Genomic DNA, 125,226 nt, shown 5'->3' with positions numbered 1-125,226 from the left:
TACAGGTGGAGCAGTATTTATTTCTGTGCTCTGGTGCTGGGCTACTACAGGTGGAGCAGTATTTATTTCTGTGCTCTGGTGCTGGGCTACTACAGGTGGAGCAGTATTTATTTCTGTGCTCTGGTGCTGGGCTACTACAGGTGGAGCAGTATTTATTTCTGTGCTCTGGTGCTGGACTACTACAGGTGGAGCAGTATTTATTTCTGTGCTCTGGTGCTGGGCTACTACAGGTGGAGCAGTATTTATTTCTGTGCTATGGTGCTGGGCTACAACAGGTGGAGCAGTATGATTTTCTGCTGGTTTGCTACAACTGGATCAGGATTTATTATTGCATTGCAGTGTTGCTTTACTAAAGGGGAGCACTGTGTATTTCTGTACCGCAGTGTTTCTTTACTACAGGTGGAGCAGTATTTATTTCTTTAGGCTGGTGCTGGGTTAATACAGTTGGAGCAGAATGTAGTGTTGCATTGCAGTGTTGCTTTACTACAGGTGGAGCAGTATTACCACACTGTGATTCTGGTTTATTGAAGGTAGAGAAATATTTACTGCTGCACCAAGGTGCTGATTTGGCGCTACTAGGGGATATCATGTGCACTACCTGGCGTATTCAGAGTGGTTAGTACAGTGTTGTGCAGCAGTCTTAGGGTCTGTCCACACGTACAAACTCGCAGTGTAAATCTCGCTGTGAGTCTGTCAGGTCCTGGCAGGCCCCTTTCACTACATACTCGCAGCGGTCTGAATGACCGCTGCATGTATGTAATTCTGCCGGCCCCTTAACCCCCTCGGCTCCCGCTTCGCTGTGTCTGTATATACATTACCTCTCCTCGCTGCACAGGGTCCCGCTTTTCTGCTATCCCGCCCGGCCAATCAGTGTGTTGCCCAGCCGCAGCCACTAGAGATGAGCGAATAGTGAAATATTTGATTCGAATAGCTCCCGATATTCGACTATTCGATCGAATATCGAATCCCTTTATAGTCTATGGTAGAAAAATCCTTGGGACCTGGAAATCAAGATTCGGCAAATCGGAGGTCACCAAGTCCAAGACATCTTTAGAAAGACCTCTGGAACGCATCTGGGAAAACCAGGAAGCAGTATTACAGGGCACGATATTACTGGCAATAAGCAATTGCCGGCAATAATGCCGATCCTTTTAATAGTTAATATTTAATTAATAAAACAAAATTTTGTTCTAAAAAAGGCATTTTCATTGTTCAAAAGCTTAATTAAAAAGAATCCATGCTTTTGCAATTAAATATACTGTTAATAAAAAAATAAATATATAAATAAATGTTTATATATATATATATATATATATATTTACTTACAGTATATTTCATTCCAAAAGTATAAATTCGTTTTAATTAAGCTATTGAACAACGAAAATAACTTTATTAAAACGAAAATTTGTTTTATTAATTAAATATTAACGATTACAGAAATGTCACGGCTGCGGCGGCGTCCCGTGTTCCAGGCCGCCACCGCAACCTCCTCCTGCCCCATGCAGCCGCCGGGGTCCTTGTGCAGGGACCCGGCGCTGCTGCTATTTCGGCCCCTGGGGGCGCCTCACCTCTCCTCCGCTCCTGTCTCTCACTGTGCCGGCCGGCGCGCGCGTCCCCGCCTCCTAGGGCGCGCGCATGCCGGCTGTCTCAGATTTAAAGGGGCAGTGCGCTCCTAATTGGTCCACATGTCAATCACTCCCCTATAAGTTCCAGCTCTGCCCCCTTCCAGGTGTTGGAGCCTCTACATGCTTTCCATAGCGTTTGGCCCATCTCCCTGTTGTTCCTGACCTTAGTCCTTGTCCCTTGTTCCTGTCTTCAGTCCTTGTCCCTTGTCCTTGCCCGCTGCCTTCCCATTGTTCCTGAGTCCTGTCCGCCATCTGCGAGCACGTCTACAGTCCTCTGCCTGCACTATCTCCTGCCTACTGCTCCTGCCACGCCTCGCCTGCCGTCGCTAGCAACCACGCCAGGGGTAGCGACCTGGGGGTCGCCTGCCGCAGCAAGTCCATCCCGCCTTGCGGCGGGCTCTGGTGAAAACCAGCGGCCCCTTAGACTCCGCTTCCTGGTGAGGTTAGTGCTATCGCTAGTGACGGTCCAGTGGATCCACTACTCCAGGCGTTACAAGGAAGCTGTATTAATGCCGGCAATTCCTATTGCCGGTAATACAGCTCAATGTAATAATTAATACTTTACTTTAATTAAAACAGCAAATGTTTCTTCTAATTATGATATTTTTTTATGACAATAGCAACATTAGAAGAAACATTTTGATTTATATGTCCGCTCAGCTGATTGGCTGAGCGGACATATAAAAAGCCGATCCCCGACACACAGAGCTCAGTGTGTCGGGGACCGGCGAAGATAGAAGAAAGAAGAGAGAAGATAGAAGACATTGGAGGGTGAGTAGAAAGCTCTACCCCTCCCCTGCACTGCACCCATCCCAGCAAGGAAGGGGGGGTCACTTAACCCCTTTCATGCTGGTATGGATGCAGTCTGACATCTGTCTGGCCCCCAAGGGGTTAAGTGGGGACCCTTACTTAACCCCCTGGGGGCCAGATTGTTCAGTATGGCACCCAAAGGGTTAAGGGGATGCAGAGCATCCTCCCTTAACCCCTTGGGTGCCACACTGTAAGCAGCAATCTAAAGATGCTGCATACTATAAGGTGCACAACACTGCTCACAATGATGTGTGTTGTGCTCTTGTTTGTGTGTTTTTTGTGTGTTTCTCTCTTTTTGTTTTTCAGATATCGGTATCCTGTCGATTATGGTGGGTTCTGTGGACTACGGCAATGACCAGTGGTTATTGGGATTTTATTTTTTTTTTTAAATGGTCAACAAGGGGTGAATAAATTTTGAATAAAAAATATTTTTTACTTGTGTCTTGTCTTTATTTCGTTACTATATAGACTTAGGGCCCTATTCCACCGGACGATTATTGTTCAGAATATCGTTAAATCATTTGAATCTAAACGATAATCGTTCGGTTGAAATGCAGTTAACGATGAACGACCGAAAGAGAAAGCGTTATCGCTTTATAAGACCTGGACCTATTTTTATCGTTGCTCGTTCGCAAAACGTTTGCAAATCATTCGCATTGAATAAGACGTCGTTCGCAGTAGATACGAACGCAATATCGAAGAAAAAACGATCGCAGATACGATCATATGTAACGATTATCGTTCCATGGAAATGAGTGAACGTTTTCAGGTCTTTCGCAATAGCGGTCATTTGAGATCGTTAATCTTTAACGATTATGTGAACAATAATCGTCCGGTGGAATAGGGCCCTTAGTAGTGGAAGCTGTCTAATAGATGGAATCCAAGTCGGGGCCTAGTGTAAGCCGGTATAAAACGGCTAACACTAACCCCCCCATTATTACCCCAGTAGCCAATGCCACCAGGGGTACTGGGAAGACGTGGGTGCCAGTGGTCCCGAAACTACAAAATTGGCGCTCCTGGACTGGGCGGCAGCAGGCTGGTAAGATTTAGGCTGGGGAGGGCCAAAACATATGGTGTTACCAGGCTTTTGTTGCTTGGTTTTTAACCCGGCTGGTTATGAAAATTGGGGGAACCCTATGCATTTTTAAAAATTATTTATTAAGAAAAAACGCATAGGGTTCCACCTATTTTTATAACCAGCCGGGTTAAAAACCAAGCGACAGCAGCCTGGTAACGCCAGGGTGGGAAAGGCCATTGGTTTAGGCCCTCCCCAGCCTAAATATTACCAGCCTGCTGCCGCCCGGTCCAGGAGCGCCAATCTTGACATTCCGGGACCACTGGCACCCGGCTCTTCCCAGTACCCCTGGTGGTATTGGGTACTGGGGTAATAATGGGGGGTTAGTGTTAGCCATTTTATACCGGCTAACACTAGGCCCCGACTTAGTAATGGATTCCGTCTATTAGACGACTTCCACTGCTAAGTCTATATTGTAAAGAAATAAAGACAAGACACAAGTGAAAAATATTTTTTATTCAAATAAAAACACCCCCACGCCCCTTGTTAACCATTTTATAAAAAAAAAATCCCAACAACCGCTGGTCATCGTCTTAGTCCACCGAATCCGCTGTAATCCACAGGATACCGATATCTGAAAAACAAAAAGGGAGAAACACACAAAAAACACACAAACAGGAGCACAACACCCATCATTGTGAGCGGTGTTGTGCACCTTACAGTATGCAGCATCTTTACAAATCGCTGCTTACATTGTGGCACCCAAGCATTGCATTCCCTTTGACCCTTTGGGTGCCATACTTAAAAATCTGGCCCCCAGGGGGTTAAGTAAGGGTCCCCACTTAACTCCTTTGGGGCCAGACTGATGTCAGACTGCACCCATACCACCAAGGAAGGGGTTAAGTGACCCCCCTTCCTTGCTGGGATGGGTGCAGTGCAGAGGGGGGGGAGCTTTCTATTCACCCTCCGATGAGCTGTATTACCGGCAATAGGAATTGCTGCCATTAATACAGCTTCCTCCTATAGTTAATATTTAATTAATAAAGCACATTTTCATTCTAATAAAGTTTCGTTGTTCAATAGCTTAATTAAAATGAATACATACTTTTGCAATTAAATATACTGTAAATAAATATATATATATATATATATATATATATACACATTTATTTATATATATATATAGTTTTTTTTTTTAACAATATATTTAATTGCAAAAGCGTTGATTCATTTTGATTAAGCTATTGAACAACGTAAAAAAACTTTGGTTTATTAATTAAATATTAACCATTACAGGGATCGACATTATTGCCAGCAATTGCTTATCGTTGGTAATTCCGTTCCCTGTAATACTGCTTCCCTGCTTTCCCAGGCAGCATAAACTTTATTAACCCTTTGAGGACCAGGCCCAAAATGACCCAGTGGACCGCGCAAATTTTGATCTTAGTGTTTTCGTTTTTCCCTCCTCCCCTTCTAAGAGCTCCAGCACTCTCAGTTTTCTATCTACAAGCCATGTAAGTGCTTGTTTGTTACAGGAATAGTTGTACTTTGTAATGGCGTCTTTCATTTTACCATAACATGTATGATGGAACCCCAAATATATTATTTATGAAGATATAAATAGGTGAAATCGTAAGAAAGAATGCAATATGGTAATGTTTGGGGGGTTCCTGTGTCTACGTAATACACTATATGGTAAAAGCGACATGATATTATTACTCTATAGGTCAGTCCAAACACAACCATATGCAGGTTACACAGATTCTCTAATGTTATATATGTATTTTTTTTATGAACTCCTTTTTTTTGGCAATTAATTATAAATAAAATAGGACTATTGTGACGCTTATAACAGTTTTATTTTTTCACCTATGGGGCTGTATGGGGTGTCATTTTTTCCGCCATGATCTCTAGTTTTTATTTATACCTTATTTGTAAAGATCAGACGTTTTGATCACTTTTTATTATTTTTTTTTATATATAATGTAACATTAAATCGATAATCCGCGCACTTTTTCCCCTATTTTCGTGTACGCCGTTCTCCGATCGCAATGACGCTTTTAATATTTTAATAGATCGGACAATTACGCATGCTACGGTATATTATATGTTTATTTGTTTATTTATTTTTATATGTTTTATTTATATAATGGGAAAGGGGGGTGATTTCAACTTTTATTGGGGGAGGGGTTTTGGGCTAGTGTAATAGTGTTTTTAACTTTTTTTGTTTACACATTTGAAGTCCCTTTGGGGGACTTTTACATACACTAGTGTGATTACACACACTGATCATTGCTATGCCATAGGCCTAGCATTGATCAGTGTTATCGGCGATCTGCTCATTGAGCCTGCCTGTGCGTCGTTTAAGGGGTTAATGACACGCGGCAGCGCGATTGCTGCAGCGTGTCATTACCGGTGAGGTCCCGGCTGCTGATTGCAGCCGGCCCCCACCTGCTATGAAGCGCGCTCCGCTTTGGAGCACGCTTTATAGCGGGAGCACCAACCAGGGCGTACAGTTACGCCCTAGGTCGTCTGGGGACAGACTTCCATGGCGTAAATATACGCCGTGGGTCGTCTAAGGGTTAAAACAGCTAACAAACTGATTAGCTGTTTTAGTAAAGTTAATTTAGATTCTAATATTCGATCACATATTCAATCGAACTCAAATCTTTCAAATAGTGCAGTATTCAAATGAACGGATGCATTTGTGTGCCTCCGTTTTGATCCGTTTTCCCATTGACTTCCATTGTAAAAAAAACGGATCTTGATCCGTTTTTTTTTACAATGAAAGTCAATGGAAAAAACGAATCAAAAGGGATGTACACAATTGCATCCGTTTTTTTCATAAAACGGATTGCAAAAACGGATTGCAAAAACGCAGTGTGAACCACACATTACTGTGTGTGAACTGGCCCTAACTAAGAATGGGTGTTATTTGATAAGCTTTCTTATGGTAAGATTCTCTAGCCAATCACAACTCAGTGAAAGCGAAACTCAGTGAAAGTGAAAGGAAATGAAAGCTGAGCTGTGATTGGTTGCTATGGGTCTCTTACTACAGCAGCACAATACATTTCCCTTAGTAGCCCATAGCAACCAATCAGAGATCCCCTTACATTTTACAAGCGCAAATAATATGTGAAAGCTGAGCTGTGATTGGTTACTATCTGGAAACAAGGATAAATCTACTGAGACCCCACCGGGTGTTTTTGTCTGGGCAGCGTATACTCCTACAGCCAGTGGCAGAGGGAAGAGCTGGAGAAGGAGAGTGACCAGCAGGGGGCGCTCCTGTGTGCCGTCCACCATGGTTGTAGTTCCCCTTTCCTCCTCACCTCACACAATAACGGTGAGTACAGCAGAGCGGCCATCTTTGGGGGGGCAGAGCTGACAGGTACAGTGAAAGAGAGGTGGTGTATGGTGTTTATAGTGCCCCACGTTATCATTTTTACACACTTACACCCTTGGACGCCTTGCTCCAATGTATAGTGACATAAAAAATTCTGGTCTATAATAAATTCCCCCTATGTCGATTTTCTTTTAACAAGAAGAACAGATTTTTTGCAAAAAAAAAACACATTTATTTAAGTTTTTAAATCGTTTTGCTGTCGGCGGTCGGGATGTCCCTCGGAGCGTGCTGTGGTGGTGGCGGCGGGGAAGCCGCTGAGCACTTTCTTGGAGATGATGGCCAGGCATTTCCTCAGCTCCTCGGTCCTGGTGAAGCATCGCAGGATCAGTCTGATGCTCTGTAGGAAGCCGATCAGCATCCTGCTGGTGGTTATAGTCCAGGACAATGTCTCACTCGCTGTTATTGCTTGCAGATCGCTGGTGCTGATGGTGGAAATCCACATGATCCGCTCACCGGCAGTAGTAGTGGTGATCCAGGTGGCTGTGGTCATCCAGATCTCCAGGAAGCTGGTGAGGGTGGTGGTCCAGATGATCAGATCTCTTGTGCTGCAGATCCAGGTGATGAAATCACAGGCGGTGGTGATCACACTCACTGGCTCTACAGCAGCTGTGATCCAGGTCAGCAGGTCACTATTAGTGAAAGTTCAGCTCAGCAGGCGGCTGGCGGTGGATGTCCAGCTAAGCAGGTCAGTGAAGGTGGTTGCTGCACTTTGGAGATGGCTGCTGATGGAAATGAGGTCACAGGTGGTCATATTCCAGTTGGGCAGGTCTCCAATGGTGTTGTTTGGGCTCTGCATTTTGATGGTGCTGGAGTTGCTACGCTGCAGGTTGGTGGTGGTGGAATTGGGCCTCTGCAGGTTGGTGGTAATCTTCCAGCTGGGCTGGGCTGCTCTCTGATGGAACTGCAGGCCCCTGGTGATATTGTCCCATCATTTCAAATAATTCGCTGTCGGCGGTAGGGATGTCCCTCGGAGCGTGCTGTGGTGGTGGTGGCGGGGAAGCCGCTGAGCACTTCCTCGGACATGATGGCCAGGCATTTCCTCAGCTCCTCGGTACTGGAGAGACATCGCACTATAACTCTGATGCCCTGTAGGGCGCCGATCAGCATCCTGCTGGTGGTGTTCATCCAGGACAACGCCTCACCCGCAGTTAGCAGCCAAGCGCACCTGTTGCAGCGACTGGTCAGCCAAGTGAGAAGCTGGAGGGTTGTGGCAATCCACACCAGCTTCTCACTTATGCTGCTCAGTGCGGCCTGCAGATCGCTGGTGGTGACGGTGGAAATAAACGTTGTCAGCTCACAGGTGGTGGTGTTAGTGATCCAGGTGGCTGTGGTCGTCCAGATGTCCAGGATGCTGCTGCGGGTGAGGGTGGTGGTCCAGGCGATCAGGTCTCTGGTGCTGCAGATCCAGTTTATGTAATCACAGGTGGTTGTGATTACACTCACTCTCTCTACAGCAGCCGTGATCCAGGTCAGCAGGGCGCTATCACTGAAAGTCCAGCTCAGCAGGCGACTGGTAGTGGATGTCCAGCTGAGCACATCACTAACAGCAGTCAGCCAGCTAAGCAGGTCAGTAAAGGCGGTTGCTGCGCTCTGGACATGACTGGTGATGGATATCAGGTCACAGTCGGGCAGGTCTTCAATGGTGGTGTTTGGACGCTGCAGGTTTCTGGTGGTGTAATTGGGCCTCTGCAGGATGGGGGTAATCTTACAGCTGGTCTGGTCTGTGATGGTGCTGTTTGGCCCCAGGCCCAAGGTGATATTGTCCCAGCTGAGCGGGTCGCTGATGGAATTGCCCCAGCTCAGCGGGTTGATGAAGGGTTCAATCATGCTGAGTGGTTGTCTGGTGGAAAGACAGCCCACTAGGATTGGAACCAAATAGCAAAGGAGGTTGCCAAAAATGGCAAGCTCCCTCTCAATCCTCTCCTCTCTCTCCATGGATTGACGAAAATATAAAACCACTAGAAATAACTGTCAGTATACACAGGCAGAAAGCAAGGTAATACCAACAGTGTGATCGCTAGTGAGTCCCTAAGAACAGAGATTCTGGGGCTCTGCACCTTCTTTTATAGGGCCCTTGGATGACATCACCAATTATGTCACTTATGTGATGTCACTGCTTGTCTTAGTGATGTCATGAGCATGCCCGGGCACGTTGTCAGGTTGTTGTTTCAAGTTGTTGTTGTTGTTTACAAGTCAATGGAAAAACCGGATCCAACCGGTTCCAACCGGATCCAACCGGTTCCAATCGGATCCAACCAGATGGCACACAATTGCATCTATAGTTGCATCCGTTTTTTCCATAAAATGTATACGTTAAACGTATAGGATAAAACGCATTGTGAACCTAGCCTTAGCCATTTCACCCACTATACAATGTCAGATGTGAAATAGGCTTTTATGGCCTCTCAGAATGATGTAGGGTGAGTTCAGACATGGAGGATATGTTGCAGATTTTTACAGCCCAATACATGATGGCATAGAGCTCCCAAACAGTAACAGGACCCTCTTTGTGCCCCCCATCTGTAGGTGAGCTGCACCTTGTGCTTCAATCTGTAGTTAGCCCTTCTCTTGGTGCAAAAAAACCTTTGCACTTATGAACTATGACAATGCCCCCCGTCACTGCACCCCTAGATAAATTGGGCCACTGTCCTCCTAAATCATTGTTTCCCAACCACTGGCTCTTCAGCTGTTGCCAAAATACGACTCCCATCATGTCCTTCCAGTAGTGCATTATGGAAGTTGTAGTTTTGCAGCAACTGGAGAGTGAGTCACTTGTTGAACACTGGATTAAATAAACAGTTTTCCTAAATCTTTCTTTCCCAGTCAGTGACTTTTCCGCTGCTGCCAAACTATAACGGCCATTATACCTTGCCAGCAGTGCACAATGGGGGTTGTAGTTTTGCAGCAACTGGAAAGTCACATGTTAGAGAGCGCTGCACTAAAGAAACTGTCCCACAAGTGACTGTTTCCTAACAAGCGACTGTTAAGCTGTTGCCAAAATACACCTGCCATCACGTTCTGCTAGCTGCTAATAGGGCCCAGTCACCTGCCCAGGTAAGCCGGGTGCTGACGCCGGCACTGTGACTAGCGGTTGTACAACCCGTCCACATGCTTGTGTATGCAGCTCTCTACCTGCTACGGACGAGACAGATTTCCTTGATCTTGGCGTCCTGTATATCCACCCTCACCTCCTCTATCACCCCCATCATCCCATCCTCTGTCACCCCCATCATCCCCTCACCTCCTCTATCACCCCCATCATCCCCTCACCTCTTTTATCACCCCCATCATCCCCTCACCTCCTCTATCACCCCCATCATCCCCTCCTCTGTCACCCCCATTATCCCTTCACCTCCTCTATCACCCCCATCATCCCCTCACCTCCTCTATCACCCCCCTCACCTCCTCTCTCACCCCCATCATCCCCTCCTCTCTCACCCCCATCTTCCCTTACCTCCCCCGTCACCCCCATCATCCCCTCACGTCCTCTACCACCCCATCATCCCCTCTTCTGTCACCCCTATCATCCCCTCACCTCCTCTATCACCCCCATCATCCCCTCACCTCCTCTATCACCCCCATCATCCCCTCATGTCCTCTATCACCCCTATCATCCCCTCCTCTGTCACCCCCATCATCACTGCACCTCCTCTATCACCCCCATCATCCCCTCACCTCCTCCGTCACCCCCATCAGCCCCTCACCTCTTCTATCACCCCCATCATCCCCTCCTCTGTCACCCCCATCATCCTCTCACCTCCTCTATCACCATCATCATCCCCTCACCTCCTCTATCACCCCCATCATACCCTCACCTCCTCCGTCACCCCCATCATACCCTCACCTCCTCTGTCACCCCCATCATCCCCTTACCTCCTCTATCACCCCCATCATCCCCTCACCTCCTCTGTCACTCCCATCATCCCCTCACCTCCTCTATCACCCCCATCATCCCCTCCTCTATCAACCCCATCATCCCCTCACCTCCTCTATCACCCCCATCATCCCCTCAACTCCTCTATCACCCCCATCATCCCCGCACGTCCTCTATCACCCCTATCATCCCCTCCTCTGTCACCCCCATCATCACCGCACCTCCTCTATCACCCCCATCATCCCCTCACCTCCTCCGTCACCCCCATCAGCCCCTCACCTCTTCTATCACCCCCATCATCCACTCCTCTGTCACCCCCATCATCCTCTCACCTCCTCTATCACCATCATCATCCCCTCACCTCCTCTATCACCCCCATTATCCCCTCACCTCCTCCGTCACCCCCATCATCCCCTCACCTCCTCTGTCACCCCCATCATCCCCTCACCTCCTCCGTCACCCCCATCATCCCCTCACCTCCTCTATCACCCCCATCATCACCTCCTCTATCACCCCCATCATCCCCGCACCTCCTCTATCACCCCCATCATCCCCTCACCTCCTCCGTCACCCACATCAGCCCCTCATCTCCTCTATCACCCCCATCATCCCCTCCTCTATCACCCCCATCATCCTCTCCTCTGTCACCCCCATCATCCCCACACCTCCTCTGTCACCCCCATCATCCCCTCACCTCTTCTATCACCCCCATCATCCCCTCCTCTGTCACCCCCATCATCCCCTCACCTCCTCTATCACTATCATCAGCCCCTCACCTCCTCTATCACCCCCATCATCCCCTCACCTCCTCTATCACCCCCATCATCCCCTCACCTCTTCTATCACCCCCATCATCCCCTCCTCTTTCACCCCCATCATCCCCGCACCTCCTCTATCACCCCCATCATCCTCTCACCTCTTCTATCACCCCCATCATCCCCTCCTCTTTCACCCCCATCATCCCCTCACCTCCTCTATCACCCCCATCATCCCCTCAAATTAGAAATCTCTGGCACTTGCTGGGACCAGTTAATAGGAAAGGTTTTTTGTTTAGTTTTTTTTTGGAAGGGGGGGGGGGGGGTAAATTGTCCCTTTAAAGAGGATGTCCTCCCTCCTAGTGAGATTGGTCCCCTAAGGTGGAGATGGGGAAGCTTCAGCCCTCCAGCTGTTGCACAACTACAATTCCCATCATGCCTGGACAGCCAAAGCCAGGCATGATGGGATTTGTAGTTATGCAACAGCTGGAGGGCCAACGTTTGCCCATCCCTGCCCTATGGGTTTGATAGCAGAAGGGGGGAGGGGGGTCGGACTGCTGAGACTCCACCGATCCCGGGAATCCCTTAGGTAGGAAACTCCATCTGAGTTGCTGTGTGTCACATCATGTCCCACACAGCAGGTTTTGTGAACTGCTGCCGTCTATGATAGAAAAGTGTCAGGATACACAGAGCCTGGCAGTTTGCTGTATATGAGGCTGCATGGCCATATAATGCACAATAAAAAGTCTATATACAGTGGTACCTTGGTTTAAGAGTAACTTGGTTTCAGAGCATTTTGGTTTAAGAGCTCACAGTTTTTCAAAATTGTGACTTGGTTTAAGAGCATTGTTTTGGTGTAAGAGCTCCCTGTACTGGGTGGGAGGGGGAGTGGGGGAGGGGCATGGCCTGCATAGCGGGGTCTACAGCACTGTACTCTGACCCAGGAAGTCTCCCTCACCTTCCAAATCATTGCAGATCCACTTCAGGCTGGGGCTTGCATCAGGGGACAGGACTGTGGAGGTAATCTCTCTATGGCTATATTCACACTACGTGCATTTCCGGCCGTAGATTTTACGCGGCTGGAAATGTGCGGCTGAAGCTACAGCTGTGGGAAAAAATAGACATGCGGCTGAAAACATACGGTCATTTACTTGGAAAACTAAAAATAACAAATAAAATCTTTAGAAAGTGATGCAAACACCTCTGGATGCATCTGGGAAAGCAGGGAAACAGTTTACTGGAATTGCTATTACCGGGGTTAGCGATCCTCTGCAGTAATGCCGATGTCTCTCATGGTTAATATATTTAATTAATAAAACACATTTTCTTTGTAATAAAGTCCCTTTCGTTGTTCAATAATTTAATTCTAACGAATCCATCATTGTGCAATTAAATATACTGTTAAAATAAATATATATATAAATAAATGTATATTTATATATATATTTATTTTTTGACAGTATATTTATTTGCACAATGATGGATTCGTTTAAATTAAATTATTGAACAACGAAACTGATTTTACTACAACGAAAATGTGTTTTATTAATTAAATATTAATTAGTACAGGAAGCTCCAGTAAGCCGTTAATTGATATTGCCGGTAAAAGAGCAAACTGTAATAATCAATACTTTACTTTAATTAAAACATCAAATGTTTCTTCTAATTATGTTATCACAATAGCATTATTAGAAGAAACATTTAGAATTATATGTGCGCTCAGCTGATTGGCTGATCGGCTCAGCGCACATATAATGAGCCGGTCCGCAGTACAGTGACTTCATTGTTATGCGGACCAGCAAAGAGGACACATCGGGGTGAGTATAGAGCTCTCCCCACCCCCTCCCCAGCACTGCACCCCTCCCAGCAAGGAAGGGGGGTCACTTAACCCCTTCCTTACTGGTATGGGTGCAGTCTGACATCAGTCTGGCCCCCAAGGGGTTAAGGGGGATGCAATGCATCCTCCCTTAACCCCTTGGGTGCCAGACTGTAAGCAGCGATCTGTAAAGATGCTGCATACTGTAAGGAGCACAACACCGCTCACAATGATGGGTGTTGTGTTCCTGTTTGTGTGTTTTATGAGTGTTTCTCCCTTTTTGTTTTTCAGATATCGGTATCCAGTGGAGTACGTCAGATTCCATGGACTACGTCGATGACCGGCTTTTTTTTTTTTTTTTTTTTTTTTTTAATAAAATGGTCAATGAGGGATGTGGGGGCGTTTTTATTTGAATAAAACAAATTTTCACTTGTGTCTTGTCTTTATTTCTCTACTTTATAGACTTAGCAGTGGAAGTCGTCTAATAGATGGAATCCATTACTAAGTTGGGGCCTAGTGTTAGCCGGTATAAAATGGCTAACACTAACCCCCCCATTATTACCCCAGTACCCAATGCCACCAGGGGTACTGGGAAGAGCCGGGTGCCAGTGGTCCCGGAGCGACAAATTTGGCGCTCCTGGACTGGGGCGGCAGCAGGCTGGTAAGATTTAGGCTGGGGAGGGCCTAAACCAATGGCTCTTCCCACCCTGGTGTTACCAGGCTGCTGTCGTTTGGTTTTTAACCCGGCTGGTTATAAAAATAGGGGGGACCCTATGCGTTTTTTTTTTATTTATTTACTTATTTTAAAAAAAAAAAAACGCATAGGGTCCCCCCTATTTCCATAACCAGCCGGGTTAAAAACCAAGCAACAGCAGCCTGGTAACACCAGGGTGGGAAGAGCCATTGGTTTAGGCCCTCCCCAGCCTAAATCTTACCAGCCTGCTGTCGCCCCAGTCCAGGAGCGCTCCGGGACCACTGGCACCCGGCTCTTCCCAGTACCCCTGGTGGCATTGAGTACTGGGGTAATAATAGGGGGTTAGTGTTAGACATTTTATACCGGCTAACACTAGGCCCCAACTTAGTAATGGTTTCCATCTATTAGACGGCTTCCACTATTAAGTCTATAAAGTAAAGAAATAAAGACAACACACAAGTGAATTTTTTTTTTATTCAAATAAAAACACCCCCACACCCCTCATTGACCATTTTATTTAAAAAAAACAAAAAAACGCCGGTCATCGACGTAGTCCATCAAATCTGACGTAATCCACTGGATACCGATATCTGAAAAACAAAAAGGGAGAAACACACAAAAAACACACAAACAGGAGCACAACACCCATCATTGTGAGCGGTGTTGTGCTCCTTACAGTATGCAGCATCTTTACAGATCGCTGCTTACAGTCTGGCACCCAAGGGGTTAAGGGAGGATGTATTGTATCCCCCTTAACCCCTTGGGGGCCAGACTGATGTCAGACTGCAACCATCCCAGCAAGGAAGGGGTTAAGTGACCCCCCTTCCTTGCTGGGAGGGGTGCAGTGCTGGGGAGGGGGTGGGGAGAGCTTTATACTCACCATCCGATGTCCCGATGTGTCCTCTTCGCTGGTCCGCAGCACAATGAAGTCACTGTACTGCGGACCGGCTCTTTATATGTGCGCTGAGCCGATCAGCCAATCAGCTGAGCGCACATATAATTCTAAATGTAAAGTGTTGATTAGTACAGAAAGCTCTTTTACCGGCAATATGAATTAACGGCTTACTGGAGCTTCATGTAATAATTTATATTTAATTAATAAAACACATTTTTGTTGTAATAAAATCAGTTTCGTTGTTCAATAATTTAATTTAAACGAATCCATTATTGTGCAATTAAATATACTGTAAGGGTGCGTTCACACCTACAGGATCTGCAGCAGATCTGCAGCAGATTTGATGCTGTGTTCAGTTATTTAAATTAAATCTGCTGCAGAAAATCAGCTGCAGATCCTGTAGGTGTGAACGCACCATAAAAAAATAAATATATATATATATAAATATACATTTATTTATATATATATTTATTTTAACAGTATATTTAATTGCACAATGATGGATTTGTTAGAATTAAATTATTGAACAACGAAAGTGACTTTATTACAAAGAAAATGTGTTTTATTAATTTAATATATTAACTATTAGAGGCATCGGCATTCTGCATTATTGCCGGCTATTTTTTAAGTACTCCGTACGGACCCCCTGTCAATCCACGGCCGTGAATTTGCACAGTTCCGGCCGCAAACAATGGTCTTGTTCATTTTTTTACGGGTCCGTTTACGATGGGGCTGTAGGCTCATACATAGTGTGCACTGTGTAGCAGTATATCGTATACTTTCCAGCGTACGCGTCAACCTCAAAACTAAGGGCGAATATACGCGGCTCGCACTACGGCCGTACATATACGTAGTGTGAACATAGCCTATAGCTGTAACCCCTCTCTCCCCGGACAGAGAGTGCTGCATGTATGTGCCCACATCTGCCCTGCTCATTCCTTCCTGCTCCCTGTAGTTTCCCATCCTCTCCATTACTGTACAGTAACTTATAATATCACATATTCTGCTGTTTTTAAATGTTTTACATGTTATTCAGAATAATAAACCATTATTTTTGGGCTGTGGAACCAATTGTCTGCATTTCTATGATTTCTTATGGAAAAATTTGCTTTGGTTTAAGTGAATTTGGATTACAAGTGCGGTCCCGGAATGAATTATGCTCGTAATCCAAGGCACCACTGTATATAGTTTCATTATTGTTCTGGGTTATTCAGTCAGACTCCTGGAGGTGGCATTCCAGTCTTTCATGTGACAGTATTAGTGACATGTCTATAGAGCAGGATCACACCCCATACAGTAAGGCCAGGCCTTGTATTATTGCCCCTTTGGCCCTTTCAGCCTCTATATAAAAAGACTGTAATGCACAGACAGCTGTAATAGCCAACATCCCATCTTCACCTGATATCAAAGAAGATTCTCAGACTTATTGTCCATTAAATTCTATCTATTTTATTGCATGATTATTACATGAAGCCATACATTCCAAGTGTCCCTCTTTTGGAGGGACAGTCCCTACTTTTGATCCTTGTCCCTCTGTCCCTCATTGCCGCTTACATGTCCCTCTTTGTGACCTAGGAATTAGATTGGCATTAATAAACTTTTTATGTTGCTCTAGAAAGTGCCTGGTGTCTTCCTGTATAATCGACCCAAAACCTGCAGATTATTCCGCCATACAGTTGTAGTAGGAGTGGCTGCAACAACCAACTCAGCTTTGCTACACACAAGTATATAGTAGTGCAGAGCTGTCACTGGATACAAGGAAACACTATAGAGAACACAGCAGGCTGGGTTCACACGGCGTTTTTGCAATCCGTTTTTTGCAAAAAAACGGATGGAAAAAACGGATGCATTTGTGTGCATCCGTTTTGATCTGTTTTTCCATTGACTTCCATTGTAAAAAAAACGGATCCGTTTTTTTTAACGGACACAAAAACATAGCTGACACTACTTTTGTATCCGTTAAAAAAAAACGGATCAGTTTTGATCCATTTTTTTTTTACAATAGAAGTCAATGGAAAAACGGATCAAAATGGATGCACACAAATGCATCCGTTTTTTTTTTATTCGTTTTTCATCTGTTTTTTTTGCAAAAAAATGATAAAAAAACGGATTAAAAAAAAACGCAGTGTGAACCCAGCCTAACACATGATGTAACAGAAGCCTATGGTAGTCTACAGCAGGATATAACCAGACAAGACACTATAGAACCGTTTAGAAGGTATAGCAGAGCTGACTGTGACACCTTCTTAGACTTAACTGTCCATTAAAATTCTATATATTTTGTGGCATGATATAGTCCGGTCCCTGACTCTGACTGAGGGAATTGCTACGTGATAATCTTAGTCACAGAATTGTTCATGCTTCAAGTTAGAGAAAGCAAATGATGTAATTTCCCAGCCGGCGTATCATTCCAGATGGCATCTAGTTAGGCTGCCAGATCACAAAGGGACACGGAACAGCTTCTCCATCTTAGATCTCACTTTATGTTCCTTCAGCTCGGGCTAATAAATGTTATTTCATGTCTAATGAAAGTTCTATCATCTCATAGTTATCTCTGCTCCCTGTCATTCAGGACAAACAATCAAAATAAAAGTACCAAAAACTAGAGAAGTATTATAGTAAAAGGAAAGACACCTGCCTATAAGATAGGGGTAAGGAACCTTGGCTCTCCAACTGTTGCAAAACTACAACTCCCATCATGCCTGGACAGCTAAAGCTTTGACTGTCCAGGCATGATGGGAGTTGTAGTTTTGCAACAGCTGGAGCTCCGGGTCGGCACGCGACTCGCGGCTCCATTCATTCTTATGAAGCAACTGGAAGAGCCAAGTACACTGGAAGAGCGCTGTACTCGGCTCTCTCTGTCGCTACATAGGAATGAATCAAGCTGTGGGTGAGGTGGCGACCCGGGGCTCTATGCATAACAGAGCCAGCGTGATCCGATACGGAGATTGCTGGGGGGTTCAGGGTCAGCCCCCCTGCAATCTACTTTTCCACTATCCTGTGGTATAGCCGCTAAGTTCCATTATAGTGAATGGAGCTGAGTTGTAATATTAGACATAGCCTAGACAGGTGTGGCGACATTTTTGGAAGAAAGCAGTTGTTCTCCTAACTTCTGGATAACCCCTTTATTGCCGCCCTTGTCCTCTCTATGGGTTTTGGTAGGCGCCTTCTCTTGTAAGCTTTATGGTTCTGCCATATTCTTTCTATTTTATTATACTGTATTTAAGGGTAGCTTCACTGTATACTGTATTTAATGGCGCTGAATTACATACTGCGAGCATGTCAGCCCATTGAAGTGCATGGGCAAGTATCCACAGCAGGTTTCGCTCCGAATTCGCAGCGAGAAATCCGCTGCAGATACGTTGTGTGTGAAGCTACCCAAAGGGGTATTTCGTTGTGGACATTCATAGCATATCCATAGTCATCCATCAATGACTGATACCCATTGGTGCAACTCCCATTGACTTTAACCCCTTAAAGTGTCACTGTCGTGAAATTTTTTTTTGCAGAAATCAATAGTCCAGGCGATTTTAAGAAACTTTGTAATTGGGTTTATTATCCGAAAAATGCATTTTTATCATGAAAAAGCAGTTTGAAGCTCTCCCCCCTGTCTTCATTGTTCTCCTATGGAGAGAGCTAAAGAAAAGACCAAAACAGGACAACAAAGAGTTAATCTACAAATCCCTCACAGGATATCTCCTGTGACAGTCACCAGTGACCTGTCTGAGCTCTGATTACAGCTGTCACCCAGCTCCTTGCCTGTAATCCTCTGTGATCTGCTTTCTGCTTCCGGCTAACTCCCTCCTTCCTCCTCCCCCCTCCCCTCTCCCTAGAGCAGACAGGGGACGTCTCCTGCAACAAGTCACAATTTTCAGATTTTTTGGAGTGGATGAAAAAGAGGAAGGAGGGGGGGACCTGGGAAAAGGCTTTTTACATGCAGATAATGGCAGATTTGGCTAATAAACCCAATTACAAAGTTTCTTACAATCGCCTGGACTATTGATTTCTGCAAAAAAAAAAAAAATACGACAGTGACTCTTTAAGGACCGGGGCAACTTTGATTTTTGCGTTTTCGTTTTTTCCTCCTTGTGCATAAAAGGTCATAGCACTTGCATTTTTTCACCTAGAAACCCATATGAGCCCTTATTTTTTGCGCCACTAATTGTACTTTGCAATGACAGGCTGAATTTTCGCATAAAGTACACTGCGAAAGCAGGAAAAAATTCAATGTGTGGTGAAATAAAAAAAAAAACACATTTTGTGTTTTTAGTGGATATGTGTTTTTACGCTGTTTGCCCTGGGGTAAAACTGACTTGTTATGCATGTTCCTTAAGTCGTTAAAATTAAAATGATATATAACATGTATAACTTATATTGTATCTGATGGCCTGTAAAAAATTAAAACCATTGTTTACAAATATACGTTCCTTAAAATCTCTCCATTCCCAGGCTTATAGCGCTTTTATCCTTTGGTCTACGGGGCTGTGTGAGGTGTCAGTTTTTGCGCCATGATGTGTTCTTTCTATCGGTACCTTGATTGCGCATATACGACTTTCTGATCGCTTTTTATTAACATTTTTCTGGATTTGATGCGACCAAAAATGCGCAATTTTGCATTTTGGGATTTTTTGGCACTTACGCAGTTTACCGTGCGAGATCAGGAATGTGATTAATTAATAGTTCGGGCGATTACACACGCGGCGATAGCAAACATGTTTATTTATTTACTTTTATTAATAACCTGGGAAAAGGGGGTGATTCTGACTTTTATTAGGGGAGGGGACTTTTTACTATTAACAACACTTTTTTTTTTTACTTTTACACTTATACTAGAAGCCCCCCTGGGGTTAGGGTTATTCCCCCTGCGGTTAGGGTTATTCCCCCTGGGATTAGGGTTATTCCCCCTGGGGTTAGGGTTATTCCCCCTGGGGTTAGGGTTATTCCCCCTGGGGTTAGGGTTATTCCCCCTGCGGTTAGGGTTATTCCCCCTGGGGTTAGGGTTATTCCCCCTGCGGTTAGGGTTATTCCCCCTGGGGTTAGGGTTATTCCCCCTGGGGTTAGGGTTATTCCCCCCTGGGGTTAGGGTTATTCCCCCCTGGGGTTAGGGTTATTCCCCCCTGGGGTTAGGGTTATTCCCCCTGGGGTTAGGGTTATTCCCCTAGGGGACTTCTAGTATAAGTGCACTGATCTCTCATAGAGATCTCTGCAGCATAGATATGCTGCAGAGATCCATGAGATCGGCACTCGTTTGCTTTCGGCTGCTGCAGCCGGAAGTAAACGAGTGCCGAGCCGGGGACGGCGCCATCTTGGAGTGGTCCCCGGCCGGCTTCAGTTACGGAGATCGCTCCTTCGGGATAACATCCCGGAGGAGCGATCTCCCCACTAGACACCAGGGATGACGCTGCGTCCGGTAATCGGATGCAGCTGTCAACTTTGACAGCTGCCTCCGATTACTGTATTAGCGGGCACGGCGATCGGACCGTGCCCGCTAATACCTGCGGCGGTCCCGGGCTACAAGCGGCACCCGGGACCGCCGCGGTTCAGAGCGCGGCCGCCGCGCGGCCCCGCTCTGAATGTCCTTACCAACCGCAGGGTGTAAATATACGCCCGCGGTCGTTAAGGGGTTAAAGGGGTTATCCAGCGCTACAAAAACACGGCCACTTTCTTTCAGAGAAAACAGTTCAGGTGCGGTTTGCAATTAAGCTCCATTCACTTCAAAGGAACTGAGCAGCAAAACCCCGCCCAATCTGGAGACAAGAGCGGTGCTGTCTCTGGAAGAAAGTGGCCATGTTTTTGTAGTGCTGGAGAACCCCTTTAATGACCATTATGCATCACAGTAGTCATGTAAACAGTATAGCTTGTGATACAGAGCACCCACACAACTCCCATTAATCTCAATAGGAGTTACACAAATAAGTATAACGGCCTTTTGGCTTTTTATGTCTTCCCCACCATCTCATGGTTAAGGGGGTACTTCAGCGAAAAACTTTTTTCTTTCACATCACCTGGTTTTTAGAAAATTAGGCTGGGTTCACACTGCGTTTTTGCAATCCGTTTTTTTCATCCGTTTTTTTTTGCAAAGAATGGATGAAAAAAACGGATGCATTTGTGTGCATCCGTTTCTCCATTGACTTCCATTGTAAAAAAACGGATCAAAAAGGATCCGTTTTTTTTTACGGACACAAAAACGTAGCTGACACTATTTTTGTGCCCGTTAAAAAAAAAAAACGGATCCGTTTTGATCCATTTTTTTTTTTACAATGGAAGTCAATGGAAAAACGGATCAAAACGGATGCACACAAATGTAATCGTAATTTATTTCTATCTAAAAAAAAAAATCTCTTCTTCCAGTACTTATCAGCTGCTGTATGTCCTGCAGGAAGTGGTGTATTCTTTCCAGTCTGACATAGTGCTCTCTGCTGCCACCTCTGTCCATGTCAGGAACTGTGCAAAGCAGGAACAAATCTTGATAGAAAACCTCTCCTGCTCTGGACAGGTCCTGACATAGACAGAGGTGGCAGCAGAGAGTACTGTGTTAGACTTGAGAGTATACACCACTTCTTGCAGGGCATACAGCAGCTGATAAGTACTGGAAGATTGGGGATGTTTAAATAAAAGTAAATTACAAATTTATATGTACATTCTAAAACCAGTTGATTTGAAAGGAAAATATTTTTGCAGGAGTACCCCTTTAGTCACAAGAGGAGGGACCCCCCACATATCATATCGAAAGACCAGAAGTCTGTATGGGCATAATAGGAGTTATGGTTTTGCAATAGAAAGAGACACAGGTTGGGGAACAGGTAGACTGTCCCTCTAATAACAAAAAACAGACAAATAAGATAAATTTTGGTTTTGCTTAGCGGTGGGTTCTCCTATATATGGTATCTTCTGGCACCGAGACGGCATTGCCCACAACAAAGATGGCGTGTGATCATCTCACGTGACCTCGCGAGATTATTCCCAGAAATGGCTGACGTCACGCGGCCTGCACGTCACTTCCGGTATTTGGCAGCCGCGGTGAGATGAGGTACGGTGTCCGCCGGGCGCTGCGGCTGCGGTGACAGTGGTGAGTGCGCAGGGTGCGGCTGTGACTCTAGGGGGCGTTATAGAGAGCGGCGGGTGTATACGTGGGATTATAACCCCCTGTGGTGACGTCATGTGCTGGAACGCTTTGAGGAGAAGCCGCTAATGTCCGCTATGGTCTTAGCATAGTCTGGGCTGAGAGTGTGGATGATGTCATCACGTGATGGAGGTCAGAGGTCAAGTTTTGTTTTTTAATTAAAACAATAGTGTAATTCCATCTCTGTAGCCGGGTATACCACGCCCCCCATTAGTGGTGAGGAGTGATGGCGGAGCTGGTGGCCACATACACTCCACAGGGGGCGCTATGGAGCATAGTATACAGGGCTGGGGTCACACCAGGGATAGAAAGACGTATATCATTACATCATCACTACAATAGTGTGTGTAAGGAGGCGGGATGGGAGGAGTGTGCAGGGACGCTGCTTCTTAGGCCGCATTCACACTCCTCTAGCTGTGTCAGTGGTCGCGGAGCCGCAGCTATAGATGTGCATGGACCCCATCTTAGATTTAATAGTCATCCGTGCCTCAGTAGGGCCGACCTGCATTTTTTGCGTCACAGATCACGGCCCCCGGAGCACACCCGTAACACCTACGGACATGTGAGTGAGGCCATAGAGGTGAACGGGTCCTTAAAGGGGTTATCCAGCGCTACAAAAACATGGCCACTTTCTTCCAAAGACGACACGACTCTTGTCTCCAGTTAAGGTGCGGTTTGCAATAAGCTCCATTTACTTCAATGGAACTGAGTTTCAAAACCCCGCCCAATCTGGAGACAAGAGAGGGGGAAAGGGGCCATGTTTTTGTAGCGCTGGATAACCCCTTTAATCTGTCCCTAATTGTGAATGTATGGAAGAGGCCTTAGGCTGCCTTTACACAGGGAGATTTATCTGACAGATTTTTGAAGCCAAAGCCAGGAACAGACTATGAACAGGTCATAAAGGAAAGACTGAGATTTCTCATCTTTTTAAATCTATTCCTGGCTTTGGCTTCAAAAATCTGTCAGATAAATCTCTGTGTACAGGCACCTTTAGTCAGTGATTACCTGTGTCAAGAGAGTGTCCACTCAGGGCCCTGTTAGACGGAACAATAATCGGCCGAATCAGGCCAAAATGGAGACAGTGATCATCAGCTGATCGTGTCTTTTGGTCCTGACCTAAAATCATCAGCCGTCGGGCTGTAGTGATGTGCGGCTGATGAATCTGTAAATAAAGTTATATACATTACCTCTCCGCGCCCCCCGGTGTCTTCCTGGCTTCTCCCCGCAGCCGCCACTGGAACGTCACAAGTGTCTCTGAAGGGACAAAGCGCTCAGCCAATCACTGACCGGGATAGGACTGTGGTGGCCAGTGATTGGCTGAGCGGCCTGACACTTCAGAGAATGGCTGGGAAGGCACTGGGGAGCGTTATTGCCTCTGTATATATGCCATGGATGTTTGTATCTATACACTGTGAATGATCAGGGTTACACTGAAAGACTTGAGAACGATTCGCAGTAATTTTGAGGTCAGCTCTAAAAGATGCGATCAGCGACATACAAACAAATTTCTGTTCATCGATTGTTGATTAAAGTGAATGTACCATCAGTACATTTGCTTTAAAGAGGCTGCACCACCAGGTACATCCTCTTGAATTTAACACACCGATAGATCGGCACCGTCATGGGGAAGGAACATGGCACCAGCTTCCCTGCATTGCCGCCGCTCTATCCACGTGCAAATATTAAAGCGAATGTACTGATGGTACATTGAACGATTTAACGATTTTTGGCACGATTATTGGCCTATGTAAAAGGCCCTTTAGATATATAAGAAGGCCCTCACCCATAGCTGCTTGTATGTGTAATGCCTGGTGTATTATGTACAGTAGCAAAATGCCATAAATTCACCACTAGGTGATGTGATATGCAGGTAGCAGCAGTCAGGTATAGGGGTCTTCCTGACCTAGGCGGTGATGCCAGTGCTATAGTAGTGGTACCAGTGTCAGCTGTTGCTTTATCCCGGCCCCAGGGCCAAGTCTGACTGGTAGATAAACAGGATTAGATTAGCTCAGTCCTGGACACACTGTCCAGGTGGTATATGTCTATTATCAGGGTACGTGGAGGTCATTGGTCCATCTACAGCATGTATAGCTTCCCCATACAATCCCAGCTGATCGCTGCTGCTTCACTTGATGGAGCCATGAGGATCAGCTGTCTTGTGTCTAGACTCGACAGTCCCTTTAACTATGATGTCCCAGTTGGGAAATTCTGACGTCAACCCATAACTATTTATCCCAGTTCCTTATGTCAGTGCCATGTGGAGCCGTTCTAAGAACAGTGGGAGGTAATGGTCCCTGCATGGCACCATATACACTCATCAGAGCCCTGAAGGGTCACCTGCGAGTGGTGCTGTCCTCTATGTGACTGTCAGTGCACGCTCTTGCTGTCAGCTCTGATACAGTGTTGGCTTTCTGCTTATCACACATTTGCATCCACTGTTTGTTTTTGCTGGATACCAAGTATCCAAGTTATTGCTGGCGGTGACTCTCCTGCAATCATCCTTCCATTTAAATGAATCAGCGCTCAGCATGTTGGGTGATGGATCCAGCTGTGAGAACGTCATGATTTTTTAAAATTGTTTTTGCTTTGAGGGGACATTCACAAGGACTGGCTTTAGTTCTGATTTCCCCATTAAAGTCGATGCAGAAAATCCTCAGCCCTCATTGTATCCGCAGAATAAATCACATAACTTAGATTTGTGGAACAGTTTCCACATGGCTCCGCATTGACTTAGTTGCTGGTACAGTACCCGATGCACTATTCACCGCTGTAGAACACACATGTGCTCTCCTTTCACACCTCATCTCTCCCTTTCTTAGCTGTATTCCCCAGAGTGTTCCTCCTGCTGAAAGCCGTGACATATGGCACAGTATAAACATATGTCGCCCATTGTCTTCTATTGGAAAAAAAGGGAAAATTTGATTTAAATAATAGGTTGTTTTCAGATGACGCAATCCTTTTAAATGGGTTATCCAATTTTTTTTTTTTTCCTTTTTTCATTTTTTTTTTTATTGTGACCACTGGGCCAAATATTAAAGGGATAGTGCGGTGTTTAATATTTATTCACTAAATAACACACATTACAACGTTTTTCAACTTTGTATCGTGTGTATGGTAAACGATAATGTGTACAATATTAAGGTTTGATAAGGATGCTCTATTTTGTATATGTGTATGGTGAAACCGTTATACGGGATAGGATCTACCCTTGTGCGAAATGTAATTATATATATATATTGGCAGGGATTCGGGTTGTGCCGGTCCCTGCTTTGTATGTAAAATCTGTTTTGTTTTTTTTTCTTATTATTGAAAAAAACTTTAATAAAGACTGATTAAAATTAAAAAAAACTTTGTATCGTGTGTTATTTAAGTGCATGGCCCCCTTCCCCGTGTCCCCCCCCCCCCCCCATCCCGAAAGTGTGGTGCAGTATACTTATGTATTCGCTGTCAAATACGTAAGTATAATGCACCACACTTCCGGGGGTGGGGGGAACACAGGGAAGGGGGCCATTCACTTAAATTACACACGATACAAACTTGAAAAACTTTGTAATGTGTGTTATTTAGTGAATAAATATTAAACACCGCACTATCCCTTTAAAGGGGAAGTATCCATAGGTTGGACAAATCTTAGCTGCTGATATGCCCTTATTGTGCGCGGGGCGCTAAGAATGAAGGTAAGTTTTATACCGCTATCTGCAGCACCGTTTCCTTGCAGTTTGTAGTTATATTCTTAGGCTAATATGGCGGTTTAGAGCATTGTGGGTGGGGCTACCACACCTTGTGCGCTGATCCGCCCCCAGCTAGCCCGCACCGCCTAATGGCTATCAATGGAGTAGTCCCTGCATTAGCCTAAGGATATTACTACAAACTACACAAACTGTGCTGAGAATAGAGGTTTGAAACTTTCCCCCATCCTCAGCGCTCCCTGCACAAAAGGAACTTGCCGGTTAGATTAATTTAGTTTCCCTTTAAGCTGAGACTTAGTAGTGTCCTTCTTATCACAAGCATGGGTACAGTGGAGGGTGACACAACTATGAAGATAAGACACTGCACAAGAGCTGATGGTCACAGCTCAGCCTCCCCCTCCATGTAGAATGACCTTTGCACAGGTCACAGAGCATGCATAGGAACGGTTCCCATTCGTGTCAGTAGAGTCTCTCTAATGTTCAAACATAATAATGTTCAAACAATTAAAAAAAAAATACAATCAGAAAGTGTTTAGAAAAAAAACACAACAGAACCTGGTTTCAGTACTAGGTTCTAATAAATAGAAAAATTTCTTGGTAACACTTTCACTATAAGGGTATGTTCATACTATGGAATCAAAAAGGAATCTTCAAGCGTAGTTTGTGGCACAGACTCTGCTTGAAATTCTGCCTGTCCCAATGATTCAATGGGATTTCTCAAGCACAATCCGCCGTCAGGTGACATGTCAATTCTTTGGGCGGATGGCGGATAGTACCTTAGGAATCCCATTGAATCATTGGGACAGGCAGAAATTCAAGCAGAGTCTGTGGCACAAACTACGCTTGAAATTCCTTGCTGATTCTGTAATGTAAATATACCCTAAAGGAGTTACCAGGGATTGTAACACAATTTGCATAGTCTTAAGGCCCTGTTACAGTTTTGCAATAGCTGGAGGGTCGAAGGTTCCCCATCCCTGTCATATACTAAGGGTGGTATTACACGGGCCGAGCAGGGCCAAATCGTCGCTCATTTACTGGGCCTATTACACAGCCCGATAATCGTTTAGCAAGAGCTGCAAGGACATCGTTACCGATGTCCTTGCAGCCCTTCCTAACCTGGCACACATTACCCATCCACGTTCCAGGACTGTTCCTGACGTCCGCTTCTCCCGGGGTCCCACGCGTGCTCTAGCTTCACATCGGCCTGTCAACTGATAGGCCACTCAGCCAATCACAGGCCCGTGTAATACCACCCTTAGTATATGACAGGGATGGGGAACCTTCGACCCTCCAGCTGTTGCAAAACTACAATTCCCATCATGCCTGGGGAGCCACAGATGACAAAGGGACATGCTGTACCTTACTATATGAGATCCGCCAGGTCTGCTGGTGTCCCCAGGGAAATCCTGAAGTGTGCATTCCAAGCTGGCACTCCTTAGAATTGTGGGGAATCTTTATTGCAGGGTGTTATTATGGGTTATTATGTATGCCGTATACCCACTCTGTGTGGGATATCTGGCTATTCCTGTGTTTTGAAACTTGCAACTGAGGCTACACAGACCCTTTTTTACATATTTAAATTTATAAGGGGCAATATATCAATGGAGACTCTTGAGTTAGTACTTCATTGGATTTTTTTCACTGATCTCCCAGAGCTCAGTGATTGTTGTGTTTTATATATATATATATATATATATATATATATATATATATATATATATTTATTTATTTATATAGTGCTGTGACTAGAACCCTATGTAATCTCCCTGACTCATACCCTATAACTCAGCATTTTCTGGCCATCTGTCACTTGTGAGAGTCATGTAGCGTGTGCTGCCATCTGGATACTCCCCAGGCCTGTTCAGACAGTGCTGTGGTCTTGCTGATCTCTACCTCCTGGTCCTTACTTATTCCATGGTGAATGCTGCCTGCATCTCCACAACCCAGGTAGCTGTCAAGGGACACCTACTACGCACAGTGTATTAGGGTACTAACACACACAGCAGATACGTAGCAGATACGCAGCAGATTTGATACTGTGTTCAGTTATTTAGATCTAATCTGCTGCGTATGGCAGCAGTAAATACGCAGCGTATAAGCCGTGTGTGTTTGTACACTTAATCTGTACTCAGTGAGCTCCCCCTAGTGGTGGCTGCTGGAATGATTGAATTAACTATGTCAATTATAAAGGATCATGGGACTAGCAGACTATGACCAGTGAGGCAGCACTACATAAAATTACATCAACTTATCCCTGTTTTTCTCATGTGCAGAAGAATGAATCGGTGCAAAGATGAGGGAAGCTGACAAGACTGACGCAATGAAGCCTCAAGACAGGTACGGAGAGTTTCTTCATAGTGTTTCACTTGTCAGGAATTATGTAACAAGTGCTGCGTAACTGGTTCTGGCGGTTGTACAATTATTAGACTGTGAGTCTCCTCTGTTCTGTAAATGGAGGCCACATGTTCTAACGTGATGCAACGATGGGACGCTCACTAGGAGCCTTAACTTCATATTGCTTAGGATAGGTCATTAGATTGGAGGGTCTTACTCCTGGCATTTCCAGTGATCAGCTGATTATAGGGAATCTGTCAGCAGGTTTATGGCGTCCTATGTCACGGTAGCATAAACTAGTGACAGAGAAGCTGAACAGAGTGATGTATCACTTACACTGTTCTGTGCATCTGATCCAGAGATCTCCCCCTGAATAACTATAATTCTGAGAACTGCACACTAGGCCTCTCCATAGTGTGTATGTGCTCAGTAGTCCTTAATATTTATGAGCACCAGCTCCCTCTGTTCACTGACTGCTGATTGTCATTTGTCAATTTAACTGTGTGTAGGCAGTCAGCCGTCAGTTAGCAGCTGGGTGTCTGGGAATCTTGGCACCTCCTATTCATGCCTGTTGGACATGCTGCAATACCAGGTACAGCCTTATGGAGGCAGTGAAGAGGCCTCAGCACTGTTGGGGGTTGTAGGAGCCTATAACATATTGAATTCCTTAGAATATGCACTCAATCATAAAAGCCATGGAGAGCCCCAGCACTGGACATCCTCATTCATACAGCATACGGAGGCTTCAGCGTGGTCACCTCTTATCCTACTGCCTAAATGTGATCCTGGACTTCCCAAGTGAATAAATTCTTTGTTGACTGGTTTGGATGGTAACCATTTGGGCAACTTGTCTATATCATTGGTATGTCGTCTTTGCATTCTTTTAGGGTTTTCAGGATGAGGGGGAGGAGCAGCGAGAGGAAGCGATGTGACTCCTTTGTGAACAGCTTGTTTGAAGAAGCAAATGACGCGGGCGTCCTTAATGCTTCTCCAGAAGACGAGGTACGTTGTGTGTCATTGTGGTACTGTGTAAATGGCTGATCAGATATAGGGGGCATTTATTAAAGGGAATCTGTCAGCACTGGGACGGACCTGAGATGCTGGCTGTGTAGTATAGGTGTGTGTCACCTTGTGTGCATGGTCCTGGTCTTTAAAGCCACCATGCAGTAGTTTTTTTATACTCTTTACAAACACACTCTTAGGGCCCTATTCCACCGGACGATTATCGCTTGCATAATCGTTAACGATCTCAAACGACCGCTATTGCGAAAGACCTGAAAACGTTCACTCATTTCCATGGAACGATAATCGTTACTTATGATCGTAATTGCGACTGTTTTTTCTTCGCTATTTATTTGCTATTGCGTTTGTATCTACTGCGAACGACCTAACAACGTCTTATTCAATGCGAACGATTTGCGAACATTTTGCGAATGAGCAACGATAAAAATAGGTCCAGGTCTTATAAAGCGATCAACGATTTCTCGTTTGTTCGTTAATTGTTAACTGCATTAAAACCGAACGATTATCGTTTAGATTCAAATGATTTAACGATAATCTGAACCATAATAGTCCGGTGGAATAGGGCCCTTAGTGTCAAAGAGCAGTAGTGGTTCAGCATTTGTGCGGCACGTCTCACCACTACTTCCTCCTTCACATTTTGCTGCATATTTACCCAATGGCCTGCCTCCTGCTCCCTGTTGTTGTCATATTGTGCACATGCCCCCTTGTTTGCAAGTGCCACGCAAGCCGACTTGGCTGCCAGCATTGACGTCCCCCCTCATCGGCACGCTCCTGGTAACGCTATTCACACATGCTCCTTAGGGTGGAAGAGCAGCATGCGTGCATTGAATGCAGAGGGAACCATCAGCGCAGATGCGAACTGGCAAGTCGGTGTGCATGGCTTTTGGCAGCAATGGCGCATGTGCACAACAACATGATGGCAATGGGGAGCAGGAGGCAGGCCAATGGGTAAATATGCAAGAAAACGGGGAGGAGGAAGTAGTTGTGAGGCATGCAGAGGTGCAGCACAGACACCAAGCCACTACTCCTCTTTGACACTTGATTCAAGTGTGTTTGTAAAGAGTATATTAAATCTACTGCATGAAAACTTTGAAGACAGGGACCATGCACACAAGGGAACACACGCCTATGCTACACTGTCAGCACCTTGGGTCCCGTCCGGGTGTTGACAGATTCCCTTTAAGCCTGCACCTGGCATACTTAGTGTACAAGTATGGCGGTCTTGATAAATTCTCCCCATTGTGTATTCTGGGATATGTCGTATATATTCACATTAGGCAGATTTGTTGGAGAATTTTCAGCACTTAGTCACTGACATTTCAATAACTTGCGTAATTCAATAGTCCAAGCTTTGAAATTTATTATCAAACTCTTAAATGTATTATTTACTCAAAAAAAAGGCTCAAATGCATCCTCTCACTGAATGATCAGGTTACAGCTGCCTGAGAGGTGAGGCGGAAAGCTGGGGAGGGACACATAGGTGATCAAGTAGCTGATACTGCTCTATAATGTCCTTTATGCTGCTGCTTCTTAGGGTGTGTATGGGTGTGCAGGGCTTCTTTTCTGTGTAAGAACTGAACATTAGCAATACAGTCTATGGAGGGGAACTGGTCCACAAATAGAATGTACAAGTTCTATAACGGGTAGAGAACCTTGGCCCTCCAGCTGTTTCAAAACTCACATCATGCTCCCAGCTTTGGCGGTCCAGGCATGATGGGAGTTGTAGTTTAGCAACAGCTGGAGAGCCAAGGTTCCCTACCCCTGTTCTATAATGTCTGTAGTGTTGCTCCTTATGTACATACACCGGACAGGTTATCATGAAATGACCGTTGTGCTTGGATATCAGTTCTATACATCTAAATTGGGTTGTTTTAGTTCAAAGCACTCTATGGGAAATGAGCATCTAGAACAAATCTGCTGTATGTGAATATACTCATTTTTTCTTGAACTCTTCTCTTCGTTGTTCTAGAACGGACTTGTAGCGCTGGCTGACACTATCCGCTAACACCTCAGGCTTATTCTCCTGCCAGTCCCAGGGCTTCTGGCATCACAAGGACCTAGCAGAGTTATGTTGGCCAAGCATTGTGGAAATGTGGATCATTACATTCGAGGGATATTGGCTGTAGTAAATTTTACAATGTTTCATTTCATTTTCCAGGCAGAAGTTGTCATAAAGATGTGGAAAAATGGATTTACAATCAATGACGGCCAACTCAGGGACTATACAGATGCTGTGAATCGTCAGTTTATGGACTCCATGAAGAAGGGGTATGTGCCATCTCATATGGTGCACAGCCGTGATAGCGGATAACAGCAGAAACGTCCATCTTCTCAATATATAGTTATCCCAGGCATGCTTTAATCCAGTTATAGGATGGTGTGAGATCAGACACCATCCTTGAAGGTGTTCTATCACGCGTTAACTTTAAAGTGTCAGTGTCGTGTTTTTTTTGTTTTTTTTGTTGCAGAAATCAATAGTACAGGCAATTTTAAGAAACTTTATAATTGGGTTTATTAGGCAAAAATGCCATTATCTGCATTCAAAAAGATTTTCCCCAGGTCCCTCCCCTCCTTCTCTCTCATTCACTGCTCATTATCAGGAAATTTCGACTATTTTACATTAGTCGAGCCCTGTGTAACCTATGGAGAGGGGAGGGGAGAGGAGGGAGATTAGTCGCCAGCAGAGAACAAAGGATTACACAGTGGGAGCTGTGTGAAAGCCGGTATTCAGAGGTCAGAGAGGTCAGAGCTGACTTCAGAGGTGATAGCATGGTGATTTAGCTGTAAATTAACTCTTTGTTGTCCTGTTTTGGTGCCTCATCTCCCTCCTCCCCTCCCCTCTCCATAGAGAACAATGAAGAGAGGGGGGAGAGATTCAAACTGCTTTTCCATAATAAAAATGCATTTTTCAAGTAATAAACCCACTTACAAAGTTTCTTAAAATCGCCTGAACTATTGATTTTTGCAAAAAAAAATTAAAAATAATAAATGACAGGGATGGGGAACCTTTTGGCAAAGCTTTGGCTGCCCAGGCATGATGGGAATTGTAGCTTTGCAACAGCTGGAGGGCCGAAGGTTCCCCATCCCTACCTTAAAGGCTACATCATCGTACAGTTCCTTTAGTCTGATTATCCGGCACTTGACCATTCCTAGGTTTCCTATAGAAGAAGCAGTGGGAGTCTTAAATACGTGATGTAAGACCACACCAGCTAGGCACACTCTACATGTAACTGTACATAGGACTGCATGGTTTACAGCAGGGGCGTCAAACCTGCAGCTTTTCAGCTGTTGCAAAACTACATTTACAATCATGGCTGTCCAGGCATGATGGGAATTGTAGTTTTGCAGCAGCTGGAGGGGACGCAGGTTTGACACCTGGGGTTTACAAAGTAATATGTTCTAAGCCTTTTCTTTTGCCTTTGCCCACGATTAATGGATGGTCTTACTTTCTCCCATGTCAGAGAGCTCCCCCCAGAGCTGCACAAGACATTTGCAAAGAAAGAATTGTCAGTGAATGTGGAAGACAGAAAAGGTGAAGAGTACCTGATCAGAAAGAAGTATGTGGATCCCTTCTCCGGCCAGGGTTACAGATTGGGAAGGTGAGAATTTTACAGTGCCGATTAGGGTTATTCATAGGGTATTGTACAGTCTGCTATCACACATACAAGGGCTGTGCTAGAGACAGCGTATGCATGTGGTCATGTCACCACATCTGGTCTCTATGCACTAGACAGACCATGTGTGTGCATGGCATATAATGCAACAATGTCCATGAATGCTTACACTGTGTCAGTACAGTGTGCTAAATCCCAGAAGAGCCTGGCTGTAGATGATCCTATATGTTATGTATGTGTAAGCAAAGGTGAAGTTGTCTTATCCGCCTCATTGTAATCGTCGCCATCTTGTCAATGTTAGCTGATCAGTCGAGCAGTTAATATTTAACCTGTTCTTGCACCTTGGCTTAATATGTTAAAGGACTTCAGAAAACATAGCCACTTTCTTCCAGGAACAGCACCTCTCCTGTCCTCAGTTTGGGTTTGGTTCTGCAGCTTATTGAAGTGAATGGAGCTGAATTGTAATACCACACACAACCTGTGGACAGGGGTGGCGCTGTTTTTGCAAGAAAGTAGCAGTTTTTTCCATTTTTGGATAACCCCTTTTAACCCCTTAGTGACCGCCATGCTGCCTTTTCACGGCGGCCACTAATGGGCTTTATTCCGATGCGTACGCCTTTTAACGGCGGGCGCATCGGAATAAATTACCGCCCGGCGGCGGCTGCTGGACGGGTGATCAGCGGTCAGTGTGACCGCTGACACCCTCCTGTAACTGCCTGGAGCGGAGGATTCTCCGCTCCGGGCAGTTTAACCCGTTAAATGCCGCTGTCAAACCATGACAGCGGCATCTAACGGGTCCCGGTGGATCCCGGACAGCGCCGTGGGTCACTTACGTGATCGCGATGTCCCGCGGCGCCGTCCGGTCCTCCGATGTCTCCATGGTGATCCCGGGGTCCTAATGAAGGTCCCCGGGGTCACCATGGCGATGCCTGATGCTGACATGGGTGGCCGCGGCTATTGCCTGTCAGCATGAGGCATGATACAATACACTGCAGTACATCAGGTACTGCAATGTATTGTATCAGTGATCAAAGTATTTTACACTAGTGTACAGTAATGTACACTAGTGTAAAAGTAAAAAAAAGTGAAAAAAAATGTGCACCAAACACAACACAGCCCCCCCCCAGCCCCCCCAATAATAAAGATGCATTATATTCCCTATACCCAATAAAACATGACATAAAGGTGATCAAAAACACAAATCCTATACATATTTGGTATCGTTACGTCCGTAACGACCCAATCTATAAAACTATATCAATAATTATATTGCACGACACACGCTGTAAAAAAAAAATAAAAAAAAAACAGTACCAGAATAGCTGTATTTTATCAATCCACTTTAGAAAATACGTCATAAAAGAGATCAAAAAGTCATATACATATAAAACTTGGTATCAATAGAAACTACAGATCTTCCCGCAAAAAATAAGCCCAAAACCAGCTCTGTCGCGCAAAAGATGAGAACGCTATGGATCTTGCAATGCGGCGACAGGTTTTGTGGGTTTTTGCTAGGAAGAGCGTTTCTATTGCGCCAAAGTGGTAATAGTTAAAAAAACCTACACAAATGTGGTATCACCGTAACCGTAGCGACCCAGAGAATACGTGTATTATGTTATTAGTGACCGCCGATACGGATTTTTACGGCGATCACTAATGGGCTCTATTCTACTGCCATCAGCTCTTTATGGCGATGGTGCAGAATAGTGCAGCGGCGCCAGTAATGCCCGCAGCCCCCTCCTCTCAGCTACCGGAGGTAGCTGAGGGGTTGGGGCAGAGTGTGGGGTCAGTCCCGGCAAGTCCCCTCACAGGCGATCGCCGTTATTACCAGTATAACAGCGGCCACCGGTAACAGACATTGCCAGCTCAGCTGAACGCTTTCATCTCTTCTCACCGTGCATCCACGGTGAGAGGAGATGAGAACATGTCCCCCCCTTCCCCAGAATTAACCCTAGTGACCTGGTCACTGACCCCCCCCCCCTCCCAGGGCGGCCATCTGATCCAAGATGGCCGCCGCCATCTCTGTGAACAGACTCTGTTCACAGTGATGGATTCCTAAAAATGATCCAAGCTTCATTCTCTCCACCACCGGAGGTGGCGGAGAGCATGGGGCAATGATCGGTGTCCACCCGGTGGGGTCCCAGTACAAGTGATCAGCGGTTTATACTATATACCACTGATCGCTTGTTCCAAATGGTGCCGGCACTTTTTTACGCCTGTCACCAAAGTCAAGTGCCCAGATTGCCCGTAACCACCCTGGATTACCTGTAACCACCCCAGATTGCCCGTCACCACCCTAGATTGCCTATAATCTCCCCAGATTGCCCGTATACACCCCAGATTGCCCGTAACCACCCCAGATTGCCCGTAACCACCCCAGATTGCCACAGACTGCCTGTAACTACCCCAAATTGCCTGCAACCACCCCAGATTGCTCGCAACCACCCCAGATTAACCCCATAACCCCAGATAGTCAGTGAACACCACCAGATTGCCCGTCACCACCCCAGAAAGCCAGTAAACACCCTTAGATTGCCCATAACCATCCAATATAGCCAGTAAACACCCCAAGATTGCCCATAACCACCCCAGAAAGCCAGTAAACACCCTTAGATTGCCCATAACCATCCAATATAGCCAGTAAACACCCCAAGATTGCCCATAACCACCCCATACAGCCAGTAAACACCCCCAGATTATCCGTAACCACCCCAGATTGCCCGTGACCACCCCAGATTGACCGTAACCATCCCAGATTGGCACAGACTGCTCGTAACCACCCCAGATTGCCCATAACCCCACCAGATTGCCTGTTGCCACCTCAGATAGCCAGTAAACACCCCAAGATTGTCCATTACCACCCCAGATAACCAGTAAACACCCACATAATGCCTGTAACTAAAATGACACTCCTTCTCTTCTGAGCCCTGCTGTGTGCCCATACAGTGGTTTATGCCCACATATGGGGTACCATTTTACTCAGGAGAACCTCCGTTACAAATTTTGGGGTGCTTTTTCTCCCCTTTTCCTAGTGAAATTGAGAAATTTCAAACTAAACAAACATGTTATTGGAAAAATTCTATTTTTTCATTTTTACTGTCTTCTTTTGAATACTTTCCTCTAATACCTGTGGGGTCAAAATGCTCACCACACCCCAAGATGAATTCCTTGAGGGGTGTACTTTCCAAAATGGGGTGACTTTTGGAGGGGGGTTATTCTGCTGACACTACAGGGGCACTGCAAACGCACCTGGCCCTCAGAAAATTCTTCAGAAAAATCATGCACTGAAAATGCTAATTGGCGCTCCTTCCGTTCTGAGCCACGCTGTGTGCCCATACAGTGGTTTATACCCATGTTTGGGGTACCGTTCTACTCAGGAGAACCTGCTTTACATATATTGGGGTGAGTTTTCTCCCCTGTTCCTCGTGAAAATGAGAAATTTCAAACTAAACATACATGTTATTGGAAAAATTCTATTTTTTCATTTTTACTGTCTTCTTTTGAATACTTTCCTCTAATACCTGTGGGGTCAAAATGGTCACCAAACCCCAAGATGAATTCTTTGAGGGGTGCACTTTCCAAAATGGGGTGACTTTTGGGGGAGTTCTATTCTGCGAACACTATAGGGGCTCTGCAAACGCACCTGGCGCTCAAAAACTTCTTCAGAAAAATCTGCACTGAAAATGCTAATTGGCGCTCCTTCCCTTCTGAGCCTCGCTGTGTGCCTATACAGTGGTTTACGCCCCCATATGGGGTACCGTTCTACTCAGGAGAACCTGCATTACAAAATTTGGGGTGCATTTTCTCTCATGTTTATTATGAAAATGAGATAGTCTAATCTTAACAAATATATTATTGGAAAATTTCTATTTTCCATTTTTTTCCGGCCTAATTGTGATTACTTTCCTCCAGCCCCTGTAGGGTTAAAATGCTCATTATACCCCTAGATTAATTCTTTAAGGTGTCTAGTTTCCAAAATGGGGTCACTTATGGGGGTTTCCAGTATACAAGCCTCCTAAATCAACTTAAAAAAAGAACTGGTCCCTAAAAAAATCAGTTTTGGAAATTTCATGAAAATTTGATAATTTGCTGATACATTTCTAAGCCCCGTAACACCCTAAAAAATTTTAAGCATGTTTACGAAATGAAGCCAGAATAAAGAGGACATATTGATAATGTGACTTACTAACTAATTTTTGTCATGTGACTTTCTTTTTTTTAGAAGCAAAGAATTTAAAAGTTCGTAAAGTGCAAAATTTTCAAATTTTTCATGATATTTTGATGTTTTTCACAAAAAACACACAAGACAGTGACCAAATTTTGCCACTAACATAAAGTGCCATATGTTACGAAAAAACAATCTCAGAATCGCTAGCATACATGAAAGCATCACTGAGCTATAAGAGCATAAAGTGAGACAGGTCAGATTTTGAAAAATGAGCCTGGTCATTAAGGCTCAAATAGCCTTGGTCCCTAAGGGGTTAAGAGCCATAGGTAGCTAGCACACCTTGATATACATACATCACCTGAGTGTGCCACTAAACTATTACAAATTCTGGTAAAGTCTCTGTATAGGCCTGAAAATAAATGCATTATATGAAAAATAGAGTAAAGACACAGATAAGTCCCATATGTTTTATTATTTAGTAACACATATTCTATAAATGTATCCAATTTATTTTAGGGGGAAGAACATTTGTCTTTTCATAGCAAACTGTATACAAACACGTGTACCTCAGACTTTTTGGCAAAAAAACAAGGCCACAAAAATATGCAGTTTCGGAATGAGGAAAAAATAAAATAAAAATTGTGTCCTTATCAAAGGGTTAAGTGTCTCATTGATGCAAATTGTCTTATTATTGATATGTGAATATATACCTGTGAAGTTCTGTGATTCCTTCCTGCAGTGCAACCCCAAATGTAGTCACCAAAGCAATGAACAGGGATGAGCAGGATCTCCCGACGGTGCAGCTGAATGCCAAGGAACCTCAGACCAACATCAAGATCTGGCTCGCTGATGGCAAGAGGATAGTTCAGAAATTTAACACTACACACAGGTAATGCAAACATTTGCTGCCCACCATTGTGTTATCAAAGGGAAAGCCCTACAAGATTTCTGGAATCAGTATTGTGGAATTTGTAATGAAGCTCCACCTTTAAGGGTTGGGAAAAGCGCAGCTACTTTCTTCCACAAACAGCACCACCCCTGTCCTCAGGTTGTGTGTGGTATTACAGTTCAGCTCCATTCACTTCAATGGAACTGAGCTGCAATGCCACACCCAAACTGAGGACAGGAGTTGTGCTGTTTCTGGAAGAAAGCGACCACGTTTTTTTTTTTTTTTTAAAGACTGGATAATCCCTTTAGCGAGCTTCGGATATATGCAGTGTAGAATGTTTTCCTGTTTGGGAACCATCGACAAGCAGTTCAACCACCAATGTTAGATCTTATTACAATCTGCGTTATGGTTTTAGACATCTTGACATATCTCGCATTTGTCGTAGAGTTTTCACCATAATGACAGTATGAGGGATGGACGGCACCGATCAGGTTCTATGGAAATCTCGTGGTCCTTTCACTTCCTCCTAATTGTTGCAGTATTTGATGTGTCCAGCAGAGGTCCTCAGCCCGTTACTTATTGAGCTATTCCCATGCAGATGGACATTGTAATGTACTGTACATATTTGTATGTAACAGGTCTCCATATTCCAGGAGTAGGGAACCTGCGTCCCTCCAGCGTTTTCAAAACTACAATTCTATTTCCATTATACCTGGACAGCCAGAGTAGGAGGGAAGGTTCCCAATTCCTGCCGTATTCTAGTATTTCACCCTGCAATACTGGAACGACATATACTGTGCTCTGTCCACCTTAGTGCTGGATCTCCCATCATATGCATTTATAATATGTAACAGACCTGCTGTAAATCACTCTCTTTTCTCTCTTCCTCAGGATCAGTGATGTCAGGAATTTTGTAGAACGCCTCCCTTGTAAATCAGAGAGGATCCCCTTCACACTGGCGACCTCCTTCCCACTGCAGGATCTTTTGGATGAGGCGGTCACCATTCAGGAAGCTCGGCTGCAGAACGCTGTCCTGGTGCAGAGACGGCAGAAAACCTCAGAACCTTTCAGGGACTTCTAACCCAGGAAGCATCTGCAGCGGGTGCCGCTAACCACTGGGGCAGGAGACTAGCGCATAGTGTGTGATCTGAGAAGCACTGTGAATAGACTGTACAAATCCACTGTCCTGGATGCCTTGCTGTATCTCTGGCGCTGTGCAGACACTGCTGCTTTGCTGCGCCTCCTGCACGGCATTACACTGTGAGGTTCTGTATTGCTATGTGCGGGGGGCATTTCCTTACACCACAGCTCATACTCCTCAGGTTTCTCCCGCAGACCTTTCTGCTACACATGGCTTTACAGTATTCTGTTTGGCAATAAGTAGATTATGTATAGTAACGTCCTGGCATAGCAGGCAAGATTAATGGCTCTTAGCGGTGGAGTCGCACATGGAGTAACATGACACAGGTTCTGATGCATGATTGCTATGGATTTTACTCCTCTTTAAAGGGATTATTCACCTTAATTTTTTTTCTTTCAAATCAACTAGTGCAAGAGATTTGTAATTTACTTCTATTAAAGCATCTCACCTTTTCCTGTACTTATCAGCTGCTGTATGTCCTGCAGGGAGTGGCGTATTCCCTCCACTCTGACACAGTGCTGCCACCTCTGTTTGTGACAGGAGCAAATCCTCATAGAAAACATCTGCTCTCTAGCCTGGAAAGACTACTTACACTACTTCCTGCAGGACATACATCAGCTGATAAGTACTGGAAGATTTGAGATTTTTTTTTTTTTTTTTAACAGAAGTAAATTACAAATCTCTGGCACCGGTTGATTTGAAAGAAAACATTTTTGGTAATCTGCCCCTTTAATGCAAAGACTGAAATCCACAGCAAATCCACTTATAAGTCATACAATTGTAACATTTATGCCATATGTGAATCCACAAGCTTTGTGTGTTGTTTTTGTTTGTTTTTGTTATAATTTCTCCAGGATCCAATCATTGCCCGAATATAAAAACAAAACTTATATATGATTCATTTAAGCATGTGGTCAGAACTCGCCGTTTTGCCTCCATTAAACTCTGGCGTAATGCTTGTTATTTCGCCCAGTTTGCCCCTAATTATTGGAAATTTTCTGGCAATTTCTAAAGGGGAGAGTGGTTAGGGTTACCCAATGATGGCCGTGCCTGACCCTGGCCAGACTGCGCATCCAGTCATAGAAAATGTGGTTGTCGCTTGCTTAGAAGCTTCTGTGACAACCAATATGGCCGCACTTCTGTTGTCACTTTTGAGAAATAGCCACCACAAGTGTTGGTCACTGTTAACCCCTTAAGTGTTTTCTGACATGTGGCTCTCTAGCTGTCGCTGGTCTTTGCATGACGGGCTCTGTAGTTCTGCAAGAGCAGGAGTGCTATACATTAAAGCTGGGATGGGGAACCGTCGGCCCTCCAGCTGTTGCAAAACTACAATTCCCATCATGCCTGGACAGCCGAAGCTTCGCTTTGGCTGTCCAGGCATGATGGGAATTGTAGTTTTGCAACAGCTGGAGGGCCGAAGGTTCCCCATCCCTGCATTAAAGTCTACCTGTCATCATAAGAAACTTTTAATGTGTCAAAAGTTTTAATCGGTCCGGGTCTGAGTGTTCAAAGGACGCTCTGCAGTTTGGTCTGCTCCCCGCTCTGTCAGTGAAATCAGTCGGCCTCCATAGACTTATCTGTCAGGGCCCGACTGATCGTGTGACACTTTCTGGTTGAGGACCACGCTGAGCACTGTCTATTCCCGGTTCCTTCTCCCGATCTGTACAGTATGAACACTTGGACCAGGACTGACGAAAACCTTTGACATGCCTATCTCTTTTTTTTTATCATGACAGTGACATTCTAAGGGATACTGCTCTAAGAGCTTGTTGGGGTGTGTGAGAATGAATAAGAATTGCTTGGAAACCCCATTACTATTGGTGTGAATTATGTTCTAGAAGCAGGGACCCCCCTCCCGAGTGCCAGGATTTCATGTAGTGCCATGATGACAAAGGCAGTCTGCTTCCCTTATGGCAGGGATGGGCAATGTTCGGCCCTCCAGCTGTTCCACCAACTATGATTCCCATCATGTCTGGACAACCAAAGCTTTGTCTCTAACAGTCCAGGCATGATGGGAATTGTAGTTTTGCAACTGCTGTAGGGCCGAAGGTTCTCCATCTCTGCTTTAGGGCATATGATATGGTGTATAAAGGGAACACAGTATTTGTTTTCTGCTGAAGACAACAATCACTCATGAGCAGGGGTGCTGCACTACTCCACACATGATCTCATCAGCTCCCCCTGCTGGCAGCTCATTATAGAGGGAGATGATGCCTATTAATCCGCATGCTGCCTTGTAAAGATTGCTGTGCGTTTGGATAACTTTTTAGGTTCTGTTTTTATAAATTAAACATTTTAAACAACTTCTGTTTGGTTTCTTTTTTTTTTCCCCCCTTGTGTCTTGTCTGTTTGCTCTCATGTGTGAATAGTGCACAGAACTGGGTTCCGGGCAGAGGCCACTATGTTGCTTGCTTAGGACTGTAGCAGGAATATACTGTGTACACATGTAATGGGGGAAATTTATCCTTCAATTTGCACCACTTTTGTGGTATTAAAGGGGTATTCCCCCCAAGAGCAAAAAAATGTAATTCTTCCAAACCTAGCTGGCCTTACTCACCAAGTCCCCCTGAGTATTTTGAGACGTCTCCCATCTTTCTAGCTGCTGCAGTTCCTGAGTTACAAGTTTTTTAAAAGATGGTCTATTATCAAGATACAAAACTACATTTCCCATCCTGCATTGCTTATGCCTGATGATGATGGTGTACCAGAGCTGAGATGGTGAGACGGTGTAGCAGAGCTGAGACGGTGTAGCAGAGCTGAGACTGTGAGACAGTGTAGCAGAGCTGAGATGGTGAGACGGTGTAGCAGAGCTGAGACTGTGAGACAGTGTACCAGAGCTGAGACTGTGAGATGGTGTAGCAGAGCTGAGACTGTGTGGCCGTGTAGCAGAGCTGAGACTGTGTGGCCGTGTAGCAGAGCTGAGACTGTGTGGCCGTGTAGCAGAGCTGAGACTGTGTGGCCGTGTAGCAGAGCTGAGACTGTGTGGCCGTGTAGCAGAGCTGAGACTGTGTGGCCGTGTAGCAGAGCTGAGACTGTGTGGCCGTGTAGCAGAGCTGAGACTGTGTGGCCGTGTAGCAGAGCTGAGACTGTGTGGCCGTGTAGCAGAGCTGAGACTGTGTGGCCGTGTAGCAGAGCTGAGACTGTGTGGCCGTGTAGCAGAGCTGAGACTGTGTGGCCGTGTAGCAGAGCTGAGACTGTGTGGCCGTGTAGCAGAGCTGAGACTGTGTGGCCGTGTAGCAGAGCTGAGACTGTGTGGCCGTGTAGCAGAGCTGAGACTGTGTGGCCGTGTAGCAGAGCTGAGACTGTGTGGCCGTGTAGCAGAGCTGAGACTGTGTGGCCGTGTAGCAGAGCTGAGACTGTGTGGCCGTGTAGCAGAGCTGAGACTGTGTGGCCGTGTAGCAGAGCTGAGACTGTGTGGCCGTGTAGCAGAGCTGAGACTGTGTGGCCGTGTAGCAGAGCTGAGACTGTGTGGCCGTGTAGCAGAGCTGAGACTGTGTGGCCGTGTAGCAGAGCTGAGACTGTGTGGCCGTGTAGCAGAGCTGAGACTGTGTGGCCGTGTAGCAGAGCTGAGACTGTGTGGCCGTGTAGCAGAGCTGAGACTGTGTGGCCGTGTAGCAGAGCTGAGACTGTGTGGCCGTGTAGCAGAGCTGAGACTGTGTGGCCGTGTAGCAGAGCTGAGACTGTGTGGCCGTGTAGCAGAGCTGAGACTGTGTGGCCGTGTAGCAGAGCTGAGACTGTGTGGCCGTGTAGCAGAGCTGAGACTGTGTGGCCGTGTAGCAGAGCTGAGACTGTGTGGCCGTGTAGCAGAGCTGAGACTGTGTGGCCGTGTAGCAGAGCTGAGACTGTGTGGCCGTGTAGCAGAGCTGAGACTGTGTGGCCGTGTAGCAGAGCTGAGACTGTGTGGCCGTGTAGCAGAGCCGAGACTGTGTGGCCGTGTAGCAGAGCCGAGACTGTGTGGCCGTGTAGCAGAGCCGAGACTGTGTGGCCGTGTAGCAGAGCCGAGACTGTGTGGCCGTGTAGCAGAGCCGAGACTGTGTGGCCGTGTAGCAGAGCCGAGACTGTGTGGCCGTGTAGCAGAGCTGAGACTGTGGGACTGTGCAGCAGACAACTCAAAAATAAATGCAAATGTGCCTAGTAACACTGTGTGTGAACAGTCCTGAACCCAGCCGCCTCACTGGGTCACCTTAATATCCAAATAGCAAAAAACCAGGACACATGAATATCTTGAGAATAGCTCTTTGTTTGTAGGTATTTTCTTTTGCAATGAAACATTCACCCAAAATATCAAAGTAACAGCTATCACCACAGTGCTCAGGAGTCGGGAGAATCCGGTGGTCACGACGTAGCGCTGGTAAGCTCCATTCCTGTCTGAAGACTCTCACTCTTCACATGGCGACCACACGTCTTGCTACGTTTCGGGGGTCCGCCCCCTTTCTCAAGCACAATGGAAGTGCACCCTTCACCATATTTATAGCAGTTGCTCATTTACATATCAAATCACTATAAAAACAATTACATATAGGTTACAGATCTATAATAATAGAGATGGTTACTATAACACACTTCTATTTTCTCATTTTAAAATAGTATAAACCACCAATATTATCAACGTCATCTTAATAGGAAAATGTAAAGATGGTAATGCTAATCTACCCTATAAGAATACTGCAAAGTTACAGATTTCATTTAACCCTTTCGGGTGCAGACTTTCTAGATGATCTATCCAGAATGTTTATTTTTGTAACAATTTCCTCTTTATGTCACTACTGCTTGCTCCATAGATTTCCTCTAATACAAGCCACCTCAGGTCACACACTTTGTGACCAAACCCATGGAAGTGGCGTGCAACAGAAGTTTTACCATACTTTTTATTTTCTTTCTCAAGACTTTCCTGTGTCTCCTTCATCAAGATGATTTTTTTTTTTTTTTTTTTTTTGTGCGTAGGTTCTTATAGCGGATTTATGTTCATGTATAAGGGATGTATACATGTAGGACGAGTGATGTAGTCTACATGTTGAGATGTCCATGCGGGCGGGTTTATGTGGGACACACTACACGTGAGATCAGAGTGAGGATCAATGAACATAAATCCGCTATAAGAACCTACACACAAAAAATCTTGAAGAAGGAGCCCCGGCGTGGATGACGGGGAGGGGTTGGGGGTGCCGGAGTGCCACGGGTGACGGAGGGTGACAGGTGTGCCGCAAATGAGCACAACCGAGGCACCAGGGGGCGCTGCTGCGAGTGACCCGCGGGGATGTCACCGGTAAGCGCCGCCGTGAGTCAGGAGGAACAATCAAATGGTGAGCTGTACTTGCTAAGGCTGGGGGGGGCACACGGTGCGGGGTGACTGCTGTTACAGTGACAGCTCCCTCTCTGACAGCAGCTGTCACTGTCTCAGTGTCCTCTCTCACTTCAGATTGGCTGGGTTAGAAGCCTAACCCTGCCCATTGAGGACACGTGGTGCCGACTCCCAGGGTGGGGGCCAGGAGCAGGGAGCGTGTCGGAGTGGACTGAGAGCTGATGATTCTATGCATTCCGTGGGGGTGGGGGCATCTAGATAACAGCAAAACTGTGCAGAATCCGTAATACATTGATATTGGAAAGATGGAAAGCTACGGGTGGGCAACGTATTAATGCAAAAATAATTTTTTTTGTGGGGGAATACCCCTTTAAAGGTGTAGTCTGGTATAAAAAAATATATTTTTTAAGTGTTATAAATTTGTAAATTCCTTCTACTAAAAAAGTCTTCCAGTACTTTCACCCTCGATAAAGCAACAAGCGAAACGTGCGTCGGGTGTACGGTGAGGTGGATACATGAACTAAGGACACGTATGGGTAATGTTTTATTATAGGAAGATGGTATTTATTTATCTTTATATACTCACTGTGAGTTATATTTATCTATTGTATGTAGTACCAGCCCAGTGCCCAGTACATGTATAGGTTCATCATTTTGTATTTTGCTCTGTGACGGTATATTTTATATATAAGAACCTTGTTAATCCACCGTTTTTATGGGGATTTGTATTAGCCCTAGCCCCCTTGTGATGTATCTGTTTTTAAACAATTTCACTTTCTGATATGTAAACAATAAAGTAAATTTATATATACTGGTCTTGCATCCGTTATAAATTCTTTTTTGGTTTTGTGTTACAATCGGCAAAGCTGAAACACCTGCTTCTGGCCGGTCAGAGATGGTGAATCACGCCCTGCCCCCTGTCTGCATCATCAGCCTGTGCTCAGCAAACACACACAATGTGAGACAGAAGCATGGAAGATTTGTCTCCTAAGGGGGGAGAGCAGTAGGAGCAGGAGACAATGTGGATTGGCACAGAGGACATTTTTCTTCACTTCCTGGATTTCTATCAGCTACCAGTGTGGCAGAACCGTACAGATACAGTAATACATTGTATAGACACATCTATAGAACTTTTAATGTACTTTTAATAGAAAACAAGTTTTTCTTATCCGGAGTTCTCCTTCAATGGAACTGAGCTGCAATAGTGCACACTGTCTGGCCTGTAGCTACACTACAAACTGACACTTTTAAAGGGGTACTCAGTCGATAATTTTCTTTAAAATCAACAGGTTTCAGAAAGTTATATAGAAGTGTAGTACACAAAACAGCTGTCTGCTGGAAGAGTCTGGCGTCCTCGCCGCCTGCAAAAGCCATGTACACCTTAAAGGACAACTCCGGCGGGACCCCCCAAAAAAAAACACAGACACACACAGACACCATACTCGCCATCCCTCTGGTGACGATCGCCACTCCATTCGCCGCCGTCCGCCTCACTGTCACCGCCGTCCAGCGATGTCTCTCACTTCCGGGTCCTAGGGATGGAAAAGGCTGCCAGTGCGCTTGCGCACCGGCAGCCTTTTCATTGGCTGGAGCGCATCACATGGCTTTCAGCAACCTCAGCCAATCAGGGCTGAGCAAGCTGGAAGCCATGTGATGCGCTCCAGCCAATGAAAAGGCTGCTGGTGCACATGTGCACCAGCAGCCTTTTCCGTCCCATTCACTCTCTATGAAGACGCCGAGGAGGAAGAAGACCCGGACCGCCCCCCCGGCTCTGACGTCGTCGTCACCAGATGCCGCCCTGGAGAAGAGGACCGTGACGATCGTAATAGGTAATGTATACATTCTTTAACTTCCGGGGGGGGGGGGTCGGGGGTCCGAAAGTGGGGGAAGGGGGCCAGACCGGGTATTTAACCACATTACAAAGTTATATAACTTTGTAATGTGTGTTAAATAAGCTAAAAAAAAAATTAGTCTGAGTTGTCCTTTAAAGTTTACAGCACCTAACGGTGAGTGCCCTTGCATCCTTCTTTCTATAGATTTGTAATTTACTTCTATTTAAAAAACTCAAGTCTTCCAGTACTTATCAGCTGCTGTATGTCCAGCAATAAGTGGTGTATTCTTTCCAGTCTGACACAGTGCTCTCTGCTGCCACATCCGTCCATGTCAGGAACTGTCCAGAGCAGCAGCAAATTCCCATAGAAAACCTTTCCTGCTCTGGACAGTTCCTGACATGGACAGAGGTGGCAGCAGAGAGCACTGTGTCAAACTGAAAAGAAAAGACCACTTCCTGCAGGACATACAGCAGCTGATAAATACTGGAAGATTTTTTTACATTTTTAAATAGAAGTAAATTACAAATCTTTATAATTTTCCGAAACCAGTTGATTTGAAAGAAAGAGTATGCAGGTATTAAAGAGTCACTGTCGTTAAATTTTTTTTTGCAGAAATCAATAGTCCAGGCGATTTTAAGAAACTTTGTAGTTGGGTTTATTAGCCAAATCTGCCATTATCTACATGTAAAAAGCCTTTTCCCATGTCCCCCCCCCTCCTCTCCTTTCTGCCGTCCACTCCTCAGAATCAGAAAATCTCGACTGTTTTTTCATCACTTTCAACAGTCGGATCCTGTCTGGTCTATGAAGAGGGGAGGGGGGAGGGAGAAGGAGCAAGATTAGTGGGCAGCTGAGAGCAGAGAACAAAGGATTGCTCAGCAGGGGAGCTATTCAGAGCCCTAATTAGTGGTCAGATGGTGAGAGCCCGGACATGAATGTAAATTAACTCTTTGTTGTCCTGTTTTTGCTGCCTTTACTTTCTCTCTCCATAGGAAAACCATGAAGACAGGGGGGAGAGCTTCAAACTGCTTTTTCATGATAAAAATGCATTTTCCGGTTAATAAACCCAATTACAAAGTTTCTTAAAATCGCCTGGACTATTGATTTCTGCAATAAAAATGTTAACGACAGTGACACTTTAAGTCATAAAGGGAAACTTGACGGGACCCTATCTTTGATGCATCTGGCATGTTAACATGTAACAAGACTGTGTACTGCCTTAGGTGTAAATGTCTGCTACCTCAAAGTCAATGGGATATGCAGCAGATCCGCAGCAGAATTTGATAATGTGTTCAGTTATTTAGATCTAATCTGCTGCGTATCTGCTGCGTATCTGCTGCGTATACGGTGTGTGTGTTTGTACCCTAAAAGTGTAATCTGTCATTAAAAATAAAGATAACCCAAAGTGTGCAGTTGGTGTGTGTAGGTGCTGGTGCATACAGAATAGGACTGAGTCCCAGTGATGTAAAAAATAGAACAGCTTTACTGTCAAGTTTTTCAGAAAAACAATACACTTTTGTAGAATAGATAAATCTTTGACACATACTCTGAGTACTTAAACCCGTTTTGCTTCAAGAGGTGCTTGAGAAGTAGAATAGAAGAGAGGTAGTTGAAGATATACTTTATAGTGAGATACTTGTACTTGTGTTTAGACTGTGTCTGACCACCATGTGCCCTACAGTGTCGAGCTACCCGTCCTGTCATGGTCCTACATTCCCCAGCCGTGGTTATCTGGGTGTAGCTAAGTGTCTGGGAGTATCCCAGTTACCTGCACTGCGAGATAGGATACGTAGACCTTCTTTGCGGTAGCTTTGTCCTATCCAAGCTAGTTCCTCTTGTGTTCAGGATACTGCCCTGCTCCTTTTAGACGTGTTCTCGATGTGGGTTAGGGTGTTCCTGGACTCCTCTCCCTTTAACCCTTTAAGGACCGGGCCAATTTCCATTTTTTGCGCTTTCGTTTTTTCCTACTTGTGCATAAAAGGCCACATAAACCTTTATTTTTTGTGCCACTAATTGTACTTTGCAATGACAGGCTGAATTTTTGCATAAAGTACACCAGTTCTGGCAAGTTCTGGCAAAACCAGAAAAAAATTAAATGTGTGGTTAAATTGCAAAAAAAAAACCATTTTTTTATTTGGGGAGGTTTCATGTTTATGTCGTTCGCCCTAGGGTAAAACTGACTTGTTATCTATGTTTCTTAAGTTAGTACAATTACAATGATAACTTGCGTAACTTTTATTTGATGGCTTTTAAAAAATTAAAACCTTTTTTAAGGTTTTGCTTATAACACTTTTTATCCTTTGGTCTATGGGGCTGTGCGTATATGCGTATATGTGACTTTTTGATCACTTTTTATCACAATTTTTCTGGATCTGATGCAACCAAAAATGCTAAATTTTGCACTTTGGAATTTTTTTGCGCTTATGCTGTTTACCGTGCGAGAGCTCTAACCCCTCAAACTGCTGATTGGTTCATGCTGCCCCCCCCTTCCCCATTGCTGTCATGTGACCACACAGACCTCTGACAGCAGCCCTGCTTCTCTATTCTAGCCTGTCCTACTACACTACTGCATTATGGGAATCTGCAGCTCCATCCTGTATCTACAAACTGCTGCTGTGTTATCAGGGTTATACAGTTACTATACATTATACTCCATATGCTGATTGCTATACTGTACAGTAACTTATATATCACATATCCAGCTGCTGTGTTATCAGGGTTATACAGTTACTATACATTATACACCACATGCTGCTATACTGTACAGTAACTTATATATCACATATCCAGCTGCTGTGTTATCAGGGTTATACAGTTACTATACATTATATACCACATGCTCATTGCTATACTGTACAGTAACTTATATATCACATATCCAGCTGCTGCTGTGTTATCAGGGTTATACAGTTACTATACATTATACACCACATGCTGATTGCTATACTGTACAGTAACTTATATATCACATATCCAGCTGCTGTGTTATCAGGGTTATACAGTTACTATACATTATATACCACATGCTGCTATACTGTACAGTAACTTATATATCACATATCCAGCTGCTGTGTTATCAGGGTTATACAGTTACTATACATTATACACCACATGCTGCTATACTGTACAGTAACTTATATATCACATATCCAGCTGCTGTGTTATCAGGGTTATACAGTTACTATACATTATACTCCACATGCTGATTGCTATACTGTACAGTAACTTATATATCACATATCCAGCTGCTGCTGTGTTATCAGGGTTATACAGTTACTATACATTATACACCACATGCTGATTGCTATACTGTACAGTAACTTATATATCACATATCCAGCTGCTGTGTTATCAGGGTTATACAGTTACTATACATTATACACCACATGCTGATTGCTATACTGTACAGTAACTTATATATCACATATCCAGCTGCTGTGTTATCAGGGTTATACAGTTACTATACATTATACACCACATGCTGCTATACTGTACAGTAACTTCTATATCACATATTCAGTTGCTGCTGTGTTATCAGGGTTATACAGTTACTATACATTATATACCACATGCTGCTATACTGTACAGTAACTACATGTTATTTAGAACCAATTGCCTGCATTTCAATGATTTCTTCTGGGAAAATTTGCTTTGGGTTACAATTGGATTTGGATTATAAGCGCGGTCCCGGAATGAATTATGCTCATAATCCAAGGCATCATTGTATATATATATATATATATATATATATATATATATATATATATGCTGTATCTGCCAAATGTAAAGAAAAAAAAAGAAAAGGTAAATTTTCTGGAAAGCCTTAAAATCTGGAAACGTTATTGCAGATTGGTGAGATATGTTTGGGCTTAGAGGCGCATCTGGACCTAATGCAAAGTCTGTACTAGGGGCCCCATCCAGCTATAATAGAGGTGTCCCCATAAGGACTCAGGTACATCCCCCTATGCTTCTGGTTGGGATCCCCAAGACCTGAAGTGGCTGCTGGGATATAAATGGAGGTCATGACAGTATTAGTAACTACACCTCTAGCTTTTATAACTTTATACATTTATACTGGTTATAACACCTCAGTATCCTGTAGTTTACTATAACAGTGAAAGTTCCTATAACGCATGCGGTTTCTGCGTGTGTCACTGATCGCCTTCTATACACATACAGATGAGCAGGCGCCGCTGTCACTGACCGCGCCTCCTCCTCGCCCTCTAGTGGCCGCGGGTCGCACTGCACCTCCTGCACACTGCGCCGCTGACATGGAAGAGAGCGCCCCGGCGCTGGGCACACCGAGCCCCGACAGGAGGAGGCTGCAGCGGCTGTACCGGGAGCACCAGGTGAGGTCTGCGGGGTACACACGGGGCGACTGGCTGTACTGCCTGCTGAGACTTGTGGTTCTAGAAAAGCTTTGATGTCCCCAGTCACAGGATCAGAACCTGTAAGTGCAGAGCACACTGTCACATATAGAGAGGGATCTCCCCTCATAGCAGAGGGCATATCAAACTCTTCATTCATTATATATATATATATACATATATATATACATATATATATATATATATATATATATATATATATATATATATATATATATATATTTATACAGGACTGTACACACTGCATATCACCCTTTTAATTCATTATATATATATATATATATATATATATATATATATATATTAATATCATCATCTCTTCTTGCTGTCACTCAATAGGAAAATTCCTTATTTACTTTCTAGGAATACACCCTGTCCTGGTCATGTGATGGGCGCACAGTCCATGGCGCAGTACAGTGCAGAGTATTACTTTCCATACCATCTCCTTATCATATACATCATATGGTGACAGTAACCCCCTGTAAGGAATCCCTTCTATTAACCAGAATGGAGAGAGACTCCAAAGAGTGTCCCTGACCCTAGAGGACCCGGCATGTCCTTGTGTGACATGGATAGTAAGGTGAATTTAGGAGAATTGTATGACGCTTCCTGTCACCTGTCATTGCTGAGGTATACAGGTGATGGAGCTGGTAGTAATACCCACAATTTAAAGGGATTAAATAGACCTCTCTGTGATGATGTTTGGGCCGGGGCTAGGGTGCACCCGCTCTAGTTCTTATATACAGGTGCCTTAAACTATATACATGTATTCCAGTGGGTTGTATAGCAACAATGCTGTGCTCTTGGTATATATGCCGTGTCTAGGCCTCCTTTGATAAGTCTAGTGATGAGGCTTTACCTTGGCAGCAGCCGCCTGACACTAGTTATGTTATTAGCATTTATTGAAGTTAAAACAAATAAAAATCAAAAAATAAACAAAAGATAAACCCAGACTGCAGCTTATATACAGAATATCCCGTATATAAAGCATATATATATATATTTATATATATAAAGTATTTTATGTTATTTAAAAAAAAGAGTGAAAAACTAAAATTTTTATATATCTCGAGAATTAAAATCGACTTTTATAAATAAAGAATATATAGAACTAATAAGATATAAATAACGCTGTGTGTATCACAGAAGCAAGAAAAAAAATTATGGCCTTTAAATCCAATTATACTAAACAATGGTCATGGAGGGGTCTGGGGCGATGAATGGGCACGGTAAGCTGGAGGGTGATGGTGAGTATTTTTGCTGCTCACCCCCCATGTGGGTTTGTAGTGACTTTGCTTATTAAACAGCATAAGTATGGATTCTGGGAAAGGCGATGGAGCAGATATGTCAGACCCTCCTGTTATCTGTCAGCTGCAGCTTCCCATACAGCGACTTCTAGAGGAAACCTTCTTGCCTCTGTCTATGAATTGGCTGCTCTCAGCTTTATGGGGCGGACTGATAACACCATGGATCACTCTCACAGCTCCGCCTCCAGCCAGCGTGGTCATGTGACTGTCCGAGACACCGTATAGTGAGTACCGATACTGAGGAGCATGTGGTTTTGCTGTCCGTTTAACGAATCTGTAAAACGGATGAAAAAACGGATGCATTTGGATTTGACTTCCATTATAAAAAAAAATCTATAAAATTAATATGTCCACACTAAAAAAACGGGTGCGCTTTGATTTGTTTTCTGATCCATTTTTTTTTTATAAGGAAGTCAGTGGGAAAAAATGGATCAAAACGGATGCGCACAAATGTGTCTGTTTTTTCATTAAACAGCAGAGACGCAGTAGGTGGCTGAAGCTGAACGCAGCCCTAAGGCTGCACGTTTTCCAGGACGCCCTAAGGCTGCACGTTTTCCAGGACGCCCTAAGGCTGCACGTTTTCCAGGACGCCCTAAGGCTTCACGTTTTTAGGACGCCCTAAGGCTGCACGTTTTCCAGGACGCCCTAAGGCTGCACGTTTTCCAGGACGCCCTAAGGCTGCACGTTTTCCAGGACGCCCTAAGGCTGCACGTTTTTAGGACGCCCTAAGGCTGCACGTTTTTAGGACGCCCTAAGGCTGCACGTTTTCCAGGAGGCCCTAAGGCTGCACGTTTTCCAGGACGCCCTAAGGATGCACGTTTTCCAGGACGCCCTAAGGCTGCACGTTTTCCAGGACGCCCTAAGGCTGCACGTTTTCCAGGACGCCCTAAGGCTGCACGTTTTTAGGATGCCCTAAGCCTGCACGTTTTCCAGGACGCCCTAAGGCTGCATGTTTTCCAGGACGCCCTAAGGCTGCACGTTTTCCAGGACGCCCTAAGGCTGCACGTTTTCCAGGAGGCCCTAAGGCTGCACGTTTTCCAGGACGCCCTAAGGATGCACGTTTTTAGGACGCCCTAAGGCTGCACGTTTTCCAGGACGCCCTAAGGCTGCACGTTTTCCAGGACGCCCTAAGGCTGCACGTTTTTAGGACGCCCTAAGCCTGCACGTTTTCCAGGACGCCCTAAGGCTGCATGTTTTCCAGGACGCCCTAAGGCTGCACGTTTTCCAGGACGCCCTAAGGCTGCACGTTTTCCAGGACGCCCTAAGGATGCACGTTTTTAGGACGCCCTAAGGCTGCACGTTTTCCAGGACGCCCTAAGGCTGCACGTTTTCCAGGACGCCCTAAGGCTGCACGTTTTTAGGACGCCCTAAGCCTGCACGTTTTCCAGGACGCCCTAAGGCTGCATGTTTTCCAGGACGCCCTAAGGCTGCACGTTTTCCAGGAGGCCCTAAGGCTGCACGTTTTCCAGGATGCCCTAAGGCTGCACGTTTTTAGGACGCCCTAAGGCTGCACGTTTTCCAGGATGCCCTAAGGCTGCATGTTTTCAGGACGCCCTAAGGCTGCACGTTTTCAGGACTCCCTAAGCCTGCACGTTTTTTGGACGCCCTAAGGCTGCATGTTTTCCAGGACGCCCTAAGGCTGCACGTTTTCCAGGACGCCCTAAGGCTGCACGTTTTCCAGGATGCCCTAATGCTGCATGTTTTCCAGGACGCCCTAAGGCTGCACGTTTTCCAGGAGGCCCTAAGGCTGCACGTTTTCAGGACGCCCTAAGGCTGCACGTTTTCAGGACGCCCTAAGGCTGCAAGTTTTCAGGACGCCCTAAGGCTGCACGTTTTCCAGGACGCCCTAAGGCTGCACGTTTTCCAGGAGGCCCTAAGGCTGCACGTTTTCCAGGAGGCCCTAAGGCTGCATGTTTTCAGGACGCCCTAAAGCTGCACGTTTTCCAGGAGGCCCTAAGGCTGCACGTTTTCAGGACTTCCTAAGCCTGCACGTTTTCCGGACGCCCTAAGGCTGCACGTTTTCCAGGAGGCCCTAAGGCTGCACGTTTTCCAGGACGCCCTAAGGCTGCATTTTTTCCAGGACGCCCTAAGGCTGCACGTTTTCCAGGACGCCATAAGGCTGCACGTTTTCCAGGACGCCCTAATGCTGCACGTTTTCCAGGACGCCCTAAGGCTGCACGTTTTCCAGGACGCCCTAAGGCTGCACGTTTTCCAGGACGCCCTAAGGCTGCACGTTTTCCAGGACGCCCTAAGGCTGCACGTTTTCCAGGACGCCCTAAGGCTGCACGTTTTCCAGGACGCCCTAATGCTGCATGTTTTCCAGGAGGCCCTAAGGCTGCACGTTTTCCAGGACGCCCTAAGGCTGCACGTTTTCAGGATGCCCTAAGGCTGCACGTTTTCAGGACGCCCTAAGGCTGCACGTTTTCCAGGACGCCCTAAGGCTGCACGTTTTCCAGGAGGCCCTAAGGCTGCACGTTTTCCAGGAGGCCCTAAGGCTGCACGTTTTCAGGACGCCCTAAAGCTGCACGTTTTCCAGGAGGCCCTAAGGCTGCACGTTTTCCAGGACGCCCTAAGGCTGCATGTTTTCCAGGACGCCCTAATGCTGCACGTTTTCCAGGAGGCCCTAAGGCTGCACGTTTTCCAGGAGGCCCTAAGGCTGCACGTTTTCCAGGAGGCCCTAAGGCTGCACGTTTTCCAGGAGGCCCTAAGGCTGCACGTTTTCCAGGAGGCCCTAAGGCTGCACGTTTTCCAGGACGCCCTAAGGCTGCATGTTTTCCAGGACGCCCTAAGGCTGCACGTTTTCCAGGACGCCATAAGGCTGCACGTTTTCCAGGACGCCCTAATGCTGCACGTTTTCCAGGACGCCCTAAGGCTGCACGTTTTCCAGGACGCCCTAAGGCTGCACGTTTTCCAGGACGCCCTAAGGCTGCACGTTTTCCAGGACGCCCTAATGCTGCACGTTTTCAGGACGCCCTAAGGCTGCACGTTTTCCAGGACGCCCTAATGCTGCATGTTTTCCAGGAGGCCCTAAGGCTGCACGTTTTCCAGGACGCCCTAAGGCTGCACGTTTTCAGGACGCCCTAAGGCTGCACGTTTTCCAGGACGCCCTAAGGCTGCACGTTTTCCAGGATGCCCTAAGGCTGCACGTTTTCCAGGAGGCCCTAAGGCTGCACGTTTTCCAGGACGCCCTAAGGCTGCACGTTTTCCAGGACGCCCTAAGGCTGCACGTTTTTAGGACGCCCTAAGGCTGCACGTTTTTAGGACGCCCTAAGGCTGCACGTTTTCCAGGACGCCCTAAGGCTGCACGTTTTCCAGGACGCCCTAAGGCTGCACGTTTTCCAGGACGCCCTAAGGCTGCACGTTTTCAGGACGCCCTAAGGCTGCACGTTTTCAGGACGCCCTAAGGCTGCACGTTTTCCAGGTTGCCCTAAGGCTGCACGTTTTCCAGGACGCCCTAAGGCTGCACGTTTTCCAGGACGCCCTAAGGCTGCACGTTTTCCAGGACGCCCTAAGGCTGCACGTTTTTTGGACGCCCTAATGCTGCACGTTTTCCAGGACATCCTAAGGCTATGTTCACACGTATATTTTCATAAAACAACGGCCATTGTTGCACATTGCAATAGAAATTGTATCTACAATAGAGATCCTGGAATTGCATGATGAAAAAAATCACATGACTTGAAAAAAAAACAAAAAAAAACCCAAGAGATAAAAGTGCCTGCACTTATTTACAATGAAAGGAGAACTTGCCAGAAAAACTGACAAAAAAAAAACAGGAAAAACTGCTGTCAGTTTCTTTTGGTGTTTTTACTGCCCAAAAAAGGCAATGCAGAAATTGTGTTTGATGGACACTCACCACTGAGTGATATCCCCCCCCCCCCCCCCCGTATATCAGGAGGATACTATAATGTGCGGCGGAAGACACCACAGAGACACTGCAAGTGCGATATGAAGAGTACCGAACAGGTTCTAAGACCAGATGTGTTATAGTGTTAGAAGGGCGCACAGAAGGAATGAGCAGGCAGACTAAACACTGGTTCTTATGTGATAATGTTGGAGGTTTCTGCCTTTTTTTGTTTACAGTGCCCCAATCACATCTTATTAAAGGGGTAGTACAGCCCAAAACTTGTTTTCAAACCAACTGGTATAATAAAGTGCCAGAGATTTGTGATTTACTTCTATTAATAAATCTCCAGTCTTCCAGTACTTATCAGCTGCTGTATGTCCTGCAGGAAGTGGTGTATGACACAGTGCTTTCTGCTGCCACCTCTGTCCATGTCAGGAACTGTCCAGAGCAGGAGCAAATCCCCATAAAAAACCTCTCCTGCTCTGGACAGAGGTGGCAGCAGAGAGCACTATGTTAGACTGGAAAGAATACACCACTTCCTGCAGGACATACAGCAGCTGATAAGTACTGGAAGACTTGAGGTTTTTTTTTAAAGAAATAAATTACAAATTTTTGGCGCCAGTTGATTTGAAAGAAATAGTTTTCAGCTTAAGTATACCATGACTGTCAGTCATATAGATGGATCTCCATATATATTCACACTTTTATTGTATTTATTTCCAGGACCACAGACTCTCTGTGTTCAGGAAAGTGTGCTATGCAATAGGCGGAGCCCCCAACCAGGTGGCGGGCAGTGCGTCAGCCTTCTTCCTGCAGATCTACCTCCTGGATGTGGCACAGGTAAGAGGATAATTACCATATAATAGCACCAGGAAAATCATGGAAAAGATTAAATAAAAACCACAGCAAAAATGCAGCTTGATGGGAGGCGTATAACTATATATAACTACTGTATATCCTGATCCCATACAGGTAGCAGCAGCAGTAGCAGTGTACAAATAGAGTACGGAGGGGATGGCTCTGAGAGCTGACGGGGGATTTGATAGGTGATGATGTCATCCTATAGGTCAGCTGACCCTGGGCATACCCCTTCCTGTGACACATTAAGCACTGTGATTTTCTGTTGGTCAGACTGGTAATCACATGACCCAGTTATAGTAATGAAAGGCTGTACTGGGATGAAATGGATAGCACTGTTGGACTAGTGATGGTGAATGTGTATGTAGTGGGAATGAAGCCTAGAGGGCTTCTTTAAGGGTATTGATACAAAAGGATTTCTACAGCTTAAGGGTGGGTTCACACTACGGATGACGAGTGGAGAATTTCCGCCGGAATTCGTAGCTCCTAGACACCATTCTATGCACAGGTGGAGAGGCCCGTGGTTGTGGACGGGTACGAGCTACGGATTCCGTCGGAAATTTTCCGCTCGGGTTCCGTAGTGGGAACCCACCCTATAAGTAGATGTTCTTTTCCTTAAAGGGTTAGTTCAGCAAAAAAGAAAAAAAAGTTTTCTTTCAAACCAACTGGTGCCTGAAAGTGCCAAATATTTGAAATGTACTTCTTTTAAAAAAACCTCAAGTCTTCCAGTACTTATCAGCTGCTGTATGTTCCGCAGGAAGTGCTGTATTCTTTCCAGTCTTTAGAGCAGGAAAGGTTTTCTATGGGGATTTGCTGCTGCTCTGGACAGTTCCTGACATGGTCAGAGGTGGCAGCAGAGAGCACTGTATCAGACTAGAAAGAATACACCACTTTCTGCAGGACATACAGCAACTGGAAGACCTGAGATTTTTTAATTGGAATAAATTACAAAACTTTGAAACTTTCTGGCACCAGTTGATTTAAATGATTTTTGCTGAACTACCCCTTTAAGGGCAGAGAGTCCATGATACAAAAACAATAACAATAAGTATCGAGACATAACTCAGCCACTAATCTAAACACTGGAGGAGTCACGTCCCAATCCAGAACTAAGTTTATTACATTTGGACAATTTACTGTCCCAGGGCTAAATCTAGGCTGCTGCTTAGGGCCCATGTTTACCAGGGGCCCCTATAGGTGGAAAAGAGAAGCTGACAGACATTCTGATTTAGTAGTCAGCTTTTAATTACATAGAGTGATGTGCCCACAAATAAGGACAAGTGTTAAAGGGGTACTCCATCAAAAATAATATTCTTTCAAAACAATTGCTTTCAAAAAGTTATAAAGATTTGTAATTTGCTTCTATGTAAAAATCTCAAATTTTCCCATACTTATCAGCTGCTGGATGTCCTGCAGGAAGTGGTGTATTCTCCCAAGTCTGACACAGTGCTCTCTGCTGCCACCTCTGTCCATGTCAGGAACTGTCCAGAGCAGGAGAGGTTTTCTATTGAGATTTGCTACTGCTCTGGACAGTTTCTGACATGGACAGAGATGGCAGCAGAGAGCACTGTGTCAGATTGGAAAGAAAACACCACTTCCTGCAGGACGTACAGCAGCTGATAAGTACTGGAAGACTGGACATTTTTTTAATAGAAGTAATTTACAAATCTATATAACTTTTTAAAACCAGTTGATTTGAAAGAAAAAAAAATCACTGGAGTAGCCCTTTAACACCTCGCACTACCCTTCCTACATGCAGTACTGTATGGAGTGAGCTCATTCACAGAGGGTATCATCAATCTGTCTATAACAGCTGACACTCTGCAGCATATAAGAGGCTGGACAGAGTTATCACCCACCATTCGTCCCCACAGTGTGATTGAGGCTGTGCTGGCCGGTGTTGGACAGTCTTCTGATATGCTGCCAGATTTATTACAGTGGCTGGCGTATCTGAAGACTGTCTAGTCTAAGTTTAGACCAATTAGTTGGATTACTTTAAAGTTAGAATGATTTGCTTGCTTACCAATAACAGCGCCACCTGTGCCCATGGGCTGTGTCTGGTACTGCAGCTCAGTGATACAGCCTGGGGACCTGAGTGGGGATAAGGAGGAGGTGAACTGTTTGGGAAGTAAATTTTAGAACAGTCTATTAAATTTACTTGCCGGACTGTCAGAAATACATGTGACACGTATGGACTCATGTTATGTTGAAGAATTCATAGTCCCTGATATGTAGGTCTCCTCCTATAGTCCAGGGGCTGTCATACCTGAAGGCGGCTATAGCGTTAACCACACACCATTGGTTGATGCTCTGTGTATTGTCACTTTATGGCGCTGTACATTTTCTGTTAGCTCACCTGATGTAGATAGTGTAACAAGGTTATATGACATGCAGACAAGCCCTGTATATAGGTGGCATGTCTGTATATAAAGACTATGTAGTGCTGGTGCACTCCTGCCAGTCCCTGGTGATCGTCCATAAAGACATACCTATTCATCTGATACAATTCACACCAACAATTTATTTCAAGGGATTATCCAGGCTTAGTAAAGGCCCTACTACACGGAACGATTATCGGCCGTTATGGCCGATAATTGTCCTGTGTAATAGAACACAACGATCAGCCGACATGAACAATGTGCAATTACACTGAACGATTAGTGAAAAAATGCGGTGTGGCTTGGCAACTCAAGACAAGACAAGAGCCGTGCTGTTTCTGGAAGAAAGCTGCCATGTTTTTCTTATCCTGGATAGATAGGATATAGAAACATGGCAGAGTAGAATTCCCAGTATTTGAGAATGATTCCATTCCTATAGACGAGCCCTGGGATCCAGATGCTTCAGGTTTGTAATCTGCTAATAATCCTGTCTCCCACAGATTACTCCCTTCGAGGCCTCCCTGGTGCTGTGTATCGGGAAAACCTGGGGTGGAATCACAGACCCTATTGTTGGATTTTGCATTAACAAAAGCAAATGGACCATAATTGGACGGCTGATGCCATGGTGGGTGAGATCCTATTGCAGTGATACTCTTATTGGGGATGTTTTTTCAGCCTTAAAGGATTATTCCAGTGGGAAAAAATTCAGATCAACAGTGCCAGAGATTTGTAATTTACTTCTATTTTAAATATCCAGTCTTCCAGTACTTATCAGCTGCTGTATGTCCTGCAGGAAGTGGTGTATTCTCTCCAGTCTGAAAAGCAGGAATGGTTTTCTATGGGTAATGCTACTGTTCTGGACAGTTCCTGACATGGACATCAGTGGCACCAGAGAGCACTGTGTCAGACTGGAAAGAATACACCACTTCCTGCAGGGCATACAGCAGCTGATAAGTACTGGAAGACTGGAGATTTTGCAATAGAAGTAAATTACTAATTTTTGGCACTTGCTTGGACCAGTTGATTTAAAAGAAACTTTTTTTTCGCTGGAGTACCCCTTTGAACATATATGGGCCATACACAGGTGGTCCATATAGTAGCGATGAAGTAAGAGAAGATTTGGAGGATGGCCAGTGTATGTCGGTTTGCTGGTCCCCATTCAGGTCAGTTATATCCTTAGCTGGGATATTTTTGGTCCCTGATGGAAATTAGTGTGAATGTAGTCTAAGGGTCAGAAGAGGACCCATAAGATCCCTTCCTTCTGTCTAAAAATAACCAGTGATCATGGTTCCTTTCTTAAAGGGAACCTGTCACCAAGATAATGCTATGTAATCTATCACCATCATGTTATAGAGCAGGAGGAGCTGAGCAGATTGATATATAACTTTGTGGGAAAAGATTCAGTATAACTTGTAACATGTTGATTGAAATCCCAGATCATTCTGTGATAAGGAGTCCAGTGGGCGGTGTCACTCAATGGACGGGACTCTTTAGCATAGAAACATCAGAGATTTCAATCAATAAATTACAAGTTATACTGAATCTTTTCCCATAAAGATATATATCAATTTGCTCAGCTACGTCTGCTCTATAACATGATGCTGATAGCTTAGGTAGCATTATCATGGTGACGGGATCCCTTTAAGAGATTGGACCCATATTCCACGTCTCTATTTTATCATCTTGGACCCCTGATACCAAAGTAATTTGTAAGTATAAGGACCTGCTCCTTATACAGCGCAGCAAGCAGGATTACTTGTCTGCAGCAGAGTATCAGGTTTGAGCAGTTTCAGCACCAGGTGAGCGGACAGCGGGCGAAATCACAGGACAGAGACATCTTACACCAGGGATGGGGAACCTTCGGCCAACGGCTGTCCAGGCATGATGGGAATTGTAGTTTTGCAACAGCTGGAGCACCGAAGGTTCCCCATCCCTGTCTTACACACTCCATAGAAGGATATCCTCTATATCAGGTGTAGGGAACCTTGGCTCTCCAGCTGTTGCAAAACTACAACTCCCATCATGCATGGACAGCCAAAGCTTTAGTGTAAGTAGTTGCAGTACTTCCCTCCTGCAGCAGGTTGTATTGGGCTCAGTGTAAGTAGTTGCAGTACTCCCCTCCTGCAGCAGGTTGTATTGGGCTCAGTGTAAGTAGTTGCAGTACTCCCCTCCTGCAACAGGTTGTATTGGGCTCAGTGTAAGTAGTTGCAGTACTCCCCTCCTGCAGCAGGTTGTATTGGGCTCATTGTAAGTAGTTGCAGTACTTCCCTCTTGCAGCAGGTTGTATTGGGCTCAGTGTAAGTAGTTGCAGTACTTCCCTCCTGCAGCAGGTTGTATTGGGCTCAGTGTAAGTAGTTGCAGTACTTCCCTCCTGCAGCAGGTTGTATTGGGCTCAGTGTAAGTAGTTGCAGTACTTCCCTCCTGCAGCAGGTTGTATTGGGCTCAGTGTAAGTAGTTGCAGTACTTCCCTCCTGCAGCAGGTTGTATTGGGCTCAGTGTAAGTAGTTGCAGTACTTCCCTCCTGCAGCAGGTTGTATTGGGCTCAGTGTAAGTAGTTGCAGTACTTCCCTCCTGCAGCAGGTTGTATTGGGCTCAGTGTAAGTAGTTGCAGTACTCCCCTCCTGCAACAGGTTGTATTGGGCTCAGTGTAAGTAGTTGCAGTACTCCCCTCCTGCAGCAGGTTGTATTGGGCTCAGTGTAAGTAGTTGCAGTACTTCCCTCCTGCAGCAGGTTGTATTGGGCTCAGTGTAAGTAGTTGCAGTACTTCCCTCCTGCAGCAGGTTGTATTGGGCTCAGTGTAAGTAGTTGCAGTACTTCCCTCCTGCAGCAGGTTGTATTGGGCTCAGTGTAAGTAGTTGCAGTACTTCCCTCCTGCAGCAGGTTGTATTGGGCTCAGTGTAAGTAGTTGCAGTACTTCCCTCCTGCAGCAGGTTGTATTGGGCTCAGTGTAAGTAGTTGCAGTACTTCCCTCCTGCAGCAGGTTGTATTGGGCTCAGTGTAAGTAGTTGCAGTACTTCCCTCCTGCAGCAGGTTGTATTGGGCTCAGTGTAAGTAGTTGCAGTACTTCCCTCCTGCAGCAGGTTGTATTGGGCTCAGTGTAAGTAGTTGCAGTACTTCCCTCCTGCAGCAGGTTGTATTGGGCTCAGTGTAAGTAGTTGCAGTACTTCCCTCCTGCAGCAGGTTGTATTGGGCTCAGTGTAAGTAGTTGCAGTACTTCCCTCCTGCAGCAGGTTGTATTGGGCTCAGTGTAAGTAGTTGCAGTACTCCCCTCCTGCAGCAGGTTGTATTGGGCTCAGTGTAAGTAGTTGCAGTACTCCCCTCCTGCAGCAGGTTGTATTGGACTCAGTGTAAGTAGTTGCAGTACTTCCCTCCTGCAGCAGGTTGTATTGGGCTCAGTGTAAGTAGTTGCAGTACTTCCCTCCTGCAGCAGGTTGTATTGGGCTCAGTGTAAGTAGTTTCAGTACTCCCCTCCTGCAGCAGGTTGTATTGGGCTCAGTGTAAGTAGTTGCAGTACTCCCCTCCTGCAGCAGGTTGTATTGGGCTCAGTGTAAGTAGTTGCAGTACTTCCCTCCTGCAGCAGGTTGTATTGGGCTCAGTGTAAGTAGTTGCAGTACTCCCCTCCTGCAGCAGGTTGTATTGGGCTCAGTGTAAGTAGTTGCAGTACTCCCCTCCTGCAGCAGGTTGTATTGGGCTCAGTGTAAGTAGTTGCAGTACTCCCCTCCTGCAGCAGGTTGTATTGGGCTCAGTGTAAGTAGTTGCAGTACTTCCCTCCTGCAGCAGGTTGTATTGGGCTCAGTGTAAGTAGTTGCCGTACTCCCCTCCTGCAGCAGATGTGGCACCGGCTGAGCTCGGGCAGACGCTGCTAGAACGTCCTGTTTTCATTATCACCGCACAATCAGCCGAGGTGAATCCCCTGCAGCCCTTTATCCCACAGACGGCCATAGAACCTGACTCAATACATCACCATTGTCTCACAGAACTGGTGACCGGCATTGTCCCTTTGTTTTTTGGACTTTTTTTTTTTTAGCAGCTCCTGGTATGGACAGTGCTCAGCTCCACCACAGATCAGATCAGATATACAGGAGGGGAGACGGCTTCTTATACATCTATTATATCACACTGCTGCTGTCCGCACGCTACACAATGAAGTCCACTATTTATGGTTCTTTCATAGTAACTTTGTGATTTTTCTTCCTCTCCCTTGGTGTGTTTTGTTTTTTTTTTGCTCCATGGTGCCAATCTGTTTTCCTGGTATCCATCTCTCTTGCCCCTCCCCTTGGTGTCAGTGTTTAATACCCCTGTCCCTGCTGTCTGTTTATATTATTACTATGTCTGATGCTCCTCTTTGTTGCCCCTGTCCTTGGTATCCATCTTTGATATCTGCCTGTGTTGTCTGTCTCTGTTATTTCTGTCTCTTGTATCTGTCCCTGTTGCCCCTGTCTGTGGTCTCTGACTCAATGCTTTGAATCTGTATAGTCTGGAGGTAAGAAGGGAAAGAGGGAACATGATGGAAACCTTTACATATGTTACAGGGGGAAGAAGGGAAAGGGGGACATGATGGGAACCTTTATATATGTTACAGGAGGAAGAAGGGAAAGAGGGAACATGATGGAAACCTTTATATATGTTACAGGAGGAAGAAGGGAAAGGGGGGACATGATGGAAACCTTTACATATGTTACAGGGGGAAGAAGGGAAAGGGGGGGACATGATGGAAACCTTTATATATGTTACAGGGGGAAGAAGGGAAAGGGGGACATGATGGAAACCTTTATATATGTTACAGGAGGAAGAAGGGAAAGGGGGGACATGATGGAAACCTTTACATATGTTACAGGGGGAAGAAGGGAAAGGGGGGGACATGATGGAAACCTTTATATATGTTACAGGGGGAAGAAGGGAAAGGGGGACATGATGGAAACCTTTATATATGTTACAGGAGGAAGAAGGGAAAGAGGGAATATGATGGAAACCTTAATATATGTTACAGGACTAAATAAGGTTCAGGAGGGAGGTGTTTTTAGAAAAAATCTCAAGAACAAGAGGACACAGTGAGAGGTTAGTTGGGAGAAAGATCAGAAGCGATGTGAGAAAATATTACTTTACTGAAAGAGTAGTAGATGCTTGGAAAAAACTTCCAGAAGATGTGGTAGGTAAATTTACAGTAAGTGAATGTAAACCTACCTGGTATATACATATATCTATCCTAAGATAATAAAAGATGGACTAGATGGACCGGGGGGGAGGGGTCCAATTCTGTTACCCCTGTCTATGGTCTCTGTCTCCCCTGTCTCTAATGTATATACCTGTTGCCCCCAGTGCCCTTCACTAGTTTCCTGTTTCCCAGCAAACCGTCAGGCTAACCGTATCCTGTCCCCTCCATACAGCTCTGACCTGATCTCCCCATACCAGACCTCTGTCTGTTCCTCCCCTTGTCCGCTCCTCACACAGTCATCTCCAGGATTTCTCCTGAGCTTCCTCCATACTCTGGAGCTCACTGCCGTGATACATCCGCCTATCACCCTGTGACCAGGGTTACTGCTTATCATATATATAGTGCGCTAAAAAGAAATATTAATAATAATCATCATAATAATAGTTAGAGATGAGAGATTTACATTACAAAAGAAGCAAATCACTTTGTTTGCTCGGCACTCGGTTTATATTCTCAACCAGGAGCTTTGCCGCTCCACCTTGGGTGCCTGGAAAAGCTGGATTCAGTCCTGGGAAACTTCTCCCAGTTTCCCAGGACTGGATCCAGCTTTTCCAGGCACCTGGGGTGGAGCGTCACGGAGACCAAAGGCAGTTGGTGTATAAACTGCTCCTCTCTAATAATAATCTCTGGTCTCACCCCATTATATCATGGCATTGGTAAGGAATGGCATAGCCATTTGTCTGATGTGACTATACGGCCGTAGTTCATAGAATAATATACGATACTATGAGAGGTTGCTATATGTTGTGTCATCTGATCTCTGTGTTTCAGGATCTTGGGGTGCACCCCATTTCTTGTGCTCTCTTATTTCTTCTTGTGGTTTGTTCCTCCATTTGTGACTGGAAGAGTCTTCTGGTATCTGCTGTTCTATTGCTCCTTCCAAGCACTGAGCACGGTGAGTATCATACAGTGTCATATCCATTACATTCATTTACCTGCCCTGTCACATGACTCCACTTGCTGAATCAGACGCTATCTATTGACATATTACAGACTTTGTGCAGTACTTTGGCGCCATCTAATGGTGAATTGCTCGAATTACATCACACATTGTTGCATCGTTTTTTTCACAGTGACATCAGGGCCCGGATTTGCAGCGTGCAACAAATAGATAATAAAATAGAAACCAGTGAAACACGAACAGAAACAATGTTTCGCCATTATGCCATAGAAGTCAATGTTTATGTTTACCTATATGCTGAAAACACAAATGTCAGTGTGAACTGAGCCTGACAAGATTACTCTATGGATGATGCTGTTATTTGGTCACTGTACGTTGGGCTTATTTAAGCACTATATGGTGTATAGTATATCTGTTTTAAATCCCTATCATGTCAGTTTCTGCTGAAGATGTAAATTATTTTTTCTTATTGGTTTTTGATTGGGAAGTCAATATCCAGAAACACTGCCAAAAAACACAAACAAAAAAAAGACAAGAGAAAAACTGCTTTCAGTTTTCTGGACATTTTTTGTGGATTTTTTTTCCACCCCTTAAAAAAAAACTATGCAAAAGTTCAGTCTGAGGGAAGCCTTAAAGTGTTTCTGTTGTTGCAAAAACACTTTGGACATGTCATAGAGACGCCATGTCAAAAGTTTTAATTGGTCCGTGTCTGAGTGTTCACACCTGTACAGATCGGGAAATAGAGTGGGGAGAGGACCAGGGTGCAGCACATCTTCTCCCAGCTCTGTGTAAGAAAAGACTTATAATGGAGCTCTATGGAGTCTGACTCTTCTCCTGATCAGTGCGGGTGTGAACACTCAGACCTGGACTGATAAGAGAAAAAAATTTAGAACAGTTTTTTATCATGTATATGACAGTGACAATTCTTCCAGTGTTTTCCAGTACTTATTAGCTGCTGTATGTCCTGCAGGAAGTGCCGTATTCTTTCCAATCTGACACAGTGCTCTCTCACGCCACCCCTGTCCTTGTCAGAAACTGTCCAGAGTAGTACCAAATCCCCATAGAAAACCGCTCCTAGACAGAGGTGGCAGCAGAGAGCACTGTGTCAGGCTGGAAAATATATACCACTTCCTGCAGGGCATACAGCAGCTGATAAGTACTTACAGAATTGAGATTTTTTTTAAATAGAAGTAATTTACAAATCTTAAAGATATTCTCAAAATGGGAATCATCAGCCCATCATTTATTTAGTTCAATGAAAATCTGTATTAAAATAAACCTGCTTTAGAAATATATATAGCTCTTGGGTTCTTAAGAAATAAATATTTTTTTCTAGATTTACCATGTTCCATATACAACACTGACCATGTTCCTTAGCACAGACCAGACAGAAAGGGATTCCGCAACAGCGTACCGTAAGTGTGATATATACATGTATTATAGCAACCTGCTGTGATAGCTTTGGATTAGAGATACATTTATCACTGACTAAGCTCACACCCTCAGGGTGCGTTCACACCTACAGGATCTGCAGCAGATCTGCAGCAGATTTGATGCTGTGTTCAGTTATTTAAATGAAATCTGCTGCAGAAAATCAGCTGCAGATCCTGTAGGTGTGAACGCACCATAAGGCAATAAAACATAACTTATAGATCAAAGAATAAAAGAGACCAAACAGAAACGTGAATTTAAAGTGCTACTAGCCACTGCACTGCAGAAATTGTTAGAGGGGACTCAGAATAAAAGGCCAGGGAAGATGTGCTCTCTCACAGCTACATTAGATACGAAAACTCACCCAGGGTGTCACCTGGGTGCGATGGGTGGGGTGCACGACCAAGTAGAGGCAGCTACTCCCCCCATCTGGAACACAGGGGGGGGGGGGGGGTAAAAAAAGACAAATTTGGTCAGCTCTCCTTGAACACCATTCACACTAGGCAGGAGGACGTTGCTATGGCTGAAATTGTAAACACACAAAAACATAGAAAATGCAAGTACATAAAATAAATACAGTACTAGAACCAGGCTCACTATATAAATAAGGTACCAGAACCAGGCTCACTACATAAATACAGTAGCAGAACCAGGTTCACTACATACATAACGAGAGAACAGAGAATGCTCTTCATGGTGAAGGATCATCAAAAGAATCAGTGAATTAAGCAGGAGTCTAAGAGTGGATTCCCTCACCTGATAAATAAGGCACTAAAACCAGGTTTACAATATAAATACAGTACCAGAAGCAGGCTCGCTACATAAGTAAGATACCAGAAGCAGGCTCACTACATAAATACAGTACCAGAACCAGGCTCACTACATAAATACAGTACCAGAACCAGGCTCACTACATAAATACAGTACCAGAAACATGCTCACTACATAAATACAGTTCCAAAACCAGGCTCACTGCATAAATAAGATACCAGAACCAGGCTCACTACATAAATACAGTACCAGAACCAGCCTCACTACATAAATACAGTACCAGAGCCAGGCTCACTACATAAATACAGTACCAGAATCAGGATTACCACATAAATACAGTATCAGAACCAGGCTCACTATATAAATAAGGTACCAGAACCAGGCTCACTACATAAATACAGTAGCAGAACCAGGTTCACTACATACATAATGAGAGAACAGAGAATGCTCTCCATGATGCAGGATCATTAAAAGAATCAGTGAATTAAGCAGGAGTCTAAGAGTGGATTTCCTCACCTGATAAATAAGGAACAAAAACCAGGTTTACAATATAAATACAGTACCAGAGGAAGGCTCACTACATAAATAAGATACCAGAAGCAGGCTCACTACATAAATACAGTACCAGAACCAGGTTCACTACATAAATACAGTAACAAAACCAGGCTCACTACATAAATAACATACCAGAACCAGGCTCACTACATAAATACAGTACCAGAACCAGGCTCACTACATAAATACAGTACCAGAACCAGGCTCACTACATAAATACAGTACCAAAACCAGGCTCACTGCATAAATAAGATACCGGAACCAGGCTCACCACATAAATACAGTACCAGAGCCACGCTCACTGCATAAATTCAGTACCAGGACCAGGCTCACTACATAAATACAGTACCAGAGCCAGGCTCACTGCATAAATTCAGTACCAAAACCAGGCTCACTGCATAAATAAGATACCAGAACCAGGCTCACTACATAAATACAGTACCAGAGCCACGCTCACTGCATAAATACAGTACCAGGACCAGGCTCACTACATAAATACTTTACCAGAACCAGGCTCACTACATAAATACAGTACCAGAGCCAGGCTCACTGCATAAATTCAGTACCAGAACCAGGCTCACTACATAAATACATTACGAGAACCAGGCTCACTACATAAATACAGTACCAGAACCAGGCTCACTACATAAATATAGTACCAGAACCAGGCTGACTATATAGGTACAGATAGAAGCCCAGTTGAAATATATAAGGTGACTTTATCATTTGTGACTATTTCCCACCCAATTTTCTTATACATACAAACCTTGATAAATACCACCTCCCTCCTATTCATAACATGACCAAACGTTCTTCTTTAGGAATGACTATGGAGGTGCTTGGCACTCTCATTGGAGCTGCTTTACAAGGGCAGATAGTGGCGAGCGCTCACACTTCTCATCACTGTCATGTGGATAATGGGACCGTGAACATTTCTATGAATGCCACATACTCTCCGGTGAACAGCACCTTCTTAACTCCAGGATCAACAGATTACAAGCTGCATGCTGTAAGTATGGAGAGATATATTGGAACCTTGTTGTAGAAGCGTAGCACCGGCACTACTCACTAGGCATGGTTCATACTTTTAGGCAGACTAGTACTTATGCAAGGCAATAATATAGCATCCGGGGTGCTCCCCATGAAAGTCAGACATTCCTTGATAAATCCACTAATATGAAGAAAAAGATACGGGGGCACTCACTGTTGTGATGCGTAGTCTGTATTTCAATTGCAGGTTAAAATACAGCAGGTACATCTGTGGCGGGCTAGGACGCCAAACACTATTCACACAAGCTATGACAGCCGTTTCACGCGCATGCGCGCTTCGTCAGATCTGAGCCTTCTAATAGGGTGTTTTATAGTGCTCCTTATATGAACGTTTTAAGTTGTATTACTGTACCTTTATGTTTAGAGGAACGTCTACATGATCTCTGCTGGCGTGATCGGCTGTATATATGTGCTCTGCACCGCTGTCTTTTTCCTAGGAGTCAGAGAGAGAAATGGTGAGACTTCATCTAAATATTGGTTGAATTTTAGTTAAAGGGGTTATAAGGGATGAGAAATATCTGACCACATCTGTCTATTGCGGGGGTAGGGAACCTTGGCCCTCCAGCTGTTACAAAACTACAACTCCCATGATGCTTTAGCTTTGGCTGTCCAGGCATGATGGGAGTTGTAGTTTTGCAATATCTGGCGAGCCAAGGTTCCCTACCCCTGGTGTCCTGTGATTATGGTGGTGGGGTCCCATCCCTTTGCTCCGTGCTGCCCATACTCCTGCCTATCTTTTCTTCTGTATTGGAAAGCCTGTCTTGTAATCCAATGACTTTACCTATAAATAACTTCATATTTTTGCAGATACGTATATCATGTCTCCAGGGAAGGTTTTACCATTTTGTAGTGGTTTCAAAAAATCCATGCGGCACAGCCCGTACTGCTTCCTCATAGCTTCCTTCCTGCTGATTTCTGCTGCTGTTCAGGTAAATGGTCTTTATGCTCGGCATGAACCAAGGAGGAAAGGTGATAACAAGCTGATCAGCGGGGGTCCGGCTTCTAGGGCATACACCTTCAATAACTATCGGCCAACAGTTATCTCTCCTATCCTCCATATACACAGGAATCTTCTGCACGGCAAAGCATTTCTGTGTTCTCTATGGAGAGCTCAGAGTTAAGACTGCTCTGCCGGCGGCTTATCTTTCCAAGAACAAAGGGGTCGGGCAGTGATTTTTCATCACGCTCAGGACCTGTCTCCACTGGCATCATCTGTTGGTGAATGGTTGGGAGTGCCCCATATCCTTATACTGACCGGGAGTGGCGGGTACATCCAACAAAAGTATAAAGTGTATGGGCATCTTAAAGGGGTTGTCCAGCGAAAATCTTTTTCTCTCAAATCAACTGGTGTCAGAAAGTTATACAGATTTGTAATTTACTTCTATTAAAAATTTTTTTTAATAGAAGTAAATTACAAATCTAAATATCTTTCTGACACCAGTTGATTTGAAAGAAAAATATATATAGATTATATTGCTCTAGTAGAGTAACTTCATTCACCTATCACCTTCTCTCTCTAATCTATCAGCTTCAGCAGAGCAATTTTGTCCTTTTTTGCACACATGCTGCAGGAGAATTACGGGATCACTTCCAGAACTTGGTGCTGACCATCTTGGTGAGTTGTCCTACAATCCTTCCCTTACCTTCTATGCTGTTTTAAAGGGGTACTCCAGCAACAACTACAAAAATCTTTCAAAACAACTGGTGTCAGAAAGATATACAGATTTGTAATTTACTGAAAAAAAACCCTCATGTTTTCAATACTTATCAGCTGCTGTGTGTCCTGCAGGAAGTGGTGTTTTCTTGTATTCCAGTCTGACACAGTGCTCTCTGCTGCCACCTCTGTCCATGTCAGGAACTGTCCAGAGCAGGAGAGGTTTTCTATGGGGATTTGCTGCTGCTCTGGACAGTTCCTGATATGGACAGAGGTGGCAGCAGAGAGCACTGTGTCATACTGAAAAGAATACACCACTTCCTGCAGGACATAAAGCAGCTGATAAGTACTGGAAGCCTTGAGATTTTTTTTAAGAGAAGTAATTTACAAATCTTTGGCGCTCTCTGACACCAGTTGATTTAAAAGAAAAAATAATTGTCGGAGTATCCCTTTAAGCCACCATGGATCTACATACAGTATCTGCACCATGCTTTGCCCTGTTAGTTCTTTTTGGATTTAATGTACCCATTGTACAAGAAGATAGTCAGGGTCCTATTACATGGTTCGACTACGGCCCGATCATTTTAGTAAATGAGCGCCAATCTGCTAGATCTGCTTTACTGGACCTATAAGAGCAGCTTGGACATTGTTAGCGATGTCCATGCAGTCCTTGCCCAAACACCTTTTATCTTACCTCTCCCCGCTCCTGGTCTTCTCTCCTGTGCTGTGCAGCTTCCCGGTCCCAGCGACAGCAGCGCCTGAGCGGCCTGTGATTGGCTGAGCGGACTATCAGCTGCCGCTGCTGCTGCTGCGAAGCAAAGGAGAGAAGACCATGAGCGGGGAGAGGTAAGGTATCAGGTGATTGGGCAATTGTTACCTGTCGGCTGTGCACCGCTATTACATGTAGCGATGCGCACTGTGATTTTTGGTCCTAACCTAAGCCAATGATCAGCCGAAAAAAAGGATTACAATAAAGAAGTGGGAGAATCTTGTACTACAACTCCTATGCTTCATCTTGAACCCTGTGAAAAGCAGCTCTGCGCCAGACGTCCGAGTACTCCACACATCCTGCCTCTGATGAGTGAATCTGCACTTTGATTGGCTGATCCTTGTCTCTATTGTATGGAGCAATAATCGGCCAAATCGCCTCCATCCTCAGGCATTGAGATGGCTAAGGATGGGGAGAGAAGCCTTTGTAATGCTGCACATACCTGCACTTGCTGTGCTGTTTTGCTTTTTTTTCTAATGGAATAAATCTCCTTGAATTTTGTTTTGCCTTTCAAATCATGGAGGGCCGTTATATATTACTGGAACCCTGGATGGGGTTTTCCAGCTGGCACCCTAAGCTGTTTTATGTGCGGCTACATCTGCTTTAACTAGATAGATAGATAGATAGATAGATAGGAGATAGATAGATAGATAGATAGATAGATAGATAGATAGATAGATAGATAGGAGATAGATAGATAGATAGATAGATAAGAGATAGATAGATAGATAGATAGATAGATAGATAGATAGATAGATAGGAGATAGATAGATAGGAGATAGATAGATAGATAGATAGATAGATAGATAGATAGATAGATAGATAGAAGATAGATAGGAGATAGATAGATAGATAGATAGATAGATAGATAGATAGATAGATAGGAAATAGATAGATAGATAGATAGATAGATAGATAGATAGATAGATAGATAGATACTAGATAGATAGGAGATAGATAGCAAACAAGATGGCTGCAGCACTCCAATATGATGGAAAAAGTCTGGGTTTATTTGCCCATGAAACAAGGTGCGACGTTTCAGCTCTAACAATAGGAGCTTTTCTCAAGCAGAGAACAAAATCAGTAGTGGGTGGACATGATCCGCTGTTGTGTGCCGTGACTGAGCATTAGACCTATTAGACACAGCAGCTTGTAATGGACTAAGATTACAGACACTGTAATTTATTAACTTTGTCACATTATGATTATGCTCTGCTGGACTGTTTTGATATCTACGGGAGATCAGGGACACCAGTAGAGCCGCCCACCATTGGGGTGACTGGTGCACCTGCTGAGAGCCCCTCCTGGTCCAGTGACGTAACTGACACACGCACCGCCTACTCACACGCACTGATTTGCGTTCCACTATGGTGTTGCGTTCCACGGCTTGCTCCCTTGCTCAGACTTGGCGTCTTTGGTCCCGCAGTGTCCATACGGATTTTTTTTTTTTTTATTTGCCCCAGCTGAAGGTCCGGTACGGTGAGCGCTCACTCGTTGTTCCATGTGCATGTAATTGCGTGATTAACTTCCATTACCTTTTAATAACACATTAATTCATATCTATTTTCACTTTCATGTAACCTAATTAATACTTGTATGATGTATTTAGACAATATAATTGCACGTTTGCTGTGAATTTCACGGTTTATCATGTTTACCACACTAATTGGATATTTGATGATGATTGTATACACAGTTGTATATATATATATATACCCCTTCCGGGGCTAATGTTGTTCGCTGCTTGAGAAAAGCTCTTATTGTTAGAGCTGAAACGTCGCACCTTGTTTCATGGGCAAATAAACCCAGACAAATAAACCCAGCACTCTCAGTACGTACGGGACGTAACAGAATTTAAGGAACATCGGGCATACGATTTTACTCCCACCACAAAAACAATAAACTCTGAATCTGAGGCTACAGCATCAGAAACTGACCAATCTGATACTGAGCCCAATTATCGCCGACAATCGACATGGGGAAGGGGAGGATACAGGGGGAATGGGAGGGGCAAAAAATTGACCTACAGAGGCCAAAAAACAAAAAAAACCCGTACACGAACATCACCATCTGTACCTTCCTATTCCTCACAATCAGCTGTGGATTCACAATCTCAAAATGTAGAGGTCCCTTTTTTAGAGAAGGAGGCGCCATTTCCCAGGCGCACCAAGCAAGCAGACACATAAACGATAGTCAACTGCAGATCATCAACTTGGCTGATAGGGTTTTGACTAACACTGAGGAACAGGTCCTTCGGAGAGGTTTGTCGTTTGTTCCGACTACACATTTCAACCCTTTTTCCTGGGTAAAGGATCTGAATTTATTTTCTCGTAAATTGAGGTGGCACAAATTCTATAAACATGTTGATCGACGCACATGCGCCGAACTTGACATATCACTTACTGAGTTACCAGATGTCCGAATGTTGGCTGAACTTTACGAGGAAGGACAGATACAACCAGGACAGGGACCATTCACAGGACTGCGCCCTAGAAGCACCAGATTGCCGCCCTTGGAGGATACCACAAATATTGAGTTATTTCTACAGCTGGTGATTTCTGATCTGGAGAAGTTGGATAAAAAGCACCAACCTACAAACTTATCCAGAGAAGAAATGCAGGCCTTCCTTAATCTTGAGCAGGATGACTCAGTTATCATCAAACCCTCGGATAAGGGCGGCAATCTGGTGCTTATGGATCACTCTAAATACCGTAATATGTGCCTAACAATGTTGAACAACAGGGACTGCTATGCAATAGTGACAAGGGACCCAACAAATCTGTGATGACTTGAGACCACTCTTGGAAGCAGCATTAAGGGACAGACTCATTGATAAGAATTAATTTTTGTTTCTTATGCCAAAACATCCGCAAATACCCACATTCTATGCTTTGCCGAAGGTGCTCAAGGGCCTCCATCCACTGCGGGGCAGGCCCATAGTTTCTGGAATAGACTCTGTTACCCAGAACATCAGTGTCTATATTGACAAAATCCTGAGAGAATATGTCGAGGGTCTGCCATCCTATACTAGGGATAGTATGGACCTGCACAATTATTTTCTATATGACGGGAAGTTCTACCACCAACTCAGGGGGACAGCAATGGGGAGCCCTTGTGCCCCCACATATGCTAATCTCCTCCTGGGTTGGTGGGAGGACACAATAGTTTTTCCCGAAGGGGAACATTGGTGGATTCATCGGATCCCCTTTTGGAGACGTTATATAGACAATGTTTTACTCTTGTGGACTGGCACGAAGGAGGAGTTCAGTGAATTTATGGCTGCCCTAAATCAAAATGTTATTGGTCTCTCCTTCACAAGTGAGATCGCAGAGGAGTCTATCTGCTTCCTTGATGTAATGATATCCAAGAGGGACCATGGACTAGTGTCCTCCTTGTATAGAAAACCCACAGCAACCAATAACATTTTGCATTGGCAAAGCCATCACCCAACACCACTAAAACGGGGAATCCCGAAGGGACAATTTATACGAGTAAGGCGTAATTGTATGGACGATCGAGAATTTGACCATCAAGCTAAAAAACTGCGACAGAGACTAGGTGATAGAGGGTACCCCCAAGATGTCCTGAGTCGTGCGTATAATCATGCAAAGAGTAAACAACGAGCTGAACTTATGACACCATGAGACAGAGATGTAAGTGACAAGTACATCAGACTTATTGGCACATATGATAGTCACACCCCAGAAATTAAACAGATTTTGGACAGATAGTGGCCGATCCGGACTTGGCGGAGGTTCTTCATGAGGGTCCAAGTGTCACGTACCGACGGGGACGTAGTATCGTAGATCGTATTGTACACAGCCATTATAATCGACCAAAACAGCCAGGGACCTGGCTGGATCGAAAGATTCTGGGCTGTTTTAAGTGTGGTAGATATAAGGCATGTAAGCATATTAAGACAACTAAACACTTTACATCAGCCGCCACTAACACACAATATGACATACACGATTTTATTAACTATAGGGCAAGGGGTGTGATCTATCTTGCTTCCTGTAACTGTCCATTTAATTATGTGGGAAAAACGTTCAGGGAATTGAGAAGAAGAGTGCTTGAACATTTGTGTGATACTGACAATAGAAGAGAGACCCCTTTGGCTCAACATATGCTGGAACATCATGCAGAATCACCAAGAGAGGTGTCATTTGTTGGGATTGAGTGGGTTAGACCCTCGATAAGGAGAGGTGATTGGGATAGGAGAATACTTTGTAAAGAATCAGAGTGGATATATAGATTAAAGTCCCAGAAACCACACGGCCTTAATGATAAACTTACGTTTACATGCTTTATCTAGTGGTTTCCCCCTATGAAAATATGGAGCCTTTGTCTGGTTGTGTTTTCTTTTAGAGACTGTGTTATTTTTGTAATGAGCTGGTTGGGATATCGACCCTAGGATGTTATCAAGATTCATGATTGTATGGATTCTCTCATCGTTTATCAATAATGAGTTCAATCTAAAAGAATTCTTTACTTTTTGTTTAGGTGATTTTGTTGTCACAATTAAATCAGGGATATTAAATATAAATAGCCAAATTACCCCCTAGAATATAGGGAGGAATATAGGAGAATAGGGAAAGGTTCCGGACGGGGTCGCCCTTTTTAGGGCGAGTGCTCCGTGTTTTGATAGGGACAAAAAAAAGAGAAAACAGGGGCGCCTCCTGGTATAATAAAGTAAGATATGGGAGCTCAACAATAATGAAAAAGGAAGAGGCTCACCTGAGTTGTGCTATATTCTAGGCACAACTCTATACAGCATAGTGTTGGATTATAGACCGCAGCTCCGGCCGGAGAACCACAAACCAGGGGTGGAACAAAGAGCAGAGTGGGAGCCACTGGGGGATCACTGGACCTATCGGACTCCGGTACAGCAAGCGGGCGCAGGTCTCACAGAGGAAGTAACCAGCAGATGGTCATATACGACCAAAAGAGGGAATCCACAAAGTTATAGGGTTAGATTTTATTTGGCACAACGCCTTTTTCAAGTCCCGATCAAGTCCCGATCATGGGGGTTGACACCAGAACCATCTTTGCTGGCACACACACGTGGGGGTCGTGAGTTGTCCCAAGTGGGGCTATGATTTATTTTGTTTCTCCTCTGATGTTTTGTCTCAGTCACAATGTGTTGACTGTGGGGGATTGTCCTCAGGTTTTTGCGGCTAATGCTGTGAGCTTATATCGGCATTTCATCTGTTATAATATGACAACTTGAACAATGATTGTTAGCCCTGTTGGAAAATATTGTGATAATCAGAGGGGATAGAACGGTATATGGAAATATTTCGCACTTTTTGTTTTGGTGATGCTCCAAGTGCTTTATCGGAGGTCATAATCAAGTGTGTTACCCATATTCTCTATTCGATACATAATCATTACTCTGACCCCATGTTTTTAATCGGCTACCTCACCGTGATAATTATCATTTAGACACCATATTGGTCTGATAAGTCTCCTGAGGATTCCAGTCTGTAACACTGGGTGAAACGCGTCGAGACAGAGACAATATATAAAGATTTGTAGTATCTGAGACCTACATTTGTGGCAGGTAGATACCTATGAGGTTACATTTATCTAGATGTGCCTTTTTGTAGTATTGGATTTTTGTTCTTTTTTCCTCTATTTTAAAATATATTTAATAAAAGTTAATTTTTAATATGTGGTTCTGTGAAAAATAAACCCAGACTTTTCCATCATAATGGAGTGCTGCAGTCATCTTGTTTGCTGTATAATACCCACTTGGTGAGACAGACAGCACCTACCTGCTTCATTTTCCATGTGCAGCAACAATTTTTGACTAGATAGATAGATAGATAGATAGATAGATAGATAGGAGATAGATAGATAGGAGATAGATAGGAGATAGATAGGAGATAGATAGATAGGAGATACATAGATAGATAGATAGATAGATAGGAGATACATAGATAGATAGATAGATAGATAGGAGATACATAGATAGGAGATAGGAGATAGATAGATAGATAGATAGATAGATAGATAGATAGATAGGAGATAGATAGATAGATAGATAGATAGATAGGAGATAGATAGATAGATAGATAGATAGATAGATAGATAGATAGGAGATAGATAGATAGGAGATAGATAGATAGATAGATAGATAGATAGATAGATAGATAGATAGGAGATAGATAGATAGATAGATAGGAGATAGGAGATAGATAGATAGATAGATAGATAGATAGGAGATAGATAGGAGATAGATAGATAGATAGATAGATAGATAGGAGATAGATAGATAGATAGATAGATAGATAGATAGATAGATAGATAGATAGATAGATAGATAGATAGGAGATACATAGATAGGAGATAGGAGATAGATAGATAGATAGATAGATAGATAGATAGATAGATAGATAGATAGATAGATAGGAGATACATAGATAGGAGATAGGAGATAGATAGATAGATAGGAGATAGATAGATAGATAGATAGATAATAAATAGATAGATAGATAGATAGATAGATAGATAGATAGATAGATAATATTTGAATGTTTTTATCATCTGCAGATTTCGGCTGTCCTCAGTATCCCATTCTGGCAGTGGTTTCTACAAAGATTTGGCAAAAAAATGGCAGCTTTTGGAATCTCTGTAAGTATTACTGCAGAACATGGCGCTGTATAAGTGTATAAGTTGTAATAAAAAACACATGCTGTGAGTGGTGGAAAGGAGTGTGTACAAAGAAAAGAAGAGATAGGTCAGAAAAGAAGAATATCTCCATTGGACAATAAAAGTACATAATATATAAGAAATAGTAACCCTTTCTTAGCTTCAGCTGTGCAATCCCTAAGAGCATATACATAAAACACTGACATCTAGTGGTGAAATTACAAAATACCTTCATCACCATTTAGCTTTGAGAAAAGAGCTTTTGTGACAGGTGTGAAACACAAAACACCTGTGGTGGGACACCACATGATGGAGTTGCTTTCAGGTTGCTGTGCCCTCCGCTGTTCATTCTCAGTACTTGGATGATTTTGTTTTGTAGTGGATGATCCCATTTGCCATCATGCTGGTGACCGTACCTAATGTGATAGTAGGATACCTGGTCGCGGTGTCATCAGGATTCAGCATTGCGGCATCTCTGCTCCTGCCATGGTTTGTACAGATTGAACCTGCAATGTAATAGATACAGCAGCTAAGATGTACTGTTTACCATAATGAAAAATATGACACGCAGGATAAAGCCTACCTGTCATCAAAAAGAACATTTTGCCATGTAACTGGGATATGTCAAAAGTTCTGAACCCTGGGGGTCCCCCTGCTGACACCCCCAGCGATCAGGAGAATGTGCTGCACTACCCCGCAGTCATTTCTGTCCATACACTTATAGTGGGACTGCCTAGGCCAGGGGTGTCAAACTGTTCTCCAGCTGCTGCAGAACTACAATTCCCATCATGCCTGGACAGCCAAAACTACATCAGTCCTGTCTGTTCTATGAGGAGGGGAGGAGGGACATTAGTCTGCAGCAGAGATCAAAGGATTACACAGCGGGACCTGTGTGAAAGCCTGTATTTAGAGGTTAGTGCTGACTTCAGAGGAAATAGCCGATGTTGTAGCTGTAAATTAACTCTTTGTTGTCCTGTTTTGGGGCCTCATCTCCCTTAACCCCTTAAGGACAGAGCCTGAAATGGCCTTAAGGACAGAGACAAATTTTATGAATATGACCTGTGTCACTTTATTCATTTATAACTTCGGGATGCTTTTACCTATCCAGCTGATTCTGAGATTGTTTTTTCATGACATATTGTACTTCACATTTCTGGTAAATTTGAGTCGATACTTATACCGAATTTTTATGAAAAAAACCAAAATAATGTGAAAAATTGTGAAAAAATGCATTTTTCCAATTTAGAAACTCTTTTGCTTATACAGAAAATGGTTATGCCACATAAATTATATATTAAATAGCATTAGCAACATGTCTACTTTATGTTGGCGGCATTTATTAAACTATCTTTCCTTTTTTTTTTTTTAGACAATAGAAAGCTTAAAACATTAGCAGCAATTTTCCAAATTTTCAGCAAAATTTCAAAATCAGATTTTTTTTAGGGACCTGTTCAGATTCAAAGTGTATTTGAGGGGACTGTATGTTAGAAAGCCCCACAAAGCACCCCATTTTAGAAACTGCACCCCCCACTCTACAAAATCACATCCAGAAAGTTTTTTTAACCCTTTAGCGGAGTCACAGAAATAAAAGCTAAGTGTGTAAGAAATTTTAAATTTAAAATTTTCTGTGCAGAGATTTTATTGTAATCCAATATCTTTCATAATTATAAACCCATTACCAGAGAAATGCACCCCAATATTGATTGCCACGTTTCTGCAGTTTATAGAAATACCCCATATGTGGCCCTATTTCGCTATTTGACGCAACCACAAGCCTCAGATATAAAGGAGCGCCCAGTGAATTTCAACGCCTCCGTTATATTTGGTCATTTCTGACTGTACCACTTCAGGTTGGCAGAGGCTCTGGGGTGCCAAAATACTGGAAACCCCCCACAAGTGACCCCATTCTGGAAACTATACCCCTCAAGGAATGTAACAAGGGGTGCAGTGAGCATCTGGACCCCACAGGTGTTTCACAGATTTTCAGAACAATGTGGGTGAAAAAAGAAAAAATTTTTTTTTACACGGAAACGTTGTTCTAGCCTTCAATTTTTCATTTTCACAAAGGGATACAAGGAAAAAAAAACACCAAACGTGTAGCACAGTTCCCCCGAGTACGGAATTACCCCACATGTGGACATAAAGTGCTAAGCGGGTGCAGGACGAGCCTCCAGAGGGAAGGAGCGCCAATTGGCTTTTGGAAACTGGATTTCACTGGAATGGATTTCAAGGGCCATGTCACATTTACAGAGCCCTCGTGCTGCCAAGACACTGGAAACCCTCCACAAGTGACCCCATTCTGGAAACTACACCCCTCAAGGAATCTAACAAGGGGTGCAGTGAGCATATGGACCCCACTGGTAACGGGCACAAATGTGGAACAATGTGACGTGAAAGTGAAAAAATTCATTTTTTCACTTTCACGCCACAAATGTGCCCATCATCCAGGGGTCCATATCCTCATTGCACCCCTTGTTAGATTCCCTGAGGGGTGTAGTTTCTAGAATGGGGTCACTTTTGGGGGGCCTCCACTGTCTTGGCAACACAGGGCCTTTGTAAATGCGACATGGCATTTACCATCCATTCTAGCCTTATGGCGCTCCCTCCTTGCGGAGGCTTACCTTGCACCCGCCTGGAGCTTTATGTTCACATGTGGGGTATTTTCATACTTGGGGGAAGTTGCGCTACACATTTAGTGTTTTTTTTATCTTTTAACCCCTTGTGAAAAAGAAAAAATAAAGACTAGATCAATGATTTAGTATAAATTTTTTTTTTTTTTTTACCATAAATGTTGGTCTAGCCTTAATTTTTTCCATTTCCACAAGGGGTTAAAAGAGAAAATGAATGCAAAACGTGTAGGGTAATTTCCCCTGAGTACGAAAATACCCCACATGTGGGCATAATGTGCCATATGGGCACAGGGCAAGCCACCAGAGGGACAGAGCGCCATTTAGAGGCTGGAATGGAGGATGGAGGCCACGTCACATTTACAAAGCTCCTGTGCTGCCAGGACAGAAGAAACCCCTCACAAGTGACCCCATTCTGGAAACTACACCCCATAAGAAATCTAACAAGGGGTGCAGTGAGCATATGGACCCCACTGGTAACAGGCACATATGTAGAACATGTGCTGTGAAGATGAAAAATAATTTTTTTTTTATTTTCACGGCACAAATGTGGCCGTCACCAGTGGGCCATATGCCCGCTGCACCCCTTGTTAGATTCCTTATGGGGTGTAGTTTCCAGAATGGGGTCACTTGTGGGGGGTTTCTACTGTCCTGGCCGCACAGAGGCTTTGTAATTGCATCATGGCATCCTCTAATGGGAATGGCGGCCATACCTATTTAGCTGGGGAAAAGGGACAATTCTAATTTATTTGGGGGTATTAGGCCAATTATTAGTTTATAAGGTTGAAAATGACAGGTGTCCATCAAACTCAATCTGTGTTGATCCAGAGGAAGGCAAAAAACCCTCGTGAGGCAGACAACAGTAGCTTCATCATAGGGAAAAAATTCCTTACCGACTCCATAATGGCAAACAGAATAATCCCTGGATCAACGTGACCCCTGAAATAGGAATAAGGGACAGAATTTAGAAAATGTAGAACCCCAATGACGTGTGGTGCGCCTTGAAGCGATCCTTTATGCAGAGGCCGGGGGGATCAGGACAGGTGTCACACTGGAAAATGGTGTCCTTCCTGATCCCCCTGTTACGCCACACTCTGCACTTCTTTTGGGGTCTCCTGTTCTCCTGTGTGGGGGACGTCACCTGGAGAATGTTGTCCCTGTACGATACAGGGTCCTTCATATCCAGAAGCGCTGGGGCCCGCTCCGTGGCTGCCGAATATCAGGGCTTTGATCACTGCTTCCTGGAATTCAAGGAATTTCCCCGGGTGGCCGGCATATCGGTACAGCACAAAAGCATTGTACATCGCTGTCTGTACCAGATATACGGCCACCTTTTTAAACCACCATCTGGTTTTTCTCGTGGCGTTATATGGTTTGAGGACTTGATCTGAGAAATATACTGATCAGGGGCGTAACTAGAAATGGCTGGGCCCCATAGCAAACTTTTAATTGGGGCCCCCCCCCCCCTCAACCGACCACTACACCGTCAACACACCCAGCTCTACACAGGGTCTGTACTACATATAAATTACAGTGCAAATATAGTTAGTGACTCACAGGGGACGTCTTCTCTGATCGGAGTTCTTCCCTTTTCATCTTCTTCTCCATCTGTCCTGGGCCATTATGAGAACTTCTCCGAGCCACAAATACACAGAATCTGCCAGACAGACATATTAGGCTCCTCACTCTGGCACCATCCTCATCTCTATACACACTGCACATCTGTTTTGGCCCCTTTAAGCCCTCTTTCAGTGGGTAGCCCTGGCTCCTTATAGATAGTCCCTTGTTCAGTCTTCCACATAGATGGCCCTGTGTGCATCTGCTATAGTAGAGAGCCCCTCTGTGTTTATAGTAGATGACAACCTCTGTGCATCCCCTATACCAGGGGTAGGGAACCTCGGCTCTCCAGCTGTTGCAAAACTACAACTCCCATCATGTGTAGACAGTCAAAGCTAAAGCTGTAGTTTTTAAACAGCTGGAGAGCCAAGGTTCCCTATCCCTGTCCTGTAGTATATGGACCCCTCTGTGTAGTCCCCTTATAGATGACCCCTCTGTTTAGTCCACTAAAATACCCCCCCCTGCGCAAATATATATACAGCCCCTAGTGCTGTGCATCCCCCATATTATATATATATATATATATATATACAGCCCTATATATATATATATATATATATATATATACAGCCCCTAGTGCTGTGCATCCCCCATATTATATATATATATATATATATATATATATATACAGCCCTATATATATATATATATATATATATATATATATATATACAGCCCCTAGTGCTGTGCATCCCCCATATATATATACAGCCCCCAGTGTTCCCCTCTGATAAAAATAAAAAAACTGACAACTCACCTAACCACACGATCCCCCGTCGGTTGCAGGCCTCTTCTTCTCTCTTCATCTGCACCCGCCAGATCAGCAGCTTCCAGGCGAAGTCCCGGGCAGCGCCACCACTGAGCTCAGTGTGCGCCGCGGCGGCTGGGACTTCCGGTACAGGGTGCGCGTCACTTCCTGTACCGGAAGTCCCAGCTGCCGCGACGCACAATGACCTCAGTGATGTCGCTGCCCGGGACTTCGCCTGGAAGCTGCTGCTCTGTCGGGGGCGGGGGCAACACTCTTGTGATCGCAAGCAAATGCTGCTTGCGGTCACAAGAGTGATTGACAGGGCGGGAAGCCTATGGCTTCTCGCGCTGTCAATCAGAACACTGAACACCCGGGAGGCCACCGGGTGTTGTAGGCAGTAAGCTCCGGAGGCCCAAGCCACGGGCCCCCGATGCTAGGGGCCCCGTAGCAGCCGCTACGGCTGCTACGGCGGTAGTTCCGCCCCTGATACTGATCCTCCCATATACTGATTGTAGTCAAGAACACAATCAGGTTTGTTCACCACGTTTGTGGTACCACGTAAAGTGACAGGGGTGACGCTATTCCTGTGAATTGTGGTCAAAATAAGGACATCGCGTTTGTCCTTATATTTGACCAACAACATATTTTCACAGGCATAGGCCTTGCTCTCCCCCCTTTGAATCAGTTGTCTAACAGGGTGACTTGGTAGGCCCCTTAGATTTTTTGGCCCCTTAGATGACGTGTCTGGGGAGCAGGGGGCGGGATGGGGTCACCTGTCTGGGGGGCAGGGGGCGGGATGGGATGACGTGTCTGGGGGGCAGGGGGCGGGTTGGGATGACGTGTCTGGGGAGCAGGGGGCGGGATGGGGTCACCTGTCTGGGGGGCAGGGGGCGGGATGGGATGACGTGTCTGGCAGGCAGCCCGAGGCGTCCTCCTTGGACGCCTAGGTGGAAAGTCATCATCACTGGATGATGATGATAATGATGATAAGGATGAATGGAGGAAAGAAGGATCCCCCCATTCATCCTCACTGGCAGTTTCGGTGTCGGAGGCAATAAGCACGTATGCCTCCTCCGCCGAAAACACTCTCTGGGACATTATTCGGGGATTGGTGTATGGGGGGTATGTAAATGTGATGTAGTGTAGTGGTGTAGTGTAAAACTTTATTTCAAGTAATGTAATGTGTAATGTGGGGTAGTGTAGTGTAATGTACGTGTTTTTCACAGTAAGGGGGGGGGGAAAAAAAACCTTTGCCAAAAAAGGAGTTGCTGATAAATGCCGCACTTATGTGCGGTACTTATCAGCAGACAGTGGCGGTAGGATATAGAAAAAAAAGGGGAGGAAAAGAGGGAAAAAAACCCTATGCCAAAAAAGAGGAGATGCTGATCAGCACTCAGTGGCGGAAGGGCGCAAAAAAGCCTACACTAATCACTAAACACTAATCAGCAGCTAGGGGGCAGTACAAGTACCTGGACGAAGATCTACGAAGAAGACCGACGAAAACCGACGGGAGCCGAGCGGAGAACGACGTGGACGCCGCGGGACCGCAGATCTTCTCTCCAGCGCCGGGATCCTTCTCTGCACACCTCAGCTAACTGACTGAGGTGTGCAGAGAAAAGTAATAATATTTATTATTACTTAGATCGCCACTATTGGCCGGCCGGGCTTGGCCGGCCAATAGCGGCGATCGGGAGGGTGGCACCATGGCCCCCTTCAGTATACACACTAATAGTGATTGGTGCTGTCTCGGACAGCACCAATCACCATTGATTTCCGGGGCCCGGAAAATCACCGACAAGCTACGATGGTCTGCTGTGTATTACAGCAGCCATCGTTACCGGATCGCCGTGTGTTTACACACAGTGATCCGATAGACATTGGGCGTAAGCGTACGCCGTTTGCGTTAAGTACCACGCTGCGGGGGCGTACACTTACGCCCGATGTCGTTAAGGGGTTAACCCCTCCCCTCTCCATAAGAGAACCATGAAGACAGGGGGAGAGCTTTAAACTGCTTTCTCATGATAAAAATGCATTTTTCGGCTAATAAACCAAATTATAAAGTTTCTTAAAATCGCCTGTACTATTGATTTCTGCAAAAATAATTTAAATGACAGTGACACTTTAAGACTAATTTAAAGGGAAACTTCAGTGAATTCCCCCCCCCCCCCCCCAAATTAACTGGTCTCAGAAAGTTATACAGATTTGTAAATTACTTCTATTTAAAAATCCCAAGTCTTCCAGTACTCATCAGCTGCTGTAAGTTCTGAAGGAAGCCGTGTATTCTCTCCAGCCTCACACAGTGCTCTCTGCTGCCACCTCTGTCTATGTCAGGAACTGTCCAGAGCAGCAGCAAATCCCCATAGAAAACCTCTCCTGCTCTGGGCAGTTCCTGACTAGAGATGATCGAACATCGGAAAATCGCAGGTTTAATCGAACTTGAACATTCCTGAGCCTTCCGCATTACCTAGGCTGAATCCCGGAATTCCAGGCGGTCCCCAGGCACGCTCCTCCTTCTGCACGGACCGGGGAAGGCATCAGCAATCTAATGCAGAAGGTTCGGGAATGTTCGAGTTCGATCAACAAAAAAGTTGTGTCTGATTGTCTTCTAATCTTCCCAGGTCCATGCTTCCCGACGTTGTGGATAATTTCCGTCAGCAGAATCCTTGTGTAAATGGATTGGAAGCCATTTTCTACTCCTCATTTGTCTTCTTCACCAAGCTGTCTGCGGGGATCGCACTAGGGATCTCTACCCTGAGCCTGCAGTAAGTGAGGACTATTGTATGTTAGAGAGGAATGGACCCCAGGAGGCCAATAGTCACACATGCCCAATATTGGTGGTAACGTCATCTGCCATCAAAGAAAAGAATGTTAGCTAAATATAAAGTGCCCCCCCCCCCCTATAAAAAAAACCTGTGCCACCCTAAGCGCCTGCCGTTGGGTGCCTTGCTGCAAGTATGGCCCCATGTATACCCGTGACTGTGATCTTCTGTATACTACTAACTAGCTCTGCTGACAGATTTGCAGGTTACAGCAGTGGGGCATGTAAGCAGTCCTATCATGTGGTGCTGACGCTACAGATACTCATTGGCGCAGTCCCGTCGGTCCTCATTATTCTAGGACTTATCATCCTCATCTTCTACCCAATCACCGAAGACTCAAGGAGGGAAACGGAGCGAGCACTCAATAACATAAGGTAATGGCCCAAAGTGATTCACAGCTATGTTTAAATCCTCAGTGGGCACCATTATGTTACTTTGCAATAAATCTCATGCAATGGGGTACTGTACAATACGGTTGTGATTTACAGGGATTTAAGGGAGGCACTGGGGCACAAGTAAGACCTTGTTTGGGAACAGGAATTAACCCATTGCATTGCATAGCTTACCTGTCCCTGTGCCCACAATGCCCCTCCTGACTGGACTCCCGCCAATAGGCAATTTCCCGAGTTGGGATGTGTATTACCTCCGGGATCTCCAATAGAGCCGTCTTCAGCCTGCTGATGGACAGCCTGGTCAGCCAATCATTGACTGGAGCAGTTTTCCGTCCCAGTCACAGACTGGTTGAGCAACCAGTCCATCAGCAGGGTCACAACAACGGCTGTGGTGGAGATCCAGAAGCCCGATAGGGGTCCCGAAGCAGCAATGCGGTGCTGAAAAGGAATGGGGAGAAGTGAGTTAGAGCGTTTCTGTCCAGGCATGATGGGAATTGTAGTTTTGCAACAGGTGGAGGGCCGACAGTTTCCCCATCCTAAATAAGCCCACAACTGGGCAGATAGGATCCAAATAATCTCTATTTATAACACCCATAAGACATGGATGGAGTGCAAGCCAACGGGAGGTAGCCACACCCCCCACGTACAAAAGAAGGTTTTTATCGTGTGTATCGTGAGTCTGTACAGCAAGCACTTCACTTGCACCTGTAGGTTACTGGTGCACTTTGTCGGTACTTAGGCCAAAGGCAGCGAGCAACCTACAATGTGAACAGAGGCGGAGAGGTGCGGACAATTTTTGCTTTTTTTCTCACATAGGGAGAGTAGAACTGGGAATCCTTGTAGAAAAGGATTTGGATGTACTTGTAGTTCATAGAATACAGAACTGCACAATGTCAATCAGCTGCTTCTAAGGCCAGCAGGATATTGTCATGTCTTAAAACAGGCATGGACCCGTGGGCCAGGGACATATTATTACCGCTTTATAAAGCTTTGGTGCGACCTCATCTGGACTATGCTGCTCAGTTTTTTGGCACCGATTCATAGCAAGGATGTCCTGGAGATGGAAAAGGTACAAAGGTGTGCAACTAAACTGATAAGGGGCATGGAGCATCTTAGTTTTGAGGAAAGATTAAAAAAAATAATGTTTTTTTAGTCTTGAGAAGAGATGTTTTTAGGGGAGATATGATAACTTATTTAATTAAAACCGGTCACCACCTATTTTTGTTCCAAAGTAAAAAAACAATAATAAAGCAATCTCCAATAGTTCCTCCCATATATTGTCTCCATCACCTGTGACGTCAAAGAGCCTGAAATCACTGTTTAAGGGCCCTATTACCCAGGGCGATTATCTGTTAATTCAAAGTACTCTGTGTTTAGAAGATAGGAAACATGCATACTTACCTGTCTATGTTCCCGCACTGACCAGAGCCACTGCTGATACTTCCTAACCTGCCTTTGAAGTGACAGACCGCTCATCCAATCACTGGCTGCAGTGCTGTCCCGTCTTGGCCAGTGATTGGCTGAGAGGCCTGCCACTGACGTTAATGATGGCCGTTCAGCCCTTGCTGTACGATAATCTAGCAGATCGGCGCTCGCTAATCAGGTGTATCGGGCCGTGTAATACCACCCTTATTTTTTCCTGCACTATATGTGCATTATCTCTACCTAGGCATCTGGGCGGTGTCTTTCTCCAAACTAGAACCAACTATATATAAAGCAAGTAAGTAATTAAGGCAATGGCACACCAATGTGTCAAAATGTAGAAACAAAAAAAAAAATTAAAGATGATAAATGCATCAAAAAATAATGTAAACACAAACACAGAAGCAGTGCAATGCAGGTATAAGGTACAAAAGCAAAATAGAAAAAAGAAAAAACAATTAGGCTAGATGAAAAGCCGGACGACATCTTGGGGATACGCCAACACACCGGTGACCCAGCAGGGTTAATCATACCCCAAGAGGTGCGATTACAGCCCAGGAACTGTGACTGGTTAGGAGAAAGACACTGCCCAGATACCTAGATAAAACTAAATCACATACAGTGACTTTGGGCATTTTGAAAATACAGATGACCATCACAATATATTATGGGAACTATTGCACCTTGCTTTATTATGCTGTTTTGGGTGGTGAATTGTTCCCCTTAAGAGGGTTTTCCAAGTTTAAGAAAACAAAGCTACTTTTTTGCAAAAACAGCGCCACCCTTGTCCTTAGGTTGTGTGTGGTATTGAAATTCAACTTCATTCATTTCAATGGAACTGAGCTACAAAACCCCACACCCAAACTGAGGACAGGAGTGGTGCTGTTTCTATAAGAAAGTGGCTATGTTTTTTTAAGCCTGGGTAACCCCTTTAAGTGTATAAATAACAATCCTTAGTGCAAAATACCATACATGCCTATGTGAAAGTATAGAATCCCGTCTGCTCCCCTTCTTCCATCCATACCCCTTCTCTATATCCCTCTTCTCACCTCTCTTGGTTGAACTTGATGTGTCTTTTTAGACCTGTTTTTTCTTTAACCTTACTAACTATGTGTCCTGTTGGCTCCTTACCCTTGTACTGGTAAAGGAGTGCTCCAGGCAGGGTTTTTTTATTCAATATTGCTGGGTGGGGGGATTAAAACAATGACGTCCATTAACCTTCCCGCTGGAGCGCTGGAATTGGGGAGATAAGTGGACGTCAATGACATCATTGTTTTCATCCACTCGCTCTATGGTGATACTGAAAAAAGGCTTCCCGCCCCGGAGTACCCCTTTAGATAAGATGATAGAAGTGACATAATTTTACACAATACATTTCCTCAGGTTGCAGACACGACGCTCCACCCTCATTGTCATCTAAACCTCATGTCCGGCTGTGGAGAGACAAGTCTACAACACAGGAATATCAGCCACAAAACCATCAGCTGCATCTGCTCCATGTAGTATCTGGAGTCCGGGAACCATCAGCTGCATCTGCTCCATGTAGTATCTGGAGTCCGGGAACCATCAGCAGCATCTGCTCCATGTAGTATCTGGAGTCCGGGAACCATCAGCAGCATCTGCTCCATGTAGTATCTGGAGTCTGGGAACCATCAGCTGCATCTGCTCCATGTAGTATCCGGAGTCCGGGAACCATCAGCTGCATCTGCTCCATGTAGTATCCGCAGTCTGGGAACCATCAGCAGATGCCGCACGCTATCATCATGGCAAATAGCTGGAAAGAGGCAACACATTGTATCCACCTATGGACCATGTATCACTATGTTCTTCCCAGAATATGGGCGCAAATATTATCTATCAAAGACCCAAAACTGTTACATTCAGATTTATTTTGTACGTGTGAAGTAATTTTATTATAATAAGATGTAATTATAGTTATAGATTAGTACCACAGGTCTGCAGGTTATCAGGAGAAATGTCTCTTTCCCTATGGGCTGTAATATAGCAGGTACAAGCTCTCAGCCACCTGGCACTGATGGTACAGGAGCTTCTGTCTTTGGGCATTGATAATATTATGGGGGTTACCCGGCCTCGCCTCCTCATTAGACGCAGTAAGTGTCATTTATCATTATAACCTGATGGAGGCGCTCCGCAGAGGCGGATCCAGTTTTCCTTTTTCTAGGACATCACTGAGATCTGGGCTAGAAATGAACATCCCTATTATTTGCCCTGATATAAAACTAGAGATTTGTGGCTATTAGAACCAGAAGGAAAATGCAGGAAAAAAATATTTATGAAAACTTTTGTTCATTGTTTCAATCTGAAATAAAACTGCCATGTTCCTTGTTTCCTTGATTTTTTCTTCTTTATTTTCCATAGCCGGCACTGACAGACTGATGTATTGATAACTTTCCTCTATATGTATTCTTTCCAGTCTGATACAGTGCTCTCTGCTGCCACCTCTGTCCATGTCAGGAACTGTCCAGAGCAGAAGAGGTTTTCTATGGGGATTTGCTACTGCTCTGACAGTTCCTGACATGGACAGAGGTGGCAGCAGAGAACACTGTATCAGACTGGAGAGAATACACCACTTTCTGAGCGCCTGCCATGTTCTCTGTGTCGCCCCCTGGTGTCACACACAGGGGGCACAGAGACGGAGCGCACACACAGGAGGCATAGAGAGACGGAGCGCGCACACAGGAGGCACAGAGAGATGGAGCACACACACAGGAGGCACAGAGAGACGGAGCGCACACACAGGAGGCATAGAGAGACGGAGCGCACACACAGGAGGCACAGAGAGAAAGAGCGCACACACAGGAGGCACAGAGAGACGGAGCGCACACACAGGAGGCATAGAGAGACGGAGCGCACACACAGGAGGCACAGAGAGACGGAGCGCACACACAGGAGGCACAGAGAGACGGAGCGCACACACAGGAGGCAGAGAGAGACGGAGCGCACACACAGGAGGCACAGAGAGAGACGGAGTGCACACACAGGAGGCACAGAGAGATACAGAGCGAACACACAGGAGGCACAGAGAGACGGAGCGAACACACAGGAGGCACAGAGAGACCGAGCGCACACAGGAGGCATAGAGAGAGATGGAGCACACACAGGAGGCACAGAGAGAGATGGAGCACACACAGGAGGCATAGAGAGATGGAGCACACACAGGAGGCATAGAGAGACGGAGCGCACACAGGAGGCATAGAGAGACGGAGCGCGCACACAGGAGGCACAGAGAGACGGAGCGCACACAGGAGGCACATAGAGACGGAGCGCACACACAGGAGGCACAGAGAGATGGAGCACACACACAGGGGGCACAGAGAGACGGAGCGCACAAACAGGAGGCACAGAGAGACGGAGCGCACACACAGGAGGCACAGAGAGACGGAGCGCACACACAGGAGGCACAGAGAGAGACGGAGCGCACACACAGGAGGCACAGAGAGATACGGAGCGAACACACAGGAGGCACAGAGAGACGGAGCGCACACACAGGAGGCAAAGAGAGACGGAGCGCACACACAGGAGGCACAGAGAGACGGAGCGCACACACAGGAGGCACAGAGAGAGACGGAGCGCACACACAGGAGGCACAGAGAGATACGGAGCGAACACACAGGAGGCACAGAGAGACGGAGCGCACACGCAGGAGGCATAGAGAGACGGAGCGCACACACAGGAGGCACAGAGAGACGGAGCGCACACACAGGAGGCACAGAGAGACGGAGCGAACACACAGGAGGCACAGAGACGGAGCGCACACACAGGAGGCATAGAGAGACGGAGCGAACACACAGGAGGCACAGAGACGGAGCGCACACAGGAGGCATAGAGAGAGATGGAGCACACACAGGAGGCATAGAGAGATGGAGCACACACACAGGAGACACAGAGAGACGGAGCGCGCACAGGAGGCATAGAGAGACAGAGCGCACACACAGGAGGCACAGAGAGACGGAGCGCACACAGGAGGCATAGAGAGACGGAGCGCACACACAGGGGGCACAGAGAGACGGAGCGCACAAACAGGAGGCACAGAGAGACGGAGCACACACACAGGAGGCATAGATGACCCGAGAGGAAACCGCTGCCTGGACTGCAAGTGAAAAGCTATGTGTACTGCCCCCAAACCTTAGACAGTGGCTGCGTGGCCTGCGGGGAAAGGAGGGGGCTGATCTTACAGGCAGTGGCGCCGCAATGATGAGGCGACCTGAGTCGTCTGCCTCAGGTGGCGCCACCAGCTGTTATCATGGGGGCGGCCAGTGGCGTAGCTACCACGGTCGCAGCGGTCGCCGCCGCGACCAGGCCGCCGCGACCAGGCCGCCGCGACCAGGCCGCTACCAAGGGGGGGCCCGCAAGGCCCCCCCTTGCCACTGTGCTGCTCCCATCCCACTCCCTCTTGTGACCGCAAGCAATGTTTTGCCTGCGATCACAAGAGGCAGGCTGGGACGGCCCCCCGGCTGACTTGCGGGGCTGGGAGCATCTTGAGGGCAAAAAAACAGCCCTGCCCCCCAGCCGCGGTAAGCCCGCCAGCGCGCGTGACAAGAAGACTAGAGGAACCATTCAGGTGAGTAAAGATTTTTTAGTTTTAAAGGGCATGATGGGGGGTGTAGTGGTATGATGAAGGAACAAGAGGATGATGGGGGGTGTAGTGGTATGATGATGGAACAAGAGGATGATGGGGGGTGTAGTGGTATGGTGATGGAACAAGAGGATGATGGGGGGTGTAGTGGTATGGTGATGATGAAGGAACAAGAGGATGATGGGGGGTGTAGTGGTATGGTGATGGAACAAGAGGATGATGGGGGGTGTAGTGGTATGGTGATGGAACAAGAGGATGATGGGGGGTGTAGTGGTATGGTGATGATGAAGGAACAAGAGGATGATGGGGGGTGTAGTGGTATGATGATGATGATGGAACAAGAGGATGATGGGGATGTAGTGGTATGATGATGATGGAACAAGAGGATGATGGGGGGTGTAGTGGTATGGTGATGATGAAGGAACAAGAGGATGATGGGGGGTGTAGTGGTATGATGATGATGGAACAAGAGGATGATGGGGGTGTAGTGGTGTGATGATGATGGAACAAGAGGATGATGGGGGGTGTAGTGGTATGATGATGGAACAAGAGGATGATGGGGGTGTAGTGGTGTGATGATGATGGAACAAGAGGATGATGGGGGGTGTAGTGGTATGATGATGATGAAGGAACAAGAGGATGATGAGGGGTGTAGTGGTATGATGATGATGGAACAAGAGGATGATGGGGGGTGTAGTGGTATGATGGTGATGATGGAACAAGAGGATGATAAGGGGTGTAGTGGTATGATGATGATGATGATGGAACAAGAGGATGGTGGGGGTGTAGTGGTATGATGGTAGAACAAGAGGATGATGGGGGGTGTAGTGGTATGATGATGGAACAAGAGGATGATGGGGGGTGTAGTGGTATGGTGATGAAGGAACAAGAGGATGATGGGAATGTAGTGGTATGATGATGGAACAAGAGGATGATGAGGGGTGCAGTGGTATGATGATGAAGGAACAAGAGGATGATGGGGTGTAGTGGTATGATGATGGAACAAGAGGATGATGGGGATGTAGTGGTATGATGATGATGGAGGAACAAGAGGATGATGAGGAATGTAGTGGTATGATGGTGGAACAAGAGGATGATGGGGGGTGTAGTGGTATGATGATGGAACAAGAGGATGATGGGGGGTGTAGTGGTATGGTGATGATGAAGGAACAAGAGGATGATGGGGGGTGTAGTGGTATGGTGATGATGATGGAACAAGAGGATGATGGGGGGTGTAGTGGTATGATGATGATGATGGAACAAGAGGATGATGGGGATGTAGTGGTATGATGATGATGGAACAAGAGGATGATGGGGGGTGTAGTGGTATGGTGATGATGAAGGAACAAGAGGATGATGGGGGGTGTAGTGGTATGATGATGATGGAACAAGAGGATGATGGGGGTGTAGTGGTGTGATGATGATGGAACAAGAGGATGATGGGGGGTGTAGTGGTATGATGATGGAACAAGAGGATGATGGGGGTGTAGTGGTGTGATGATGATGGAACAAGAGGATGATGGGGGGTGTAGTGGTATGATGATGATGAAGGAACAAGAGGATGATGAGGGGTGTAGTGGTATGATGATGATGGAACAAGAGGATGATGGGGGGTGTAGTGGTATGATGGTGATGATGGAACAAGAGGATGATAAGGGGTGTAGTGGTATGATGATGATGATGGAACAAGAGGATGGTGGGGGGTGTAGTGGTATGATGGTGGAACAAGAGGATGATGGGGGGTGTAGTGGTATGATGATGGAACAAGAGGATGATGGGGGGTGTAGTGGTATGATGATGATGAAGGAACAAGAGGATGATGAGGGGTGTAGTGGTATGATGGTGATGATGGAACAAGAGGATGATGAGGGGTGTAGTGGTATGATGATGATGGAACAAGAGGATGATGAGGGATGTAGTGGTATGGTGATGAAGGAACAAGAGGATGATGGGAATGTAGTGGTATGATGATGGAACAAGAGGATGATGAGGGGTGTAGTGGTATGATGATGAAGGAACAAGAGGATGATGGGGGTGTAGTGGTATGATGATGGAACAAGAGGATGATGGGGATGTAGTGGTATGATGATGATGAAGGAACAAGAGGATGATGAGGGGTGTAGTGGTATGATGATGATGGAACAAGAGGATGATGGGGGGTGTAGTGGTATGATAATGAGGGGTGTAGTGGTATGATGATGGAACAAGAGGATGATGGGGTGTGTAGTGGTATGATGATGGAACAAGAGGATGATAATGGGTGTAGTGGTATGATGATGAAAGGGCAGGAGGATGAAGGGGGTGGTAGTATTATGATGGAGGTGTTTGTAGTATGATTATGAAAGGGCAGGAGGATGAAGGGGTAGTAGTATGATGATGGAGGGGCAGGAGGATGAAAGGGCTAGTAGTATGGTGATGAAGGGGCAGGAGGAGGGGACAACATGGGGGGCATCTGTAAGGGGGATAAAATGGGGGGCCATCTATATGGGGGATAACATGGGGGGCATCTATAAGAGGGACAACACAGGGGGCCATCTATAAGGGGGAAACATTGGGGGCCATCTATAAGGTGGACTACATGGGGGGTGTATACAATAGGGCATGCACAGAGGGGGGCATGTACTGTAAGGGGGTCACATAGTGTCAGGGCTACCTACTAAATGAGGGTGTAAAGGGGACAGTACAGATGTGCAGTTTTTAGAGAGATGAGGATGGTGTCAGTGTGAGGAGCCTAATATGTCTGTCTGGTAGATTCTGTGGATTCGTGGCCCAGAGAAGTTCTCATAATGGCCCAGGGCAGATGGAGAAGATGAAAAGGGAAGAACTCCAATCAGAGAAGACGTCCCCTGTGAGTCACTTGATATAACTGCACTGTAATGTATATGGTGTATAGATCCTGTGTACAGTGTCCACCTCTATATGACTGTATGAAGTGATATTGGTCTATGTACAGAGGATTATATTCAGTAGCAGTGGTGGGGTTAGTCACTATGTGATGGTATTATTTGTTACTTGTTATCTGGTACTGTGTTTTATTGGATTTAGTATACTGGATTTGGTCAGTAACAATATGGTGGTGATGGTTGTGGCGGTAATATTTCCCCTTGTGTACTGGTAATATTGGCAATATTGGTCTCAGTAAACAGGATTTGTTTAGTAACAGTATGGCGGTGATAATATTTCCTGTATACTGGTATTATTGGTAATATCAGTCTTGAGATATATATATACCAATAGCATTGAGAAAGGGGGGGCCCAAGTTGACCTCTTGCACCAGGGCCCAAGAGACATAAGCTACGCCCCTGGGGGCGGCATTCAGTGGCAGATTATAATATGGGCGGTTCGGGCGGCCGCCCACATTATAATCCGCCACTGATTGTACCATGTACCGGAGACCCCCGCGCCCGGACAGCATCTGTAATTAGATGCTGGGAGCGGGGGAGACTGTATTCATAAGCGCCGCGCTGTAATGAATCAGCCGCGCGGTGCTGTTACTACAGCGCGGCGCTTATGAATACAGTCTCCCCCGCTCTCAGCATCTAATTACAGATGCTGTCCGGGCGCGGGGGTCTCCGGTACCGGCATTCCACGTCCGTGATCCGTCAGGATCACGGAACGTGGGAATGCAGCCTTAGTCCCCCGGCTGATGTGCGGCTGCCGGAGGTGTCCCATCCTGTCCCCGGCAGCGCGTGCATCAGAGAGCTCCCTGTGCGCCGGAAGTCACAGCCACAGGCGCATGGTGAGCTCTCTGATGCGCGCGCTGCCGGGGACAGGACGGGACACCCCGGGCAGCCGCACATCAGCCGGGACCAGACCAGAGAGGCTGACGGGGGAACGGATGGCAGGTGAGTTGTGTGCTGTTTTTTGTTTTTGTTTTATCTGCTGTGCAGGGGGGAGGGGGGCATCTATAAGGGAGGGGGGAGAGGGGGACCATCTATAAGGGGGGGGGGAAAGAGGGGGACCATCTATAAGGGGGGGGGAAGAGGGGGACCATCTATAAGGGAGAGGGGGACCATCTATAGGGAGGGGGGGAGAGGGGGACCATCTATAAGGGGGGGGAAAGAGGGGGGACCATCTATAAGGGGGGGGGAGAGGGGGACCATCTATAAGGGGGGGGGGGAAAGAGGGGGACCATCTATAAGGGGGGGGGAAGAGGGGGACCATCTATAAGGGAGAGGGGGACCATCTATAAGGAGGGGGGGAGAGGGGGACCATCTATAAGGGGGGGGAAAGAGGGGGACCATCTATAAGGGGGGGGGAGAGGGGGACCATCTATAAGGGAGAGGGGAGAGGGGGACCATCTATAAGGGGGGGGGAAGAGGGGGACCATCTATAAGGGGGGGAGAGGGGGACCATCTATAAGGGGGGGCATTTATAAGGGGGGGCAGAGGGGGACCATCTATAAGGGGGGGGGAGGGAAGAGGGGACCATCTATAAGGGGGTGGGGAAAGAGGGGGACCATCTATAAGGGAGGGGAGAGGGGGACCATCTATAAGGGAGGGGGGAAAGAGGGGGACCATCTATAAGGGGGAAAAGAGGGGGACCATCTATAAGGGGGAAAGAGGGGGACCATCTAGAAGGGAGGGGAAAGAGGGGGACCATCTATAAGGGGGAAAGAGAGGGACCATCTATAAGGGAGGGGAAAGAGGGGGACCATCTATAAGGGAGGGGGGAGAGGGGGACCATCTATAAGGGAGGGGGGGAGAGGGGGACCATCTATAAGGGGGGGGGAGAGGGGGACCATCTATAAAGGGGGGGGAAGAGGGGGACCATCTATAAGGGGGGGGAGAGGGGGACCATCTATAAGGGGGGGCATTTATAAGGGGGGGCAGAGGGGGACCATCTATAAGGGGGGGGGAGGGAAGAGGGGACCATCTATAAGGGGGTGGGGAAAGAGGGGGACCATCTATAAGGGAGGGGAGAGGGGGACCATCTATAAGGGAGGGGGGAAAGAGGGGGACCATCTATAAGGGGGAAAGAGGGGGACCATCTATAAGGGGGAAAGAGGGGGACCATCTAGAAGGGAGGGGAAAGAGGGGGACCATCTAGAAGGGGGAAAGAGAGGGACCATCTATAAGGGAGGGGAAAGAGGGGGACCATCTATAAGGGAGGGGAAAGAGGGGGACCATCTATAAGGGAGGGGGAGAGGGGGACCATCTATAAGGGAGAGGGGACCATCTATAAGGGGGGGAGAAGAGAAGGGGGCATCTATAAGGAAGGGGGGGGGGGAGAGGGGGACCATCTATAAGGGGGGGGAGAGGGGGACCATCTATAAGGGGGGGGGAGAGGGGGACCATCTATAAGGGAGAGGGGACCATCTATAAGGGGGGGAAGAGGGGGTCCATCTATAAGGGGGGAAGAGGGGGACCATCTCCTAAAAGATCAGCACCCTCCTCTCCTGACATCCTCTGTGCTGCTGGGACTTCTCCTATAGGATTAGCACCCTCCTCTCCTGACATCCTCTGTGCTGCTGGGACCTCTCCTATAGGATTAGCACCCTCCTCTTCTGACCTCCTTTGTGCTGCTGGGACCTCTCCTATAGGTTTAGCACCCTCCTCTCCTGACCTCCTCTGTGCTGCTGTGACCTCCCCTATAAGATCAGCACCCTCCTCTCCTGACCTCCTCTGTGCTGCTGTGACCTCCCCTATAAGATCAGCCCCCTCCTCTCCTGACATCCTCTGTGCAGCAAGGGACCAAACATTATGTTTATTGGGGACAGCAGTGGGGGGGGGGGCAGTAGTGGATTATAATGTGGGCGGATTGACGGGGGGGGGGGGGCGTCATCCTATAGTTCACCTCGGGCAGCAGAGAGGCTAGAGGGGAGGTCACATGGTCACAGCAGCACAGAGGTTATCAGGAGAGGAGGGTGCTGAATTTATAGGGGGAGGTCACAGGGTCCCAGCAGCACAGAGGATGTCAGGAGAGGAGGGTGCTGATCTTATAATGAAGGTCCCAGCAGCACAGAGGATGTCAGGAGAGGAGGGTGCTGATCTTATTGGGGAGGTCACAGCAGCACAGAGGATGTCAGAAGAGGGGGGTACTGATCTTATTGGGGAGGTCACAGCAGCACAGAGGATGTCAGGAGAGGAGGCTGCTAATCTTATAGGGGGGTTATTGCAGCACAGAGGATGTCAGGAGGAGGGTGCTGATCTTATAGAAGAGGTCACAGCAGCACAGAGGATGTCAGGAGAGGAGGGTGCTGATTTTATACAGGCGTCACAGCAGCACAGAGGATGTCAGGAGAGGAGTGTGCTGATCTTATAGGGGAGGTCACAGCAGCAAACAGGATGTCAGGAGAGGAGGGTGCTGTCATTGCGTGCAGCTGCAGCCATGCCAACATGCACAGTGTGGGCAGGGCCGTATTAACAACTGCTGCTGCCCTAGGCACTAAACCTGAAGAAGCCCAATCTTGGGGAGCGTGGGGAAACCTGGTTTCGGCCACATGCATTTCTCTACATGTAGAAACATTCTGAATCGCGTTTTCATGATTTTTAACACCTAAATTTCCACATTGAATCAATGATTAGAGCAGTCTGCATATTGTCTGACGGAATTCTCACCACAGGATTGGTAGGTAGTAGCTCCAGGCATCATTGCCAGACCAGAACAACACCACCAGACCTGATTATACCTACCCCCACCCCCCTCAAAAAGACATCAGATTTACTGGCAAGTCTGAAAGGGAGGTGGGAGACTAAAAAAAATAAAAACAAACAACGTTGTTTCCTTGCCCCTGCTGCTGCCCCCCTGCAAGGTGCTGCCCTAGGCACGGACCACGGGTGCCTAGTGGTAAATACAGCCCTGAGTGTGGGGCTGTCAGGACTACAAGTCTCAAGAACCCTGCTGCTGAGAGTTGTTGTTATATTGGAAGGCTGCTGCTGCAACACTGCAACTCCCAGCATACCTCATTGTGCACTACAACTTCCAGCATACCCCATTGTGCACTACAACTCCCAGCATACATACTTGTGCACAACAACTATCATAGCCGCAGTCTGGGGGCCCTCCCCCCAGACTGCGGCTATGATAGTTGTTGTGCACAAGGAGGTATATTCGTATTTTTTTTGAGGTATTGAACTGGTATCGAGTATCGAAATAAAAAAGCTGGTATTGTGACATCACTAGCAGGGCCTAGGCCTGTAATGCCTCTCTGTGCTGGCTCCCCACCTCTCTGCAATTCAGTAACGGTCCAGGGCTGGATTGTGACCTCCTTTACCGGAAGAATATTGAGCTTGCGCCACTGCTAGCGGGGTGGTTCAGCCGCACTAGGGGGCCCAGGCTGGGCCTAAGTTGGATTTAATCCGCTGCTGCTTCTTGCAGGACATACAGCAGCTGATAAGTACTGGACTTTTTTTATACAGAAATAGGTTACAAATCAGTTTAACTTATTGACACCAGGTGATTTAAAAACTATTTTTTAAAGATGTGAAGCAAGGACTAAACATATTATAAATGCCATTTTTCCTATTGCCCTGGGGTCCTCAGGGTTTTCAGGGCTGCATACGCCTTGTAATGTATACTCAACCAGGGTGGATATACAGGACGCCAAGATCAAGGAAACTGTCTGGTCCGTAGCAGGTAGAGAGCTGCATACACAAGCATGTGGACGGGTTGTACAACCGCTAGTCACAGGGCCGGCGTCAGCACCCGGCTTACCTGGGCAGGTGACGGGCCCTGTTAGCAGCTAGCAGAACCTGATGGCAGGTGTATTTTGGCAACAGCTTAACAGTCGCTTGTTAGGAAACAGTCACTTGTGGGACAGTTTCTTTAGTGCAACGCTCTCTAACATGTGACTTTCCAGTTGCTGCAAAACTACAACCCCCAATGTGGACTGTTGGCAAGGTATAATGGCCGTTATAGTTTGGCAACAGCTGAAAAGTCACTGACTGGGAAAGAAAGATTTTTTAATTCAGTGTTCTCCAACAAGTGACTCACCTTCCAGTTGCTGCAAAACTACAACTTCCATCATGCACTACTGGCAGGACATGATGGGAGTTGTATTTTGGCAACAGCTAAAAAGCCAGTGGTTGGGAAACAATGATTTAGGAGGACAGTGGCCCAATTTATCTAGGGGTGCAGTGACGGGGGGCATTGTCACAGTTCATAAGTGCAAAGTTATTTTTGCACCAAGAGAAGAGCTAACTACAGACTGAAGCACAAGGTGCAGCTCACCTACAGATGGGGGGCACAAAGAGGGTCCTGTTACTGTTTGGGAGCTCTATGCCATCATGTATTGGGCTGTAAAAATCTGCAACATATCCTCCATGTCTGAACTCACCCTACATCATTCGGAGAGGCCATAAAAGCCTATTTCACATCTGACATTGTATAGTGGGTGACATGGCTAAGGCTAGGTTCACAATGCGTTTTATCCTATACGTTTAACGTATACATTTTATGGAAAAAACGGATGCAACTACCGATGCAATTGTGTGCCATCCGGTTGGAACCGGTTGGATCCGGTTGGAACCGGTTGGATCCGATTTTTCCATTGACTTGTAAACAACAACAACAACAACTTGGAACAACAACCTGACAACGTGCCCGGGCATGCTCATGACATCACTATGACAAGCAGTGACATCACGTAAGTGACATAATTGGTGATGTCATCTAAGGGCCCTATAAAGAAGGTGCCGAGCCCCAGAATCTCTGTTCTTAGGGACTCACTAGCGATCACACTGTTGGTATTACCTTGCTTTCTGCCTGTGTATACTGACAGTTATTTCTAGTGGTTTTATATTTTCGTCATTCCATGGAGAGAGAGGAGAGGATTGAGAGGGAGCTTGCCATTTTTGGCAACCTCCTTTGCTATTTGGTTCCAATCCTAGTGGGCTGTCTTTCCACCAGACAACCACTCAGCATGATTGAACCCTTCATCAACCCGCTGAGCTGGGGCAATTACATCAGCGACCCGCTCAGCTGGGACAATATCACCTTGGGCCTGGGGCCAAACAGCACCATCACAGACCAGACCAGCTGTAAGATTACCCCCATCCTGCAGAGGCCCAATTACACCACCAGAAACCTGCAGCGTCCAAACACCACCATTGGAGACCTGCCCGACTGTGACCTGATGTCCATCACCAGTCATGTCCAGAGCGCAGCAACCGCCTTTACTGACCTGCATAGCTGGCTGACTGCTGTTAGTGATGTGCTCAGCTGGACATCCACTACCAGTCGCCTGCTAAGCTGGACTTTCAGTAATAGTGCCCTGCTGACCTGGATCACGGCTGCTGTAGAGAGAGTGAGTGTAATCACCACCACCTGTGATTACATAAACTGGATCTGCAGCACCAGAGACCTGATCGCCTGGACCACCACCCTCACCCGCAGCAGCTTCCTGGAGATCTGGACCACCACAGCCACCTGGATCACCAACACCACCATCGGTGAGCTGACAACGTTTATTTTCACAGTCACCACCAGCGATCTGCAGGCCGCACTGAGCAGCATAAGTGAGAAGCTGGTGTGGATTGCCACAACCCTCCAGCTTCTCACTTGGCTGACCAGTCGCTGCAACAGGTGCGCTTGGCTGCTAACTGCGGGTGAGGCGTTGTCCTGGATGAATACCACCAGCAGGATGCTGATCGGCGCCCTACAGGGCATCAGACTTATAGTGCGATGTCTCTCCAGTACCGAGGAGCTGAGGAAATGTCTGGCCATCATATCCGAGGAAGTGCTCAGCGGCTTCCCCGCCACCACCACCACAGCACGCTCCGAGGGACATCCCTACCGCCGACGGCGAATTATTTGAAATGATGGGACAACATCACCAGGGGCCTGCAGTTCCATCAGAGAGCAGCCCAGCTGGAAGATTACCACCAACCTGCAGAGGCCCAATTCCACCACCACCAACCTGCAGCGTAGCATCTCCAGCACCATCAAAATGCAGAGCCCAAACAACACCATTGGAGACCTGCCCAACTGGAATATGACCACCTGTGACCTCATTTCCATCAGCAGCCATCTCCAAAGTGCAGCAACCACCTTCACTGACCTGCTTACCTGGACATCCACCGCCAGCCGCCTGCTGAGCTGAACTTTCACTAATAGTGACCTGCTGACCTGGATCACAGCTGCTGTAGAGCCAGTGAGTGTGATCACCACCGCCTGTGATTTCATCACCTGGATCTGCAACACAAGAGATCTAATCATCTGGACCACCGCCCTCACCAGCTTCCTGGAGATCTGGATGACCACAGCCACCTGGATCACCACTACTACTGCCGGTGAGCGGATCAGGTGGATTTCCACCATCAGCACCAGCGATCTGCAAGCAATCACAGCGAGTGAGACATTGTCCTGGACTACAACCACCAGCAGGATGCTGATCGGCTTCCTACAGAGCATCAGACTGATCCTGCGATGCTTCACCAGTACCGAGGAGCTGAGGAAATGCCTGGCCATCATCTCCAAGAAAGTGCTCAGCGGCTTCCCCGCCGCCACCACCACAGCACGCTCCGAGGGACATCCCGACCGCCGACAGCAAATAATTTAATAACTTAAATAAAGGTTTTTCTTGTTGCCAAAAATGTGTACTTATTTATGTCACTATACATTGTAGTAAGGTGTGCAAGGGTGTAAGTGTGTAATAATGATAATGTGGGGCACTAAAAACACCATACACCACCTCTCTTACACTGTACCTGTCAGCTCTGCCCCCCCAAAGATGGCCGCTCTGCCGTACTCACCGTTATTGTGTGAGGTGAGGAGGAAAGGGGAACTACAACCATGGTGGACGGCACACAGGAGCGCCCCCTGCTGGTCACTCTCCTTCTCCAGCTCTTCCCTCTGTCACTGGCTGTAGGAGTATACGCTGCCCAAAGAAAAACACCCGGTGGGGTCTCAGTAGATTTATCCTTGTTTCCAGATAGTAACCAATCACAGCTCAGCTTTCACATATTATTTGCCTTGGTAAAGTGAAAGAGGAGCTCTGATTGGTTGCTATGGGCTACTAAGGGAAATGTATTGTGCTGTTTTATAGCAAGAGACCCATAGCAACCAATCACAGCTTAGCTTTCATGTCTCACATTGCTCTGGGAACATGAAAGCTGAGCTGTGATTGGTTGCTATGGGCAACAGAGACTCTTACCATTAGAAAGCTTAAAGGGGTATTCTCCCAAGAGCTAAAAAAAAGGTAATGCTCCCAAACCTAGCTGGCCTTACTCACCAAGCCCCTCTGAGTATTTTGAGACGTCTCCCATCTTTGTAGCTGCTACTGTTCCTGAGTTACAAGTTTTTCTAAAAGCCGATCTATATCCAAGATAGGAAACGACATTCCCCATCATGCAATGCTTATGCCTGATGATGGTGAAGTAGCAGAGCTAAGACAATGAAGAAGATGATGACAGTGTAGCAGAGCTGAGATGGCGGTGTTGGTGTAGCAAAGCTGAGTTGGAAGTGACGGTGTAGCAGAGCTGAGTTGGGGATGACAATGTAGCAGAGCTGAGTTGGCGGTGACGGTGTAGCAGAGCTGAGTTGGCTGTGATGATGTAGCAGAGCTGAGTTGGTGGTGACGGTGTAGTAGAGCTGAGTTGGCGGTGAATGTGTAGCAGAGCTGAGTTGGCGGTGACTGTGTAGCAGAGCTGAGTTGGAGATGACCTTGTAGCAGAGCTGAGTTGGCGGTGACTGTGTAGCAGAGCTGAGTTGGCAGTGACCGTGTAGCAGAGCTGAGTTGGCAGTGACCGTCTGGCAGAGCTGAATTGGCAGTGACGGTGTTGCAGAGCTGAGTTGGAGATGACCTTGTAGCAGAGCTGAGTTGGCGGTGACCGTGTAGCAGAGCTGAATTGGCAGTGACGGTGTAGCAGAGCTGAGTTGGAGATGACCTTGTAGCAGAGCTGAGTTGGCGGTGACTGTGTAGCAGAGGTGAGTTGGCAGTGACGGTGTAGCAGAGCTGAGTTGGAGATGACCTTGTAGCAGAGCTGAGTTGGCGGTGACTGTGTAGCAGAGCTGAGTTGGCAGTGACCGTGTAGCAGAGCTGAATTGGCAGTGACGGTGTAGCAGAGCTGAGTTGGAGATGACCTTGTAGCAGAGCTGAGTTGGCGGTGACTGTGTAGCAGAGCTGAGTTGGCAGTGACCGTGTAGCAGAGCTGAATTGGCAGTGACGGTGTAGCAGAGCTGAGTTGGGGATGACCTTGTTGCAGAGCTGAGTTGGCGGTGACGGTGTAGCAGAGCTGAGTTGGGGGGAAGGTGTAGCAGAGCTGAGATGGCACTGACCGAGTAGCAGAGCTGAGATGGTGAGTGCCGCGGGTGAAGGTGGTGCCCCATGGCTGATCACGAAGGGGGGGGGGCACTTGGTGATCGTGCGGTGGAGGGGTTGGGCGGTGATCGCGGGCTCGGGTGCTGTTGGTGATAGGGGCGGAGCTTGTCGCGGGAGATCGGAGAGCGGAGCTTGCCTCTGGCGATTGTGAGGGGTGGAGCTTGTCGCGGGCGATCGCAGGGGGCGAAGATTTCCGCGGGTGATCTCCGGGGGGAGGGGGGGGGGCGAAGATTGCCGCGGGAGATTGCGGGGGCAGAGCTTGCCGCGCGGGGGGGCGCGGAGGCTATGCCCTGGGTGAGTGAGGGATGCCACGGGTGATGGGGGGGGCGGTTGGTTGTGGGGCGCGGGGCTGTGTGCTGCGGGTGAATGCTGGTTGGTGCCGGGAGGCTCTGGACACAGGGTTTGAGCTCTGGGCTGGGGGTGACCGGGTGGCTGCTGTTAGTTAGCTGCGCTGATCACTGTCTCCCTCTCTAACAGCAGCCACCCCATCAGTGTTCTCAGTCACTTCACTGTGCTGGGATTGAGGACACGTGATGCCGTCTCTGAGGGTGGGGGCCAGGAGCAGGGAGCGTGTCGGGTTGGACTGAGGTCTGATGATTCTATGCATTCCGTGGGGGTGAATGCAGCTGGATAACAGCAAAACTGTGCAGAATCCATAATAACTTTATATTGGAAAGATGAAAAGCTATGGGTGGGCAACGTATTAATGCAAAAATAATTTTGGGGGGAATACCCCACTAACAAATAACCCCCATTGTTAGTCAAAAGTTGTGTTCACACTTGCTGTTTTTAATGCATTTTTGCAATTTTCTGGCTATTTTGCTGCAAATTGCGCAACTTCTTCAAAATAGCAGCATTTTTTGCCTTGATTTTGGTGAAATTGGCAGAAAATAGCACAATGTTATTGCAAATTGATGGAAAATTCTGGCAAAAATGGATCAAAAACGCAACAAAAATGGGTTAAAAACACAAAATAAAGGAGATCTTACACATAGCGCCAGCGACCTGCAGCTGCCTCATATGTTCTGTGGCTGCAGATGGCAGCAAGTGACAAGTTCAGGTGCCGCCCCTGATTAGTGGCCAATCACCCCTCATATGTGGCGCTGTATTATAAATTGGGGGTGGTGGTGGGGCGCTGCTTAATGCTCATATGTGGCGCCATATTCAGTGACGCCGCAATGATGAGGCGACCTGAGTCGTCTGCCTCAGGCGGCGCCACCAGCTGTCATCATGGGGGAGGCATATGGCGGATTATAATATGGGCGATTTGGGTGGCCGCCCGGGGCCCGAGGCTCCGGGGGGCCCATGCCCAGCCGCCCACATTATAATCTGCCACTGATTAGCTGCATTCCCGGAATGCATGTACTGGAGACCCCCGCGCCCGGGCAGTATCTGTAATTAGATGCTGGGAGCGGGGGAGACTGTATTCATAAGCGCCGCGCTGTACTGAATCAGCCGCGCGGTGCTGATACTACGGCGCGGCGCTTATGAATACAGTCTCCCCCGCTCCCAGCATCTAATTACAGATACTGCCCGGGCGCGGGGGTCTCCGGTACCGGCATTCCACGTCCGTGATCCGTCAGGATCACGGAACGTGGGTATGCAGCCTTAGTCCCCGGGGTGATGCGCGGCTGCCGGAGGTGTCCCATCCTGTCCCCGGCAGCGCGCGCATCAGAGAGCTCCCCGTGCGCCGGAAGTCACAGCCACAGGCGCATGAGGAGCTCTCTGATACGCACGCTGCCGGGGACAGGACAGGACACCGCCGTCAGCCCGCATCAGCCGGGACCAGACCAGAGAGGCTCGACGGGGGAACGGATGGCAGGTGAGTTGTGTGCTGTTTTTGGTTTTATCTGCTGTGCAGGGGGGAGGGGGGCATCTATAAGGGGGGGGGGGGGAAAGAGAGGGACAATCTATAAGGGGGGGGGAGGGGACCATGTATAAGGGGGGGGGAGAGTGGGACCATCTATAAAGGGGGGGGAAGGGGGGCATCTATAAGGGGGGGGAGAGGGGGACCATCTATAAGGGGGGGGGAGAGGGGGACCATCTATAAGGGAGGGGGGAAGAGGGGGACCATCTTTCAATGAGTGGAAGAGGGGGACCATCTATAAGGGAGGGGGGAGAGGGGGACCATCTATAAGGGAGGGGGGAGATGGGGAACATCTATAAGGGGGGGAGAGGGGGACCATCTATAAGGGAGGGGGGAGAGGGGACCATCTATAAGGGAGGGGGGAGAGGGGACCATCTATAAGGGAGGGGGGAGAGGGGACCATCTATAAGGGAGGGGGGAGGGGGGGACCATCTATAAGGGGGAGGAGAGGGGGACCATCTATAAGGGGGGGGAAGAGGGGGACCATCTATAAGGAGGGGATAGGGGGACCATCTATAAGGGGGGGAAGAGGGGGACCATCTATAAGGGAGGGGGGAGAGGGGACCATCTATAAGGGAGGGGGGAGAGGGGACCATCTATAAGGGAGGGGGGAGGGGGACCATCTATAAGGGAGGGGGGAAGAGGGGGACCATCTTTAAATGAGTGGAAGAGGGGGACCATCTATAAGGGAGGGGGGAGAGGGGGACCATCTATAAGGGGGGGGAAGAGGGGGACCATCTATAAGGGGGGGGGGAAAAGGGGGACCATCTATAAGGGGGGGGGAAAGAGGGGGACCATCTATAAGGGGGGGGAGAGGGGGACCATCTATAAGGGAGGGGGACCATCTATAAGGGGGGGGAAGAGGGGGACCATCTATAAGGGAGGGGGGAGAGGGGGACCATCTATAAGGGAGGGGGGAGAGGGGGACCATCTATAAGGGAGGGGGGAGGGGGACCATCTTTAAATGAGTGGAAGAGGGGGGCCATCTATAAGGGAGGGGGAGAAGGGGACCATCTATAAGGGAGGGGGGAGAGGGGGGCCATCTATAAGGGAGGGGGGAGAGGGGGGCCATCTATAAGGGAGAGGGGGACCATCTATAAGGGAAGGGGAGATGGGGACCATCTATAAGGGAGGGGGGAGAGGGGGACCATCTATAAGGGAGGGGGACCATCTAGAAGGGGAGAAGAGGGGGACCATCTATAAGGGGAGAAGAGGGGGACCATCTCCTAAAAGATCAGCACCTTCCTCTCCTGACATCCTCTGTGCTGCTGGGACTTCTCCTATAGGATTAGCACCCTCCTCTCTTGACATCCTCTGTGCTGCTGGGACCTCTCCCATAAGATTAGCCCCCTCCTCTCCTGACCTCCTCTGTGCAGCTGGGACCAAACATTATGTTTACTGGGGACAGCAGTGGGGAAGGGGGGGGGGGGGCAGTATTGGATTATAATGTGGGCGGATTGACGGGGGGGGGGGGGGGGTCATCCTATAGTTCGCCTCGGGCAGCAGAGAGGCTAGAATCACCCCTGGCCATATTATAAATGTAGGGAAGTCGCCCATCTATGCTCATATGCGGCACTGTATTACAAATGTATGTGTGTGGGGGCGGGAACACCTATCAACCCTCATATACGGTGCTATATTAGGGCTTGTATGTATTGTCATACCTCCCAACCGTCCCAGATCCAGAGGGACAGTCCCGGTTTTGGGGTGATGTCCTGGAACGGCCCCCATGTGCAGGGCTGTATTAATGGCTGCTGCTGCCCTAGGCACTAAACCTGAAGATGCCCCATCTTCACGCACCTATTGGCGATACCAGACCTGACCAATACCACCATACCCCCCACCCCCTGGAAAAGACACCAGATTTACTGGCAGGTCTGAACGGGAGGAGGGAAACTAAAAAAAATAAAAAAAAAAAAATTAGTTTTTTCTGTCCCCCTGCTCCCTGGTGCTGCCCCCCTGCAAGGTGCTGCCCTAGGCACCGGACCACGGGTGCCTAGTGGTAAATACGGCCCTGCCCATGTGTCCCGCTGTCCCCCACCCCGGTGTTCGCCCCGGCAGCTCCTAATGAGCGCTCACAGCGACACCTACTGGCTGGGCGTATGCCCCCCCCCCCCCCTGACGCCGCTCCCGACGCTGAGGAGGCCGAGGAGGTGATGCACAGGCTTCTGGTGCAGGCTTCCTCTTCCAGCCCCGCGGCAACCGCACTCCTCTCCTGCCTGGCACAGATGATGTGAGAAGAGTGCAGGCTTCCATAGCTGCCAACAGGTATGACCCGGTAAGCCACGCCCCCACCACGGTAAGCCGCGCCCCCGTGCGCCCACCGCGGGGCTAACTAACCAGCAGAGTACACCGGGCCATAGGAGGAGAGACGCCATGGACAACAGGAAATATGGTAAGTATAATGGGTCAGTCTCTTAACATATTTCTAGTTGTCCATGGCGTCTCCCCTCCTCTGGCCCTGTGTACTCTGCTGGTTAGTTAGCGCTGCGGTGGGCGCTGGGGGCGGGGCTTACAGCGATGGGGGCGGGGCCTACCAGGTCATACTGTTTGCAACTATGGAAGCCTGCACCAGAAGCTCCACGAGATTGAGTATTAAAGGGCATACTAAGGGGGTACTCAGGGGCATACTAAGGGGGTACTAAGGGGCATACTAAGGGGGTACTAAGGGGCATACTAAGGGGGTACTAAGGGGCATACTAAGGGGCATACTAAGAAGGTACTAAGGGGCATACTAAGAAGGTACTAAGGGACATACTAAGGGGGTACTAAGGGGCATACTAAGGGGGTACTAAAGGGCATACTAAGAAGGTACTAAGGGGCATACTAAGGGGGTACTAAGGGGCATACTAAGGGGCATACTAAGAAGGTACTAAGGGGCATACTAAGAAGGTACTAAGGGACATACTAAGGGGGTACTAAGGGGCATATTAAGGGGGTACTAAAGGGCTTACTTAGGGGGTACTAAGGGGCGTACTAAGAAGGAACTAAGGGGCATCCTAAAGGGGTACTAAGGGGCATACTAAGAAGGTACTAAGGGGCATACTAAGGGGGTACTAAGGGACATACTAAGGGGGTACTAAGGGGCATACTAAGAAGGTACTAAGGGGCATACTAAGAAGGTACTAAGGGACATACTAAGGGGGTACTAAGGGGCATACTAAGAAGGTACTAAGAAGGTACTAAGGGGCATCCTAAGGGGGTACTTAGGGGCATACTAAGAAGGTACTAAGGGGCATACTAAGAAGGAACTAACAGGCATACTAAGAAGGTACTAAGGGACATACTAAGGGGCATACTAAGGGGCATACTAAGAAGGTACTAAGGGGCATACTAAGAAGGTACTAAGGGGCATACTAAGAAGGTACTAAGGGGCATACTAAGAAGGTACTAAGGGGCATACTAAGGGGGTACTAAAGGGCATACTAAGGGGGTACTAAGGGGCATACTAAGGGGGTAGTAAGGGGCATACTAAGGGGCTTACTAAGGGGTTACTAAGGAGCATACTAAGGGGCTTACTAAGGGGGTACTAAGAAGGTATTAAGGGGGTACTAAAGGGCGTACTAAGGGGGTAGTAAGGGGCATACTAAGGGGGTACTAAAGGGCATACTAAGGGGGTACTAAGAAGGTAAAAAGGGGGGTACTACAGGGCATACTCAGGGGGTACTAAGAGGATACTAAGAGGCATACTAAGGGCGTAATAAAGGGATACTAAGAGGCATACAACATAGGGGCATGCTATATACCATGTGGGGGCTAAAAAGGAGGGGTTATATTATGTGGGGGCTACATAGGGGGCTATACTATGTGCTTTTTGGGGGCTCCTGCACAGGAATGGGTCCTATACTATATAGGGGCTGCTACGGGGGAGGGTTATACTCTATGGGGACTGCTGCACAGGGGGAGGGGAAAGATGGCAAGAAACACAAAACTGAAGCAGAGAAGACGTTCCCTGTGAGTCACCGAATACCGGCAATACAATCACCTATAAGGTCTGCAGGTGCACAGCCTCATCTACCGCTATATGGTGACTGCTGAGGGAGAGTACTGCTCTGTGTATACTGGATGTTATGTAGTAATGGTATACGGGGGGATAAGTCACTATGTGGAGAAGATCTGGTGATAATATTTGTTTCTTATGTAATGGTAACAGGTGATGCGGTTATGAGGGGCGTGGCTACGGGGGGCGTGGCTACAGGGGCGTGGCACATTGCCGTGACTGTCCATCTTTCCTCTGCTCAAAAGTTGGGAGGTATGTGTATTGTAAATGTGTATGTGGGGGGGGGGGGCCTGATCAATGCTCAGTGTCAGTGAACTTTAGCCCGGCCATTACTGCTGTACTGCTCAGACGAACTTCTTTCTATTGAATTGGGATGCATTGGGGTGCATCCGTGTGTGCCTGCATCCTAATTCACCATTGCACACAATGGAATAGTGTGGCTGGAGCTGCACTCTCCATTGTGTGAACTGACATGTTAGTTTTCGTTGTGGACGCTTGCAATCCCGGCTGGAGCGTATACTATGTGTATAGTATACGCTCTTTCCTCTTAAATAAAGACACAACTCCATTGTACATAAATGCTTGTAATTGGAGATAGCCTCGGCACTACTAGCTTATGGCAATCAACACCGGTTGCAGGTGAACTTGGAAAGACATGGGGTGGGCTCGTGTTTGCAATAATATGGTGGTGCTCAACTGAGAAACACAGTCTCTTAGTAAATCACAGCAATCAGAAGAATACAGTGGCACTCACCAATTGAAGTTGCAAAATTAATTTCTTTATTTCATCACTGGTCACTGGGATGGGTGCAAACAGGCTATTTTTGCACCCATCCCAGTGACCAGTGATGAAATAAAGAAATTAATTTTGCAACTTCAATTGGTGAGTGCCGCTCCATTGTACATAATACTCATGTTTTTTAAAATTTTATAGTGAAGCTTATAGTTGTGTATTGGAGCGAGGCCCCTTTAAATATTACCATTTATTCCACTTTACACTATTAGGTTATTCTGATTGTTCCATCTAAACAATAGATAATAACAATGTTTATATATTTAATTAGGCATACATCAGTAATGGTTGTGTGAGAACAATGAGCAGATCCTGGAATACTGAGTGGAAAGAGCATTGTAAGGAGCTCCCAGATCTCGGCTTGTCAGTACAGTTACTGCCTGGAAGCCGGACTGTGATGAGCATTTACTGAGAAATTCAGCCAGAGAAAACTCACATGAAAGAGAAAATTACAGCTTCACAAGTCAGAAAACAGCAGCTTCCAGCAGGGCCCACTACTCCCCCCTGTATGACAGGGCGCCTCTTAATATCCTGCAGCATGGGAGGGGGCGCAGCGCTGCACATCAAGTCGCTGCAATATAAACACATTTTATTTCTTGCTATTTGCTAAAGGGAATCAGTTATAGATCTATTAACATCTTAAGGGTAGCTTCACACACACCGTATCGGATCCGCAGCTGATTTGATCTAAATAACTGAACACAGCATCAAATCTGCACCTAGTTATACTTGTAGGATCTGTCAAACTACTGTGGTAGCCACCAGAGCGGTTGCTATGGGGCCTGCCGCATCAGGGGGCTCTGTGGCCAACTCCTTTAATACACTGGGCAAGAACTCTGTCGGGGTGACCTTAAGCCTTGGAGAATACCACCTATTGCCATAAGAGATCACGGAATGCCAGATCCAGGAATATGGGCCTCGGGTTTGTACGGTTTGTACATTTGGGAGGAGCTAAACCCTTGTGACTACCCAAGGCGATCAGCGGGGTACTTCGGCCTTAAGTGCAACTTAACCAACACGCTGGGGACAGTCCTGGACAGTAGAAGGATTTCCTCAGAAGAAACACTTGTACTGTAGAACATTCAGTCACCCTATATGTAGACAGGCAGTAGATCCCGTTAATGGTAGTTGCCCCTCTTTAGGGTTTTAGCAGGCCATCATCCCCGTGGTGGCTTGTTCGGGGCCCTCCGGCAGACAGACAGCACATATATCTTCTATTTCTGTTAGGTGTGCAGCTCTCTGTCTGCTGGAGCGCCCCTAGCCGCCCTACTGGAGCTTAATTACAAACCACACCTGAACTGCAGACAATAGGAGTGCTATCTCTGGAAGAAAGTGACCGTGTTTTTGTAGCGCTGGATAACCCCTTTAACTTTTTATTTTATTGTGAAGCCTTTCTTGCTCTCCCTCCCATCCCTATCTCGGCTTTGCTAAAAGTCAGCTGGAAGCTGCATCCCAAGCAGAGATGAGAGAGGGAGCAAGGAGACATTCCAGTTTCCTTCAATTCAGAGGTTGGCAAGCATTTCTTTGACACTGCACAGGAAAATCAAAGCATTTTTCTATGTTCTTGAGGCACAGAGAAATATATGGTGTTTATTTAAATCTCAAGTCTTCGAGTACTTATCATCTGCTGTATGTCCTGCAGGAAGTGGTGTACTCTTTCCAGTCTGGCACAGTGCTCTCTGCTGCCACCTCTGTCCATGACAGGAACTGCCCAGAGCAGTAACAAATTCCCATAGAAAATCTCTCCTGCTCAGTTCCTGACATGGACAGAGGTGGCAGCAGAGAGAATACACCACTTCCTACAGGACATACAGCAGCCTGAACTGGGGATTTTTAAATAGAAGTAATTTACAAATCTGTATAACTTTCTGACAACAGTTGAGTTAAAAACCTGATTTTTCTCCAGAGTTCCCCTTTAAAATTATAATATCCCGTAATAAAGTTACAATAACACCAGTACACATTATCCCTCTCAGGCCCAGTACAATATTTTGGGGAATACAATACAGGTAATAGCTGCTCAGTAATACTGAAATCATTTGTCTCCCTTTCCCCCATTAGTTCGGCCTATCATCCTGAGTTCCCGGAGCCAGGCACAGCCAGCAGTGTTTTCCTCTTTCTTTAGTACGTTACCATTTTAAGTGCTTGCCAGATAGTTGGGATTATTTAACCATTCGGCACCAGTAATAGTATTTCACTGTATATTCAATCTGATTTGTCACTGGAGACTCTGAAATGCATGTCCGCAATGTATCATTAGCATTAAAGGAATATGTTTAATCATAATTATGATTAATATTATAATTATGGAGAAATAGAATAATTTTTTACATTTCTTTCATAATGTTCGATAACTTTTTAATATAATTTTATTAATGAAAATGTAGTTTTTTTAAAAAATTTCTTATTGTTTTCATTGACTGTCAGCCGTAAAGGGTGACACGGCCTCTCTGCTGCCACCGGTGACTGTGATAGGAACTGCAGGGCTTTAGAAGCATACGGTAATAGCAATACTGAGCCTCCCCTAATGTCTATTCTAATGCATATTAAAGGGGTTATCCAGCGAATATCTTTTTCTTTCAAATCAACTGATATCAGAAAGTTATACAGATTTGTAATTTACTTCTATTACAAAATCTCAAGTCTTCCCATACTTATTAGCTGCTGTATGTCCTGCAGGAAATGTTGGTTTATTTTCAGTCTGACACAGTGCTCTCTGCTGACATCTCTGGCCGAGATAGGAACTTTTCAGAGCAGGAGAGGTTTTCTATGGGGATTCACAGAGTTCCTATCTCGGCCAGAGATGTCAGCAGAGAGCACTGTCTCAGACTGAAAATAAACCAACATTTCCTGCAGGACATACAGCAGCTAATAATTATGGGAAGACTTGAGATTTTGTAATAGAAGTAAATTACAAATCTGTATAACTTTCTGATAAAAGTTGATTTGTAAGAAAAAGATTTTCGCTGGACAACCCCTTTAACATTAGAATAGACATTACCTTGTAGTAACATTGCAAAACTTTGCAGTTCCAGGCACGCCACTAGGTGGCAGTAGAGAAGCTGTGTTGCCCAATGCTGTTGCTCGCCAAAAAAAAAGTAGAAATTACATTAAGTTATATTACAAAGTTATATAGCTTTATGAAAGAAAAATGTATTTCTCTAGAATACCTCTTCAATATGTATATAATCAATCCCATTACACCACTGTGAGTTATAGTAGTCTCCTAAGCTGCAGAACTGTCTGCTATGTATATAGTATAGAGATCACGTGTACAATAATAACTTCCGTTCTCATTGTGTAGAAGAATGTGCTCCCCTCCCATGACTGGGCCGAGGAATGTCACTATTCACGTTCAGAAGCTATTGCATACAGTGTATTATACACTAACACTATTATACACTAACACTATTATACACTATTATACACTAACAAGTCGCTGGGATCCTTGTAACATTGGGAGTGACTAGTCGGACAATCTCTGGAGCTTTGTGCACATTAGTCAGACATCTATCCTATAGACACACTAGATGGCTCCATCATCACGTCAGAGAATCTTATTGGCATACACTATGGGGGACATATATCAGGACTGGCGTATAGATACCAGAGTTCATCACTTGCCGGTCCTATACAGGATGGATGGAGGAGCGCAGAGCCAGATGGCTGTGCAGGCCCAGTGGGCGCTCTACTCACTGCAGGGACCATTGTGTCTTGTGTCCCCGTTCTTAGGTTTGTGCTTCTCATTCTAGGGACTTGGTTTGTGCTGTGGCCGCAACCGTGACCCTGCAGTACGGTTTATTTTTATGCCACCCCAATTCTGGCTAAAAACATGATGCTAAAAAAAACAAATAAAAATAACATTTTCCATTTATCTCGTGCTGACCTTGAATTTAACATAACTACACGCAAAGACCAGATGGTGGCGCTGTTTCCATGTCAAATCCAAACCTACAAAATCTTTCTGAGAAAGTTATTAAGACTAGTGCAGGGGGATAAACACAGTAGTGGCCCCCATAGCTATGTCAATCAGACAGCAACACGAATGGTCCCTTTACACGGAGCGATTATCGGTCAAATTATCACAATAATAATCACATTTGAGCGATAATCGGCTCGTGTAAACACTGCGTACGATCAAGCAACAAGCGATAAATCGTTCATCGTGATCTTTCAACATGTTCTAAAATCGTCGTTGATCGTTCGCAGAAAATTCACAGATCGCTTCCTCTAAACAGTCTTTAAACGATTCACCCTATGTGTGAGATAAGCTTAAAGCAATCTCAAAACGATCATAATAACGAATTTCTTAAACGATTTATCGTACCATCTAAACACTCATCGTTATAAAAAACACATCGTTACTTCAAAATCACTAATCGCTCAATTGCGCAAAATATCGCTCTGTGTAAAGGGACCATAACATCTGATATGATTAGTCGCTTAATGAAACCGCTCCACTTTTTTTCTTGCACTAGTTTTATTAAAATGGGTTATCCAGCGTTAGTAAAACATGGCCACTTACTTCCGGAGACAGCACCACTCTTGTCTCCAGTTTGTTTGCAGGTTTTGCAACTCAGTTCCATTGAAGTGAATGGAGCTTAAAGGGGTACTCCGGGCCGGGGGGCATTTTGGAGGATCGCCGGGGAGGGGGTGGAAATTGAAGCCGGAGGTCACTTACCTCCCCTGTTCCAGCCCCGATGCCCAGAGTACCGGGCGGCGCGATCCGGGCAACGGCACTGGAACGGGGGTAAGTGACCTCTGGCTTTAATTTCCACCCCCTCCCCGGCGATCATCCAAAATGCCCCCCCCGGCCTGGAGTACCCCTTTAATTTTAAACCACACCTGACCTGGACACAAGAGTGGTGCTGTCTCTAGACGTAAGTGGCCATGTTTTTCTAGTGCAGGATAGTCCCCTTTAAATCTTCCCCACAGACTAAGGCCTTATTCACACTTCTTGTGAAATTTTCCTTGGTCACAGATCTGCAATTTTAGGGCCCATTAAATCCTATGTGTGGATTCATACCATCAATGCCGCCATAGGACAGGTCATAGTGTGGAGGCAGATTGTGGCACAGATGCCCCAATAGACCTCTATGGGATACCACTCCTGTCACCCCCTCACCCCCCCCTGGACAACACCAGTGCCTCCCAACCTCCAACCCAGCACATCCCCAGAGCCGGCCCATATTGAACCAGTCCCGAGGTGAAGTGTCCTCCCCCCTGTGCGTTTCCTCTTTCGCTCCACAGCTCTGTTTTAGAGTGAAGATCAGGAGATCAAGTAAAATGATGGTCCAAAATCACTAGACATGTGAATGAGGCCTAAAAATACATTGCTTCATAATATGCACTTCAATTGACTGGTGGCAGTAAGGAGCGACAAGGCCTCCTCTGCTGCCACCAATGTTTGTATCAGGAACTGCAGGGCTGTCTAAGCCGCACAGCGTCCCGTATATTCTTATATACAGTACAAAGGGGAAGCTTTAGCTTTGGGTGTCCAGGCATGATGGGAGTTGTAGTTATGCAACAGCTGGAGGGACAAGGTTCCCTACCCCTGCCTTAGACGTTGTAAAGGGAATGTGAGGGCTCCAAGATCTCTAGAGCTGACACGTTACGACCCGGCTGATGCACTGGCAGCTCAGCCAGTAAGTGCCTGGGGCGGGACACTGGTCCAGTCATCGATTGGCTGAGCGGCCAGTCCATCAACCGGGACAGGCCTCCCTACCCCCGAGTCGTGACATCATCACAACTCGAGGGAAAATGCCTTCCGGTGGGGGTCCTAGGTCAAGTCCTGCTGCTCAGCGCAGGCACAGGGAGAGGTAAGTCAGATCCCCGAACCTCTCTCGAGCAGCCGAGCGTCTCATTGGAAGAGGTCGGGGATGATCAGCCGCCGGGAGAGCTTTGGAAGAATGGCAAAGGCCGAGCATCCCCGAGCTCTTCAGATGAGACGCTCAGCTGCTTGGGAGAGCTTCGGGGATCCCCGGCGCAGTCAGTGTACGTCACATTGCCTGTGCGGAGAAAGGGCCAGGAGACGCACGGCTGACGGGAACGGGCCCCAGGTGAGTTCACTGTTTTGTTTTTATAGTGGTCGCCCCATACAGTGGGGGCGACCATACCCAGCGTATAAGACGACCCCCGACTTCTAAGAAGATTTTTTAGGGTTAAAAAGTCGTCTTATACACCTGTAAATACGGTAGTGTTGAGTGGACCTGAGGAAACTGTCCGGGTTCGACAACTACTCCAAACCCAAACGTTCAGCATTTGACTCCTGGCATCTGGAGAAGTTAGATGCTGCCCTAAAGAGTTCTGGAGAACATGGATACCGCCTATGGCCTAGGACTGTATCCATGTTTTCCTGGCAGCCCTAGGCCGCTACCCAACTTCTTCAGACGGCAGGAAGTAAATGCCGAACGTTTGGGTTTGGAGAAGTTGTCGAACCCGGACAGTTTCCTCAGGTCCACTCATCACTAGTTATAAGGCCAAATCCGAACAATTCAAAGTCTTATCATTCTATAGTCTGACGGATGGAAAACGTTACAGACAGATGAGCCAGGAGTCCCTGCCTGTAATGGTCACACCGCGGAATTCCTCCACAACCAGGTGAGACACTGAGTCATATAACACCACAGCGGGTTATTACTGATTCATAGACACAGTGGAATCTGCTGGGTGTTGTTGTTCATCTGTGGTTGTTTCTATTAAACTTTAAAGCAAATGTACCATAATTATCTTTTTCTCTCTACCTGGTCGCTGCCGGCACGGAGATCCCGGTGGCACAGTCTATTTTTCAAAACACCGCCTGGTTCCAGCGCTCGGTGCCGACTTCTTCATGTGCACCGGCCTGGCTCTATGCACTGGAGCTCGGCCCAGTGTAATGATATCCCCTCCCTCGGTGACACGCCAGGCTTGATTGTAATGGAGGTGCATCAGTGAGGGGAGGGGATATCAGCACGCCGGGGGTGCCGGGCCACCTCCAGTGCATAGAGCGGCCGTTGTACATGAAGAAACTGGCACACAGCACAGGAAATGGGCGGCCATCTGAAAAATGGACCGCGCCACCAGGATCACTGCGCCGACAAGGTGGTGGAAAAAAGATGTTTTTTGGTTTTCTTTTCCTATATCCTGGTACATAGAGGGTGAACATTGTATAGTGGGGGCCAGTGGTGTCCGTATGGATAAGCTATATAATTATACCTCCTATTACACCTTATTAATATGGGAATGAGCCGTAACGTGTCACTAAGTTATACATTAATAAGGTGAGTTCTGTAATTACATTAATAACACATCTATAAATCCACAGAGACTAACAACCCGGGTACAAAGAACGTCCTCTATATGTTCTGTACATCCTGCACTAGTGTAAGTGACTGCACCGTTCAGATCAGGCAACAGTATACATGACCGCTTTGTAGTGATCATCTGTCATACTCCAGAGCTGCATTCACAGTTCTGCTATATCACAGAGATTACTGAAGTCAAAGCCAGGAAGAGACTATAAACAGGGAGGAGGTCACATAGGAAAGACTGAGATTTCTCCTCTTTTCAAATTAATTCCTAAATAAAAGGACCCTAAGAGGTAGAGTCTGCAAATAAGAAACTGATTGCATAGAACTCTGAAGATTTACATTCTGAGGAGAGTCATCTATATACCAGACAGTAATCTGATATAGTGAACAGGGTGTAACTCAGGATCAGTAATGTAATGTATGTACACAGTGACCCCACCAGCAGAATAGTGAGTGCAGCTCTGGAGTATAATACAGGATGTAACTCAGGATCAGTAATGTAATGTATGTACACAGTGACCCCACCAGCAGAATAGTGAGTGCAGCTCTGGAGCATAATACAGGGTGTAACTCAGGATCAGTAATGTAATTTATATACACAGTGACCCCACCAGCAGAATAGTGATTACAGCTCTAGACTACAACAAGGGATGCAATCATCAGGACAGGATCAGTAATGTTTGTACACAGTGACCCCATAAGCAGAATAGTGAGTGCAGCTCTGGAGTATAATACTGGAGTAACTCAGGATCAGTAATGTATGTACACAGTGACATCACCGGCAGAATAGTGAGTGCAGCTCTGAAGTATAATACAGGATGTAACTCAGGATCAGTAATGTAATGTATGTTAATTCGCCCAGAAGGTTAGAATCGATTAGATTTTTTGTGAAAATCTTAAATTAAATTTTCACAAAAAATCATTGCAGGCGGAGCAGCATGGATTGTCGGGTTGGCGGCCGGGCAAGAGGTGCAGGTCAAGCGGGCGGCGTGGAGGTGAGGTGCATGGCGGGCTTATGGTGGTGCGTGGAGTGTCGGGCCGGAGGTGAGGTGCAGGGCGGTCGGGCAGTCCGCCTAACAGAGCTGTGACTGACCTACCTGAGCTATAAATATCATGTCCTGCTCCCCTCCCCGCCACACATGCAGGTCCCCGGTCTCTGGAGCAGGCCGCAGGAACTGTAGTGGTGATATCACCACTACAGTCTCTGCGGCCTCCTTCAAAGACCGGGGACCTGCATGTGTGGCGGGGAGGGGAACTTGTGTGCCAGGGTGAGAGGAAGAGGAGGAGGGCTATGTGCACTCCTGCCCCAATCACCCCCAGCTGCCCCAGTCCTCCTAGAGTCACCCCCAGTCTTTCCCATTTCCCCTCCGTCATCCCCAGTCTGCCCCAGTCCCCCTTCAGTCAACTCCAACTGTCCCCAGTCCCCCTTCAGTCAACCCCAGTTTGACCTATACTCCCTCAGCTCTCCCAGTCACCCTCAGCTCCCCCAGTTTGCCCCATACACCCCCAGCTCTCCCAGTCACCCCCAGCTCCCCCAGTTTGCCCCGTACACCCCCAGCTCTCCCAGTCACCCCCAGCTGCCCCAGTTTCCCCCAGTGACCCCTCAGCTATACCCGTATTACTACTACACCCCTCATCTTTACCTGTACTACTACAGCCCACATCTGTACCTGTACTACTAATCCCCCTCATCTGTACTACTAATACACCCCTCATTTATACCTGTACTACCACACCCCTCATCTTTACCTGTACTACTACTAATCCCCTCATCTGTATTACTAATACCCCCCATATCTATACCTGTACTACTACTACTAATGCCCCTAATCTGTATTACTAATACCACCCTTATCTATACCTGTACTACCTCACCCCTCATCTTTACCTGTACTACTACACCCCTTATTCACTATACCTCCACTACTACACCCTACCTAGATGGAGGCACCAGTGGTATGGTGGTATAAGTAACTATGTGGTGAAGGAGTGGTGATAATATTTGTTACTTATATAATGGTAATAGATGATGTGGCTTTGGGGTCATAGAGCGCAGTTATGGGCGTGGCTATGTCCCTCTTTCCCCCCAGCAAAAGTTGGGGGGTATGCATATATACAGGAGTACATAGAGAAGACATATATACAGAAGTATATAGATGATACATACAGTATATACAGTAGTACATAGAGGAGACATATATACAGAAGTATATAGATGATACATATATACAGGAGTACATAGAGGATACAACATATATCCTCTATGTACTCCTGTATATATGCATCCTCTATGTACTGCTGTATATATGTCTCCTCTATGTACTCCTGTATATATGCATCCTCTATGTACTGCTGTGTAGGTCTCCTCCTGTGTATATATATATATATATATATATTTACACTGATCCAAATTTTCCTGCATTGCATATTCCCTCGTGAATATATATATATATATATATATATATATATATACACGCACACACAGGAGGAGACCTACACAGCAGTACATAGAGGATACATATATACAGCAGTACATAGAGGATACATATATACAGGAGGAGACATACACAGCAGTACATAGAGGATACATATATACAGGAGTAGACATACACAGCAGTACATAGAGGATACATATATACAGGAGTAGACATACACAGCAGTACATAGAGGGGACATATATACAGGAGGAGACATATACAGGAGTACATAGAGGATACATATATACAGGAGTACATAGAGGATACATATAAGTATGTGTGTTTGTTTATTATTATTTTTACTAATGGGGGGTGCACACACGAGGGGAGTGTTCTAAAAAGAAGAATGCCTATACCCACAGGACCACAGAAGTGATATAAACTATTGTAAAAAAAATACAGAAACCCCAGCTTTCCCAGCATCTTGTATTTGTAGTCAGTATAATGGAGGTCACCCAGCTTTTCCACCATCTTATACTCAGTATGATGGAGGTCACCCAGCTTTCCCAGCATCTTATACTCAGTATGATGGAGGTCACCCAGCTTTCCCAGCATCTTATAGTCAGTAGGATGGAGGTCACCCAGCTTTCTCACCATCCTATACTCAGTATGATGGAGATCACCCAGCTTTCCCAGCATCTTATACTCAGTATGATGGAGGTCACCCAGCTTTCCCAGCATCTTATAGTCAGTAGGATGGAGGTCACCCAGCTTTCTTACCATCCTATAGTCAGTAGGATGGAGGTCACCCAGCTTTCTCACCATCCTATACTCAGTATGATGGAGGTCACCCAGCTTTCCCAACATCTTATAGTCAGTAGGATGGAGGTCACCCAGCTTTCCCACCATCCTATACTCAGTATGATGGAGGTCACCCAGCTTTCCCAGCATCTTATACTCAGTAGGATGGAGATCACCCAGCTTTCCAGCATCATATACTCAGTACGATAGAGGTCACCCAGCTTTCCCAGCATCTTATAGTCAGTAGGATGGAGGTCACCCAGCTTTCCAGCATCATATACTCAGTACGATAGAGGTCACCCAGCTTTCCAGCATCTTATACTCAGTATCATGGAGGTCACCCAGCTTTCCAGCATCATATACTCAGTATGATGGAGGTCACCCAGCTTTCCCAGCATCTTATAGTCAGTAGGATGGAGGTCACCCAGCTTTCCCAGCATCTTATACTCAGTATAATAGAGGTCACCCAACTTTCCTAGCATCTGTCTATGGGTACGTTCCGTGTCATCGCTGAGCCGCCCCATAGACTTATACAGGAAAGTGACTTCTGATCCCTTCACAGGACTGCAGTCACGCTATCAGCACTTCACAAAAATGGAGTCACGCTATCAGCACTAGAAATTACAGTGCTCTTATATACCATGTATTACGGTAATAGCCAGGACTAGTTAATTCCAGGCTTCAGAATGTGCCAGGAAGATCAGAGGGGAACATCTACATGTAAGACTAAAGAATGGCAACTCTTAACCCCTTCAGATCCATTCACCCACTGTTAACCCCTTCACATCCACTACAATCTAATTCATATACTGTTAACCCCTTCAGCTCCGGGAATATTTTATTTTTTTCTAACTATATGTAAAACAATCCTAAAATTTTAAAGTGCTGTGGAATCTGTTGGTGCTATATAAATAAAAGATTATTATTATTATTATTATTATTATTATTATTATTATTATTATTATTATTATTTTAATTAACACCTATAAGAACATAAATGTATTTTGCTTCATTCCTGCACGTATAACCGCTTAAGGGTAACTTTACATTACCGGATTCGCAGCGGATTTCACGCTGCCAGTTTGCAGTGAGATTTGCTGTGAATCCTTGTACTGAGAAGGTGAATGGGGTTCCGCTTCTTGTGATGCAATAAATTTCGCCACATAATATTTACCACCTGAAAACCCGGCTCATTGTCATTTATTTCTCTCATTTGTCTTATATAAGAATCATTGTTACTGTAGGAATTTGGAGTAATGTGATGGGAAAGTGTCTATATGGGGCTATATGTCGCACTATTTGTATCCCAATAAAATCACGAAATCAAATTGTTATCCAATCACACTACCATATCCTAGAAGAACGCTTACTCTTGTACAGATTCTGTGATTTTCAGACATTTTTACTGTAGGAATTTGGAGTAATGTGATGGGAAAGTGTCTATTTGGGGCTCTATGTCGCACACTTTGAAGTCCAATAAAATCACGAAATCAAATTGTTATCCAATCACACTACCATATCCTAGTAGAGCGCTTACTCTCGTACAGATTCTGTGATTTTCAGACATTTTTACTGTAGGAATTTGGAGTAATGTGATGGGAAAGTGTCTATATGGGGCTATATGTCGCATTATTTATATCCCAATAAAATCACAAAATCAAATTGTTATCCAATCACACTACCATATCCTAGTAGAACGCTTACTCTCGTACACATTGTGTGATTTTCAGACATTTTTACTGTAGGAATTTGGAATAATGTGATGGGAAAGTGTCTATATGGGGCTATATGTCGCACACTTTGAAGTCCAATAAAATCACGAAATCAAATTGTTATCCAATCACACTACTATATCCTAGTAGAGCGCTTACTCTCGTACAGATTCTGTGATTTTCAGACATTTTTACTGTAGGAATTTGGAATAGTGTGATGGGAAAGTGTCTATATGGGGCTATATGTCGCACACTTTGAAGTCCAATAAAATCACGAAATCAAATTGTTATCCAATCTCGTTACCATATCCTAGTAGAACGCTTACTCTCGTACAGATTCTGTGATTTTCAGACATTTTTACTGTAGGAATTTGGAGTAATGTGATGGGAAAGTGTCTATTTGGGGCTATATGTCACACTATTTGAAGCCCAATAAAATCACGAAATCAAATTGTTATCCAATCTCGTTACCATATCCTAGTAGAGCGCTTACTCTCGTACAGATTCTGTGATTTTCAGACATTTTTACTGTAGGAATTTGGAATAATGTGATGGGAAAGTGTCTATATGGGGCTATATGTCGCACACTTTGAAGTCCAATAAAATCACGAAATCAAATTGTTATCCAATCTCGTTACCATATCCTAGTAGAACGCTTACTCTCGTACAGATTCTGTGATTTTCAGACATTTTTACTGTAGGAATTTGGAATAATGTGATGGGAAAGTGTCTATATGGGGCTATATGTTGCACACTTTGAAGTCCAATAAAATCACGAAATCAAATTGTTATCCAATCACACTACCATATCCTAGTAGAACGCTTACTCTCGTACAGATTCTGTGATTTTCAGACATTTTTACTGTAGGAATTTGGAGTAATGTGATGGGAAAGTGTCTATATGGGGCTATATGTCGCATTATTTATATCCCAATAAAATCACAAAATCAAATTGTTATCCAATCACACTACCATATCCTAGTAGAACGCTTACTCTCGTACACATTGTGTGATTTTCAGACATTTTTACTGTAGGAATTTGGAATAATGTGATGGGAAAGTGTCTATATGGGGCTATATGTCGCACACTTTGAAGTCCAATAAAATCACGAAATCAAATTGTTATCCAATCACACTACTATATCCTAGTAGAGCGCTTACTCTCGTACAGATTCTGTGATTTTCAGACATTTTTACTGTAGGAATTTGGAATAGTGTGATGGGAAAGTGTCTATATGGGGCTATATGTCGCACACTTTGAAGTCCAATAAAATCACGAAATCAAATTGTTATCCAATCTCGTTACCATATCCTAGTAGAGCGCTTACTCTCGTACAGATTCTGTGATTTTCAGACATTTTTACTGTAGGAATTTGGAATAATGTGATGGGAAAGTGTCTATTTGGGGCTATATGTTGCACACTTTGAAGTCCAATAAAATCACGAAATCAAATTGTTATCCAATCACACTACCATATCCTAGTAGAACGCTTACTCTCGTACAGATTCTGTGATTTTCAGACATTTTTACTGTAGGAATTTGGAGTAATGTGATGGGAAAGTGTCTATATGGGGCTATATGTCGCATTATTTATATCCCAATAAAATCACAAAATCAAATTGTTATCCAATCACACTACCATATCCTAGTAGAACGCTTACTCTCGTACACATTGTGTGATTTTCAGACATTTTTACTGTAGGAATTTGGAATAATGTGATGGGAAAGTGTCTATATGGGGCTATATGTCGCACACTTTGAAGTCCAATAAAATCACGAAATCAAATTGTTATCCAATCACACTACTATATCCTAGTAGAGCGCTTACTCTCGTACAGATTCTGTGATTTTCAGACATTTTTACTGTAGGAATTTGGAGTAATGTGATGGGAAAGTGTCTATTTGGGGCTCTATGTCGCACACTTTGAAATCCAATAAAATCACGAAATCAAATTGTTATCCAATCTCGTTACCATATTCTAGTAGAACGCTTACTCTCGTACAGATTGTGTGATTTTCAGACATTTTTACTGTAGGAATTTGGAGTAATGTGATGGGAAAGTGTCTATTTGGGGCTATATGTCG

At 46.0% G+C, this 125,226-nt stretch overlaps 2 protein-coding genes and 1 long non-coding RNA gene across 7 annotated transcripts; 2 read left to right on the top strand and 1 right to left on the bottom strand.

The window, feature by feature from the left end:
- The first annotated feature begins 6,665 nt into the window (after window positions 1-6,665).
- On the top strand, window positions 6,666-40,185 carry UBXN2A (UBX domain protein 2A). Of its 3 annotated transcripts, none has more exons than XM_069973086.1 (7): window positions 6,666-6,793; window positions 27,973-28,036; window positions 28,921-29,035; window positions 31,215-31,324; window positions 32,518-32,655; window positions 37,578-37,727; window positions 38,619-40,185. In XM_069973086.1, exons 2-7 carry the CDS (start codon window positions 27,993-27,995, stop codon window positions 38,806-38,808), a joined length of 747 nt encoding a protein of 248 aa, XP_069829187.1. In that variant the 5' UTR covers window positions 6,666-6,793; window positions 27,973-27,992; the 3' UTR covers window positions 38,809-40,185. The 3 variants fall into 3 exon arrangements, with proteins under 3 accessions (XP_069829187.1, XP_069829185.1, XP_069829186.1); XM_069973084.1 differs by lacking the exon at window positions 6,666-6,793 and adding an exon at window positions 21,880-21,956; XM_069973085.1 differs by lacking the exon at window positions 6,666-6,793 and adding an exon at window positions 22,072-22,142.
- A 2,935-nt stretch (window positions 40,186-43,120) lies between these two features.
- LOC138794474 (uncharacterized) lies at window positions 43,121-102,896 on the bottom strand. 3 transcript variants are annotated; one of them, XR_011363454.1, is made up of 5 exons: window positions 102,694-102,896; window positions 78,194-78,283; window positions 69,053-69,133; window positions 58,423-58,490; window positions 43,121-43,368 (listed from the first exon to the last, which is right to left on the bottom strand). It is a non-coding gene; the product is annotated as an uncharacterized lncRNA (long non-coding RNA). The 3 variants fall into 3 exon arrangements; XR_011363453.1 differs by lacking the exon at window positions 58,423-58,490 and having other exon boundaries at window positions 78,007-78,283; XR_011363452.1 differs by lacking the exon at window positions 58,423-58,490.
- Window positions 50,271-89,678, top strand: MFSD2B (MFSD2 lysolipid transporter B, sphingolipid). The gene is made up of 14 exons (XM_069973078.1): window positions 50,271-50,348; window positions 56,265-56,381; window positions 59,278-59,402; window positions 64,764-64,887; window positions 66,230-66,308; window positions 68,472-68,659; window positions 69,065-69,155; window positions 69,508-69,629; window positions 70,229-70,315; window positions 77,679-77,759; window positions 78,157-78,266; window positions 85,388-85,531; window positions 85,786-85,962; window positions 88,786-89,678. The coding sequence occupies exons 1-14, from the start codon at window positions 50,271-50,273 to the stop codon at window positions 88,820-88,822; spliced, it is 1,560 nt and encodes a 519-aa protein (XP_069829179.1). The 3' UTR covers window positions 88,823-89,678.
- Window positions 102,897-125,226: the final 22,330 nt, after the last annotated feature.

Source organism: Dendropsophus ebraccatus, chromosome 6, assembly GCF_027789765.1.
Source record: "Dendropsophus ebraccatus isolate aDenEbr1 chromosome 6, aDenEbr1.pat, whole genome shotgun sequence".
NCBI lineage: Eukaryota > Metazoa > Chordata > Amphibia > Anura > Hylidae > Dendropsophus > Dendropsophus ebraccatus.
Note: the sequence above shows the minus strand (reverse complement) of the source record. Positions and strands in the feature narration are given on the sequence as shown.

Bases quoted from the DNA above. Each gene is read 5' to 3' on its own strand.
- UBXN2A (XM_069973086.1), top strand. From the start codon at position 27,993: ATGAGGGAAGCTGACAAGACTGACGCAATGAAGCCTCAAGACAG. The intron at 31,325-32,517 runs GTATGTGCCATC...CTCCCATGTCAG, and splicing joins ATGGACTCCATGAAGAAGGG to AGAGCTCCCCCCAGAGCTGC. The intron at 37,728-38,618 runs GTAATGCAAACA...TCTCTTCCTCAG, and splicing joins AAATTTAACACTACACACAG to GATCAGTGATGTCAGGAATT.
- MFSD2B (XM_069973078.1), top strand. From the start codon at position 50,271: ATGGAAGAGAGCGCCCCGGCGCTGGGCACACCGAGCCCCGACAGGAGG. The intron at 50,349-56,264 runs GTGAGGTCTGCG...ATTTATTTCCAG, and splicing joins GGCTGTACCGGGAGCACCAG to GACCACAGACTCTCTGTGTT. The intron at 68,660-69,064 runs GTAAGTATGGAG...CTTTATGTTTAG, and splicing joins CAGATTACAAGCTGCATGCT to AGGAACGTCTACATGATCTC.